This window comes from Gymnogyps californianus, chromosome 3 (genome assembly GCF_018139145.2).
Source record: "Gymnogyps californianus isolate 813 chromosome 3, ASM1813914v2, whole genome shotgun sequence".
In the NCBI taxonomy this organism is placed as follows: domain Eukaryota; kingdom Metazoa; phylum Chordata; class Aves; order Accipitriformes; family Cathartidae; genus Gymnogyps; species Gymnogyps californianus.
The window spans coordinates 100,963,245-101,107,423 of record NC_059473.1 but is presented as its reverse complement, the minus strand read 5'-3'; the positions used below and the strand labels follow the sequence as shown (position 1 = coordinate 101,107,423).

Genomic DNA, 144,179 nt, shown 5'->3' with positions numbered 1-144,179 from the left:
ATGGTACTGCTCATGTCTTGATGCTTCATTCAACAGCTGGCTACATTTCCCTGCATCTCCTTGCCTCCTAACTGTGTAGTTAACCCTTCATAACCCCTTACAAACAGCATGCAGGAAAGAAGACAAATAGTGAACACAGTATTTTATTATACTTAAATATGCAGCTATTGTACAAAGTTTGCTAGGCATTAAGTGTTTAGGAATATTGCATATTAATGATGATCACAGTATCTGGAGGAAACTGTTTCTTCTCCCACTAGTTTTACATCTGAACAAATCCACTGACCTTCACAGTGATATTCCTACATTTCAGTGATATGAGATTGGACAGAAGTCTCACGTGTGTTTGTCCTTACAGAAGATTTGCCATACCATTGTGTAAGTCAGGATCACCTGCACTGAAGTCATTACAGCCATAATCCATAAATATTCTTTTATTGCTGTTAATGTTGTTATTTTGTGTGAAGTTGTAATCACTTAATATCCACAATTAAAATCCTACTCAGTATTTTCTGGGTATAGCTGTCAAATGTGTAGTAGTGAGACGGTTTTATAGGACTAAAGCTGAGAAGCCTTAGAGCTATCAGCTGGTGAGTCTGACCAATACCTCAAGGGACTCAATAGGGCCAACGGGCAAATTTCAGGCCTTAGACATCTGTTTTGTCCCAGGTAATTGGCTACAAATGGTGAAACGAGGATTCCCTCTGCGTTCCTTCCACTCGCAGCAGTACCTGCTTCTGTTTCAATTTGATCACCTTCCAGTATGGATGTTTGGGGAGGGAGCAGAAACCAGAGCTCCACTGATATAACTTTTAGTTCATATGTTCCTCTTTGAATTACAGCTAACCTAGTTACCCTGTTGCTTTCTTCTCAGTTGTGAATATCTCAACCCTAGAGAAAATATGACTTATTGTGTGCTGGGAGTCTTCATTTTATCACTTCTGTTTGGGAAATTTTGCATGCTCTGTAATGGCATCTTCATGTTTCTGAATGCAGAGTCAGTACATGCTGTTAAATTTTCAGCTTTGATCTTTTTTATGAAGTGCTGCACTGATTTATATTGAATCACAGTATTGCTCTTAAAAACACCTGGTTCAGATCTCAACTACAAATGTCAGTAAAGTCTAATAAATAACTAATCTGCAAGATAAACTGTTAAGGGAATGCGACATATATCACAGTGGAATTGATCAATTCTTCTCTAAAATTTCTTCTCTGAATCTACCCTGATATGACCTAGGAGATTTCCATATTCATGTCAGAAAGTGGGACCTGGTGCTCTCCTTAGTGCAAAGTATTTCGCTCTAAGGAGGGGAAAAATCAAGAACAAGCCCGTAGTAATGACACTGATACAGTTGCAGGGAAGATTTGCCTGCAGAACAAAAAAATCATTAAAAAGGGTTTTCACTAGAATTACATTTTTTATTCATCTACTCTGAACTTTCTTAGACTGTCCTCAGAGATGGCACACCCCATATGGACTATGAAGTCTGTAACTCAAGGCTCTTCTTTATGGGCATGGCTATCCATTTAAGGATACTCCCTGTTGACTCACCTGAAAGTGCAGCTTACCAAATATCAAGAAAGGCTCATATTCATTGGTGCAGAATTTCTCTGGGGTGGTTGTCTTGCGTGCTGCACACCTGCCTAATAACAAAGGAGTGGAAGTCATTCAGGGATTAATGCATTCAAAACCTGCATCTCCATGGAAATAGATGTAAGATTAGGGTAGAACGAAGAACAGGCCTTCAGTTAAGTCATGAGGTGTGAAATCTGACCTAAGTTACATCTTTGCAATGCTTCTCAGGCATGTTTACCACTGCAGATGAAGGAAGTGTAATGCATTGGCATACGTGTGTCTCCCCCTACCTGCAGGCCTGCTCAGCTAAAGAAGGGAGTTTATTTTCTGATGTCACAGGAAAACACATATTCCTTCATGAATATTAAAAGTTTTAGTTTCTGCTAAAGGTCTTCTTGAACTTAGCAGATGCTGTTTTCTTGAGTGGGTTCATCCTGAGTTCTACCTCAGAAAGGAATGTATAAATATCATCCTTAATTAAAATTAAATAGTTCTCAAACTGTATTATTCACACAAGTTGTACTCTAAGTAGTAAACAAAACCTGAGACAGGTTTGCCCTATCTGGTATGATAGCACATTCCAGCTCTGCCAATAGAAAGGAAAGATAGAGAGCATACAACCGCAAGACTTCTGAAACAACACAGAAAGACAGTGAACAGTTCTTCATTTTTATTTATTGACTTAATCCGATACAACTCAAGCCAAGGTGTGTCATGAGGATAACACAAAGACAGCAGCCATAACATTTCTTATCTTACTGATAACAGAATCAAATGTGACTTTTAAAGTAAAATCTCTGAAATGGTGAATACTGTAGGATAATGAAGGCTACTTACCATTATACAACTTGTTCATTAAGCCATTTGTCAGAAAATTTAAACAATGAGCAAGCTAACATGAAAAAAAGTCTTAATATGTTATTTTTCTGTAAGAAAATTCACTTTGTCCAGATATAGAAGTTGCGGGGGTCAAGAAGGGAGGGGTGGGAAGAGATGTGCACCATGCAATAATAGTCCTGCCACTCATATGTGAGCGTGTGTTTTCAGCTTCATTTATCTTCTTCCTTTTTATCCATCTTAAGTCTTTGAATGCAAACACTGACTCTGCTCTTCTTGTGCTAGAGAACCACCATTATGCCTGTGAAGAGCTGCTTTTGAGTAGCTGCTGGCAGAAAAGCTGCTGACCTTGCCTGTGCTTGATCCCTCTGTTTACAAAGAGGAATATTAGATATGTGATGGAGCGCCAATTGTTCTCAGCTTCTCACTTTCCAGAGACCTCTGGATTTGAGTTAATCTCTGTATCTACCTATGAATTTGTGTGCAAAAAACTGTGGGAGGTCAGGAGATATTAAATGGAAAATGGTTGAATCCTGGCTTATCTGGGTGTTTAGACATATCCTTTATCTCCGTGTGTCTCTTTTTGTTCATGGTCTAACTCTGTTTGACTCCCCAGATATTACCACAGTCAGAAGAGATAACTGAAGTCTTTTACAGCAGACTAAAGTCCTAAACTCCTTTACTTGTTTTGTTATACTACACTTGTCTCAGATAAGCTGCTGCTTTGCCCATTCTTGAATACTTCCTTTCTTCCAGAAAGATAGCTAGAAGATGAATCAAAATGCCCTTTCAATAGAAAATCGCTAGAGTTTAATTTGATTACCACGTCAAACAAGGTCCTTTCTATACTATAATATGCTGACAGATGCATTCAAATAGTGTGCCATCAACTTTAGGAACGTTCTAGGTAAAAGCAAGAGATGCTTTTAATAGCTGTTTGTATTAGATTGTTTAGATTTTTGTAGATAGAATAAAGGCGTTGCTAGTCCTAGGAGGTATACGTTGAGACAGAAGCTATTTCTCAACTTAGGTTACTTAATGAAGAATGAGTGCGCCTTTTTGCATAGCATATCATTAGCAAAATTGTAAACTGCAAAGACTACTGTGAAAAAGGATGTCCTTGTCATCCTAAAATACAACAACTGAAGGAAATGAGTGCAAATTCAAGCTTAATATGGACTCAGAGGCCAAGCTAAATTTGGGAAATGAACTCCTGTGGCATTGGAAAGATCTTTTCTCACAAGTCATTGAATCATAGAACTATAGAATGGTTTGGGTTGGAAGGGACCTTGTAAAGATCATCTAGTTCAACCTCCCTGCCATGGGCAGTGACATCTTTCACTAGATGAGGTTACTCAAAGCCCTGAGCAGGTAACGTGTATCAAACACTTGCCTTTACCTGGACTTGTGTCCTTCTGTACCCTTGAGCCCATGTCTTTACACAAGCCGTACTTTCAGACACATCAGAAATAGTTCCCTTTTCCTCCTCCTGAAGAACATTTTAGGAAAAATAAAAAAGTACAACTTAAGCATCTAGAGATTGTAGCATTAGTACTTACTGTAAAGTTCATAATCCTGGATCTCCAGTCAATGTTTAGAGTCCCAGATCAATATCCTCAGGAGCCAAATCTTTGCTCATAGCAACAGCATTAACAGTTCCTAAACTATTATTCTCTTATTCTAAAAACAGTCATTAAAAGTCACAATTAATCATACAGAAAAGGAGAGAAAAAATCAATTAAAACTTTTCAGATATGAAGTATTAATGACTTCATTTTAATTATTTCCATTTGACTGTTGCCATAATTTTCCTGAGGAAAAGCTCCTGCCATATGACGATTTTAGACACTGTTGTAGATTATAATATATGGCTTTCTCAGGCGGATGAAAATAAATTAATTGAGGTGCCCTGTAGGTGTTTTTATTGTGAACCTCTGTTTTCCAAAGCTAAAGCAAATGTATATACATATATATATATATGCTAGTATGTGTAGAGTGGGCAGAAAGAATGGAAACACTGATTCTTAACAGAAACTTACGAAAAAAAAGGAGAAGATGCATTGAAATAACAAGTGCTCTTTTACTCTAGTCTGGAGATCAGTTTTTAGAATCAGAACAATGCAGAAGTATCTAACAGTCACCTGATGGGTTTGAAGGACATTTCATGCCTTCCTTACACCAACTTCATTGCCACGAAAGAAAAGATATGTGAATTCTCTTCAAACTAGTAATTTGGATTCATGTGGCAGTTTCCACAAAGACTGAAGAGTCTGAAGATCTGCATTTTTCAAAGTCAGATGCTCACTGATGCAGAAAAGACACGTCCCAACGTGTCGAGTGGCTCTTAAATTACTTACCTATTTTCTCTCATCATCAACGCAGTAATGAGAAAGGCCCTTTAAGTCAACACACATCAGTGAAATTCACCAAAATTATTTTAATTCCTCTGCTATACCAGAGCAAAATTGTAGGACAGAATAAAAAATAATCTCTCTTTAAAAGTATCAAGGTGTTCAATCCATCTAGCATGTGACTACTTCTTGTTATCTGTCTTATGGTATCATCTTACTTGACAATCAGTGTTTGGTTACGACATATGCCATTTAGGTCTGTTGTTGGAATGTGCATAAAGTGTACTACTTCTATGGTGTAACACTGCCCTGTCCTACAAATTGCCTAGCAATGAAGGGCTTTTGATGTTGTTGTTGACTCCTGAAGGTTTTGCTCAATTAGTCTCATGTTAGGTTGCTGTTTTGTGGCCTAGAGATTGGAGATAGCTTGCAAATCCTTTTCTAAGATCATAATCATTGTGATCACTGTAGTCTACTATTATATTTTCCATTAAATGCGTTCCAAGATCTCATGGCTACATTGGGCAATACGTAGGAATAAGATTCTTTCTCAATAATGGATCAACATGGGAGAATGATGTATCATCTTTCATGATAACAGAATATAATTTTCTTGTGAAAAAATAGATACATTTACTAGTTTACTTGAATACAATTTTTTGCAGTTTCCTACGTGACATAGGTATGAGAAAGTCTGTCCCAGTAATTCTTAAAGAAAAAATACAACCCTTTTGAAAATGCAAATTTTGTCCTGAAAGCAAGTTAGGTGTCTGCTTGTGGAGCACACTGGAGTGTTCAAGCTAGCAATGACTGAGCCAGCTCCAGGACTGGAAGAATGACAGATGCATGAAGGCAATATGCACCAGCCTTACGGAAATATATTTACTAGCTGGGGTGCAGTGTGGAGCAAATGCAGCTATAGTAGTTTTTGAGACATTGGTACATCCCTGCTGCCCTACGTGCATAGTATTGATATAGCAAACACTTAGGGCTAATCTGGGGTTTTTTGTATATTATATTCGCTTAGACACTTACGAAAATGTTACCATTTGAGCTGGACCCCCACCGTATTTATTGTGTAGCCATTGGCTTATCTCATATCTGTACCTCTGAAACCATTGTCTTCCATCACAGTGAAGAAGATGAGCTTTTGTCCACATCCAGTTCTTTTCCCATATCAGGGTCAGGTCTCAGATCTTCGTATCCTATTTGGGCTTCCTTGTGTTTTTTCTCTGTCTGTATGTGGGCAGCATGGTTCCTGTTTTGTGTGCTGCATAGGGAATAATAACATCAGAGGAGTCAGTGCTTGTAAAACTAAATTAAGTAAGGTGGTGTGGCTGCAGGTAGGTTCCCATCAGCCCTGTGTACACAAATTGGTGTCCAGCCTCTTCCTTCCTGCAATCTGTGTACCTCCCTCCAGGATCCAGTCTTTCTACATCTTTCCCTTCCTTTATTTGATTGCAGTCTGCATCGTTTTCTTACTTCCTGGGGTCAAACCTAACTAGAATTAGTCACACCATGGGAACCTGAAAGAAGCTGATAAGCTTCATATACCTTTCAGTATGCTGATCTACAGCAAGGCTTGGACTACTGATGCTGCTAGGGAGCCCAGGGGGGTCATAAGTTGTTTTGTGATTCTTGTTTGGTACTAAATCCATTTGAACATGCTGGCATGTACTGTGACCCATTAGTTCATATGCTAAACTTCAGCATGCTAAGCCTTGTAAAATCTGCTGTCAATACCTTATCACAGTTCTTGCTGGCGTGATTTAGCTCTCAGGGGCTGGTAATTGTGACTATGTAATTCTTGACCTTAAAACTGTAGAGGTCTGTCACAACCTTTTCTAAAAATTAGGCTGTGATTTCTCAAGTCTGAAAGTTTCCTTCTATGGGTGACCAAAGTATTCTTCACACACCTTGCACTTTTCCCTGTATGGGTGTTCATGACAAAATACAAGATGGTTGTCTGTTTCCTTTCAGGCATAATGTTGTCTCTAGGCATGAAATACGCATCCCATTAAATTTTGTCACCTCTTAAATCTGCTCGTATTACTGTCTGGATCCTCTTAAAGATGCACTCTTCCACCCACTGTGCACCACTTTGCTGGTAGAAGAAAATAACTTCATGTGATACTTATATCTTAGGTTCTGGCCAACACTAGAGTTTGAACTATTTTACTGTTTGTAGTACCCTATCTTTGTTGGGTTGCCTGGAACTGCTCGTCAGAGATGAAAATATAATACAGTGTATTAATTAATGTCTTTCACAGTGTCTTACAGTGTATTGAAGTAGGCCTTATATTCACTTCCTTGTACTCAGCAAAGGTTATTTAAGATTTCTTCTTTTCTCCTTTAGTAGTTTTTGATGAAGTTGTCTGTCTTCCTTGTGAACTGGTGGAACTGTCCTATTCCAAAAACCATAGTCATGGGCACTTCTTCTGTCAGAGTTCTGTCATAACTCCACTTTGTGCCTGTCACAGTCAGAAAAACCCTCTTTAATTAAAAAAAAATTAAAAAATCGGAGGGGCCAAAAAAATTCAGAAAATATTTTCAGGTTGACCTAAAACATTATTATTTTTTTTTCATTGGATACAATATAGTTTTGTTGTCTCCTAGTCCTGGATTTTTTTCATTTTTGACTTTATGAATTTTTTCTGTGTTTTATCAGCATCATAGTTTTGACCATGGTTTTGATCTTTCCCTGCCAATTCTTCTATAACATTTGGAGGCAAAGCTCACTTTCTCTCAACAGAGTCTCCTAAAAGCTGGACTAATACACCTCACAAAATAACCAAACCTCTTATTACCAAGTTTTTATCCTTGATTTTTAATGTGGATACCAGATTGCCCAACTCCGCAGCATATCTACTCTCTCTCCTGATTCTTGGTTTTAGTTTTAAAAGATAAGGCAAGAGAGTCACCCAATTGTCTCTCTGCAGTCTCTCTCATCCAACATTTTTAGCACTACTACAGTGTTCTGAGCATCATTCTTAAGACTGTAAAGCTATTATTTACTTTTTCAAAACTTAATTTTCTGATCTCTGACCTCCATGGGCATATCTGTGTCCCAAAGTGATTTCTAGCTCGTAACATTGTGCAGCATTTTAATCTGCAAAACCAGCATTCCCAGTGGTCTCAGTCCCTGCATGCTGTCTATTTGCCCTGCTTCTCATACCTGTCTGGCTTCCCCATGGATCACACTTTCTTTCTTCTTTGCAGGTCTTGCTAAACTGAGTGGTGCCTAACAGCTAGTCGATAGCACAGGAGGAATCTCTTTTCCTATGAAAACAGGTGTTTTATTTAAATGTCAATTTGCTACAGCTTCAGTTCAAGTAAAGGTCATGAAGAAAAGCCTCTGAATACCTTCTTACTTTTCCCTCCATTAGGTTTTGCTGCTGCATTCCAGTTCACAGAGGCTGCAGTAATCCCAAAGCTGGTCGGCTCTGTATCCATGGGCCATTATGGCTGGATAATCCGATGATCCCAGACATCAATTCCATGTTTATTCCTATCATCAATTGACATGCAAATCTTGTCATAAAGTAATTGCAGTTCAATTAACATTCATTTTCAGCTGTGCTCAGCTATAGATTAGACTATGGGCTTGGTTTCTTAGCTAAGCCTTCAACCTGCCTTGACACTCCCTCTTCCAAGTGCAAACTGGTTCCATGGCAGCTCTGTCAAAGCACAGGGACAAAGTCTCTCTTTATGTAAATTGTTTGAATTCCAGTGAATGCAATGCACTAATGCAATTCTAATCCTTCGGGCACATGTTTTTCTGAAAACATACTTAAATTAAATTTAAATTAAAATAACAAAGAAAACATGTAGGCATACATAAGCATAGATCTTTTGAAGGACAAGTGATGTAAACATTAGGGTACAGCTTAGAAGAGTTTTTCTCAGCTGTGTCACCAGGTCTACCAGATGGTATGAACTGCATTTGCTGTGTTTGAGAATCTGGCCAAGACTTCAGTAGTGATCTTGCCAGAGGAGGATAACAAGATATGGCCTATGTAGATACTTGTTAAAGGCTTATGTAATGCTTCTTATTTTAGTCTGCTTTATACTGTGTCCTATGCCAAAACATAGACTACACAGTTACAAAACACTAACATGTTTTGTAGGATATGGGATATTTCCATCTTTGATGAGTAACTTTTCAGAGGACTAAACTAGCGTATAAACTAGAGAGCTGTTATGGAATTTGGCTGTTAATCAGGGTTGAGTATTTGCAATACTTAGGCATGCCTGGAGGAGGAAATACATTGAAATAGTGAGAGAGAGACTGAATTTCATGTGATCCTGTTTTGTGGCATAGTATCACTTAACTAGGAGGTTGGGAGTTGAGGTATGACTCTTACAGGGAAATTCTATGGTTTGTGGCCTCAGGTTCCAGATACTGACCTGGTCTGTATTTAAAACATATATATTAACTTATGAAACATACTGTGTAGAGTACCTTGCTCCAAATAAGCAGGGTCAAGGCATGTATGCCTATAGAACAAGCTGTACTGTATCAAAACAAAGTGTCACACAGTCACTCCAACTTCACACGAGGGAATTCAAGGAGGGATTATGTCCTGAGCTAAAAATCTTATTTAAAGCCTATATGAAGGTATGGACCAGATTCTAATGATAGTCAGGGCTCGAAAAACATTAAAATAACCTACTTTTCATTGGTTTCCAGATTCAGAGTATGATACAGAATAAAAATACATGGCAGTCCAGAATTTTAGAATTTCAAAACTGTTCAGAAGATTTTGTCTTGTGAGCACGTGGTATAAGCCTGTATGTAGTAACAACGTGACCATTTATGTCCGTTTTTAAAGCTGGAGCTTGATTTCCAAATACTCCCATTTCCAGAATATATGATTGACATCACAACATAAATACTTGATTTTCAATATCAAGTAGTAATTTAAAAGTTTCCGTTCCTCTAAGGTATATGGATTCTGTTATAGGTAAGAGAAAAAAACCCTGGGGGGAAGAAAGATGGGGTAAACAAAGACCCTTGCCTTTAAAGATAATAAAAAAAAGATTGCTTTTGCAGTCCCACAAGGAGGTAGAATTGCTGGCTACACAGATTTGTCTACATATTCATTTATAGATGACTTGTCCAACATGGTCTACTCATTACCGAGTGAATATACTACATTTGCATATTCATATTAATAAATTTCCACTCTGTTCTGCTGCATTAAACTGATCTCTGTAGATTAGTTCAAGTGTATTGCAGGTTATTCCTATCAGAGAGTTAAAAATCCCTGTAGACTTGAATTAAAATATATTTCAGTGCATAGTTTTTATAGATAATTTTTGCTTAATTCAAAGAAGTGAGGAAAGTCCGTATCATATGCATAGACCCTTTATACAGATCCACAGTGGAAATAGAGGCACACCAATAAGGAAGTAATTGTAGGATCAGTGTCATAGATTATTATATGCAGCAACATAAGGGAACAAACATGAATTAAATAATTAAAAACCATCTCAAGCAGCAAATTAAATAATTAAAAACCATTGTACAATATTGCAATAAATTAATGCCATTAAAATCACAAGCAACGCAGACAGGCCAGATGCCAGACATAAAGATCCAGCAGTGCCTGTTTGGCTGCACTTCAGATCTGTTTGTTTCATGAGTCCGAAAGCATAGACAGAAGCCCAGTAACCCAGAGGAAAGGATCTGACCTTCTCTTCTGCAGTGACTCTGCTTTGCCGACTTGCTATAGCAGTTTCACTTACTACTTTATCTTCCAGATAGCCAGCATCTTTTTCCCAGATGCTAGCTGACACTGGCCTGCAGCTGGTGCACTGACCACCAGCCACCTTTTCATCCTCTTTCTCTTCTTAAACTGTGAAAAATTCTTCTGTAGGTATGGTGTTATTACTTTTTAATGTTCTTAGACTCTGGTCGCATCAGTTGTAAGTCTTTTGTCTTTCTGTACAGTGTGAAGAGCTTTTGGCTCTTCCCTCTCCACTTTCACCCTGTGGTTGTTTTGATAGGCCTCCTCCATTTCTTTGTTCCGTCTATTCACCCCAAACCGTGGGCGTGCAGAGTGCGCTGAATGCTGATGTTCACCACAAATGAGGTTGTGAAAATTAAATGAATTAGTATAGTGATTGGTACTGAATTGCATAGACAGATACAGACTTATATATGTGCTTATGGCTTAACTGAATTTTCACCAGAGCTCTGAAAGAGGAATACCCTTTTCCTAACATTGTATGACCTTCCCAGAAACATAATATATATATATGTGAATGGCACTGTTGCCTTTGTTCATGTGGGTTTTTTGCTAGTTTTTGTTAGATTGTGTTTGTTCGCAAGTAAATAAAGCCACCAAGTTTGCTTTGCTTTTGTGTCTACACTCAGCTCATGATGGTCTTTTGGTTTGTAGGTTTCATTTTCAAGTTCCTTGCTTTCAACGTTGTGGCATCTCTTCCTTTATAAACACTGAAGAGGTCTCATCTAGACTGTATGTTCATTGTCTTTCCTGGGGCCAGAAGTCCTTTGTCTATCCTTTATGAGGACTAAGGGGAAGAAAACTGAACATTAATCTTCCAGGAAGCTGAACTGGATACCTGGCAGCGCTTGCTGAAGCATATATCTAGTGAGCAGGACTGCCTGGCTGCAGAGAAGTAAAAAAACAGGATCTGTAAATTTTAGGCTGATTTACACTTACAGAAGATTGTCCTTGCAGAATGGAGACCAAACTTTTTTTATTATTATTCTGTAAAATGTGTTCTTAGGAATGTATAAAATTGCAGGTAATACTAATCATGAAATACAAGAGAAAGCAGTGATGTTTGTCATGTTACTTGCTTTCATCCATCCCATAAGCCAAGATACAGCAGACAAGTGCTTTAGCTCCATCTAGGAGGCAAAAAGACTATTACAGCATCTACCTAAAACCAGATTCCACAGGTTTTTCTCATTTATAAACTGCATTTTAAAGGCTTTATTGAATTAGTCTTGCTGTATCTCCCTGAGTCAGACTGCCATTTCTACCATCATTTTTGTGGGTGAAATTCTGCAATGCGGAGAGCCCGATTTTGCCCAGCATAGCAACACCTAAGTTTACACTGTAAATAGCTCAGTTAAGATGAATGGAGCTAATAGAAAATAAAACATTATTTAGACCAAATGAATTCATCCCTGAAAAGGGGGAAATTAATTCAGATTACATTATTGAAGGGCGAAGACCCATTTTAATGGAAACTGTGAGTAAAGCATAAGAAGTAAATTTGGCCCTGAATGGCTCATTCAAGGTCACACAGAAAGCCAGGTATAGAGATGGAGTCAGCCCCTGAAATACCTTCTCCTGCTTTACCCAGCAGGCAATCCACTCCTTCCCAGTTAATAGGAGTCTGTCACGCCGAAGGCTGGGGTGAAGAGAAACCTAGAGTAAATTCTATCCTACAAAGAGATTATATTTTCCATTTTTATGAAGCTTATTTTAGCTCAATAGTATCAGGATCCCAACACACACACAGAGCCCAACACACTTCTATTCTGACATTTGTACCAGTGTACCAGACATCTGACCATTGTACCAATGCTGAATTGTTATTGTACAAAGGAATGGTAGGTTTTTACCTGCCTGTTGTCATAATTATGTTGGAACATAAATGTCTTCTGCCTATCAACATCCTGTTTTCATTCTTTGCAAGACAGTTTATCAATCTAGTCAGTGTATTATGAAATCATGGTTGTTGATCTCCCACTTCTATGGTAGTCTTCCTGCTCGCTTCTTCATACGCAGTTTCTACCTACAAATACTGTCTGCTCCTTATACAACTAACTGATTGTTCATCTTTCATCCTTGTTTTCTGCTTAGCAAAGCCTTCATTTTGCACCTTTTTTTCTGAGCTTTAAAAAAGACCACAGAGCATCTCCAGTTCCTTTCACATATCGGTGAGCTAATCCAAATTACAGAATGTTTTTCTGCAAGCCTGGGAGCGTGTCTGCAGTTTTCTGATGTCTTAATAAAATTTAATACATGACTTCTGACATTAAACTCAGACAGAGGCAGAAGTAGGAATGTTACCACCTACTGCCTAGTGCATTTTGTATAGCAGTTCAGTTAAGCCTACCTAATTTATTATCATTCTTCATAACATGCCTTCTGTATACACACACAGAGTCAAAATGTAATTCCCCAATTAAAAAGGGATTTAAGGACCTGTCTAATTTCGATAACTGGTATGGTCTCCTTGCTTTTCCTTTTCTTATGGTTACAGTTATACTCCAAGCATCCTGTAACCCTGAAGCCACAATGTTTTGGAAGATCTGAAGAAAATTTGCTGAACTTTGGCTTGTTAGAGCATGCAACTGCAGAGTACTTCCACTACACCTGAGTACTCTCACTGGGTAGCTTTACTCTGTGTCCTGGTTTCGGCTGGGACAGAATTGACTCTCTTCTTAGTAGCTGGTAGAATGCTGTGGTTTGGATTTAGTGCGAGAATACTGTTGATAACACACTGATGTTTTAGTTGTTGCTAAGTAGCACTTATCTTAAGCCAAGGGCTTTTCAGTTTCCCATGCTCTGCCAGCAAGCAGGTGTGCAAGAAGCTGGGAGGGAGCAGAGCCGGGGCAGCTGACCTGAACTAGCCAAAGGGGTATTCCATACCATGGAACGTCATACCCAGTATATAAACAGGGGGGAGTTGGCCGGGAGGCGCGGAACGCGGCTTGGGAACTAACTGGGCATGGGTCAGTGGGTGGTGAGCAATTGCATTGTGCATCGCTGGGCTTTTTTTCTCCCCCCCCTTCCTTTTTTTGTTATATTCCTTTTCATTACTATTATTATTATTATTATATTTTATTATTACTATTGTTAGTATTATATTTTACTTTAGTTATTAAACTGTTCTTATCTCAACCCACGAGTTTTACTTTTTTTTTCCCTTTCCTCCTCCTCACCCCACTGGGAGGGGGGAGGGGGAAGCGGCTGCGTGGTGCTTAGTTGCTGACTGGGGTTAAACCACGACACGCTGCTACCAATTACTTCACTGAATTTGATGGAGCTACTTATGACTAGCAAAGATGTCAGGGTCACCAGAATTGGTCTCTCAATTTCTGATCTCTTCTCTGTCTCATGACCATTCCAAGGCTCCACACCATTACTTTATTTTGATAATGGCTTCTTTTCACCACTATGTAGAACTGAGAACATGCAAGAAAGTTAAATGTATTTCATGACTAAAAGCAACATTTGGATATAAGTGATAACAACATTAATCTGGAGTAATTGCACTGATTTCCTTGAAGGTCTTCCAAATTTTACAGTGACACAGCTGAGATAACAGTACAGGCATAAATACCACTGGGGGAGCAAAAGTACATTGGATAATGGACTTCTAATATCATTCTTCTGTGTAGACTTCAGAAGATAAAAGAAGATTAAACAGTATGCATCTAGGGAAAAATGATTGTAAATATAGAAGTTTATATTCTAGAGACTGCGGTTGCTTTGAATGCAATATATGTAGGACATGGCTGATAGTGCCTACACACTGCCTAAATAAAATGCACGTGTATTCCTCAGGCCTCAGCATTGTTCTTTGCAGCAGCCAAAGTGAGTGTGTTTAGAAACGTTTCAGAGGACTCTAATCCCTGCATTTATGTGGAGTATGAAGGTTTAAAGATCCTGTAGGCTTTAGATCAAACCTCTGTTCTAAACTCTCTGCATGCGACTTATTCAATCTGTTTGTTGTCCGCAGGTTAAACTCTTCATTATAAAACATATACAAAGGCATTTTGTTATCACTATTTTTTAACAAGAACCCTACGTCTTTGCAGAAGGAAAGCACCCAGCTAAAATCCACAGTTAAGTTTTGTTTCAATCACAAACGTGCAAACAACACCATATAACCACATAATTAAGTGTCTTCTCACTGTAACCATTAAAGTTTATAACTGTTTGCACAGTAAGACCTCTTCACAGTAGTTTATAACAGAAGTTGGAAGTACTGCTCTGGTACACTATTTATGACAAAATATGCAATTAGAAAAGTAGTAGGAGAGATTTAACTAGCTCTTTTGGTTTACATGTCAAATATTTGATTTCTTCACAAAAAATGGTAAGTAGGGGCCTTGCTTTAAAATTTTCAGCCCACCAGTATCTGGAGAATAAAAATGGCTTGTTATTAAAAATGTGACTGTATAACTTTGTTGTCTTCCCTCATTTGCTTTTTTCTCCAAGACTGGTACAAATATCATAAGTTTTTGTTGGTTTTTGACTTACATGCTACAGAGGTTGACATTTTTACAAGTTACATTATGCACTTTTAATATCAGTATCCTTAAAAATACAGGTACACAAGAGACTAAGATGTTCTTATATTTTGAGTAAATAGCCACTTTTTTTCTTCCTCAAAATTGCCATTTTACTTGTTTGTTCAAGAGATTAGACCTATCTGTATCAATACAGCTCTCATACTTTTCTACAAAGGAGAGAGTTACGGAAAATTACCTGAGGCCAAATGAAATATTCTAGCCAGATTAATCCTACAGTTAAATATGTGCAGACACATTTAAATAGTAAAAGCCAGATAACTTTTAATTGATATTTAGTGACTTTTTTTCCTTAGGCAGGAAATCTTTCAAACTTTCAGATCTCCATTTCCAAAGAATCATCCTTTGACTTGTAATGTTTGCTCTAAAAATGCATGGTGTAGCCAGCAAGGATACCAAACTGATAAACAGAGATATTAAGAATGGACAAATCATAATAAAGTCAAGGGCACAGGACACATTGCTGGGAAATCACTTTTCTGATGGTGCCATGACCTTTAAATTCATGCAGTAGGATCTCACATCTAACTATCTATATGCTCAAAATGATCCAGTTTGCTGGAACAGAATTACCAAGTATAAAGATTTCTTCAGTGGGCTACAGTAATTTTAAAACCATAGTTATATCTGTTACATTTATGCAAAATCATCTTATTTTGGAACATTTGCATAAATATATATTTTTCCATCTGGGATTTTTTGCATTTTTTAGACTTGAATGAGTTTACAAGATACATTTCAATCATTGTTTGATACAGTGTGTGCTAAGGTTTAGCTGTCTCCACCATATGACTCTGAAAACTTTACTGAAAATATTCAGCAAAATATTTGAAGAAACAGATTTCATTCAAAGAGATTTTGAGGGTGCTATGCAGATGTTTAAATAGCTAATCTTTCCCAAAATTCAATGTTTTTCACTTAGTTGCATGCAGTCATGATTTCCATGTTCTCTTTGTTTTCATTCCCATATAAGATCCCAGGATATTTTCCACAGGAAAAGGCAGCGGAAACTCATTTTAGTGTTCATCAGTATTCATGCAAGCATTGAAGTGAGCTGGTTTCTGGAGAACCTATCTGGTCAGAGTGTTCATTTCCTTTTTCTTATTCTTACTGGAGAAATGCTGGGCCATATTCTGTCTCCTCTGCGGCAGCTACAGTGGAAAATTAGAAGCAGAAAGTGTATTTGCTCTTCATCTTCTGCTACTTATTAGGGATCAGCTATATGAGCATTAAAAAGGGAGTCTGAAGCCTGTTAGCAATTTTTAACATAAGGGGAATACAGACAGGGAGAACAGAAAGGGTGACTGCATCAGCCCATCTGGCTCTGCATCACGTCATCGCCAATGGCCATCGGGAGATGCCCAGGATACAAGGACATCAAGATGCTCTTCGAAAACTTTCAGCACTCTGCAGCTCAAGAGTTTCTTTATCAAGAGGTGGATATGTATTTAATAAACCTGCACTGAATCTTTCTTCCTTGGACATATCTAATAACTTTTTTTGAGCTATATGAAATTTTCCATTTGCATCTCATATCACTTTCAGACAGGGACTTTCACAGCTTACACCTGCACTGATAAGAACTACCTTCTTTTTGGGGGGGCCAGCCACCCTCTAGTTTTATTCAATAGCCCTTATTCTTTTGTTGGAAGATGAGGTGAGCAATTTTTTATTTTTTTATTTTTTATTCTCTCATATGAGTCAGGTTCTTCCATCTAATCCCCCTTCCTCCCAGTCATCTTTGTTGGCTCCTAAGGCCTGGTCTGGGTAGAGCTAAAAAGCAGCCTGAAGGAGACAAAAGCAAGTGCAGCAGTGATAAAGAGGTACTCGTTGCTGGAGTGGTAGGAGTACACAAACCTTTATAATGTCAGAGAAGTTAAAGGGATAGGAAGCAAGCTGCAACACCTCTCTGCTCCAGCTGGTAGTTGAGGACAGATGATAAATGCTGCGCCTTTTGGAGGAACAGTTTCCCATTCCACACTCATTCTGTGTTGTGGTCTGATTGTATTTTTCAGCTGCTGTTTTTATATAATAACAGTCAACTCTAAAAGATGCTGTTTATTATATTATTAATATCCCTAGCTCTTATCCACTTTTTGTCTCTTCACTCTTCCTCATTTACTTCAGCTAACAAGCTATGAAGTCAAGAACTAATCTCCAAAATCAATGCTTGCTTGTATCTCAATTAGTTGTATTTTTTCTGTGCTCCGAAAATTGTCAGTTTTAAAGAAAATCCAGTGTACTGAATCAGTATTGCCTGCAGCAAAGTACTGTATCACTTCATGTAAAAATTAACTTAAAATCCACTGATCCCAAATGGTAAACAGCAACAATATTCTTCCTGGTGGGAATTCTAGTATGAATGTTAATTACTACTCTAAGAACTAATAGCTGCTGATTCCACACTGATCTGAACATATGTAGCTTACTTTGCAAGTGGTAACATCAGATTTAATGAATTGAAAATCTTGTGAAAGATTTTGAGAGTCTAAGAAGAAATGTATTTCTTATGAATGCTGACATTTTCCACGCTCTATGCAAAAGTTGCCCCATCTTTTCAAATACAGAATTCCTTTATTTTTTAAGGTGCTGTAGCAGAGGAGAAAAGAACATAGCCTAGAGGTTTTTATGTTTTCCATGTTCTTTTGGCACACAGCCATTAGTGAAGCAGAGATGACGGCGACCGTGCTTCTGTCTCCACAGCTGAAGTGGGAATGAAAAGTTTCCATAGTTCACAGACAGAATGTAATTTGCCCTCAAAAAAGAAAGGTTTTATAACAGACCTAGCTAAATTAGGGCCAGGAAGTACAAAGGTTGGACAAGTTTCTTAATTTTTAATTATATTTTCCATTACATAATGGTGTAAAATGCCAAAAACAATTTGTTTCTCAAACTGACTGAATTACTTCTAAAGTTCCTGGTTATTTGGTCATGAACCAGTCTCCACAATTCATTATCTGGATATACTGTTTCCTCTGATGTGTCTGACTATAATTTCTTCCTGCTAGGGGCTTTTTTCCATATACTTCTCTGACCTGATAAATGAGGAAATTTAAACATGACGTGTATGGTGAGATAGGCACTACCTGTTCCTCTATCAGAAAGCCTTTTCGTAGTGGTTAAGTGTCACTGTCCCTGTTGAAAACATATCTCAAACACCTCTAATAAAACCTACTGTGAATAGAAAAGATCTAATATACCTGCAGATGACTAAATATTCTTCATGAATGTACTGGTAGACAAATAAAAGATGTAAATCTGGAGTTCTGGTCTTCTGAGTAGTTTTTCTTTCTAAAATTGCAGGTTCTTTTCCTTAAATAAAAACAGAAGCAGCTATATTATATAGTAATGCCAGAATAAACATTCCCATTATAGAGGACATCACTGTAAGCCCACATATGTTCCCCAATTATGGTGTAGTTTCTTCTTTGCTAAATGGATTGCTTTAGTTGGCTCGAGAGAGAGTCCAAGACTCAGTTTGTTTTAAATATTGTTGGTAAGAGCTTTTGCTTTGTTTTTAGTTTCCTCTTTGTCTCACTCTTTTAATCCCGCATTACTTTTCTGCATCTGCCATGTAATTTCTTGAGAGCAGCTGAATGGGACACCGTGCAGTCTTAACTGTGGGGCAAAGATGGAGTCAGGCCTCATGTCCTGCTCGCTGTACGTAACTTGATCTGTTGTGAGGTTGTTCTCATCTCTTGTTCTTAAGCAGGAACGTAGTACCCAGATTGATCTTATTAATGACACTTATTGCAACACTCCTTGTGATTTGCCATTGTCTGTGGATATCTGATTAAATCCTTTCCTTCCTCCTATTCAGCCTCTTCAGGACTGCATGCAATGCCTACATGTTTCTGAAAATCAAGCTCTAAGTAACATTCTCAAAGGTGCGCACAAAGTATGTGAGTTCTATTTGGAGTTCTGTTTCATTTGGAACAGATTGCCCAAAGAGGTCGTGCAGTCTCCATCCCTGGAGGTTTTCAAGACCTGACTGGAATAAGGCCTTGAGCACCTTGTCAGACCTCATAACCGACCCTGCAGGAGATGGGACTATAGACTCCTGAGATCTCTCCAACCTGAGTTATTCTACTTTGTTCTACTTCAACTCTATTCATTCCATAAGCTTCGGAAGCCTTCTAACACCTAAAATAAAACATGGCATATATTCCAACTGAGACATTTATACAATTGCATCTCACTTAGTCTTAATTTTTCTGCTGAAATCATGTAACTGTATACTTCATCTACCCATGTCAGCTAATAGCAAATAGTCTGCTGTACAGCATGTGCTTCTTATCACCTACAGAGTTTCTGTAACAGCTTTTGGAGGCAGAATTCAGTTCAAGACTCCCATTTAGGTATCTAGGTGTGCTGTATGTGTTGAAGTTTCCATTACAGCCAATGGAGTGAGTTAGTTGACCAAGCATTATAGGCAGGATTCAGCTGCATCTACGCAGTCCCCTAGTGCCAGTTCAGGCACGCTAGGATGTGCAAGATACCTACTGGGGGACACAGATTACATGGGAGACTTGCATCCTTCTGGAAGGACAACTGGAAACCATACACCAACTGAAATGATGCTTGACATCAATGTCTAGGCAGCTGAATTTCATTGTAGGTCTCTGCTGAAGGATGAGCTGAATTGCTTTCCCTGCGCCAATGACAACAATACCTCCATTGACTGTAATGAGAAATGAGGCACTTGATGTGCCTATAGACACCTATTATTTTAGATATCTTCATCTCAGACTGAATCCCTGCATAGACAACTTCATCTCAAACTGAGTTTCATTTTTATCACAGTTGATGAAGTATACCTTTGTCTGGGATGAACATGTGTAGTATTCATAGGCTGATAAGTCTTTGGGGAAGGTATACAGAAATAAATGCAGAGACATGTTAGTATGTTCTGGTTTTATTTTGTGATTTCTGATCCACGAGAAATTAGTTTCTTGTAATGAGTTTAGAAGGATTAAAAGGGAATTTAAAAGCTGAGGAATTGGGGGATTTTGAGAAAATGTGTTTACATTGACATACATTTGAATTCCTTTTGCTGCATTGCAAACTTTAGAGGAAATTTCTGTGCTTCAGCAGTGGTCTGGAGTCAAACAATGAGGTCCACTCTTTCTCTAGTGAGAGTTTAAGCTAGTTAGAGCTGTCAAATCCCTTCCATTGCATCTCCTTTGCATTTAAGAAAGCTATTTATTGGGGAGGGGTTTTGTACAAATGAAAAATAGCCTTGAAGCACTATACGTTTCAGTTTGACATCTTTGATGATTTCTTTCATTTCATGAGAGTAGATTGTCAAATAATAAGTGGAAATGATGTAGTCATCACTTCTTTTGATAACTTCTGGGGCAGACTGGGTAAGATGCTTATCTGACTTTATTACTAGCCATGCATCCAAACACCCCAAGGGATTCTGATGCTTGTATTTCTGGGCAGGCATGTTTTGCTCATGTTTTCCAGACAACTGCAGTTTATCTCCTCACATGCATGGTCTGTGAAAGGCATCACTTCTCCTTCGGAACTGACCAGCTGGTGGCAAGAATCCCACATCTCCTTGTCTGGAGTCTGCTTACACGTTATTTTGGCTGAATCCTTTACCCTGTTTCTGCTCATTTAGGTATGCAATTACTTGGACATCCCAGATCTCCAGTATGCCAGCAATTATTTTATTTATAAAGCAACTGAACTGAAATCATATTTCACTTCTTGGTTTTGATATGGCAGCATGGACTGCATTCTTATGAAATCCCTGCTCAGCCTTCTGCTTCTTTTTCTTGTTTCTGGGCTTCACCTACTATTGAAAATTGGTGTATTGGCATACTCTTTTACCAATTAGGCTCTTAAGCTATTTCTCATATATTTTGTGATGTTCTATTAGTATACAAGCACTCACAGAATGGAAGACTAAGGCAAAAGGGACAGCTGGATAGCACTAAAATTATGTTCACACCACGTATTTCCCTCCTAATAAGCTTGTTGTCCAGAATAACATTTTAAGTTTGGACCCTCTGCTTTCAACCAGAGAAGGCAAGTCCAAAGCCACACTGGATTTTTTTTACAGCACTGTAGTTTAGTAGAGCTGTGTTGATGCTGTTAGTGTTGTGCTGCTGAGATGCTCTGCCTACCTCTATATGTGCATTTAGTTCTTTAAACGGGCTAGTGCACAGACCCAAGCACCCAGGCACTATTTTCCTCACCATTAACTTCTTGGCATTGGCCCTGGCATGGCTGGGCATAATAGCAGTGTCCCAGGCCCAGCTCAGGAGTTAGCACATGCTGTAGATCAATCCCAGCGTAGTTCAGATGTGTCCACCTCCTGGTTTTGTGGAGATGAGAAGTGAACTGTGTGTGTCAGCTGGCCTTCGGTTTATGCAATGTCAGTCAATCCATGTTATTTACTATGACAGGCAAAACCTCTGGGTTTGCCAAAACCCCTTCACTAGGAACCTTGACCAACAGATCGCTAATGGTGTTAATAATGTCCTAGCACAGCCACAATGTGTTGGGGGCTGGTGGGAGGCTTAGGCCTGGCCAACAAGAAAACATTTATTAGTTCAGAAGAGAGGAGAGAGAACTGGATTTGGGGATTACATTTTGTAACAACAGTCTGCTCTTCAAATTATTGCTAATTATCCCCTTTTATTGTTGTCAGGTCTTCTTAGCAATCATTAAATTGTTAATTCTAACTCTCCTTTTCACAGCCACAGTAGGGGTATTTTCAGTTGCCTGCCAACAGTCAGTCATGAAAAACTCTGCAAAAGCATTTGGTTGGTGTGGGGGAGGAGGGGTTTCTTGTTTTTAACATACAACCTGAGCAGTCATCTTTTGGACATGTACACAGTGGGCGATAAGTGGGAGCTTCTCAAGCTGAGAAGTCCTTTTTTCCAAAGACTAATGCGAATGACAGTGCTAGGAGGAAATTCAAAACAAACTTATAATGCCCCAAAACCAAGAGTGTTCAAAATAGGCTAGAATTAGACCCCTGCGGGGCTAGCACTAGCAGTGCATGTAGCTCCAAGATGTCTTGCTCTGGTAGCTCCAGAGAAACCAGCCTGAATTGGGCTCCTGGCCAAGATCTGGCCATAGGGCATGACAGGACACACACTGAGGACTCTGACCCAGTCTAATGCGTCATGTCATTGTACTGGGGCAGCTCAGCACAGAGAAACTCAAATGTTGCCATGGGACTACATAGCAATCTGCGCAGGCTCGCTCCGAACACTGACTTTAGGATTGCTCCCAGGAGATGGATCAATGGCTGGCTTTTAAAATGAAATTCAATATCTCTGCGAGAGCTTAACATTCCCCCACCTCTTCTGATGAACTGTTCCAACGTTTAATTTTCATCCTCAGGGAAGTGGCCTGGCTTCAACTTCTGGCAGCTGTGCTATCTCATGCTCTTTGTCTGTAAAAAACTTCTCTTATTTCCCACACTGGGTTAGTACCCATTACTTGTTATGGACAAGTGACGTCCATAGCTTCTCTCTGACTAGCTGGATAGAGTGTGCTTTTCAAGCTTTACATCACAAGACTCCCAAGACTCCCTTTTTTTTTTTTTTTTCCCCTCCTGAATCTGCCCTCTTTTAAGACTGTTCTTTGAACCTCTTGCAAGGGTTGAAGCGTGAGTATATAGTCAGTCACTCTATGCTGGTCAGATATGTGCTGAGTCTTTGCTGCTGACCCTAAATCAGCTATTATGTTGCTTAGAAGTGATGCTCTGTTTCACCATTTTTAGCATATCTAAACATTAGAAATATGTGAGCAGACATCTTCCAGATTTTTTTGCCATTTTCAAAGATTAATTCCTAATGTATCACTCATTAAATTATATGATGTTCACAGAGCTTTCTAGCCCCTTTCTTTAAGACCAGTAGGTGTAATTTGTCTGGGTCACATGATGTCATGACCTGAAACTGGTTCATCCTGCCAGATCACTTTTGCTGTTCATAAAACATAAGTAAATAAAAATTTCTTTTCTACATATAAATGTAAAGTCTTTTATACTTCAGATGTAGCACTGGGCTACAGACTTTCTTTTTCCTATTTTTTTTTAAAGCTTCCTTTTCCCATGTTGCCTACTGGGATTTGTTTTCTTTACTGGGCCTTCTCAGCCCCTTTGCTATCTCTATATTAGTAAATTAAGTAGCATGGTTAAAGGAACAGGCATGTCAAGTCAACTGTCTAAACTATTTAATCGTTATAACTGTACCTGGCAGCCTCAACCAGCCAATACTGCCCCAAGCACTTCCTGAGCACAGTTTAGGATTTAATCGAGTCCAGACCTCCTCTTCAGAGATCTGAGGCTTTTAATAAATAGCATGCATGTGTTGGCCTTTGAATCTCAAAACTGTTTAGTTTGCTAGTTTAGAGGTATCTTTCAATATGTAAATTAAAATCATTTCCCATTTTTTAATGTGGATATTAAATGCAAAGTTAGAAGTGATGACTATTTTGGTAAGAACTTAACTTTTTAAAGTTAATACAAATATTACTCACCCATCCTATGACATGAAAAGTTTACAGGAAATGAAAAAATGCAAGATATCACATAAGTGTCTTTCACATTGAGATCACCAAAGCCATGATCAGTTCTCTTCTATACTTCATGAAGAAAGATGAAAGACTCATTTTAATCTTAGCATATATATGTAGTATGACTGTAACACTTACAATCCCACATTCACTGTAACCTCCAGATCCTTTTCAGCAGGCTGCTACGCTTCCAGCTACTTCCCAACCTGTTTTTATTATTATAGGGCTATTCTGCACCAGGAGCAGAACTTTGCACTTCTTTTAGCTGAACTTTATGAGGTTTCTCTTGGCTTGGTCCTCAAGGTTTTCAGCTTCCCTCTGGATGAAAGACTGACAGTTCAGCCCTCTACCCAAGCCCCTGAATTTATCATCACCTGCTAACCTACTCACAATCATGTTGATTAAGCAGGGTTTGCAGCTAGTAAATTCAGGCTGCCTGTTCCTTATTACCTTCTTGTCTTTCAAGTAACTGGAAATGGATTGCAAGAAGATGTGCTCCAAGACCTTTCGAGGGACTGAGGTGAGGCTGATCAGCCTGTTGTTCCCTAGGTGCTTCCTACTTCTCACAAAGATAAGCATAACATTAGCCCTTTTCCAGCTGGCAGGGAATTCCTCCAGTTGTCATCTACTTTCTGCAGATGATATTCAGCCTACTCACAATAGTGTGCTATTTCAACACCCTTGAATGAATCTCATACAGCCCCATGGATCTCACTACTACCAGCTTCTCTAAGTAGCCCCTAATGTGTTGCCCCTGCACTGCTAGTTGGCCCTCTCTATCTCAGCAAGTTTGCAGATAACACCAAGCTGAGTGGTCCAGGTGACACACCTGAGGGACAGGATGCCATCCAGTGGGACCTGGACAAGCTTGAGAACTGGGCCCATGTGAACCTCATGAGGTTCAACAAGGCCAAGTGCAAGGTCCTGCACCTGGGTCGGGGCAACCCCTGGTATCAATACAGGCTGAGGGATGAAGGGATTGAGAGCAGCCCTGCAGAGAAGGACTTGGGGGTACTGGTGGATGAAAGGCTGGACATGAGCTGACAATATGCGCTTGCAGCCCAGAAAGCTAACTGTATCCTGGGCTGCATCCAAAGAAGCATGGCCAGCAGGTTGAGGGAGGTGATTCTGCCCCTCTACTCTGCTCTCGTGAGACCCCACCTTCAGTACTGCATCCAGCTCTGGAGTCCTCAGCACAGGAAAGACATGGACCTGTTGGAACGGGTCCAGAGGAGGGCTACAAAAATGATCAGAGGGATGGAACACCTCTCCTATGAGGAAAGGCTGAGAGAGTTGGGGTTGTTCAGCCTGGAGAAGAGAAGGTTCCTGGGAGACCTTATTGCAGCCTTTCAGTACGTAAAGGGGGCTTATAAGAAAGATGGGGACAAACTTTTTAGCAGGGCCTGTTGCGATAGGTCAAGGGGTAATGGTTTTAAACTAAAAGAGGGCAGATTTAGACTAGATATAAGGAAGACATTTTTTACAATGAGGGTAGTGAAACACTGGAACAGGTTGCCCAGAGAGGTGGTAGATGCCCCATCCCTGGAAACATTCAAGGCCAGGTTGGATGGGGCTCTGAGCAACCTGATCTAGTTGAAGATGTCCCTGCTCTTTGCAGGAGGGGTTGGACTAGATGGTCTTTAAAGGTCCCTGCCAACCCAAACTATTCTATGATTCTATGATCTCAGAAGCCAATTTTGACTGTGAAGACTGAGACAAAAAAAGTATTGAGTACCTTAGCCTTTTCTGTATCATCCATTACTAGATCTTCTTCCCCATCCAAAAAGGTGCCACATTTTCCCTGAATCTGCTCTTTTTACTAGCACACCTGTGGAGTCCTTTCCTCTTATCCTTTATGTATCTAGCTAGCTTTATCTGCAGATGAAGTTTGACCTTCTTGCTTTTGTCCCTAAATGTCTGAGTTATGCCTTTATGACCGTCCTTTGATGCCTGTCCTTGTTTTCACTTCTTGTATGCCCTCTGGGGATATATCTAGTCTGTACTTTTACTAATGCAGGGTGAAAGATGAATATGTGTTTGGTCGTCTCAATGAAGGATGTTGGGCCCTGTATGACAGACTAGATGCCAACAACCTCCAAATTATACGTATTTTTTGTGCCTTGAACAGCTGTAGGTGAAGATAAAAGTGCCCCTTTCCATCAAGACTGGATTTGTGAAAACCAGTTTCTTTGGCCCTTCTGGAATTGGTGTAGACACCCAAGAAAGCAGTCAGTGCAGGAGATTACATGCCCCTTCTCCAAAGAAAGCTATCAAGAGGGTGGGCATCCAGGGAAAGGTTCAGTAATCTGAGAGGAATGTGATTAAATGCTGATGCATTTTTTTGGCGTGGTAAAAGTAATAGAAAAATTAAGACTAGGTTTCCAATATCCTTCTGAATGTGGCAGTGGTGTTTGTAATAACAAATACAATCTCCTGCACCAAATAATCTAATTTTGTCTATGGTTATAACCAGTGCTTTTATCATTCCACCTGTGTGATGTACTTGCCAAATACCAGCAACTCCAGCCATGATGTTTCTTTTCTTTATCGCTGAAGGCCCATATACAATTAAAACCATATTCTATTGTCATACATTTTCTGTCTTTATATTTGCTTTAAGATTTTCGTGGCTCAGTGTATTTCGTAGCTGATGCATTTAGCAGGAGCTAATAGAAAATCAGTTTCTGTTTATGAGTGAATGCCATCAGATGGGAAGAGAAAAGGAATGGCAAAAAGTACATAATGTTCTGTTGTTAGTATCTCTCTAAATTAGTTTGGTGAAGGAAGAAAGAACAGCAATTTCTGTGCTGATTAATTTCTAGTCAATGGAAATGGAATTGCCATCAGTACTTCCACACAAAGCCAACATAATTTTAAGTGCTATGGCAGTCATATGTTGTAACATTGTTCATAAAATGAAAATAGCATTTCAGTTGACCACAGCACTCAACAAACCTTGAGTGAAAATCACAGGTCTGTGGTTTGGTTGTTTGTTTTGTTTTTTTTTAATTTTTCCATTCTCTGTGAATTCAACCCAATTTATAGAGTAAGAGCCTCGGGTTATAGTTACCTTCACAGCTGACTCTTGACTCAGCACTCAAGTATATAAAAATAAGTTTAAAATAAGGTTATCAAACTTGTTTTCATCCTTTCTTGCCAAAACAATACATCCCTCCTTGCCAAGGACAATAAAAGTGGCCCAGTCCCTGACCTGCTTTCAGTGGCCCAATCCCCTGCAGACATTTTCCAGAAAACCAAAAAAAAAAGAAAGTTAAATCCACAGTGAAGGTGATAATATAAGCAATCTGCCTTTGAACAACTACCTAGTGGTCACAGAACATGTCCAATATGTGTGGCATCTGGATTTTACCAGTAAGGGTGAACTAAACTTGCATTCTGAGCTCCCAGCAGAATATTCTAACAGGACGAGTATCACGTGGGTTATCCCCAGTCATCCTTTATGGACACTTATTTGTGGAAAAAAGACCCTTCAGAAGGGGAAATGAAATTCATTTGTGGAACTCCTTTCTTATGACTATCCTAATGACTGCCTGACAAAGTCATTTCAATAATGTGTAGTGTTACAGCACAACCTGAAAATGAAAGACTTCCAGCAAAAGAGAGTGACAGTGATGCATTCCAGAATCAGACTTAAGTACACTTCCACAGAAATTCCTTGGGACGTAGGTTATGGTAGGTTCAAACAGACTTAAGCAGAGGAGGAAACTGAACAGAGGTCTTCCACCTCATGGAAGAGTGTTCCAAAGCTGCTGCATTAAAGATGACCTTACTACCTCATCCTCTGATGATTTTGTTTTCTATATCTAGAAACAAGAACCATATATAGCACATTCAACTCAAATTTATAAACACTTTCAGAATGTCTGAAACAGCCTTTTTAATAACTTTAACTGTAGAATCACAGAATTACAGAATCACTGAGATGGGAAGAAACCTCTGGAGATCATCTAGTCCAGCTCAAAGGAGGGTCAGCTAGAGCAAGTCATCAGAACTGTGTCCAGTCAGGTTTTGAGTTACCTCTCTGGGCAACCTGTTCCAATGTTTCACCACCCTCACGGTAAAAAAGTTTTTTTCTATGTTCAAGTGGAATTTCCTATATTTCAATCTGTGCTCATTGCTTCTTGTCCTTTCACTGAATACCCCTTCTTTACACCCTCCCATCAGGTTTTTATATATCCCATAACACTGATGAGATTCCTCTTGTCCCCCAGCCTTCTCTTCTCCAGGCTAAACAATCCCAGCTCTCTCAGCCTCTCCTCGTATGTCAGATGTTCCTGTCCCTTAACCATCTTCATGGTCCTGAACTGGACCTGTTCCAGTATGTCCATATCTCTCTTGTACTGGAGATCCCAGGACTGGACACAAATGTGGCCTCACCAGAGCTGACTAGAGGGGAAGGATGCCCTCCCTCAACCTGCTGGCAATGCTTTTCCCAGTGCAGCCCAGAATGCCATTGGCCTTCTTTGCCACAAGGGCACATTGTCAGCTTGTGGTCAATTTGTTGTCCCCCAGGACCCCCAAGGCCTTCTCTACAAAGCTGCTTTCCAGACAGCTGGACTCTAGCCCTGGCATTTCTCCAGCTCGCAGGTCTCTCCTGCCTCTGCTTCTGTGTCTTCTCTTTTCCTTTCGCATCACTCCTGCTCTGGCATCTCTCCTGCTCTGGCATCCCTCCTGCCCTGGCATTTCTCTTGTGTCTCCTAGTGGTCACTGTGCTTTCTCAAATACGTTTTTGCAAAGGCACCATAAACTCATCTGATTGATTGGTTCGAGTTTTGGCACATGGTGGGTCTGCTTTTTCTGTTGCTGAGCTGGCTGGAATGATCAGCACAGGGCAGTCCTTGACCTCCTCCTATGCAGGTCACCCCTGAAGCCCTTCCCCCCATACCAAACCCCTGCCAGTTATGTTCAGTACACTCCCCAAGGGCAGGACTCAGCATTTCCCTTTGTTGAACTTCATGAGGTTCCCATCAGCCCATTTCTCCAGTCTGACCAGGTCCTTCTGCATGGCAGCATGACTCTCCAGTGTATCAGCTGCTCCTCCCAGTTTTCTATCATTTGCCAACTTGATGAGGGAGCACTCTGTCCCATCATCCAGGTCATTAATGACAGCGTTGAACAATACTGGCCCTGGCATCGACCCCTGGGGTACACCACCGGTGATTGGCCTCCAGCTGGACATCATGCTGCCGATCACAACCCTTTGAGCCCAAGAGGTCACCTCACTTACGTAGCCCAAATTTCACCAGTTTGTTGAGGAGGATGTTATGGGAGGCAGTGTCAAAAATCTTCTTAAAAAGAAGATAAACAACATCCACTGCTCTTCCCTCAGGTACTGAGCTAGTCATTTCATTGTAGAAGGCTATCAATCAGGTTTGTCAGGCATGATGTCTCCTTTGTAAATCCATGCTGACTGGACTTAACTAGCTTCTTGTCCTTCATATGTTTGAAAATGCCTGCACTGTCACCTTCCCAAGGTGACCTTTCAGGTGACGCTGCCCAGCTTGTAGTTCCCCAGATCTTCCTTCTTGTCCTTCTTGAAGATAGGAGTGACATTTGCTCCCTTCCAGTCCTCAGGATCTTCTCCTGATTGACCTTTCAAAGGCAATTGAGAGTGGTCTTATAATAACATTGGCCAGCTTCCAAGAGCTCATGGGTGCATCACATCAGGCCCCATAGACTTTTGTATGTCCAGTTTGTTTAAATATTCCCTAACCTGGTCCTCCTCCTCCAAGGGTAAGTCTTCCTCGCTCCAGACTTCCCCACTGGTCTTAAGGGCCTGGGAAACTTGAAGGTCAGTCTTACCAGTAGAGATTGATACACTCAGTAGTCCTGCTCAGATTCAGCTCCCCAGTTTCATATGCCTCCAGCCTGATTTTTTAGAGTGCTAAGAACTGGCAGCTCCAGAAGTTTTAAACTAAAGTTTGGATACTTATCCTTTTTCTCACTCTGCAGGTAGGCATCCAAAATTCAGTAATCTTTCCTGAAAGTGTTAATATTCCTGCCTACAGTTCTCAATTAAACAACGTCTCATATACTTCCAGGACCCTGGTGCTTTACACTCCATCCCGAAGTGCTAAAGAGCTGTGCTGATGAACACCAGCCATCAGAGCACATCTTTGCAAACACACATCCCTGCTTTACTTTTCATGTAACAGCCCTTGCATATCACAAAGGTGTACTCTGCACCTGTGCATCTGTAATTACCGATAAATTATAGAATTTTACAAAGAAACAAGTAACAAAAAAGGAGACAGGATTAATATATTTATTCCATGATCAACTCTTGATGGCTTGGTCCACCAGTTCATCCCACAGCAGTAGGCTGCATTCACAAAAGAATACAGGTTGGAGGTGATTGTATTCTGTACATCTCCTCTCACTTGGATTTTAATTGAGGATTGATAGCTATAGGGAAAATCTAGAGTGTGTTCCTGAATGAGATGCTCAAGGTTTGGTAGGATGAATGTGAGACTTTCTCTTCCATTTTTTAAGTACTATAGCATTAAGTGGCCCAGGAGACTAAAAAAAGGTAGTCATCCCGACACCTGTTGGTTTTTTTTTTTTCTGGTGTGTTGTGTCTGGACAACTAGAAAATAGTTCTCTCAAATTAGAATAGAAGCGAACAAGAAAGAGAAAAAAGTATGCTTCTATGTGATCATTTAATCTATGTAATCATTTCTTGCAGCAAAATATTAATAAAACCAGAAAAAACAGTGAATGAATCATATAAAATGTAGGAACTTTCCTTTTACTGTCCTGTTTTGGTGATAAATTCTTACTATAACTCCTCAGTATACACTGCATTGAGGGAATATTTATTTTTGATTAAACAGACATTTTGGAATCTGAGTCCAACATGATCTTAATTAAAGGTTGACATTTCCATTTTACATAAAACCTTTTTGTAATTAGGTCTATTGTAGAAATAATTACTTTTTCTTTTTACTTGCGTGTGTGAAAACTGTATAATTATTTCTAAATATAAAAATTATGTGGACTAATGTTTCTTGGAAAGGCTAAGGACTTTATTCCAAAAGTAATTTTGAATACACATAATTTATAGAGCACCTTAATATTGATACTTATTTCTCAAACTACTTCGAAAAGGGAGGGTGATTATTTCTCATAGAGTAATGGATGATTCAGTGATCAAAAATTTGTCTCACAAAATTGACTGCGGTTATTGTTAAGGGTTGTTAGTAGTGGTGACCACCTTCAGCAGCCCTGGCCCAGGACTTCCTCCTGCCCGACTGCTGGAGGTCTGGGGTCACTGCCCAGGCTGAGGGATGTGGCTGCCCCTTTCCCTTTTGCAGGTTGATCCAGTAGGGAAGCTGAGCACGTGTCCCAGATGCAGAGGACACACACAGGACATGGACGTGGCTGGCTGCGCAGAGAGGGCGCTGCCTTCAACAGCACCTGCATGTAGCACTCACATCAGAGATAAGCACCTACATACAGGACTCACATCAGAGATAAGCACAGAGAGCCCCGTCTCCTCCTCCCCTTGGGCTGGCAGAGACTGAAGGTCACTAGTGCGGGCACACACACGTCACTCTCCAGGCTCACAAGCACATGCTCAGTTGCAGAATCCCCGAGTACCAGCATGGGCCCTCTGTCCATTTGACACCCTTGCCAGGATCACAGACCCTCTTACCCACCCCACAGACCCCTGATTTGCCAGCTATCTAGCTCAGTGCTTGCTGCAAAAAGACATACGCGTTCACACGCTTGTTGCACAGGAACCCCACACCCACCCATCCCCACGGACCCTCTACCCACCTGATAATCTTGCTCTGACCTGGGGCCTCCTATGTGCCAGTGACTCTAGCTTGGAGTTTGCTGTTGCATGACAGATGCACACCCCACGCATACCCGTTTTGGAGGTGATACAGCTGCTTCCCCCCCACACACACCTGGCACCAGGCGTACGGGCTGTGAACTGTGGTCCTGCTCAGGTCGCAGGTGCTGAGCCCCCCACTCGCCTCACTCACACCAGCCCCCCGTAGCTGGTACGCAGTCCTTGCAGCACTCACCCACATGGAACAGAGGGTGAGATCATGCAGAGAACTAGTTAAGAAAGGATGTAATAAGAAGACAGGACAGACTGCGGTGATCAGGTGCAGGGCTCCATCAGGCAAGCACGTTGACCAGCCCCTTTTATGCTCCTTTCTGTCAGTTCCCTGCTTCATTCCTCCCTGCTGCCTCTTCCCCTGCACATTCCTTCATCAGCGTGCATAGCTCCACTGACCCCCCTCCATCATCCTCCACCCTCAGGTTTGCAAAGTCTGGGTTTGCTTACAGCTTCTTGATAGCCCACCAACTACAGTGACTGACCAGGTTTGTTTTTTGTCTTTGTCTCCATTACGTTTGTCTGTCAGGTTTGTGTCTCTGTATGGTCTTGTTTATGGCTTCCTTCTTTTCTTATTATCTCCTTTTGGCTTTGAGAAGGTCCTTGACCATACAGCCTTAAAGGAGCAGATACTCTCTCCTTCCACACACCCTTGGAGTTTATCCAATGGGTGGGCTGGACCACGTGTCTATTCCTGGCTTCAAAAGGAAAGAGTCCAGAACATTGAGTCAGAGTTTAAGTCTGCCATGAGGTATGATATTAATTATAAAAGCTAAATATGTATTTAATCTACTACTGCCAAGTATTTCTGGTGCTTATGGACATGAAAGGAAGGCCCTGACTTGAAGAGATTACCATATTTAAATAGAAGGTAATTAGAAAAAAGGCTCACTTCATTGAAGTGGGGTTAATCTTTCTAGAGACATTCTATCTTCAGTAAATGAAGTGCTTCCAGAAAGCTATTCAGACTTACTCTTAACTCCACTGGGAGAAATCCTCTCTCTTTCTGGAGAAGGAGCCTTGTAAGATTAACCTCGTAAGAGACACTGTCAACACTACCAGGCCAGTGTCAGTCAACTTTGGCAAAAAATGCTCTGTTTATTCTTCCTCTGTGCTCTCCATTTGTATGCTATCCCACATTTGCCATGCCTTACCCTCAGTAGAAGGCTGCAGGTCTGGATATGAAGGGGCAAACAATGCACCACAAAGAAGGTGAGAAAGAGAAAAATTGTGGGAAGATAAAGGAAATTAAAGGGAAGTGAGAGAGACTATGCCCAGTATTAAAAGTATCAAAAAACAGAACTAAACAGTACCAGGGACCTAATCTGGGTGTGGAAGGGCCTGTGTAGACTGATCTTGGAGTGTGCATCATCTCATAACCCTAGCTAAAGCCTTCATCAGCAGATACTTCCCCATCTGTCAGTCTCCACAGCCTGGTTTGCCTCCTGAGAGAGGCAGGATTAGAGCACGCTGGTGCATGCTTCAGTTCTGATCAGCAGAGACACAACTCTGTCTCTCAGAGTAATCTCAGGCTTCCCCATTTACACATACCCTGACTCAATCTCAGAAGGAACCTTCCTTTTCACTAGGTGGGAAATAAATGTGACTAATCTCCTAATGTAGTTTCCTAAACTAGTGAGACAGCATGAAAGTTGCCCTTCGTTGCCTAATTAAAAATACATTTTCTATTTGCCGCCTTTTGAAGCAAATGATGTGTTGTGATTATGTGTTCATATTCAACATACTGACAATTCTGCAGTATTTGCTCTTAGTCAGTCCTGGGCTCTTGAAATAATTCACACCTCTGGCGATATTTCTTGGATTAAACCACAGGTTAAGGTGAACTGCTGGATGAGCTACAGAGGTTATACTTGACTACATCTGTTGCTGTTAAGAAATCTTAGTGAAAAAATCAATTGTATCTCCCTGCCATATTTAGCAATAAAAATATCAAGCGAAGAAAATTGCTTATTATAAATTAATACTTCATTTTTCATACTAGTCATTCATTCTCACAAGGGGTAACTGTTATACATTTAAACTACACACCTTTTTCAGAAGCAGCATTTAAATACATGTGTCTACAGTCAAAATTAGAGTCCAAAACATTGCTTGGACTACCCAGACTTGATAGTGCCTGAACTTACTGGGAGCCTCTGTCATTTTGGCTATGAAATTTTCAGTGTCTAGTTTGTTTGGTTTGGGGCATGCTGTAAGTTTTTTCAATCTTAGGCACTCAGTACCATCTTCCCATGAGGATCCATCCAGAAAAACAGTGAATGAAAGCTTATATCCAGTGAGGGATCCCATATGGCAGGCAATTAAAGAATGCTCCTTAACACACGTCCGCAGGGTCCGGCTCCTCCAATAATAAATTTCCTGACATTTTCTCTTAAGTTGGGACTGAGGAATTGTTTTTACTCAGCAAAGAATGGGGAGATCTTACCCTCTTTAGCATGAAAGTTTTTAACTCTGAGCTTCTCTTTGCCAGGATATTGTCTTAGAGAAGGATTTTGCTCTCCCCCAGTAAAGCTGGGCCACTGCAGCAAAATAACTCATATCTGACTGTATCAGAGAGCAGATGAGATGAGCAGGGGAGCATGATGATGTACTGCTTCAGTTCATCTAAGATACGAAAACCATGCCCTTTACTCTGATAGCAGGCACCGTCACCACCATCCATGCAGCTCTTCTTAAGAACGAATGTAGACAACTCGTTTGAAGATAAAAGTCTAGACTCTGTGGCTCCTCAGTAGACGAAGGATGAATGCTACATTGGTGCTTTCACTCGTACTGAGAATGTACTTTGCAAGAGAATCTCTGAAGCTTCCTCATTGACTGTGCTTTGATTCACATCATGCACACACAAACTGAATTTATTTTGGAAGGTGTGCTCCTGATATGCTCCAGGCACTAGTGAGCATTCAGTCACAGGGACCAAGCCATCCTACTCCTAAGAAAAGCCCTCTGAAACATTTATAGTGTGGATGTCAGATCCTCAGCACCAACTGTTTTCCTTGATGAATTCAGGTCTTAGCAGACCTCCCTACTTGCTAATGTAGACAGATCCAAAATAATTTCTGGCTTGATTGTCAAAATTCCAAGAGGGCCAGGTTTTAAGACCCTTTCATTCCCATGAGTTTCTTCTCAGGTAGCTTTAGGCACCTTCTCAATTTGAGTGTAGTTTTTTATCAGCTATCCTGAGGCATAGAGATGAAGTGTTGAATTTTAGGTTTCATGTGATGGGCTTACCATGTAAGAGCTTGAGTTGACAAGGGAGTCTTGGACAAATAATAGGTCCAAGACCTCAATTCGTAACTTCTTAGAATGTATTTCCCCATTTTCTAAATAGATATGGATTTCTAGATTTGTTTTTCTGGTTGAACTCAGTAGCACTGGAGGACTCACTTAAGTGCTGTTCTAAATAACTTCTAAATATGATGCATACATAAAAAAACCTTCTGTAAATTGTAAGCTGTGAGTTAATACGCTAACAGGTAAGACAACAAGTCAGTTGACCAGAGATATTAACAACCACACATAAAATTCAGTCTGTTACTTTGGGTTTTTGTAATTACCACATTTTGAAGAAAAGTTCATACAAACAACAAAAGATTGAGGTTTTGATTAAATGTCAGAGTGAGGTCAGTGTATTTTTATCAGAGTCTCTGCAGTGATTCATCCATCTGCTGGCTCGTTGCTTTCTTGTTCATATATGCTGTCAGAGATGTTGCTTCTCCCTTGTGTTTATTTTGATATTAAACCAAAGCAATGACCAAAATGCCCATTTCTTTAATTTTCCCAATCCCATTCTGTTAATGCAGGATGACTTCAGTAAGTCTAATTCCTAGATATTCATAATTTAGCACAGATTTCTATTTATATTGATTAAATATTTACAGGAAAAGCACACAAACTTTCTATGTCAATTTCCATTCATTAGTAATGGGTCGATTTTGAGTCAAAATTTAGAAGTTACCTTTTAAACAATGGGATTATATTCTCTTTTTGTTACATAAATCTGATCTGTAAAACTCACAAATGAAATGACTGCTTTCCTCTCCTATCTGCTAGTACATTGGATTAATAAACCTTCATAAAATAAGAATTGTCCCCTAAAGAATTCTCTTTCAAGGAAGTAAATTCTTTCTTTCCTTGCGTGCGTTCCTTCTCTATTTTAATTATAAATTTCTATCACCAGGAAATGTCCCCACAGCTATATCTATCTATGCCTATGCCTATACCTATGCCTATGCCTATATCTATATTTATATGTGTGTGTGTGTGCGTATAAATATATATAAAACAAATCTGTTTATGGCGTGTCACCTACACATGCTGCACGATAGTTTATTTAATCACTAAGCATCTAAAATTTAATGCCATTTTACCACTACAGACACAAAGTCCAATCTCGTGTAGACTGTAATCTTCTCAATGCATGTAGATCTTTGGAATTATGCTGGATACAGACTTTTGTAAAACGAATATCTAAAAAGTCAGACTTAACCAAGTTTCCAAGGTTTGGTAGCTGTAATGGAATGCATTTCTCCTGTTCAAACAGGAGCCAGACATGGGCTGGAAGGAGACTTGCAGAATTTAGCAGTGGATATTTCTGAGTTCTGCAGCCTCCTTTAAGCCACTCTTAACTATCAGATCATTCTTGCTGATGTTGCAAACTCTACCTGCAAATAGTAGGTGGATCCTCAGCCCTTAGAAACTCAGTCTTTCAAGGTTTCTTTGGCTAAAAATACTTCAAGTCTGTATTACTCAACTTTTCTGACTTACAGATTATTTAAGCTTTAAAAAATATAATTACTTTTTTAAGTTTTCTTGAGGTTTGTAATTTTTAATATTGATTTTTTCATTTTTGCTTATATATATCGTAGCAGTAGATCTAATACAATATACTTGAAGAGTATTATATATTTTTCATTGATTTTTATATTAAATCAGAGTAGTGTTCAGAGTTTTGCAGTTGCTAAGTTTGTTAATATGTAAGGATGTGGTACTTGTTTTCTACCATGCAAAATTATGCTGTCATGCACATCCACATGTATTAAACTGAGGTCTGAGTTTCAGTCTCTGAATTCATTAATCTACCTAGTAATCTGAACAATCTGAATAATCCAATACTTTAAATGACAAATGTGTTCTTTGATTACTCAGCATTAAAATCTGAACAGACACAGTTGTTTTATGTAGATAGAAAATGGAAAAAGCACTATGTGTTGCTGATGGAATTTCCACAAATTAACGCAACTCTCCTACAACTTGTACAAAAGTAACAATTATTTTTTGCAGAAAAATTGTGTATCACCTATTTATTAGTATGCAACAGCTACTCTCTAAATTACTAGTCCATAATGGTAACTTAAAAATAGCTCCATGATGAAAGAAAAAGACCCAGAGTATTAGCCCACAGCAATGGAAGAAAAGAAAACTATTCAAACACCATAATGATAGATGTTCCTAAGAACATAAATTTAAAAAATATCACACTATTAAGCTATTTAAAGTGGTATATGAAAAGGTATAATTATTAAAGAAGGAAAGCAGAAAAATGTATTGCAGTTAAACTAAATTTTGAGATGAGAAAGTTTTTAAAGGTCTGACAAAATCTATCTGATAGCACTAGTTTAAAGACACGAGCAAAATCTAAACTATAAAATCTGATATTGCCTGTAAGCTTCTATAATTAAGTACCTTTTTCAGGTCTGCCAAGAAACCTGTTCCCAATGAATTTACTGAAATTTAGGAGCCACTTGGATAGAGGCTCAGCAAATCATTAAGTCACCTAAGACAATGAAACCAACTCCCTGCCTGCAGGATTTAGAACAAGTATCACCAATAACAGTGCCTCCTGTAATTCGCTTTTGGCAAGGACAGACTGCAAAACTGATTCCACTGGGCCAGAACTAAATTATATCAGCTCAACTACTTCTTGTTTATTTTACCTCCTGCTCAAGGATAAGAACTAAAATAAAAGAAAATACTGCACTGTGGTGGGTTGACCTTGGCTGGACACCAGGTGGCCACCAAGCCACTCTGTCTCTCCCCTCAGCTGGACAGGGGAGAGAAAATATAACGAAAGGCTCATGGGTCGAGATAAGGACAGGGAGAGATCACTCAGCAATTACCATCACAGGCAAAACAGACTCGAATTGGGGAAATTAATTTAATTTATTACCAATCAAATCAGTAGAGTAATGAGAAATAAAAACCTAATCTTAAAAACACCTTCCCCTCACCCCTCCCTTCTACCTGGGCTCAACTTCACTCCCGATTTCTCTACCTCCTGCCCCTGAGTGGTGGAGGGGGACAGGGAATGGAGTTTGTGGTCAGTTCATCACATGTTGTCTCTGCTGCTCCTTCCTCCTCACACTCTTCCCCTGCTCCAGCATGGGGTCCCTCCCACGGGAGACAGTCCTCCATGAGCTGCTCCAGCATGAGTCCTTTCCATGGAGTGCAGTCTTGCAGGAATAGACTGCTCCAGCGTGGGTCCTCCACAGGGTCACAAGTCCTGCCAGCAAACCTGCTCCAGCGTGGGCTCCTCTCTCCACAGGGTCACAGGTCCTGCCAGGAGCCTGCTCCAGTGTGGGCTTCCAAGGGGGTCACAGCCTCCTTCGGGCACATCCACAAGCTCAGGCATGGGGTCCTCCATGGGCTGCAGGTGGATATCTGCTCCACCATTAACCTCCATGGGCTGCAGGGGGACAGCTGACATGGGCTTCAGCACGGGCTGCAGCCGAGTCTCTTCTCCGGCACTTGGAGCACCTCCTCCCCCTCCTTCTTCACTGCCCTTGGTGTCTGCAGAGTTGTTTCTCTCACGTATTCTCACTCTTCTCTTCCAGATGCTGTTGCACAGCAGTTTATTCCCCTTCTTAAATATGTTATGACAGAGGCGCTACCACCGTCACTGATGGGCTCAGCATTGGCCAGCGGCAGGTCTGTCTTGGAACCAGCTGACATTGGCTCTACTGAACATAGGGAAGCTTCTAGCACTTTCTCACAGAAGCCACCCCTGTACGCCCCCCGTTACCAAAACCTTGCCACGCAAACCCAATACATACACAAAGGAAAATGTGAGGGGTCACATTCTCCCAGTTTAATAGCAGTCCATACTCAGACAAAACACTTAAAAGTCATAATGTCTTGGATGGAAGTTGCCCGTGAATATGGGGCAAGAAGATCAGCCGCTGATGCCTCGCAGTCATGAGAACTGAAGTAGATCCTTCACAGATTTTAAGATCCATATGAAAACAACCCTTGATTCTCTGTTTTTTCACTGAAGAATCATCACATTTTAAATTGTGTAGGCAAAGAAATAGAGGAAAATTCATACTCGCAGCCTGCCACATTGGCATAACTACAAGGACAATTCTGGACAATGAAGGCATAAGATGCATCCATTAGCCTTGGGGCAGGGAGTGCAATTCACAGAAGTATGGAATTACGCTGTTGCTGAGGTTGGAAAGAACCTCTGGAGTTCACCTAGTCCCACCCTCTGCTCAAAGCAGCGTCAGCTAGGGCAGATCACCCAGGACCGTGTCCAATCAGGTTTTGAATGTCTGCAAGAATGGAGACTCCAAAACCTCTCTGGGCAACCTGTTCCACTGTTTGATGACTCTCACAGTAAAAAAGGGTTTTTTCTATGTTTAAGTGGAATTTCCTATATTCAAATTTATGCCCGTTGCCTCTTGTTCTTTCCCTTGATACCAGTGAGAAGTGTCTGGCTCCATCTTCTTTATTACCCCTGACCTACACATTGATATACGTATATAAATCTTCTCCAGGCTTAACAATCCCAGCTCTCTCAGCCTTTCCTTGGATAACAGATGCTCCAGTCCCTTAGTCATCTCTGTGGCTTTCACTGGACCCACAGCAGTATACCCATGTCTCTCCTGTACTGGGGAGCCTAGGACTGGACACAGCACTCTAGATGTGTCTCACCAGAGCTGAGCAGAGGGGAAGGATCGTCTCCCTAGACCTAATGGCAACACTCTTCCTAATGTAGCTCAGGATGCCATTGGCTTGCTTTGCCACAAGAAAGCCTCATGGTCAGCTGCCTCATGGTCACTTTGCTGTCTGCCAGGAACCACAGGGCATTTTTCTGACAAACTGCTTTCCATCTGGTCAGCTGCAAGCGTGTACTAGTCCATGGGATTATCCCTTTCTGTGCTGGTTTTTGCTGGGGTAGAGTTAATTTTCTTCACAGTAGCTACTATGGGGCTATGTGTTGGATTTGTGCTGAAAACAGTATTGATAATATAGAGATGTTTTCGTTATTGCTGAGCAGTGCTTCCACAGAGTCAAGGCCTTTTCTGCTTATTTGACTAAGTAGATTTGACTTTTTGACACCCTTTTCCAACTACCACCACCTTTACCATAGTCCATCCTTCTTTTCCTGTAGTAGTCTAAAGGGAATAAAGAGCTTCCCACTGACCCCTGTTATTCAGTTTCTGGCTTAAGCTTTGTGTGCTCTGCCTGCAGATCCAAGTCCAAATAAGAGATCCGAGGCTTTTCTAAACTCAGTTCCTGCTCTTGCGAGAAAACCTGGGATGCAATCATCTTCCTTCTTTTGACACTTCTTTCAGAGGAGGAGGTCTCTTGCCCACCCTTACTTGGGAAAAGGTGGAGCCTCATTTTTCTAAGATCAGGGAAAAATCATGCAGATTTAATATGCTAAATGCATATACAATGCATAAATATGCTAAATTTAAGGTTTTAATTCAAGTAGAATTTTCACTTTCTTCAGCATGGAATTAATTTTGAAGTCTGTATGGAAAAGGTACCTTGACACAGCTCATACCTTCTTGTCCACTGTTGTACCATCGACTTCGATGTACCATCTTCTGTCCTTCTTGAACTTGGTTTAACCCCCATCTTACCCTAGATCTCCCTTTTTCCCAACCACCTTTGCCAACTGCCCGTGCAGAAGTGAGGATATGCCACTACTGAGTCCCAGTCTAAGAGACATTGAAGTCCACAAAGTACCTGTCCTGGAACCCACAAGGACACAAATACTTTCTGTGGGGTCCTAAGTCCGTTCGCCTTCCCAGTTCCCTGCCATGACATTTATAGTCCTAGTGAAACAACCAATGCAAGAGCACCTCAATATTTTGTCAGGAGTTTTTAAAAGGCTGCAGTCTCCTCTGTGGAGGAAGATCGCTTCCCAGGATATTTTTTAATGGGGATGTAGGCAGCATCATTAATATTCCCCAGACTCATATGAACAAAGTGGTTTAAATCCTGATGGATGCAACAAAAGAGAGGCAATTTATATTGCTTGTGAGTGTAGAATTCTCATCTAATTTGGAAATATAGTTCTAATTCTTAATTTATTTGGAGAAAAAGTTTTGACAGAAAGTATTTAACCAGTCCTATCTCTGAAAGACAGAGTTTTTCCACAACAATCTAAGAATACTGAGGTCTACTAGTTGATCAGTATTGTGGCATCAGTACTTTGGTCAATAAAACACAGCTATTGTGCTTTATAGAACTTCCCTGTGCCAATGACGAGCTTGAGGGGTAGGGGGGTGGGAAGCGGAAGATATTCTGAACCCAAAGGCTTCCCAAATACAGCATCCACAAACACTCTGTCTGTACTGTAGAGTATTAGCCAATGTTGGCAATGTTCAGTGTCTCTATCATAAGGATATATATTTACTCTTCCACTCTTATCACAGGGATGCATGTTTACTCCTCCACAGTATACATTTTCTTCAGTGTATTTTCACATTAGTCTATCAAACTGTGTGCTTACCTACCAAGAGACAATACGGTTATCATGTCAAGGAGTAATAAGGATCTTTATTATTCTAGGCAACTCCTGAATAAGTACAGTACCTAGAAAATGTAAATATGAACATGCCTTTGTTGAAATATCAGATCTAAAGCTGTTCTTAAAAAGAAGATAACCTTGTCACAAGATGAAGGAAAGAGAAAGGTACATGGAAGAAAGTCGTGTAATTTCTCTGCAGTTTTGTCAGTTAGTTACACTGGATTTTTAAACTTAACTTCATGCAATGGAAATGCACATCTTATGGTTGGTCAGCCAAAAATTAGTGAAAATAACACATTGCACTTATTTTCATTCCCTCATAATTTTGATTATATCACTGGATGAGAGGGAGTTGATTTTTTTTCAGCCAAGTTAAACAAGGTCTCCCAGAACGGCATTTACACGGACTGTGATCCCAAGCATGACCTGAATTGCTGTGTATTTAGAATAGTAGTTTGTAAGTGGGAGCACAAGGAAATGCTATGCAAGTGTCCCTCCATTGAGTAAGTTTTGTTGTCAGATGGGATGCCTTATTGTTCAGGTTTTAATTGCTTACTTCTAATTGCTAAAATTTTGTGTACAGAGAAGAAGATATAATAGCGCTGTAAGGGATCTTCAGAGGATGTCTAGTCCAATACCACCCATGATCAGTTATCCCTCACCCTGCTCAGATAAGATTATTAATCTAATCTGTTTTCATAAGCATTCAGAGATGGAGATTTCATACCCTATTAAAATATCTATTCCAATGCTTCTCTAGCCTTACTATAAGAACATTTTCCCTAGTATCTAAATCTTCCTTGCTACAGCTTAAGGCCATTGTTTCTTGTTCTATCATGAGTAAGAGAGAGCCGGAAGAATAGATGTTTCTCCTCTTTTCTTTGCAGTAGCTTTTTGTGTACTTGAATGCTGCTATAAAGTCTCCTCTAATCTGTTTTTCTTCAGCCAAAACAGCTTATTCAATCTTCCTTTGGAGGCCGCATTTTCTAGACCTTTTAATTATTTTGTGGTTCTTCTTTGACTCTTCCCAAATTGATCCACAGTTTCTTAAACTGTGATGCTCAAGGACTGGGTGCACTTCTCCAGCTGGCATCTTGCCAATAATGAATGGAACAGGTGGATTATTTTGCATGTCATTTGTGTTTGTAAAACTAGGCTAAAATTATGCCTTTTCTCACAGTAAGGGTGGGACATTCTTTTATTTGTTTTTTTTGTTCATCAATTCTGGCTCCTTTTTTGAAGAACTGATGCCTAGTCAGTGCTGTTTATTATTCCTTTTCTAAGTCATGTGGTTTCACTGAATCGCATCCTGTTTATTTTGGATTATTTCTTTATTTTGTTGAGATTATTTTGAATTTTGATCCTCATCGCTAAAGCACATGAATCTATTCCAGCTTGACATGACCTACAACACTGACTTCCACAGGTTTGTAGGGACTCACAGTTTACTCCCAAATAGTCAGCAGGAGCAACAATTACAGGCTAGAATTGTCTATGCTGGACAATCTCCATCTCCCTGAAAAAGTTTTGGAAGTTCACTAATTAATTGAAAACTGTTAGAATAAACATGGCTTATAGTTGCATCACATGAATCAGCCTAATGTAGTATTTTAACTAGTAGACATTGAAATCTACAAACAAATAGACCTCATCTATTAAACTATATATTTAGAAAACTTTTCTGTTCCAAGAACAGATGGTAAGCCTATAAGTTTAATAGGTTCAAAAATCGCTAGCACTAGCTATCCTAAAGAATGGCTATAATATTAAGAATAAATATATAATCAAAAAGGGATTAATATTTGTAGATTTTTCAGCTGTGTTCAAATGGAAGATTTTACAATTCACCTAAGTGACCATGAGCTCTGCTGTGCATATGAACCAGCCACAGATCACAAAAATGTTGTTTTCTAAAGGCAATCTGTAACTATATATGCCAAACTTTCAAAGAATATAATAAATCTGGGTAATTTTTAAAATCATATCTCACATAGATAAGTAAGAGGTTCCATTGTACTTGTTTTAAATATTTGGGCTGTTTACATTGGAAAAGGGGTTTTTTTTAGCAGACATAAATTTGAAGGATTTATCCAGCTCTGATGACAGCTGACAATAGTGGCAATGAGGGTTCAACCAGCTGTAAAACAGATTGTGGGATGAGTAATTTCCTGGGCTGCTGGAATCTGAAAGTGGGGCTTGAAGGCGAGATGGTAGCCTGGCAGACGCATGGCTAAACATTGTACACGAGAACATGCTGCTACAACAAACACTTGCTCAAACAGACACATAAGCTGTCTGAGGAACGCACATGAGAATAAATATGAATGTTTTCATGAGAGTTGTATTTAATTATTTTCTGCCCATCCCCGCTGCTCCTCCAGAGTTTCTAGAGCTGGGATTAGTTCAGTAAGTGATTATGTAGTCCACAGTTTGAAAAACAGATTGCACCTGGATGTGAAATGTGAACATTTGGGACTGTACAGTTATTGTTCAGGGTGTGTAAAATGCTTAAAGAAGCAAGTTCTCCACTGGAGGCAAATGTGTCAATTGTATGTATCTATTGGCCATAAATGATAATCAATAACTGTTAAACTAAGTTTTACCTAATTATTCTTTTACTGTTTTTTTGTAAAAGGAATGCAAGTCTGCATTCTTGATATTATCAATGAAATATTATCTAGGAAAATCAAGGATGATCAACTGAATCAATAAATAAGTCTTTTCAAAAGACTACATTTTTGTCAGGTGTGATGCAAAACTATTTTCCCAGTGTTTTTCATACAATATTTGATGCTTTGTCCTTTTAAATCCATTTAAAAGTATGCAAAACACGTTTAATGTGTTGTAGCTCTTAGAATAACACAGTGCAAATAAAGGGCTTAGGACCATGTTCAGAATATCTTTTCCAGATTCCCCAGCAGGATGATTCAGAGCTTCTAAATTTAACATTTTGGATCTCCCTAAAGACAATGGAAAGAGACAAATGAGGATCAGAGCACTAATTCTCTAGCTGAAGGTGATTGCCCACTGAGCAGTGCTCACTTTTTTGTAAGGTAGCAGAAGAGCAGAGGTAGATCCCACTGATCCAATTGTTTGATGACTGAAATACCTCTGAAGTGAGAAACTTGCTTCCAGTTTCTGTGTGTCCCAAGGAAGTTCAAATCTACATATTTCAATACAAATCCACTCCCAGGGAGTTCCTAAATAATCTGCTGCCTACACCCTATTGAAATTGGGTTAACAAGCAGCCAAGAGCATTGGCACTAGAATTGGTGTGAAAAGAAGGAAACTGACCTTGTAATCCAGCTGTTAGCTGGGAGGTATGTAGGAATCTGAGGTCTAGTCCTGTTACCGTAGTTTTTCTAGAGATTCTTCAATATAAAATGCAGAAACAATTCTGGCAGCAAGGACTGGAATGAGAGGCTTCTCCTTTGCTTCCTCCATCTGAAGAATCTTGCTTTCTCCCTTTAGCCCCATGGGACAGCAGAGTCAAGCCATGTTAAAGCATTGAGTTTGCAAAAACTACTATTTGCTCCCAATATTTCATTGTACAGCACAATTAATTGCCAGGTATGTATCATATGTTTCCTAGAAAAATATTTTTGTTTTCCTTAAAGTCTTAAGTAGAAAGTAAAAATATCTTACTGTATTGATCCCCAGTCCATTAAGCATGTATATCACATCCTCTGTGGCTACATTTCCAGTAGCACCTCTTGCATAGGGACAACCACCCAGTCCTGCAACCGATGAATCCACTACAGCAACTCCCATCTGGAAGATAACACAAAAATGCAGCATCAGCACAGAGTATGACTTATAATTATTCATAAATAGCAAGCTATACATATTAGTTACCATGGATAAAATACACATTTCCCCACAAATGGATGTATTTCTTGGAGGAAATTCCTTGTAACGGCGTTAGTCCTGACATCTTTATAAGGTAAGACTCTTCAAACACAGGATGTGGAACAGAGAAGTAACGGTCCATTACATGTGATTTTGGCAGATAAGGTGATTGCTGTTTTAGAGCCAAACAGAGTTTTATGTCATTTCTCTCTTTATCTCTCTACATGTTGTTTTTAAGTAGCCTGCATCTATTCCTGCAAAGGCTTACATGCAACCAAACACAACCAATGCGTTTATTCAAATGTGTAATTTTAAATGTATGTATAAGTCTTTGCAAGTTGGAAGTTTTGATATTAGCATCTGATTTATGTGTCATCCAAAAGATTTTGGGACATTTGCCCTCTAAAATGTGTTTTATATTAATGGCTATTCTTCCATAAAACAACTTCCCTCCTAGCATTTTCTCTCTTCTCATTTTCTTTTCTTCCCTCTTCATTGGAGATCACGAAACCACCATGTAAATAATTTTTTTGTTCTTGTTTTAGAGGAAGACTACAAGGTATTTTCACCCTGTGCTAGTTTTGGCTGGGATAGAATTAATTTTCTTCATAGTAGCTGGTATGGGCTATGTTGTGGATTTGTGCTGAAAACAGTATTGATAATACAGGGATGTTTTCATTACTGCTGAGCAGTGCTTACACAGAGTCAAGGCCTTTTCTGCTTCTCACACCACCCCACCAGCGAGCAGGCTGGGCGTGCACAAGAAGTTGGGAGGGGACACAGCTAGGACAGCTGACCCCGACTGACCAAAGGGATATTCCATACCATATGACATCATGCTCAGCATATAAATATGGGGGAAGAAGAAGGAAGAGGGGGACGTTCGGAGTGATGGCGTTTGTCTTCCCAAGTAACTGTTACGTGTGATGGAGCCCTGCTTTCCTGGAGATGGCTGAACCCATGGCCTGCCGATGGGAAGTAGTGAATGAATTCCTTGTTTTGCTGTGCTTGCATGCATGACTTTTGCTTTACCTATTAAACTGTCTTTATCTCAAACCACGAGTTTTCTCACTTTTACTCTTCCGATTCTCTCCCCCATCCCACTGGGGGGGAGTGAGCGAGCGGCGGTGTGGTGCTTAGCTGCCAGCTGGGGTTAAACCACGACACATCTCAACATTTTTTATTGTGTAGCTTATGCGTTACCTCTGCTCAGCTTGTGTTCTCTTGTGAATCCGACTCTTAGGCACATAACACTTCATGGCACTTCCCATGCAATGTACAGGAGCTGTAGGTCTGTGAACCTGTAGATACTACCTCAGGCATTAAGGAAGGGCAAAACTGGATATGTGCCTTGTGGATCTGCACATACATAAATTCACTGTACTTTGCCACCAAATAAAATTCAGCTATATATCATCCTCTTTCAAACAAAAAGTAGTTTAAAAACTTTAAATTGGTGAAGTGACTCAGCAGAAATAAAGCAGTATTAACCACTGAGGTATCTGAATCAGAGCAAGCTTACATAATGCTGAAAGTCACACTCAGTTCTTGAATTTAAGCTAGTCCTCAAAACCTCAACGTCTAGCCTTAGTCTTGCTTCGTTATTTCCTGCAACCATTGCTAGTGCCTTTCCCCTAAATCAAAGATGGATCAAAGATGAGTTAAGGGAAGCCAAACTCCTAATCAGCTGGAAACTTCCTTTGCTCTTTGCAGTTTGTCACAGGGAAATGCTGGAGGGATTAAAATGCTAACAAGGACTGTAAATATATGCTAAGAGTACCCTGAAGCAATCCACTAAACACTACAGCAGTGAAGTCTTGTGTCACCATAGACATACATTGATGAAATGTGTTGCAAAGTACCATTTGGGGAAAATGAAAATAAAAGCAAAGAAGGTAGTATAAAACTGTGCATTAGTGATGTGATAAACTGTAAAGGAATAAAAATAATGAAATGTAGAAAGTAGAATCTGTTTGGATTAAAATCAGTCTGGAAAAGAAAAGCACATTTTACACAAAAATGCTTCAAGTCTATTATATGATCAGTTTCAAGTGAAAATAAAAACTGCTACAATCTTGTTAAAGAGAGAATTCCTGTAGTATTTGTACTCTTTATGGGACTTTCTACTTTGAAGAATATGGAGAACATCAGTTACTCATGATATGAAAATGTACTCGTGAGAACGGACCCTCTTTCAGACTTAGTTCTAGAAAGTAGTCAGAGCTTCAGTGAAGATTTGATGATAGACACTAAACTTAAATTGAGTAATCACAAGCTGATTCAATTGAATGGAAAATAAACAAACAGAAGGCTAAAGCTAAAGCTTTTTTTTTCCAAGAAGGAATCTGTAGCTAAGAGTTTGAGTCCATGTTATGAACCTTTAAGAACTGACAAAGTGCTCTAAGTTCCATCCTTCCTTTGCCTACCATCAGTCACAGATTCCTATCCCTTGCCTCTTCACCTCTTCATAGAAGTTGGAGATATCGTTACTCGTGCCTTTTAAGATGGTAATTTACTTTGCCCTAAATTGGAGCTGTAAAAAGACACGATTAGAAAAAAAGTTATCATTTTCTTGTTGTTAGAAGACTTGCTGAAGTCAGCTGGGGTCAGGTTGCTAAGAGGCTTAGCTGTAATATGGCTTATGGAATTTCCTTTAAGCTAAATATAAAACTTTGTGATGCTTGCAGCTCACATCAAGAGGAAAATACATTGAGGCTCCATGTCTCCACAGAAGAAAAGCCATTGGATACAGAACATTAGAAATAAAACAAAAGCCTAAAAGAACTAAGGAGAAAATACAGTGTAATGAAGAAAGCTGAGCTACATCTTGCAAACTGCAATGAACCACAAAATATTCATTGAAAAGCCATAAAAAACAAATGAAACAGGAAAGAAGTAGAACTGGTCCTACACCAAGAATGAGGAAGATAATCTACATATGATGCTCAGACAAAGGAATATTATGTCTTGGTTTTCAGCAACACTTTTTTTAAAGTATTGGACTGTTACCGGGAATAAGGCTACAGAAATAGAAATACTGAATTTAAGGAACAAACACAAGAGCATTGCATTCTGTAATCTCTCAGCCCTGAAAGAAGTGGCAAGTGAAATTAGTACTCTGATAGTTATGATTTTTAGTAAGTCCCTGATTCTGGGATTTACGCTGCATGGCCATAGTATAAGGCCCATTCGTCTAATGTCAAGTTTTTAGAACAAGGTTTAAAGGAAAGATAGGCTTGAGTGGATATGATTAGAGTTAAGCAAGTCCCTAAGCCAGAAACCTGAACACAAACAGTCTAAGCTTTGCCTAATCAAGATCCTGATCAGAATTCTATGTATGAGCCCATCTTTAATTGAAACTGATCTCCACAAGGGTTTAAGAAGGAAGGGGGCAAGTAAGGCCAGTGTGGCTAATTAAGGAGTATGAAGCAATAAATCAATAAGCATAAAGTGCTCACAAACCAAAAACTGCTCAGTAGAGAAAGGAAGCAGTGTGTCCACACTGAAGATAGAAGCAATCTTAGGAACAGAGAAGTAAAAAAAGAATCTTTTAAATGGACACGGCTAAACAACATTTCAAAGCTTAAATACATGTTGGCTATGATTAGTGTCCTTCGGGACAATGGTTTAGAGCCCATTATCCTGCGTTTGTTTGAAGTCATAAAACACTTTCTAAAACGTTCTGAGTTTTTTGTTTATGCCTGTTGGTTAGTTTTTCAATATTTTAGAGTTTATGTCAGGTTCCTAGAGCTATTAAGCCTTTTTCTGAACACTCTTCAACTAGGTCACAGAAGAGGTTAAAAATGAGATGAATAGCTAGTTCTCCATCCCACCGTACTTCTGAGCACGCACGGTGCCAGATTTGGCTCCTGTAGGAAACTCTCTGACTGACCCAGAACATGCCTAGTGAAGCTGGGAAGCTCTGAACTGCGAGATTTCTATGTTGCTTTTTTGAATATAAACGTCTACATTCTACATTAAATTTACACAGTAAGGATATAAAAATGTCATTTGTAGTGTTAAACATAGAGTTTGGTTTTAAAATAGCAAGCATCAAATGCTCACTGTGAGCTGTTCAGGATATGTAGCAAAAAACTCAGAACTAGCAAATACATTGAGATAAGCAAAATAATGAGTAATATCGATGTTTTCAGACATTGAATATATTTCTGTCCCTTCGTTCAAAATTTAACCTCCCCAGGAACTCCTATAATCCCACAGACCATTCATTTCAGCCCAGTTTGGCAATCCTTAGATGTCTGAAACGGACTTTGAAGCAGTTACTATATCAAGTTCTTTTTATCTAATGACAGTTGACCATATTATGTGTTTCCCAGCATAATTCAAAGCAGGTCCCTAGCAATAACGATAGTTTAAGGATGTGTTAAACTGTAATGATTTGTATCTAATATTGTGCCAGCACTGAACAGTCAAGGTTCAATGGACCCCTAACTGCTCTTCCTCTCTAGCCACACTTTCTTGTTAATGTAGGGAAAAAGTCTGCTACAAAGTAGTGGAGTTTAAACAAAGTTAAGAGTTTTCTATGAAATTATCTGCTAGTCAAATTTCCATTTTTATCTCCTGCATATGCCAGTTATGCTGATCTTCCATTCCTTTATTTTCTAAAATAACAGAGTCTTTTTTAAACTGAAGGGTAGTATACTCAATAACAGAAATGGCAGCTCTTCCATTTCTTTAGGAAAAAGCATTATTCACAAACATCCTATTTTCATATATTGTAGATCACTGTTTAATGTATGGACTATTTCTTTGCTGTTTCTCATTCATGTTTTTATGATGTTAACGCCAGTAATTTATTCCATTAAGGAGACATGAGACAAGTATTAAAGAAATTAGTTGAAAATATCCAGATAATACTTTTCCACATATTCTCAAGATCTATCCAATGTCATCCTTTAGTAATAGCTATTACTGACAGAGAGACTGTAATATCTTTGGCAGCCATACTGTATTTCTTCTATGAGGAAGTACTGAGAGCCCTTCTATAAGGAAATACTGACAGGAACTTTCATAGACACAGCTTCTGTGTTCCCACTTACAGCTCTGTACGCATATGTGGACATCTGATAGATGTAAATGGGACATAAATGGTGCATTTACAGACAGTCATTCTCAGAGTAGCTTCAAAAATTTTGTAGTTATATAGAAGGATATCATTCTACCGTTCCCCTCAGAGGTGGAGCAGGATCTCCCAGTCAAAGGGATTGCTCTCTTTTAACACTGTTAAGCTTGTATGGTTTGGACGTATGTCTCGTTAAATCAAGATGATCTTTTAGCTAGAATACTCATTCTTCCTAGTTTTGTAATTCAGGTTCATTTGAACCTTTTAGTGACTAAGGAATGTCACTAAATGTAATCCATTTTGCTGGTCTGGAAGAACTCTTCTTGTTAGAAATGCATTCCCTTTTTTATACTAAATACCGTAACTGCTGAAATCAATTTATTTTTATAAGTATTAGTAAGTCACACAAACACAGTCATGCCATGATATCATTACTCAGTGAGCCACAAAGCATAAATTTTCTCTTTCAGGTTATTATCATGGCCAAGTGTCAATTGCTGAATTAAAACCAGGGTTTTGTTCATTAATTGTCCTCATGACAAACCTAAAACAAACAAAAGATAGTATAATTTCACAAAATAAGTAGTCAGATTTTGGAAATCATTCTCAGAGTAGGCAGTGCATGTTGAAAATATACGTAGAATTAAACAACAAAATTATGGAATAAAAACCAATGTGCTATTGAACACAAATACTCTAGCTCAAGAATTGCTAGAAGCTGGGAAATTATTTGCAGGAAGTGTCATTATATGCTTGTTGTATTCTTATGTTCTTCCTGGGCATCTGCTGCCAGCAGCTGAGGAAGAATACCTCACCTGGTGGACATTTACCTTGCCTCAGCATTGTTGTTTTGCTTCCACTGTACTGTATAGACCCTAGGTGTGGCATTTAGCCACACGTATGTAATGTAATGATATGTAATGTAAGCAACTGACTGTTGAAATCCCTGTCCAAAGCAAGAACGCTCACTAATGGTAGCCATACATGCAGCTGTGCCTGTGTGAGAGTGGACATGTAACAATGCTTGTTGGTAGCTATGTTCCAGTTGTACAAGAAAGCCTGTAGTATGTTGCACATATGTCTAGTCACGTACAGCTAGAGCAGAACCTCCTTCCTAGAGACTGGGGGGGTGTGCATCTCGCTGTCATAATGTGCTGTAACTTGTATAGTGTCATTTATTGCCATTCTTGTCTTCCCACTTTATTACAGGCAACCCAGTAGTATGCCAGCTGCAGGGATCAGCTCCAGAACTTCACAAAATACATGAGCCTCTGATGACCAAGTTAGACGATCCATCAGTGTTAGCTGTATCTGAGGAGGGACCAACTGTAACCCAGCAAGGTCAGAATGCCATCCTAAAACAATTTGATACTGATAAAATTTGATAAAAGAAAACAGAATTTGATTCTTCCTTTCATTTAGTGAGTCAGGTTCCACATCTGTGCTCTTTAAGATATTATACCATAAAAGACAAGCACAAGGTCCAAGTTCCACACACCAGAGAGCTATTTCAAACCACAGAAGTAGATTTTACCCTAAGGAGGGCTGATCTATTACTAGCATGGACAAGACTTGCCAGGCTACAGATGAATAAAATAGAAGCATTTGCATAAAAATACGTTTTAAATATGAAAAATGGCCAGGAAAATGGAAAGAAAGAGAATTATAACCTCTCTCTTTTGGTATCATTAAACCTACACTTAGCCACTTTGCCAGTTTAAAAAACTGAAATAGCATAATACGTGTCAGAAAACATTGGTTAGTTCTCAGTAAAGGTCAGGCATTTACTAGCTTTATATTATATACCATACTTCTGAAAACATCAAAGGAGGCAAATATATATATAGTAGATATTGGGGTTTTTTTGCCCTCCCCCCCCCTTTTTTTTTTTTTTTTACATTTTGGGGATAATTCCCTGCCAGCTACCTCTTGGTGTCACCTTTAACTCACTGTGCTAATGACACACTTTTGGGAAGTACACTCCAAAACAAACATTGCAGTTGGCACAGAATGTATTATATTTCCTCCAGTACTTCATCTGAACAGCAGCTGTTTCTTGATATGAAAATTTGCATGGCTAAGCACAAAGCATTGCCTCTGATGATAAGCCAAACAGGAATCTAATGAATAAAAATAATCACAGGTTCGCAGGCATATTGGACATATTTCTAATATTTTCCCAAATGTTCATTTTGCACCTATTTTATTTTTTCTTCCTTGCACTTCATTTTTTTTTAAGAGTTTTTCATTGTAGGTAGTGCTTTACCTTCAGGGAACTGGCAGATCACAGATCCTTTCAAACGCATTATCAGCCATGGATATGTTTAAATCTGTGCAAAGCATTCAAATTATTGACCATTTTCTCCACCTGCTTATGGTAAAAATTATTTCATGATTCAGGAGTAGTACAAGTTGACTATAGCCAACAAAAAGAATGATGAAAACCTCTCAGACATGTGGATACCCACTTCTGTTCTCTTATGTATTTGTTCTGAGTAAATCTGCACTTATTTTTACTTGGCTGCCATTTATTTTCTAGCAATTAAATTTGTTGTCAGAAATATTTGCTAAATAAAACCTAGAAAAAATATTGAGAAGAACAGATTGCAAATTCTTATCTCAATATTAAAAATAGCAGTAAACTAATCAGGAAGTAAGAACATGCAACATCTTCAATTTTTAGCCTCCATGTATTAGCAACATAAAGTTGAGCAAGAAGTTGCCAGCTAAGAGTATGCTGTATACATTATTTTACATTTTAAAGAATTAATACATATAAAATAATTACAGTCTATTAAGTCAGTTTATTAATGATAAGACATACATTTATCTTGTATAGTATTTTGTCTTGTATGTTAATTAAAATTGTCTGAAGTAGTAGACCACCCACATTTAAAAAACAGAACATGCTTGCAATAAACAAGTACATCTAATGCTATATTGTCAGCTGTAACTGGCCAATTTCAAAATGTGAGTAGTAGCAGAATGAAAAAGTTAGAAGAAAAAGACATTCACCTGTAGTAGTTTAGAATCTTAGCTTAAAAATATAAAAGTAAAATTAGACCTAATTTCAAAGATGAAATTTGTGTTCAATTACATTTAATGTGCAGCTTGTAGCTCTTTAACTCAAAGATCCAAATCTCACAAGATGCACAGACTTACAGAACAGGTGAATCTTTTAAACATAGATATAAAGAGTTAACAGAAGAAAAAGGAAAATCCTACATTGGTATCTGTGGATTAAACTGAAGAGAACATAGCTCTCACGCACAGAATGGAAAAACAGAAGTTTCTAAAGTAGATTCAGAGGTACATTCTCTTCTGTACTTTAATAGGAAGTCTAATATGTTAGTAAACTTCCCTTAAAAAAGAATTGGCTTGGTAACACTAGAAAGTTCCTCCTGTTTTTTTTTGAGAAGGACCTGAGTTATGTGTGTCGAGTCCAGGTTGGGATCTAGTGATTACAGTTCACAAAGTTCAATATACCAGGCACACAACAACCCTTTATGTTTACTGGGCATCCGTTCAAGCCTCGTGCTAGCATAAAACCTTCTTTCTGCCTATTTTTAAGCAATTAACAAAGGCACTTAAGTTCAAAACACAGGTTCTTCAAGTTCCTTCTGTGGTCAGGGAAGGCTTCCAGACAAGTCTGTCTAAGACTTTGGTTCTCTGGAGAATTTTCTGCCTTGCTCGCTCTCTCTGCTCTGACCCTAGGAGGATGACAGCTTGTGAAGCTAGTTCATAGCTAATGTGGCTACCATGTGAATGACACAATTAGACGTACTCCTCATGGCTTAGGCTCCCAGGGAGAAGTCCAATTTAGCAGATGATTTTTTAGTTGATGTCACTTGTGGGTTCAACTCTTGTTAGGTTACTGAGGGTACAATTCAAGCTGTCTAGAGCTGGGTCATCATCAGGTCCTTTAAAAGTGCTAATTGCTGATCCACCAGAAAAACATCACTCCTCAGAAGAATTTCTAATGATCAGACAGTGAAAAATTGATTGAATTTAACTATCATCAAACTTGCAATGGCTGTCTTGCATCATGACTAATCATAGGAAATAACGAGAGGCACATAGATATTTCTTGTACTAGAAGGTGTTATTGGTTGCTGTGAATGGGTCTTTGATCAACAGACAATAACAAACTCAGTTTAAACAAAACAATGTCTAGTACAGCCTTCTTCTATCTTAAATACATGCAACAAGTAAAACTCTTTCAGAGATTGACAGCTATAAAATTTAAGAAGACATCTCCTAAAGAACTTAGCCAAATACCACAGCCAGGGCAGAGATGATTTACACTTTGTGAGAGGTTTCCCTTTGACTGGTTGCAACTGAAGACACATGCAGACTGTTTGGAAGAATGTAAACCCATAAGGAGAAAAAGGCAGGATGAAAAGCAGTCATGCACCTGGTTCTAAGAAGGGAGCTCTGTGGGTGCAAAACTGACTGAGAAGATGACTGGAGGAAACTAAAAGCAAGGTCGTATTCCTCTTGTGCTCAGGGAAAACAGGCTTTGTGTGTAGGATGAAGAAGAATCTCATTTTTATCATTCATTTCTTCTCAAAATGGAGACAGGCATGGGAGTTCCTGTCTGCTGACTAACAGCTCAAAAAAGTAATGAATAATGGAGATCACAGAACTCTCCCTAGGCTGTCTAGGAAATCAGTTCTGTAAAAATATGTGATTGTCAGTCAGTGTAGAAAGCAAATTAATTAGCACATACTAGCAGATGTACTACTGCTTGATTCTTCTTTTTGAAATACAATTCTGCTGCAAGTGGGAGAATTACAAGGGTTGTTTTTTATCATATTTAAATGACATTAGCTTAATGATGATGTTAGATCCCCTGAGATTAGGCGATCTTTTTTCCTCCGTCACTAACGTCTTAACTATCAGCTACCTTAACTACTATTCTCAGATGCTGCTTACATATTCAGAGGGGATCTGAAAGCTAATTTTTCTATATGTCAGTACAAATGGAAGATAAGGCCAGTTTCTAGACAGAATACTTAAAAATAAATCTACATTGGTGATATGCTCTAAATGTTGTCAGGTTACATCTGTGTTAGCAAAATAACAATGTCCAGGTTCATTTTCCAGTCCTGAGGACAACTGGCACAGTTTGGCTACGTCTGTATTACTAAGTTGTCTCCAAGACAGAAGGATTCGTTATTCATAGACTCTATTGGGAATATTCCCTTGTCTATGCTACCTCCTGAACTATTCCCAGGAATTGTTTGGCAGAGGAATTGTTTAGCAAAAACCAGGTCAAGAACAATTTTAACAACTTTGTATTGTGAACATTCAAGTTCCAGTGCTTGGACTCATGCATTGCCACTGATGACCGTTTGAATATTTTTTGTCATGGAGACTTTAGGTGAGATCTTTCTTTGATTTCTAACCAACAGTTTGATGTTTAAGCCTGTATCCTAATGCATAGAATAGCTTTTATTTTCAAATGAAATGGAGTAGTGTCAGGTCTGAAATGTGCCTGCCATCAGCATGCTGGAAAACTTTTAAATTCTTCTCAGATAGAAACACTTTGTAAGCTTCCCATAAGTTGATGGTACTTCCTTAAGTCTTCGTCTGTGCTTTATCTAAGCATCTATAATCCAGGGACAGATGTTATTGCCTAACAGAGAAACCCTGTGAGTTGTGAATTTTTGCTGTCAGCCTAATGTATAATCACTTTGGATTCCTTTCCTGTTTGGTTTTTTTTTAACCTCTGTTGCCTCTTTTACAATCATTCATAAAATAAAAAGAAAAATAGAGGTTTTATTTTCTTATTCACTCCAGATAATGTAAGCCTGTCACTTGCACACATGCAAGTGTGCTCATTTTTCAGGGTCTGCAGGCTGTTGCTTTAGGGAAGGTGAGGTGAGGGAGGAGTAAGTCTCAATGTGCTAAATGTAGTATGTATAGCCTTCTAGTGCCTAGAGCTATCTGTTTTATGTTGAAGATGTGACTGTTAACAGAACTCTGGTGTCTTTCTGGAAATGAAGAATCAGGGCAAAACCCAATCTTTCTGTAATGGCTTAAATAACTCTAAAATTGAGCTATTTTTTCTCTGCTGATGTTTTCTTTTTTTTTTTTTTTCCCCTTAAGATATTCCCCAGCAATTTTATCACCTAAAGTTTTATAGCCCAGAAGTAAGTACATGACTGGAATCAGCACCATCTCCATCTGTGCCAGTGCTTAATAAGGTGAGACCTCCCATGGCTGGTTTATTTAGCTCACATCTTTGTAAGAGATAAACTAGAATGCTTCAACTAATTTGATAACAGTCCTTCATTTCCTGGAGGCAATTTAAATGCAAGAAATATGTGGATTATAGCACAGATTATAGTAGTCCTTCCTTATAGTTGAAACTACTGCCAAACTGATTTTTTCAAGTGGCTCCCTAGAAACTTCATGCCATCTCTTGTGTCACTTAAGAAAAATTTCTGGAATGCTTGGATATGATCCAAAACCAAGTGGCTTTAAGTCAAGACATTTAGAATGTTTCCTGATTTTTTAAGAAGCATTTTATGGGCACTGCTGGGAGAAAAGGCAATTTGTTGTGCTTAACTAGAACCACTGGCACATTTCTGCAATTCTAGTTTCTGGCTTTGAACACACCTTGAGGCTATGAGCAAGTGGAATAATTTAGAATGGCCCTAAGCTATCTCTTGCTCTAAGAACATCACTGGACTACTCTATAACAGAAATCGTTGAGTTATAGTACTCTATCTGTCTAGTCATGCTCATGCATCCAAGGAAATATTCATGTGATGCTGTGCCACATGCCTTTCTTCAAACACAAATAATTCTTTGGGTGTCGTTGAGAATGACATCAAACTTCCAGGGACCACTAACTGACAGGAGTTGTACACATTCAGACTATGCCTAGTTTATACTAGTGAATTGAAATACAGTTTGGATGTGGGTGCCCTGATTTGAAGAGTAAGAGTTAAGTAGTGTCAATGCAATTGCTAGAGAATTGTGTCTGGAATACTAATTTATTAGTATAGACATAGTCTCACTTCGTGATAAATACCACTTATTTACTCGGATGGAAGCTCCCATGAGGGGCTGTGAGCTGTTGGCAATGGTAGTTGGCTGCCTGCCTTGAAGCACAATGGATTTCTATACCAGCATTTATGATGTGTCACATTTAAACATCACCCCTGCAAGCACCTGACCTAAACATAGCTAAGTGACTCTCCCATGTTCCAAGGAGCTAAACTGAGCTTGGGAGAAGCCTTAATAGGTGCTGATTAAGAGCAGCGTCTCTTCAAGCCTTTCCAGCAGCCTCCCTTGTGTGTAACCCTCAATAAGTATCCAGTACAGGGAACGGAGGCTTTGTTTAACAGCTGAAATAACAGGGCACACAGTCATAGCTCTGCTGTGATCCACTGCTTCAAGGAGAGAATATAATTTCAGATGTAAAGAATATGTTAAAATGCTCAGGCTTGTGGATGCCTCTTTTTTTAATGGGCCACATTGCCACACTGGTAACATTCCTGTAGTTCTGAGGTGCAAAGGTCCGCTGTGTAAGATACAAGATTCGGAATCAGGAAACAGGAATTTGATTTCCAGCAGTGCAAATGATTTTCTTTGGGTCGTTAGAAAGGTCTGCACATCTCTATTTTCCTGTTTGCCCTCCCACATTTTTCTTTCTTGTCTGTTCCCACAATAAGCTCTTCAAAGATGAACAGTTTTTTTAACTCTGTTTATGTTTTCTAGGCTACTGTGGTTTTCTTTTAAACTCCATCTTTTGGAATAAGAACAAGGCAGTTTGTTCTAACTTTCATGGGCTTTTATTGATTTATAACTGCTATGATTTATTACCTGCACTGCCTGATTTCACTTAACTAAAAACACAGTCCAAACATAACGCGTATAGCACTTGTCACAGAAAACATCAAAGGCACTTCTCCTCTTCCTAGGAAAATCCATCCTAACTAAGTAAACAAAGTATGTTCCAACAGGAAAGAAATATTGAACACAGCAGCCTGTGGTATGGGTGGCAGGACCTGCAGCTGGAATCCACAGGAGAGGTAACCGACAGCTCCCTGATTACTTTTCAGCTCCTTCAGCAGATGTAGGCCACAATTCAACCATCATCAACCTAAGATCTGGGCGCTACTGGGTCACCTGGTAGTACCAGATGCACCCAGATGAAAAATAAGACATGAATGTAGTTCTGATGATTCAAAAAGAACATATAATAGATTATTTATTAAAGTTTTATGCTAGCTGTGAAGAATTGATGATTCCTGACCTAGCTTAAAAACTCTTCAAAAAATGATGAACACATTTGTACCAGCAGTGTTTTTACTGGTTAAGCATTTCACATCAGGTGACTATGACCGTTTTTATCTTGTCCAGTCCTGAAAGCAGATTTGCCATCATCTTTAGCCAAATGAGAAGGAAATACAGAGAAGGTGGAAATGGGGATGGGCTACTTAGACAATATAGAGACATTGTCTAAGCTTGTAGGGGTGGAGTGAGAAAAGCCAGAGGTTAGCTGGAGCTGAAACTAGTGAGGTCCATGAATGAAAACGAGTTTCTTGATGTACAGCAGCAGCAGAAGGAAAACTAAGGAAAATGTGGGCTTACTCCTCAATGTGCTTATGTAGTGGCAAAGGACACAGAAAAGGCGAAAGTATTCAATAACATTTTTCTCTCAGTTTTGACTGGTAGGTCTGCTCTCAGGCCCCTTGGGTCTAGTAGCAGAGGGCAGGAGAACGAACACTACTCATAGCAGAGGAAGATACAGTTAAGGAACTCTTAAGCAAATTCAGCTCTGTGGGATGGGATGAATCCAGTGATGCAGAAGGAACTGGCTAATTTCATTGATAGGCCTTTCTCTGTCTTCTTTAAAAAGTCGTGACAGTCAGGGAAGATTTCTGCTGACTGCAAAAATGAAAATATCATATCCATCTTCAAGAAGAGCAAGAAGGAGGATCCGGGGACAAAAAAACAAGCCAGGAACCTTCCTCTGATGACACCAGTTGACCTGTCATGGCTCATGTCAGCACAGATAAACTCTTTTCTTGCAAAATGGGTGGTGTCCTGAAAACTGTGTGTTGGAAATGGTTCCTGCCCTACTCAGGCATTGCTTAGGTTTTGTTTAGTTTACTGTATAGATGTAGCCAGTACCAGTAGAGACGTAGTGAAGGAGATCCAAAGCCAAGTGCAAAGTAGTGTTGATGTAGCTAGCCTGTGCATGTTAACTCACGACCAGAGAACAGGCCCTGGCCCTGTTTAATTAAAATTACAGATATATCCATTACTTCACCTATCAGTTAAACACATGCATAGGCACTCTGGGGACAAGCATGTAGACAACCATATGGTAAATGTTTTGCTTATCTGAAGTCAACTTCCACTCTAAACAGCAGAACTTTTCTGAAACTGGACAAAGACTAGTTAGCAGAAGACATGGAGGAGGTGAACAACTGAAAGGGTGCTACTCATTGCTCTGCGTTACATCTCATATATGTGTGATATACTTTCCAGAAGCCTGTTCATACAGCAATTTATTCTAAAAATAAAATTATTTTATTTGAGTACTGCAGTTTTGACTATTTTGTTAATCGTTAATAACTTGTTTGTTTTATTTGTTTTATTTATTACAGTTATTTAATAAATTTTTTTCTTACAATAAAAATACACAGAGAATTCAATAGAGATAATTGTAAGTTTGCAAAAATAATATAAATTCTGGTACAAAGTGAAACTTCCTCAGCATTCAAGTTTAGTATTGTTGCTTAAATGGGAATAATTTCATTATTCTTTTTAAAAAAAACTGCCTATGAATTAATGTCCAGCAAAACAATATTCACAGAGGAAATCTAAAATCTAGGTTCAAAAACTGGTCACTAGGAGAGTCTTAGAGTCATAATTTAGTATATAATAACATAAAATGCTACTGCTTATAGAACAGCAAAGAAGCTGTGTTTCTTTGGGCATGGGGAACGGCAATAGCTGAAGAAAATAAATGATTAACGTACCATTTGTGTAGGAAATGCACATCTTGCACAACAGGCTGAAAGAAAAACTATTGAAAGTCACAAGATAATACAGTACAATATTACAGCAACAGAGTACAACACAATCCAGGGTATTTTCAACACTACAGTGTAATGCTGCTTGCAATGGTATTAATAGCAAAAGGAGGCATTTGGCTGGTAGGTAAAGTGTATTCCCTCTTAACTGTATTCCTCCTCACAGAGTGGAAAAATATGATCTGACTAACCTGTCTCTAGTAAAGTGAGGGAATAGTTTTTGGATAATGAACTAAATACTAGTTTCCTAGGAGACGGATTGATGCACAGGAGGCAGTGTCAGTCCTCTTCTCTGGAGCATTGCTTGCTATCCAGTGTGCTCTCAACCTACAATATTAAGCTCTGTTAATGGATCTGGGAATAGGAAACTTGTTTATGTGCAAATGTCTTGAATTACGTGTGAATTATGTCTTGAAGAGTAATTTAGGACAGTTTCCAGGTTACTTATGCTAGCCTCTCATATTCTCTGTAGAAGGAGAGTTGAGTAAGACCCAAGTACAGCCTTTAAGAATGCATGTGTTACTAGAAGTCTGTGAGGTTATCTTGCCTGCATACACCACACAGGCACAATTTCGGGGGGGCTTAATGTGCATATCTGAGTTGGAATTTCTGTGTTCTGAGGTGTACATTTATGCAGCTTTTGCACTGGTGCTTCAACAGAAGGTGAAACCTGTTTTCTTAATTATCCACAGAGAAGGTTACAATGTTATATTCAAGAAGGAATATACTTTTCTTAAATTGTTTTCTTTTAAACTCTTTTTTATTTGCAACTGATAATGTAACTTGGAAAACATTCAGTTCAACTGTAATCATCCATCTTTGCTGTTATTTTGTGACAACAGTAGATGTATGGTTTATCTGGGGACAATTTGTTTACTTATAGTAAGCTGGATTTGCAGAGAAAAGAAATTTACCTGTTTTTAAGGTGCAGCTTATTACATTTATTGAACAGATTTCATAGTGTGTTAACCTATGAGCAACAGGTTACCAGGTGGTTTAATTTTCCATGGGAAGCTTCAGAAATCTCACCTAATTTCTAACACAGGAAAGCTAAGCCAAATCTTCTGTTATAATTAACAGTGACAAGCATGGATATTCTTGTTATCTGTATGAATTACGAGACCTTCTAAAAGGTAGCTAAATTTTTTACCTTAATGAGTTCTACAGTCTATTTTTACCTTGTTGGAAGAAAAGCTCTTGGACCTATTCTGTATTTCCCACTACTAATTTCATTCAGTGATTCCTTCCTGTGCCATGAGTTAGGGAGAACAGAAGCACGTAGTTTGCTTTCCTCTTGCTGTTCATTTATTGGCACACTTTTACAGATACCCTTTCTGATTTGTTTCCTGTGGTAAAACATCCCCATTTTTCAACTTCTTTTCAAAGACTTTCTCATTGTCTTTATCATTCTCACCACCCTTTTACAAACATCTTCAAAACCTGCAGTGTGCTCTTTGAATGATAGATTGACTAGCACTTCCAACAATATTACTGATGAGACAACACCACTGATCTATTTAATGATACTATGTTCTTGTATAATTCTCCAAACTGTCCTTTCTCCCTGCACTTACATATTAATTAGAGACCTTCAATGAACTTTAATAACAATGTAACTAATAATTTGGGGTGCGCTTATAACAGCTCTTTATTCAGTGTAGATTCTCCATCTCATGGTCCAGCTCACTCTTATTCTCTGGCAAGGAGAATGAAAAATGAAGAAGAAATTTATAAGTCCTACAACAAAATGCATACATCTTTACACAGGTTATAAACCAATTCTATTTAGGTATTCGTAGATGTGAGTAGATATTCTGAAGCCAGAATAATTTGTGGTTCTTTTTACACAAAATGAATGATTAAGCAAATTTACAGAAAGGAGACAAAACAGCTAAAGGAAGGGTCAGATTTTTCAAGTTCTGACACTTAGTTTGGACTTAGTGGACTTAGTCTGGACTTCAGTCAGTGCACCAGTGCCAGGATTTATGCAACTCATATAAAGTTAGGTGCTCAACTTGCCATCCTTCACCTCCTTCACTTATAGCACTTTAAATTTATGTTTTTACAGACATTCATAGTAAGGAAGCTCTGTGAACTCAGTTTGCAGATGAATAACTAGAAGCTGGGGTTAAGTGATGACAGTTTTCTATATGTGGTTGCGAGCAGCTTACTATGATGTGTATAAACATACAGAATCCTCATGAAGTTCATTAAATATAATCCTGCTTGCAGTGAAAATGCTAAGATCTCAGCTGTGCTTCACAAGAAATGGCTTTTACACCCAGGCTTTTGAAATCCGAAAGAAAAACCCACTGAAGAAACAGTGAGGAACATCTGAGGAGGCTTAAGCATTTAGAGATGCAGGAAACTTGGAAGGAAAAAAGGGAATAATGCTTTTTCAAGTAATAATTTCCCAAGCTCTGCTCATGCTTTACCATGAGATGTTTAGATCTTTAGTTGAAGATCTTGGCTAATCATGATGCAGTTGAACTTAAACTGAGACAAGGCTGCCTTGTTTGCAAGCTGTTCTATAACAGTAAATGAAAAATGTGCAGCAAATATAATTACATTTTAGAGGAGGAAAGAATTAACAGTGTCACAGAGTGAAAGTCTTGTTTATAGCTTGACATCCTGAAAAAATGAATTCTTTATCTTCACAAATCACTGGAAGAATTGCACAGACTCAGACATCCCCCCAAAAGTGTTACTAAAAGAGTCCTAAGGTTGCAGGTCTGCTACAGTCTCCAGGTTCAAACTCATCACTCAATGCATATTAAGCACTGCCTCACACTTTCCACTTCACAGAAGAATAAGTGTTTGTGCTTTTCAGTGCTGGTGCCCCAAAATGTAACAGTAATGTGAGAGATTATAATTTGTTTACACATCTGACTCTGACAGCTTGCAGCTTGCTTATAAACACAGGAAAAGGCAAGGAAGGTTCCTGTGCTGATGGGTTTCCAGTCCGTTGGTCCAAATCAACAGTCGTGTCTGCTTTGGCACATGTCTGAGCCCATTCAGGGTCCTGCCAGCCCCAATGGGGTGCTGCACAATAGGTGGGTAAGTTTGCATATGCCTGGTCGCAGGTCTGATCCTTCCACAATTGCCTTTACCGGTAGCAGAGACGGTGCTTAAATGACTTCTTCCTCCCCTCCATAGATAACAGGCTCATCCTGCGAAGTACACGCACACCTTTATTTTAAATCATAGACACAAAAAGATTTTAATAGTAGACAGAAATATAATTATCTGAGGCTCAAAAGCTGTCAAGTGGCAAAGGGAAGAGAAAAATCTGTCCTTAATCATAAGGACTGGTATTCTCAGGCATGAGAACTGAAGCTAGATTTGACTCATAAAATGCAAGGTGACTTGACTGAGATAAAAAATATGGGTTTAATTCACTAGAAGACTCATCTAATATTCAGGCTAGGCTAATTTCTGCAGTACAATGTTGATCTATAACTAGGCCTTTTAACATTTCCTTTCCTTTTTGGCATTTTGGGGGTTATTTTATTTTATTATCTTTACTTCTTTTTGCAAGTTGAATTATTGGTTTATGGTGTTTAACAGAGTAAATAGCTGAGCCAGCCACTGTCTAATAGGACATTGGATAATGAATAGTACTGACAATATTCTTTAATGCAGAGCCAGGCAAGGTAAGACTTACTGAAATATGCAACTGACAGTAACAGATGAACACAGAACACAATGTTCAATACTTGGGGAGCTGGAGAAGACCACTAAAGGTTCTAGCTTTAGTCATTCTGTAGCAGACACAACTTCTGTCATTTATTTATTTTTGACCCAGCATCATCTTAGAGCCTGAACAATCAAGCTCTTCACTGATTTGGTGTTCAGTTTCAGACTTCTCACTAACAATCTCCTTAGTAAATATACATTGTATAGATTCAGTAGCAAACTGCAGAATAAAAATAAATCAGTGCAGTCTATGTTGGCACAAGAGTGCACTTTCACCCCATAGACTGAAAGATTAGAATCTTGTCCAAGAGGGGTCAGATCAAAATGTGTAAGAAATTCTTTATTTTCTTCAGAAATTGTATGCCATTTCAATTTTGTATATCTTCAATTTCTGATGCAGAAAGCATGTTTTTCTATCACAAGAAGCCTTAGAACAATTAGGGAAATTACTGCAAAGTTCTGCATGTTGCAGTGTAAAGTAGCGTATAGCCACTTAAGAGCTCTTGTTAGCATTTCATTGAATGATTGAGAAAAATATTCATGCAGCAGTTCATTAAAAACAGGAGTAAAGTAAGATCTTCCCTGTTACTTAACTGAAATATTTTATTAAGCTAGAAAAAATATAAAGTATGGAATAAACTATCTAGGCAACAGTAAAGTCTTTAAATGCCACATGAAAATATAAGTGCATAAACAGAATATGAAATCACACCTTAAGAAACTAAATAGCAAAGAGTGGACAAAGACATGGATACAAATTATTTTGATGCTTTGTGAACTGTTCTCGTGACAAAATACTTCTGTCTTCTTTTCTGATGACTTAACGTAAAACTGGAAATCTCAAGAGGTCATATTATAGAATAGTAGCAACAGGTGATATAAAATCTCTGAGAAAAGATGTACTGAGAAATGTTCTGAGTACCATACACAGGGCTAGAGAGAGTGCAGAGTGTCAATATGTGTCTGAGAAGTGGCATAAAGAAGAGCAGAGTCAGTTAATTAGGAACGGGGGAAACTTCAAGAAAAATGGAACTGACACAAGGGAGGTACTCTATCCAGGGAAAATGTCATCTATTGATGAAACTTAAAATAAAAATAGTTATGGGGAAGTTTTTAAACTAATGCTCTGAAAACGAATCTGCTGAAAAGTACACCATTTGACATAATTCATCTGGTAGTGAAGTTACAGAACGCTGTACTCAAATGAAGTATAGTATATAGGGCAAACCAAACAAAATTCAAGCAAGTAACAGCAAAAAAAGACTGAATGAATAGGGCCTCATTTAAACAGGTCACCAAAAAACCCCACCAAAACAAGATCATATGTATGAATACTTCTATGCAAAGGCTTGAAACCTGAAATAGAAGATAGATAACCTGGAATCGTTGTTTTAAATTAAGATGTTGGCAGGCAGGCTTTTGAAAGGAAGGAAAATACTCAGCAGGATGTAGAAGTTAGGCCTACGTTATATGGGACACTGGCACAGGCTCTAACTGTCTTTCAAACTGTTCCCTGGAAGAGTTCAGGAGCTTGCAAAAGCTGGAGATCACTTTAGCAGCCAGCACATGATCATGATATTCTGGAGAAATGAAGGAAAAGAGTTAAAACTGGGGACGTAAACCAGGCCATACCTAGCTCATCTCACATCAAGTAGTTCCTAAGTACAAATGATATAGGAATGAGTATACCAGTATTCACCATTTAGAGAAAACAGTCTAAAAGTTTTCCAAGACCAGGTGATACTCACAGCTGTGGTGGGTTGACGCTGGCTGGTTTTGGTGCCCACCAAAGCTGCTCTATCACTCCCCCTCCTTAGCTGGACAGGGGAGAGAAAATAAAACGAAAGGCTCATGGGTCGAGATAAGGACAGGAAGAGATCACTCACCAATTACAGTCACACGCAAAACAGACTCAACTGGGGGAAATTAATTTAATTTATTGTCAATCAAATCAGAGTAGGGTAATGAGAAATAAAAACCTAATCTTAAAAACACCTTCCCCCCATCCCTCCCCTCTTCCCGGGCTCAACTTCACTCCCAATTTTCTCTACCTCCTCCCTCCCAGCGGTGCAGGGGGATGGGGAATGGGGGTTTGGGTCAGTTCATCACACGTTGTCTCTGCTGCTCCTTCCTCCTCAGGGGGAGGACTCCTCACACTCTTCCCCTGCTCCAGCATGGGGTCCCTCCCACAGGAGACAGTCCTCCATGAACTTCGCCAATGTGAGTCCTTCCCATGGGCTGCAGTTCTTCATGAACTGCTCCAGCGTGGGTCCCTTCCAAAGGGTGCAGTCCTTCAGGAACAGACTGCTCCAGCGTGGGTCCCCTGCAGGGTCACAAGTCCTGCCAGCAAACCTGCTCCAGCGTGGGCTCCTCTCTCCACGGGGCCACAGGTCCTGCCAGGAGCCTGCTCCAGCACAGGCTTCCCACAGGGTCACAGCCTCCCTCAGGCATCCACCTGCTCTGGTATGGGGTCCTCCACGGGCTGCAGGTGGGTATTTGCTCCACCATTAACCTCCATGGGCTGCAGGGGGACAGCCTGCCTCACCATGGTCTTCCCCACGGGCTGGAGGGGAATCTCTGCTCCGGCACCTGGAGCACCTCCTCCCCCTCCTTCTTCACTGACCTTGGTGTCTGCAGAGTTGTTGCTCTCACATAATCTCAGTCCTGTCTTCTGGCTGCAATTGCTGCTGCACAGCAACTTTTCCCCCTTCTTAAACATGTCATCCCAGAGGTCCTACCACCATCGCTGATGGGCTCGGCCTTGGCCAGCGGCGGGTCCATCTTGGAGCCGGCTGGCATGGGCTCTATTGGACATAGGGGAAGCTTCTAGCAGCTTCTCACAGAAGCCACCCCTGTACCCGCCCCATCACCAAAACCTTGCCACGCAAACCCAATACAACAAGATGTACTAAAGGAATTCAAATCCTAAATTGTTAGCCTAATAACTAAAAAATATAACCTCCAGATGAAAACAATACAGGAGACATGAAAGGTGTTGTCGTGGTTTAACCCCAGTTGGCAACTAAGCACCACGCAGCCACTCGCTCACTCCCCCCACCCAGTGGGATGGGGGAGAGAATCGAAAAAAAACGCCAAACTCGTGGGTTGAGATAAAAAACAGTTTAATAGGACAGAAAGGAAGGAAAATAATGATAATGATAATAATAATAAAATGACAATAATAGTACTAACAGAATTAGAATATACAAAACAAGTGATGCACAATGCAATTGCTCACCACTCGCCGATCGATGCCCAGTCAGTTCCCAAACAGCGATCCATCCCTCCTGGCCAGCTCCCCCCAGTTTATATACTGGGCATGATGTCATATGGTATGGAATATCCCTTTGGCCAGTTTGGGTCAGCTGTCCTGGCTGTGTCCCCTCCCAGCTTCTTGTGCCCCTCCAGCCTTCTTGCTGGCTGGGCATGAGAAGCTGAAAAATCCTTGACTTAGTAGAAACACTACTTAGCAACAACTAAAACCATCAGTGTGTTATCAATGTTATCCTCATCCTAAATCCAAAACCCAGCACTATACCAACTACTAGGAAGAAAATTAACTCTATCCCAGCCAAAACTAGGACAGGTGTCAAATATGTAGCCAGATTTTTATAGGCCCTACAGAGGGCTTTGAAACACTGGACTTGTAAGTTCATTTTATATACTTTGCAATTTGACGTAATAGAGGTAGTAGACATTGGAATACACATAATAGAAAAGAATCATGATGATTTTTGAAGTGGGAAGGTACACATCACATATCTATTACATTTCCCTTAAATTTTACGAAGTATACTTGTGTTTTCAAAATGTTTTCTACTTTCAGGGTCTTTGAAGTACTCTTTATGAAGCTAAATTATCATCTTATAGGTCCTCTTGCAGTTAATAACAGGTTCAAGGGGATAAGAAAAACAGTAAAAATAAATTATTATTTATGAAAATGGAAAAAGTTGCCAATAGAAATCTAGTACTAGATCCAGAGACCTACACTGGACTTGGGTTAGTCACCATATTCATGGATGATTTAGGAAAGGGCATGAATATAAAAGGTAACAAAGTTTTCTGATGATGTTGAGTAACAAAAATAAAATGATTGCTGAAATGGAGATCCTTTCAAGAACGACTTGACTGAGGAAAAGAGCATCACAAGTGGTATGGAAAAAGTGGAAAGGGAAACATTCTAATTTTTACAATATATGAACAACAAATCAAATAAAATTATCCAGCAACAGCTTTAAAGGTACTGAAGGATGCACACTGTAATAAACCATGGAAATCATTGCTTCTAGTTACAGTGGAAGCCAGAGGTTCAGATGGGTTCAGAAAACAATTAAGCAAAATTGTTGGGGAAAAGAACATAAAGACCTGTTTATTAACCAGACATAATGGTTTGCCTCAGGAAGCTGCTAACTTACAGATTGCTGAAAGATGGGAAGTTGTAATGATAGAAAGTATCATTGCAAACTTGCCTTATGCTTATGTTCTCCTCTACACATCTATTCCTGGCCACTGTCAGAGATGTAACACTGATTAGGGGGATCTTTGACCTCATGCAATATGACCTACTTTTCTGAGGGATTAGAGAACAAAGTAAGAAACAGTCTGAAGAAAGCAATAGGACAATATACTACTTTTGGTCTGATCTTATGTCAGTAGGTCAGTGAACCTGAATACAAAAAACACAGGTCATAGCCTGTAATACCGGTCAGTGCCATTTAGCTTTCATATACGGAAAGTGATACATCACTTAAAACCATCTTTGTCCCTGTTTTGCTTCCCACTCTTATCTTGTCTACTTAAAATGTATATTCTGCAGAATAGAGATTGTTCCTTGCTGCACGTTGTAAAGGGTAGATCCAGAGCTCTAATCACCATGAAAATCTTTACTATAAATAATACTATGTTTTGTGCTAAATTCATTTGAAAGGCCTTTATTTCCTTTAAAATAACCAAATTCTTTATAAAAAAAAAGCTTTGTGCCTCTTCCTTCTTATTCCTCAAAATATTTAATATGAAAGCATCGTCTTGTCTCAGATCACACTGAGATCACACAGATCACACTCAGATCACTCAGATCACTCAGATCCTGTGCTGTTTCCAAATGGGCCAGGAGCAGATGCTAGGGAAATTAATTTTAAGAAACAGCTTACATTTGGAGTTATATTTTCTCTGGCTTCAGAGCTCTTGAGTGCAATATTACATCCAAACTGCTTCATTTAACAGCTTTGATGGACTTGTAATAAATTTGCCTTGGCTTCTACAACAATAAGTTCCAGTATTCACATAAACATGAAGTTAAGAAGAGCTTTTTCTTTTTTACTTATTTAAACTTGCTGACTGAAATTATCATTGGGCATGCCTTGTCTTATAAAAAAAGAGTAAACAGACATCCATCTTCCAGCCTCCATATACGGTCGGAGACCTCTTCGGGAAAGGTTTGTAGTAACTTGTTCCGTTGAGGTTGGATCTGTGCCCTGATCATTTGCTTTTAAATATTTGGGCTTTTATTTGCTTTTAAATATATGTTTGCTTTTAAATATTTGTAGACTTGGTGGAGGAGTCAATACTGCAGATGGAACACATTTATTTTCATGTATCAAAACCAATTTTCTTTCTGAATTCCTTTTAGTACTTGGCTGTTAATAAGCAAATGGCCCAAGAAAAGCGTGGAGGAGTAGTGTACTTTTTTTTCTTTATATGAATTGTACCACCTTGGAAATTATACCGGTAACATACAGGAATGATGCTAGGCAATTCTGTTGCAGGTTGCACAACAGAATTTTCACCAAGACTCAGATTCTCATATTACTTTCAGTTCATCAGAATTTGCACAACTATGCAGTGTATTATTTTAATTTGTATTACAGCAGCATAACTCTACTGACATGAATGAAGTTCTAATTTACAGTAGTGTGAATGAGACTAGAATCAGACTTTTTCACTTCAAATATGTTCTGCATTGGTGGATGTTAATAATGAAGATGGCATGATCTAACCAACCGCTGATCTTTCTTACCTGATCACTGCTAGAAACAGAGCAAGTTCTCTTAGCTTTGCCTCATTTTAATGGTGCTAGTGAGCTAAAAAATCAATAGAGCATAGCTGATATTCTTGCTATATTTGGGTAATGGTACCTTAGCAAGCTCTTGCATTGTTTAAAACAGGATCCTGTTGAACAGGATCCTGCTTTCTACACACAAAGAGAAAAAAGCCCAAGGTTGGCTAAACAAGGTTAATTGCTGGATGATTCTTATATCACCAGTGGTTCCAAAAATTCAACAGCAGGTTTGAATAATATCTCTCATGTTAAAACTAGTTTTGCCTCTTTAACCTACAATTCATTACTGAATTAACGCTAAGACAAGAAGGGGTCTAAAGGAAATGTGGTGCTGCAAACGCATTGTGTGATGGAGCATCATTACGTTCATTTATAAGATTTGCTGATTAATTCAATTCTTTTCACAAAAAATACAGTATTCATTTTTCTTTTGTGGCTCTGTACACCTTACTGCCTGGTAGTTACTATCCTTATTGCCCCACCAAATTTTATAGCTGCATAGATTTCCAAACCTGGCTTTTTCTGTCAGTCTTCCTCTCTTGCTCTTAGCTTCTCTTTACTTGCTCATTTACTGTCTTCCCTTCTTCACTATTTAGTTCACGATAGCCGATCTGCTTCTCAGGAACTACCTAGTGCTGCTGCCGGGGAAGCAGCACTTCCACCTTGGAATACCATTATAGGAGGAAAGACACCAGAGGGGCTTCACAGACAAAATCTGGAACGTGACTGACGAGGTTTGCTCAAGTAAATAAACAGTAAGGCTGGTGGTTTTCTATTGAACTATCATGCCACATTCCTTGAGAGAGAGGGAAAGGGGACAGAGAAAAGCTGTTAAACGAGACCAGTGAAAGGAAGATGGGAAGGAAGGACATATTCACACAATCCCTTTCTACTGCCAGTACAGCAGTCTGTTTCCCTTCAGCAGCCATGCTTATGTGGTTTGCTTCCCAAGAATGAAAGCACCTGTTATAATGTTCAGCAAAGGCTGAACAGAAACCCTCTGGCTCAGCTGCCTCTTAACCCAAGTTTGCAAAACCTTTAAAATTCATTCTGCTTTGATAAAAAGCTCCTAATTTAATATGCTGTTAGACTAGTATGGAACTAATCCTCTGAATCTAATAGATTTTAAAATGAAAGGGCTATTCTCTAAGATATGAAAAAATGCTGCCTATTTGTGTGATGATTAATAAAAATGCAAGTCTGCAATAGAATTATTATTATTATGGAGGGGTGTTTGACAAAGCAATAAACTTGGATGCTGAAGTAGGGTTGGTTTGTTCTCTATGAATGTCAGTTCCTGTGAGCTATCAGACGCAATAAAGCATAAAATTGTGTTTGATTTATATTCACATGGTCTAATAACATATAATAAGTGGCACTGAAAGCCACAAGGCATATCTTCTAGGGCTGGTAATTTCATTTCAGTATTTTTGGATTAGTGATGGAAAGTTATGGATTAGAAGAGATATCAATGTATGCGAACCTTTTAGCTAAATAAAGTACCAGACAGTACTCTCCTGAGATAAGAAGGTTAATAGATATAACCTTGAATTTATGCTTCTTTTAAGTGCTGGGTAGCCAGTATATTCTTTGTTTGTAGAAGTTCGTAAAACCACATGTTAAACAGGTTTTGAACTGAAAGAAACAGCTAACAAAATAAGAATTACATACTTTTGAGCATTTGCTGTTCACGCGCATATGAGAGGAACAGATTTAAACTGTTGCACTAATCCTGATGCAAATAGTATAATTAAAAGAAAAGATAAATCAGCACTAAAATTCATCAGGTGAATTTATTTTGCTAACGCACTTTCACAAATTAGAAAGCCAGAGGGGACTACCGTAATTATCTAGTCTGACCTCTTACACACTACAGGTCATGCGACTTTTCTGAATTAATTCCCATTTCAGCTAGCGCTCGTCTTTTAGAAAGGCATTTGATCTTGATTTTAAAATGTACAGCTAAAAAGACTCAATTTGAAAAGTATTTCCTCAGTAGCAGAGTTTTGTACATGATGAATATTTTTGCTTAGTCAAGTTTCCCTCATACTTCTATATACCTTAATCTGTTTTCACAGGTATACTTACTTATACCGTCAAGGATCACATGAAGCTTTCTGGCTACAGATTCGTGATGAGAGTGTGTGTTTAGCTGATTACCCCTGATCTTTGGATCACCTGCCAGCTTCTTCAAGGTCATTGAACAATGAGTGTAACAGAACCAAGAACTGACAGTAGAAATGCACAGGCTCAGTGACGATTCTTTGTCTACCATTTCATTCTGAGATCTGTTAGTTAGCCCATTTTTAATCTTTATAATGTGTGCCATATTGATTTTTTTTCCTATCCTGTCTTCCTAATCAGAATGTGCTGTATCAATCAAAGCAAATGTCTTACAGTACTCTAGGAATACCAAATTTATGCAGTTTATCAATCTGCATAATCAATTATTTATGTCTTTATCAATCAAACTTGAAATCTTGTTGAAAAAATAATTAGCCCTAAGATGCATTTTTCATAAAACCATGTTGTTTCTTAATATTTATACCTTTTTAATTCAATTCCTTACTATTGGTGAGAGAGGAAGAAAAAAGCACTCTATGTCAAAAAAGGCATTACCTGTTGCAGACTTTATGGCAACTTGGAAGCAAATATTGGAATTATGGACCAACATTTTAACATATGAAACAAGCTGGAGCATGAGTGTGTTGTCTGTTACTGATCACCAAATGGTCATGCTCTAAGTCTTTTCACCACTAGCGAAGACCATGACAAGCTCCTTAAATATGTCTCTTTTTGTGTACCACCTAGACCTTCATTCCCACATTCTCTGGAGAGTTTAAATCACTTCTCAAAACTCTTACCTCAACTAATATAACCTTAGATGTTTTCATTAGTTGCAGAGTGTCTAATCTTTATTTATAATGCTTGCAAAGTCTACCTTTCTAATTTATGTAAGATAGATGCTGATCCTACCTGTATATCCGAGTATATCTCACTCTTTAATGTGGAGCCTAAAAAGTCCACTCAGCTTCCCTGTGGAGCAGAAAAGGGATTTTTTCTTTGTTTTACAGGGAACTAAAGTAAAGAGAGCAGGTCTATAGAAATAGGTGCAGGTATACCAGGTGTGGGTATGCTGTATTGGACTTTGAAGGCAGCAGAGAAGGCTGCACACCAATAAAGAACAATTCAGGAACCTGAAGTACTGTCTAGAACTAAGCACCACAGTGTTAATGAACATCTGCCTCTATTTTGCTTATGTGTTGGAAGTCAAGTCCCACCATAGTAGTTCCTCCATTCCTATGGAGGTGCAGACCCTGCACTGACATGCTTAACTGAGCAAGGCGTGCCATTTCACAATGGAAGCGGAGCTTATATCAGACTCATTAAATCATTCAGCTACAAAGTGAACACATTACCTGAATAAGAGGGGTTTTTTTCAGTCGGGGAGGGACAAGTCCAGACATATCCTTTCTCTTTCAGGAGCTGTACACTGGGCAAAGTATGAAAATAATTCAAGAAGCAATGACCAGAAGCCGGGAATCCTATCACACTCTTTAACTAGCACTTCTGGGCTCTCTTGAATTGCTTTCTGTCAGCTCAGCTCAATTCAGAACAGCTAAGGGGCAGTTGCTGTCTTGAGATCCCAAGCTGCATGTTTGAAACAACCTCAGCACAGAGAGTCTGCGTGCTCGACTCAAGCCCACAGTGAGCTCTCAGTGATCTTCAAATCTGATGAAGCCCCGCGCTTGTCTGATCACTGCTCTTAAGGATTTTCCCATCGGGGTTAATTCCTCTGTTTTAGCCCCATACTCACCCAGCTTTCAAAGGGGCACAGAAAGGAGACAGCCTCATTAGCCACTCATTTTTAATGGCTCCTTTCCCCCTGCGCTTCCTTCCACAGCAGCCTTCCACTGCCTTTAATCTACAAATATCTTTAATATATATGGTATGTAATGTAGAAAGGTCTAAAGAGAAGTGCCTGTGCGAGAGAGGGTGGGAAACCGAGGGGAACCGGAGCCGGAAGAGGGGTGGACGAGCCGTGAGCAGGGTCGGGGGGAGAGATGCGGGGATGGGGATGGGGGGTGGGGTGGGGGGGGTGCAGAGATGCGGGGGTGTGGGGGGGTGCATGCGCATGGTTTGGGGAACGAAAATCGGCGTCGTCCGAAACGGACGTGACTTTTCCAGCGGGGGCGGGTGCAGTCCGGCACCCGAGGCATGCAATCCACCCTGGCCAGCCTTTTCCCCGGCCGGGCAGGGGAAAAGGCTGGCCAGGGCGGGTTGGGGACCGACGCGGATCCCCAGCCTGTTCCCGCATTGGCTCCCGTAAGTTCCCGCGTCATTTTTCTCCCCACACCCCGCTTTTCGCACTGGCAACCACAAGCCTCGATGGACGGGCGGGAGAAAGCTCAGATGCTCTGAGAGGGTCTGGTTTTTTTTTTCCCAGCCCCCGGACCAACCACCAGGGATGTCCGGGATTCAACCCGAGGATGGTTCCTCTCCGTGCAGGAATTGGACGACCGGGTCGGAGCTAAACGAAACGCGGGAGGCTCTTTTAACCCCTTCCTCCGACTACGACGATGAGGAGTTCCTGCGATACCTCTGGAAGGAGTATTTGCATCCCAAGGAGTACGAATGGGCGCTGATCGCCGGCTACATCGTCGTCTTCATCGTGGCGCTCGTCGGGAACGTCCTGGGTGAGTCGCGCTCCCCCAAACTTCCCGTTCCCCCTTGCCGAGGTGGGGTTTGCACGGATAGTGGCTGGAAACCGGGGGAGGGTTTCGCTTCCCCCGCTGGAAACGCGGGTTTCCCCAGCCGCGGGGGAAAGTTAAGGCTGCGCGGAAGGGGCCTTTGCTGCGGGACGCCGTGAAAACCGTTTCCCCCTGCGCTTGCGAGGGGCTGCGGCGGCAGCCGCTCGCTGCTGGGGCTGGGCAGGCGGAAAGGGGCCGGCGGAGCTCACCGGAGGGACCCGCTGGGGGAGAGCCAGGGGCTGCCGGCCGGCTCCCGTCCCTGTCCGCCGGGCCGCGGTGCTGAAACCCCCCCCCGCCCTGCCCGCCCCGGCCGGCGGCTCCGCCTCTCAGCCCGCCCGGGAGGCTGCTGCTCCCTCTCACGGCCCCGGCCCGCTCGGCGGAGCCCGGCGCCGCGCTGGGAATAACAAACGCGCGGTGTTTTCTAAAGGAGAGAGAAGGGGGGTACGGGGCGCCGTACGAGGCGCGGGGCAACGGACACGGGACGGCGCCCGCCCCGTGAGGGGAACCGGCGGTTGCTCCCCTCAGCAGCCGGCGGGCGGTAGGCGCGCGGCGCGCAGCTCCCGCCTCGGCGGCGCAAACGGCCGCGCCCGCGAGCCGCGCGGATCGGGGATGGGGGGGGCGGGCGGGGGGCGGGGGCGGGGCGGTGCCCTCCCGGGCTCTCATTGAGGGAAGCGCGGCGAGGCGGCGCCTCGGAGCCCGGCCCCTCCCCGCTCCCATTCATCCGTGAAGGAGGCGGCGGCGGGGGGGCTGCTCGGCGGCCGCCTCCGGCGGGGGACCCTCGGGCGGGGAGGGGGAGTGTGGCGGAGAGCCGAGGGCAGGGGAGGGAGGGCACGGGTGGGCTGGGGCGGCGGCGGCGGGGGGAAGCGGGAGCGTTTACGGGAACAGGCGGGGGCGGTGCGGGGGAGCGGCGAGCGGGGTCTGGCCGTCGGGAGCCCGCCCGCCGCTGCCCGTCTCTCCCCCTCCGGAGCGGAGCGGCTCCTCCGCTCCCGCTCCCCCGAGCTGGCTGCTGCCGCCAGCGCAGCGTGAGTGAGGGCGGGCCCGCCCCGCGCCGGCGGTTGTCGCCGGGCGGTCGGAAAAGGCGCTTGTGCCGGCGCAGGGGAGCGCGCCGCCCCCGCCGGGCCGCTGGCTGCGGGGGGTGGGCGGGGGGCAGACACGCGTGTTCACATGCACACGGCTGGGGCGGCCACGTCCTCGCCGACCGCTGCTCGCTGCCGCCGCTGTGCCCTTTTAGTTTGCTGAGAGCCGGGTGAGCGGTGAAGACGCTGGTCTTCATCGGTTGTGCGTTTGTGAATGAGCATGAATGCGGTGGGAGCGCCGGGGAGCCGGTTGCGCCGTGAGAACCCACTTCGCCGGAGTCACGGCCATCGGCGTTTTTTATTTACATCGGTGACATTTTCATGAACGGAGTGGCGCACTAGCGCGCCCAGCCCTGCCATACGGGTCTTTCATTCATGTTTTTCGGACGGATGTATGCGTGTCAGGGCTGTCATCTTTAACCGCTCTAGGCTTCCCGAGGCAAAATGCAAATAAGACTGCAGCCAAAGGCAAAATTTTGCAAGGCTTTTTTTTCTTTCAACGGACTGATGATGCTAATTTTTATTTTTTTTTTTCTGGAATGGTGTGCTAACTGCCCGTAAACATCCAACGTGCACGTTGGCGAAACCAGTGAGTTTTCAGCCAAAGAGGTTATGTTAGAGCTATTCAGAAGCCTGAGCATGTTTGCTCGGTCCATTGCTCGGCAGCCAGCTTGACAGGCAGTGTAAAGATAATAGCCCTCGCAAAGAGGCTGTACTTTAAGCTAGGAAGAGAAGTGTCCTTCGTTCTGAGCTTGAGCAAAGATGGTTTTAGGAGAACTGGCTGTGTTCACCTATATGCTTCCACCCGTTCTGTAAATAGGCTGTCCTCTCACCTTTAAAGATTCAAGGTCAAATCTTCAGCTATAGGAGCTCTCACCCTGTTTACACTTTTTTCCCCTGAAGCCACGAGGAGAAAAGCTTTCCTCTCTGTGCGCTTGCAAACAGACACGATATCAGTGCTGATGTAGAGCAGCTCCTCCCTGACATTTGGGTACGTTGTCTTTTTGCTTGGGATGGAAGCTGGCATTTGGCTGTCCACCTACCTTTCCTTTTACTGGACTGCTTCTGCTCAAGCCGTTTGCTCTTTAAACTGCCTTTGTGCATTACACTGACCTCACCCACTCAAACTGCTGCTTCTGTTTACGGGCAAGTTGTGGGATCTGCAGGTGCAGGTGCTTGTTAGCTGAACACTGTTTCATCTTTATGCAAGAAAGCTCATACTGCACTGATTGCAGACTCATGTGATTTTGAGGAGAGAAATGGTCTAATGCTCTTTCCAAAGACATTTTTGTGAAACTGTATTTGACTACCAGTGAAAGTCTGATATAGAACAGTGCACAGGTTGAAGTCTCCAAGAAGCTAATTTATCCTGCTTGAAAAATCCATATTCAAGGTTAATCTGGGATTTAGTCATGGACCTTCTCAAAGCAGAGCAGAAGTGATTCTAAAGAGAGTTTTAGATACCATAGTGCTTTATGGTATCATCCTTAATGATGCAGTGTGTTCCTCTGCTTATGTTTGGCCAGTGCTGCTGGACTCGTGTGGCATGTGAAGTCAATGCTTTGATCCTATTTTGTCCATGTCCTATTCAAATAGCATTTAAGTAACCCAGAAAGACCCTTCCCTTCCCTATGTGGTACTGAAAAATTGTATTTCTGCCTCTTATTTTGATTCGTGCATTCGCATGGGATTAAGAGACTCATTGTGTCCCAGCAATAACATCTGTGCAAGTGGAAGGCACAGCACATCCCTCAGATACTAGTAATAAACTAGACTGAAGCATTCTGACAGTTGATTAACAACCAAGGGTAGATTCAGAAGCTTGAACTTTGATTGACATCTACTGGGCTCTTGAGTGAGCTGCACTGCAGGAATTCTACTTATAGTAGCATATAACAAGGTCTGCATTGCTATTTAGCTTTCAATTTAATTAGGAGAGTTGACACACACTGTCCGAGCTGCTGCACAAACCAGCTAAAATGTTGGCAAGTCTCTGCATTTGAATGCAAGTTTCATTATTGCATTCAAGTGCTCCATGTCAATGATTCTCATGTGTGCCCATGTTGGCTGCTCACCAGAGATTTCAGTGCAAGCCACTGAGAAGAAACAGGTTTTAAGTGGTGTTTAGGACATATTTACATGAACATTCAGAGAATCTGAAATCCGGATCGTAACATCAGTATGCTTTGTCCTATTTTCTTCTTCACTCAGTCACGATTTATCACTAGAAGCAGAATAGGTGTTGAGGGTAAGGACTTTCTGTTTTGCAAACAAGACCAGAAGATTTCTTCACCACTGCACAGCGATGAAACTCTTGAAATTTCTTTGCACAGCTAGTGCAAAACATAGGACTTCTTAATGGAGAACATATGTTGACTGTAAATACCTGTTTCTTCTCTATCTGAAAACATTGCATTAAAAATATTGCTCAAAAATAGAAAACTAGATAATTAAAGAAGAAAGACATTTTTAGGATGTACGGAGGTCTCTGGTTACTGACATCACCATTCCGCACTAACCAGCTGCAGCGGTTAATAACTGGAATAAGACCACAAGGGATTAATAAGTAATCTACAACTCCATACATTTAACTCCATTTATACAGGTGAAGAATGGCAATGGTCCTTGTTTAAGTTATTCATTTGCATGGGTCAGAATTTTTTTAATGAAATGGTTTCCCTCAGGGAACATGCATTCATCAAAATCAAAATGTACAGCAGAGATCACTTGGTTTGGTCAAAGACTGAAGGCAGAACAAGCAGCTTTCTGGTGTCCCACCAGCTGGGCTGCTGGGCCTCTTGGCAGCCCTCCCCGGAGCTGGCAGGAGCTGAGAGCCTGAGCACACACAACCTGCCAGCACTCAGCTTGAAAGTCCTCAGTACTGCTGGCTTCCAAGGCTAACAGACCGTGCAGGACATCGGTGAGAGATTTCAGAAACTTTCTTTACTCACACAATTTGGTGATACTTGTTTTTCTTTCCACCTCAGAATGAAACCAAATTTAATTGACAGAGAATTACTCTTCTCTGGATAGCTCTATTATTTGTTATCTGTTTTACAGTAACTGCTGGTTGTGCTGAGATCTGTACAGAACACAACTGTGGTTCTTTCCTCAAAGAGTTCATAGTCTGACTCATAGAGCTCAACAGCATTCATTTGATTTTTACTTATTGTAGTTTGATTTTATTAGGGCTGGGGAAGAAAAGGTTTGTGTATAGTTCTAACACCAGAGTCCTAGTCAATGCCTGTCAATAGGGAACTGTCTCAAATGCTGCTGTTATCATTTTAAATGTATCTGGTGAATACTGCAGTCTAGGCATACATGCATGTGTTGGTAAAATTGGATGAGTCATGTATTCTCTTAAATTGTGCCATGATCTTCATGAGTCCTATTTGATTGCCATAGATGAGGCATATTTCATTTAATCACGTTTTAAATTATTACATTTAATTTTGTCCAGATTACTTGGGGAATCTGGTACTGAAAGGGCTTTACTTCTATAATATCAGCAGAAGAGTCACGTTTATCTGTTGGATAAATAATAACTAGAGTGGCTTTATCATTTTTAAAAAGATACCACATAGGAAATGATACAATATTTATACATTTCATCTACCTAAGATATAGAATGTATGAGCTCAATTTATATAAGAGTTCGAGTATCAACTGAAGTACATTGGTGTTTGCATAATATGGAGATTGCTGGCAAGAGTCATGCACATCCTTGTGAGATACACAAAAAGTAGAAAAGCATTAAAAGATGAAGCTGATTTGAAATTATGCCCTTTTCTTTCTAGATTCTTCTATCCAGATGTGTAACTAGTTCCACTCTGTATGCTTTCTGACCAGAGAGTCAGAGGGGGGACAGCTCTGCTTTCCTTTACCATTCTTTATGTCGAAAGGCAATTCTGCCTAGTGTGAATAGTGCAGCCCTGTTGAACCCAACTCTGAAAAAGGGCAATGCCCAAGACTGAAGGAAGGTGAGCTGCAAGAGATTCTTGATGTCTTGAATGTTAATACAAATTCTGTTGACTTTCATTTGAGTTCTTCTAAAAGAAAGGACAGTTGCATCTGCCTGGAGGCTGCCCTTAGAGTTGGATAAAAAAGAAAGTCCTTGGATAGTGGTTTTTTCAGTCAGAGTGAAATAATAGGCAGTTTGGCTACTTGTATTCTAACATTATTCCGAAGGACAATAGTTCTGCTGTGAACTCATTCAGTGATAAAGGAGGAGGACTGGAATCTGAACAAGTGGAAAAGTGCTTGGTCTCAGGGGTCAAAACCCATTAAAAGGTATTGAAAGAGAAACAAAAATATATTCCTTTCCATGTGGAGTCTTATATTCTGTTTAATTCGTAACTACTTTTGATACTGTTATTGTTCTTACTCCTGAGGCTACATGTACCTTTTGGAAACTAAAAATTTAAGATGACTCTGCCATCCAGTTTTCTTCCTTTCTTCTGTGTATAGCACTGCTGATAAAATACCTCTTATCTGATATATCATAAACTTTGGCTTAAAGGCTGGCTATTCAGCAGCTCCTACAGAAGAACTATCACCAGTTAGTCTGAATTCCCCTGCAATGCCAGAACGTTATGGGGTGGGGGTGGGTGGCAAGGGAAAGCACACCAGCGTGTATTTGACAGATTACCTAGGAAGCAAATAGCAAAATTTACTGTTGCTGGTTTTGTTTTTGTTTCATTTTACTTTCAAGATGTACTCCTGATAAACGTGTGAAACTTTTGAAGAACTTTTCCCATTCAATTTTATACATTCTCAAAGCTGTTGGAGTGATAGTTCTGAAGACCAGCTCTGCTATTTAGACCCGAAACAGGTGCAACCTTGATGGTGGCAGGATATGCTGCCTAGTATTAATTTCATGTTGTGAGTGATGTTTGGAAAGAATCATCTATCTATGGAAGAAGGAAAGTAACTCAGCAGAGCTGTTCAGCAACTGCACAACTCCAAGACCACTAAAAATAGTAAAGCCCTGTCTGCCAGGAGCTGAACAGAGACTAACACGTCTTTCCCTTAGGTCAGTGAAGTACTCCAGACAGAAGTGTTTTTGGGTCATTGCCAAATAAAATGAAAGCTGTTGTCACTTCCTGCTTTAACTCACCATCTTTCCAAAAAATTGAAGGTTTTGGAATGCTTCTTTGTTTTTAAAGCATTGTTTGTTTTCTGTGTTGCATGTCAAGTGAAACCTTTTTGTTTTTTGGCCTTTAGAAGCTGATTTACTTATTGTTTGTCTCACAAGTGGAATTTGTCAGAGAAGAACTAGAATGAACTGTTCCCCAGGGGAAGGAGAGCCAGGAGCGGAGGGCAGCAGCAGGATTGACAGGGCAGTGTACTCACCAACACAGTCCCACAGTGCCTGAGAGCATGTACGTCTGGTGATGTCAGATACCAGGGTTCAGTCACCTCCCAGCAATCGCCAGACAAATCCATAGTGATGGAGCAGGTCTGAGGTTAAGCCAGAAAGTCAAGTCAGTGGGTGAGGATTACAATCAAAATCAGCAAGGCACATGCATACTTGAAATGTGGTCTTTGCCTGAGCTAAGTGTGAGAGCCTGAGCTTAAATGCAGCTCCCAGGCAAAGAGGTGACCCCCAAAAGAGGGGTGTCACATCTTTCTCCAAAAGCTCTGTTCCCGGCAGCCTGATCCCAGCTTACATGCTGCCCTGTACCAGAGCTGGCCTCCAGCAGAGGCAGCTAGCCCCTGGGCAGGGGGCAGAGGTTGCAGAGCCTGGGGGTGCACTCAGCCCTGACAGAACTGTGCTCTGTCTTCTGGTTCTCAGCACCGTAAGACTGCAAGGATTTTAGCCCAGTTCGGGGAATGTTATATTGGCAATGTGGATTCATGATACAGATTCAGAAGTTGCATACTATGCAAGATATTTGCTGTAGCATTTCACTAGGGTAGTGAATTGTATTTTCTTTGTGTAGTCTAAAGAAAAGGCATTCTTACATCTACGTTAGAAACAGACATGGACATGGAAGGGTTTTTCCTAGTGCAGCTCCATTTTACACTGGCTGACAGATGCATTTTGAAGCATATGGTTTCAAAGTTGCACAGCGTTTCAGCCGTGGAGCATACCTTGATTTTAATGAGGCATGCAGGTTTAAATTGAATGACAGTGAAGTGTGAAATCTTTTTATTGTAGTGTTGTGTGCAGTATGACAGCTATATTTATGGTCCTTCCATCTCTAACATGAAGTGTGTGTAAGGATTTTGTAGGCTTTTTATTGTTACTATGGATAGAAAAATAAGTATATCAAATGTGATTATGAAATTACTGGTCATTCAGTATAGCCAGCTCTGCAGAGATGACCGGGTTGCCAATTAATACTTGTAATGATTTGTGTGTGTATGTGTGTGTGTGGTGGGACAATTTAAAACCAATCTGTCTGTGTTAATCAGTACAGTTAGTTCAGGAAACTGTGTGATGGTACCTTTCACTTCCTCCAGAGCTGACCAAACCTGGCATTTTTGGCAGTCTGTTTTTATAGCATAGCTCATCTTCTGGTAATAACTCCCATTTCCATAAGATTGTTAATTTTCTAAGATTATGTGATGTGACTGACTCAGAAAATGAATCCTGTGCCAATTAGATGGTTGTGCTATTACTCCCAATTGTAATCTGTAGAGATAAGCTTCCAGCAAGCAGAATTTAGTTCTTGTATTCTTCTCTAGCGCCATAATAATGAGGCAGTACAAAAAACATACTAGTGAGTTGGAGAACATGAGTAACCCACAACCCCCAACTCATAAGTCCTTGTAAAAGTCTGAGTACAATAGAGCACTTGGTAGCTAGAAAACATCTCAGAAAATACATTGCTGCAAGCAAACTAGTTGCTGTATATCTGTTTTATTTATGTAGACTCTCACTGTCTTTTCTGGGAGACAGTTCCGCATTCGTACATTTCAGTGAAGCTGATATTCAACAAAATACTTCAAGATTTCATATGTTCGATGTTATGCAGCTATATTTCTTACAGTTGCAGTATTTTTCCTAGAGTTTTACTAGAAAAAAGTGATGGAACCTACACATATATACTTGTTTATGTGAGATACATAGGGAGCATGACCTAACCACCTACTCCTTTTGTCATGCTTCCATGATTTTGTTCAAATTTTTTGACACATCTAGTGTGTCTTGTTGATGAGGAGCTATCACCTCACTGGCAGGCTATGTAATTCCTTTGTGTGTGCAGCCCAGAGTATTGTCCATCTTTTCAGCTGTCGCATCACATATTCAAGGACAGTTCTTATCTACTGGGTATACCAGCTGTAGGATTTTTTCAATATTTCCTTTATAACAAATACTGTATAAAAAGTGTCTTTTCTTTGTGTCATTCTTTCTATTACTTTTTCAACATAAACCTGGTCTTACATTGGACTCCTTTTTTCAGATAAGATTAGTTACGTAAAAAATGAAGTAATGTGTGAGTTTAGAGCTTAATAGTGGGTAAGAGATGGACAGTGTAGGAAGTAGATATCATCTTCCTATTCACAGAAGAGATCGCTTTGGTTTAGGTCTTTTGTTCTCACTGCTGGTTTCAAAAACCCCTAATTAAATATCCTCTGCAATTTAGTTAAAGTGCTTCTCACCCCTTAATCAAGATCATCAATAAAGTTATTGAAAGACTCATGGAAAGCCTGCCTAAAACAAATAAAATAAGCTTAGTCTTAGGCACCTAATTTTTAGACTCTTAACTTAAAGCAGAAGAATCCTCAATCAGGAATCACTCATAATGAAAGTAGTTTCGATGACAGTGTTTTTCCTTCCAACAGTATGCATTGATTCAGTGCTTCCACAGGGGCTCTAGCTCTCCAGAATCCCATTTGGTAGCCTAACTACTCAGCCTTCCTTTCAACATGATTGTGTTGCTTGACACCCTGCCACCCAGACCTGGATTCGCAGTAGGTATTGGCATCACCAAAAAAGACCAAGGGGGAGAATGCCATATGAAGAACCAATTCATTGCCAGGTGGAAACAATTTTTTTGTGGGAGTAGGAGGTAGAGAATAAATAATGTGTAGCTCAAATCTACTTAACATACTTTTTTATCACTGTTTGATTGTGAAATATTGTGAAGGACTAAAGCTCTTCAGAAGCTTTCTGCCTCATGCATTTGGAGATGCTGATGACCAGTGCTTATAATCACAGCATCACTTCCAAATGACTGCTGGATGGCCGTATTGTGATATTTTAGTCAAACAATTGTGATCCTGAATTACCAAAGCAAAATAAAATCATTGAAGTTTAGTATGAAAAATGATAACTCTTTGTTTACATCCATCTGGGATTTATTATTCACCAAAAATGAGACAAGAGGTAGTGTCATTCATTTATATAAGGAAATGTCAGGTATTGGTGGTTATGGAAATTATGTTTCTATTTTGGCCAAGAAGTTACCCTGGAAGATGACCCATTGAATAAGAGGTTGACAAAACTTGTGGAGCGTTAGGGAAATGATTTAGGGTTGACATGTAAAAAACAAATTGACAGCTGAACCAGCAGTCCACCAGCAGAAGGACTGCATAACAATGTTTAATATGCTCAAGACAACGGGAATCTTCCAGGAGGCAAGCAGCTGCATTTTATACCAGCTGGAGCCTTTGTATTGTTTTCATATTCAGCTTGAGATACAATGAGCTATGCTAATTGAATAGATGCCTCTAATTAAAATGCCCCAGGACACTAAACCAACAGGGATTAAATCTGTACATGAAAAATCTCACCGTACCATCATATTTTGAGAGGTTTTTTTCTTCAGGAATACAATGAGGTATATGAAGCTTTCTCGATGGACTTCTAATAGCATCTGTCTTAAATTTTTAACTTTAATTTGAATTTGTTATGTTTAGTCCTTCCTGGGACTTGCCTGTGAGACTTTTTGGGGGGCGGGAGATCGTGAATGTTTGGAGGATGGGTTCTGAAACAAGCTTCGTTATCGCAGAACTGTCCTCGCTTGGGGAAAGCCTCCGCAAGTTTTTCCAAACACAGTCAGCCTGGCAACTCGAGCTAGTTTGCGAGCCTTCACTGACACTGTGTGGCAGAGGTAGGAATAGCAATCGTTTTGCTTAAAACTGTTCTGGCGGAAGAAAATGAAAGCGTCAGCGGTGAGACGATGGAGTTATGAGAGTCGGATTATTTAATAACCATTAGAAAAATAGCTGCTCTTTGTGAAAGCTGACCGGCATGTTTTCATTTGCAGCAAAGTTATTAACTGTAACTTTGAGAGTTTTTATAAAATAAAAACTAAAATACAGAAAATAATAAAATACACTGGGCAGGTAATTAGGTTCCAGTAGAGTTCTAGCAGTCAGGAAAATCATGCACAGTAGGAGCATGTTCCTCAGTTCCCTTTCTTTCACATTTCTGTCCCACTTTTTTTTTTTTTTTTTAATTATGATCCTCTCTTCTTCAGTGGCTGTGTTAATACCATTTTCCCCACTTTCATCCTCACTGCTATTTATGGCTGGGAACATCAAAGGTTGCATAAAAGATTTGCATATAATGTTAAATCGAGGTTTTATTCAGAGCTATTTTTACTATTTCATAGATTTTCAGCAGAGGTCTGAAGAGCTCAGTTTGGGCCACTACATTGTGCCCTAACTAAACAGGCATCCTGTTAACTCTGTGGTGTCTCCCAAGTTTTTTAGGAAGGCTGGTGCTGGCCTCATCTCCTGTTTTATGATTTTGGAGTACTTTTTGGTAAAATACACTCCCAGTTGAGAATCCTTGCTACCTTTCTCATCTTTGCTTCTCTTCTCCAAGCTGAGTGAAAGCCACATCTCTCTGCTGTTTCACTCTGGGTAGGCAGATGGCATTTCTGCTCCTCGAAGCTTCCTTTCTCAAGCATGTTTCTTTAGGGTTTATGCAGGACCTCAGTGCCTCCACTTCTCTATAGAACCACCTGAGATGAAAATGCATATTTAAAGTGAGAGTGGAGAGTATACAAAATTCTTTTGTTCTGATACTTAACTAGTTATAATATATTCAGCGGCATAGTCAAACTATTTGCACACCTATAAAATAATAGGTTTTGAACACAGGCTCGAGCATCTTTCTCAGTGACCTGCTAGATCGCTGGTATATCAGTGAAGCTGTTGTCCAAGACTACTGAATAACCTTGTACTGTAGTAGACTCAGAAAGACATCGAGTCTGGAAGGAACATATTGAACTTACTTTCTGTCATTTATACCGTTCTGTCCTATTCAAATAACTTGTAACGAATCCTCACAGTTCAGTTTAGCCTTGCACTGAAAGAAAACATTACCAATGCTTGTGCAGGTTGAAAACAATACTGCAACCAGCAGAGGGCAACGAGTGGGAGAAAAAGCTGACTTGTTTTTAAAGTACTTTCTCTTCAGAGGCTTTTTTACACAAACTCATTTCTTGTATACATTCGTGGAATAAGTTTCTGGGATATTTAATTATTATGGTAGTATGTAAACATGCTAATTAAGATGCTGTTGTGCTATGTGCCATACAAAGAATGGAAAGTGGTCTATGCTGCAAAGAATGGATGAGGTCAAAAGGGGAAACACACAAGCATAAACAGAGAAATCTACAGTAACAAATTATCTTGTATTTCCATGCTTGTAAATTATTATTTTTTCCACCTTTCAGGTGCCTCTTGCCCCCACAGAGTAGAATTCAAAGGAATTCAGAGCTACTTTCTGTGCATTGGCTTTCCTGCATACTGCTACTCCCTGAGTAGCAAGGGGCATAGTTTTTTATATTTCTCTGAGGAACAGCAGGTACTGGAGTTCATCTAAATTCCATCCGTGTTAAGCCAGTGTGATCTGGAAGGCTTAGTAGAGAGCTGGGAATTAGGAGTCCAAGTTTCTTATTCTGTGTCTGATTTACTGTATGGCCTTTAGCAAATTCTGTTCTGCACTTCACTTTCCTTGCATCAAAGATGAAAATGATAATATTTTCTTAGCTCTCTGGGGTATCATGAGGTTTCATTTGCTTATACTGATAGAAAGCTTTGAACACAATATGCAAAATGCTATGAATTGTTTTCTGATAGTTTGCTGCCAATGAGATTGACCTCACATTTGTTAACTTAATGGATTTGTTTTACCAGAAATAACGTTTATGTTCAGGTGCTTTCCCCAAACAGGTCAGCACAGGAATGAGAATAGGCCTTGCCAAAGAGCATACATATCTGCTTAAGCCTGGCACCTTTAGGCACTGACATCCTTTGCTGAAAACAACGCACTTGTCTGAATCAGGTAGAATGTAGGACTGTTGAAACCATAGCATGAGAACAAAGTAGCCAAACTCTGAACTTTTAAAATAACATTTTATTTAACTTTTGCCAATTGATAAAAGAAATAAAAAGTACAGAAAAACATTGCCACTTAATATTAACTTTTGCCTAAGTACAAGACAGGAGCATACTTTCAATATCAATTGCACTCAAGACAAAGAACAAGCCATAAGTAAAAGCCCAAAGTGTTAACATTATTGAAAGTGAAATGGTGTTTGCCGTTTTTTTCCCTAGCATTGCATTTCCAACTGCGAACAACATTCCAGAGGGGCAGCAATGTATTATCTTCCCTGTTACGTGCTGCCTCTGCTGCCTCAGACTGTAAGTTACAGCTGCAGTAAACCCATGCACCAAGTGACAATGATAAAGCTCTGGATAGTTATGTTGTAATTATCATGCAACGCTATAGAAATAATTACTTTAGTAGGTAACTTAAATCACCCAAATGAGAAGAAAATACGATTAATATGATGTTTCCTTTAAGCTTTTGATTTATAAGCCTTGCCTTTCAGATATCTGAGGCCACAGCTAAGGGAACCTGAAATGCTGTATTCAGGAAGAAAACAATAGAAGAAATGGATACTGTGGGAGATTTTCTCGAAAACCAGTACAAGAACAGTGAAGAGCTTTGCAGAGGGGTTTTCACTTGCATTTACAAGAGCATGATAGATATTTAGTAAAGATTAAATTTATACAAGCTATAGAATCTGGAACCATGTCTGCAACATGTTAAAAAATATGAAGAATATCTATTGTGGCACAACAGGGATTTTAGATGAAACCTGGAAGCCTATATCCTAAAAAGGTAGTTGATAAAATCACCTTCTCTTAGAGAAACTGAAGGCCACCTAGCCTCTCCCTCTCTCTTTGTCCTAAATTACCTCTAAATGTCTAAACATAGCCCTCACGAAGAAGTGCTCGAATCTTAGCTCCTGCTAAAGCTCTGGTAAGGTCTTGAATGAGTATTCCGCCGAGTTTGGTCACTGCACTCTGACCACAAAGATGTGATCCAGTCTGAAGAGTGTCCAGAGAACAGAAACAAGGATGGTTGCAGAGGTTCTAAAAATGACAGGGAGTAAAAGATAAAGAGTTCTGAAGTTGTACAGTCTGAAGAGAAAACTGAGGAAAGATGTAACAACAATCTTTACATATATGAAGCATTGCTGCAGGGAAAAACTCTTCATTCCTCCCTGTGTGCAGGAAAAAAAAATGATATAAATAGCAGCAAAAGAAAAGTAGATTAGACATTAGAAGATTTTTTTTTTTTTTTTTACTGGGGAAGATAGTTAAACACTGCAACACATTTAAGAGAGGCATGATATCTTCAAATGTAACAGATTTTAAAATGTAAACTTGCCAACAATGGCTTAGTGGTAGTCTTGCTGTAGTTGTGTTGGTCTAAAGACTTAAACCAGACAAGATTTGTGGAATGAAGTAATATATTTTATTAGATCAACTGATGCAGCTGGAATATGGACACAAGCTTTCAGGCACACCATCCTTCTTAGGATCTAAAGAAGCATCTGATCTCAAGAGCTTATGTGCCTTAAAGTCTGTGTATTTTTTTCCAGCTGTTTTAGCTAGTTTAATAAGAGAATGGCTTAACTCTAGCTGATTCCATTTTAGATTTGGACAACCTGTTGAGGACTCTTCTAACTTGACTCTTTAGCATTCTGTGATCTGTTTAATATATCTAAATTAAGCATAGTGCTATAGCCTGACAGATTAAGGAGACTTTGAATCTTCACCTGGATTTGCATGATGGATGCATTATTGTTTACAGGAGAAGAACCTTTGATGTACAATGAGTTGTACGGTTTTCTTACAAGAAGTATTGTGGTGTTTCTGGAAAATTTTGTGCATCAGTTTTTAAAGAGCTTTTGGTGACTGAATCTAAAACATTCAAAAGCTATTGATTGCTACAATCTCTCAGGGTTTTACTTCCAAAGTTATTAAAAAACTTATTTTTAGGCTACTTTCTCAGACTCAATTTTGGCATTTTTAATGTATTCGCTTATGAATTTAGTGCAACCATGTTAAAGGACTGATTTGCCTCATTTCTAAAAGCCTTCAAATTGAAAAAGAGGGAAAAGAAAAGACATAAAACAAGCTTTAAAGGCACGTCTTGTAACGTGTCTACTACATGCTACTTTTGATCACAGTAATCATCATCAAAAATGTACCACAATTAAAATGGGTAGCACTTAATACTGCAAAAATTATCTTTATTTACTTACCTCAAATCACAGTTACCCACACAATTGTTACAGATTCTCTGCAGATGCAATAGATACATTACACCCAGCAAAATATTTTATAAAATGATTGTGGTCTTGGTACAGTTTACAAGATTCTGTGTGGTAGCAATTTGAATTAAGCACCACACTATCATAAGAAAAAGATAAACTTTTACAAATGTTGATGTGTATTGCCATAGACTAGAGGCAATGGATTAAAACAGACGTGAAGAAAGTTGTGTGAATAGTTAGTGAAGATAAACTAGCAGGAAAATAATCTACTCTATATATCAGATTATTTCCCATGCTGTGGTCTGTGGAAAACTATTCTTTGTGTACTAAGATTCTCTACATGTACCCTCTTGTTTCCACTCTAAAAGAAAACACATGGTTCTTACACCAAACTACATATTCAAATATTCTGTGTTAAACAAAGGACACAAACATCTCTGTAATTCTGCAAAGCCAAGTGTTTTCCTGTTGAAGCATTCCCTAAGTCATTTCCATCTCACTAACTTGTCTTTCCAAATTCAGTTTGCATTGCAGTGTGGAAGAATCATCACATGCGGACAGTTACCAACTATTTCATAGTGAATCTTTCTCTGGCTGACATTCTGGTCACAATTACTTGTCTTCCAGCAACTTTAGTAGTCGACATCACAGAAACGTGGTTCTTTGGGCAGCCCCTCTGCAAAGTGATTCCCTACTTACAGGTATTATTTTACTGTGTTTGTTGTACGCATCACCCATGTTACGAAAAAGAGAAAGAACAATAGCATCTTCCTAATAGTGATAATCTGATGGAAGTCTGTCCCTGCTGCTGAAGTAGATATCTCCGGGTACGTGCTGAGTATTAAAGGACTGTTCCACTTGTGAGTATGTTTATGCTTAATAAATATTGTTGTTGGTCCATCTGATTGTTAGACTTGGGCACTAGACTTTCTGGAACATTTGTCTGATGCTCTTCACTTTTTGTGATCTTTTTTAATAATTCAGAAGGGATATAAAGAAATAAAAAAGTCTGTAAATAGAATTACAGTCATGTATACTCTGTGTGTGTGGACCTAAACAGCTACACAAGTGTCCAGGACAGAGATTCCAAACTTCTGAAGAGAGTCTGGACTTTCATATGTGTTTAGTGACTTACTTTGCGTTCTTTAAAAATAGTCAAAGTATCCAGATTCACTGGAAGCTGATCAGATTGTCTGCCTTAAGCAATAATTGCCACCACTCATTTACCAGTGGACTTAATTAGTTATGAGATCATTTGCCTCAAAATTATTGACAAATACCTTTTCTAAGAATAGCTGGTTAGATGAACTGACTGGGCATACTAGAATGACAAGTGCTTGGCCTTTCGGTCATTATTAATCAAAAGAACTAAGCAGAACTCTGAATGTATGCAGGTGATCAGCTCTGTGCCTCCAGCACAATTTATATTTTGAGCAGATCCCTGTATGGCTGAAGAGCCACATTGTGTCATCTACTTGATAGAATCAAATCACAAAACTTGTTTCAAAGCCTCCATTCTAGTGGAAGAAAATCCGAAGAGAAAGTGAAATGATCACCTAGTGTACAGAGTGAAAGAATAAAACCAAAGTGATAGGTTATTTCCTGTGCTGAAGAGAAGGTAAAATGACTTCATCTGCCTTAAGCTGATTGGTTGGGGTTTTTTTAATGAGACCCTGAATTTCCATTGTTCCTGTGAAAACTGAAAAGGCAAAATGATGGTACCAGCATCCAAACAAACTGGTACTGGTATAGAAAACAAACAAACAAACAAACCAAATTGTTCTACAAAGAAGAAAGATCTAATTAGTTGTCTAATGTTTTAAAAGTAATTTTTCAGATAAAGTTTTGCAAATTCTAAGACGCATAAATTTGCTCTTTCAGAATCTGACCCTGCTACACCTACTCAGTTTGGGTAGCACCCTAATCTGTGAATTGTCCTGTTGATTCTAGTGGGACTATAGCAGATGAGGATATCTGTTGTAATTCTGTAAGAAGTGATTTAAAAAGGAGTCTTTTCCTGGGAATAATTTCTATTTAATAATTGCAGATAAAGAGCTAAATGTCTTGAAAATAGAAATAATTTTTAAAACTCTGGAAAAAAATTTACAATAAATAATTTTTAAAGCTCTGAAAAAATTACATTTACATTTACATTTACAGAATATTTCCTTTTCTTCAGACAGTTTCAGTCTCTGTGTCCGTACTAACACTTAGCTGCATTGCTTTGGATCGATGGTATGCAATTTGTCACCCTTTGATGTTTAAAAGCACAGCCAAGCGAGCAAGGAACAGCATTATAATTATCTGGATTGTGTCCTGCATCATAATGATTCCTCAGGCTATTGTTATGGAGTGCAGCAGTGTGTTCCCAGGACTAGCCAATAAAACCACCTTGTTCACAGTGTGTGATGAGCACTGGGGAGGTGAGTGTGTCATTGACCATAAAGACTGAATTTGTACTGCTGTTATGTAATAAAAATATCAGGACATATTAATATGCAGTCAAGTTGTATAAACATATCACAAAATGTTCTTAATTATATAAGCTTTCCTAGAACTGCTATTTTTCAAATACTGTGAAATCCTATTTTCTTTTGTATTGCTAAGACTTAAAGTACATTTGAAACCAAGTTTAAATGAATGAGGCTGGCTTGTGCCTTGACCGTGTTAACGTTTCCCAGAGGGTAGAAATGTTCCCACCCTTAAATGCTTATGCTTATATAATTCTGTGATCGATCGACATTAGAGGTTTACAAAGACTTCAGTATTTAGCCTTAAGAAATAACTACACGAGAACAGAATTTCTATTTACCTGATATATCGCTTTTGCTAATTGCTGATATTTGACTAGTCTTTATAGATATCTCCTGAGACTTCAATGCAAATTGCGTGTCATTAGAGAATTTATAGATGTCATCGATCTGGGGTACCAAATTAGCCTACCATTTGAAATTTGTCATGGACAAGATCATTTAAATAACTTTGTAAATGTAATCAGTTACAAATGATTCTATCCAAGAAGTGTAATTCTGCCTTTCCAGATTAACTTTGAATCTAACTTGTTCTGTATTTGAATTCAGCTGTAAGAAGCTGTAAGGGTTGCCAGGGAGTAACTACTTCTATTTTGTCTCCATTCACAGCAAGTGGTGTTAGCCACCCACCCAAACAGTCAAGAGTCAACTCTGGTGGGCCCTGGCATAACTCCAACGCTAATAGAGCACATGAGTTACATGCTGTGACTCTTGACACCGGATATAATGACCATCAGTAATACCATTAGTCACACACAGAAAAATAAAGCCAAGTTTGCCAAAAGATATAACTAAAAGGTGCCTGTTTAATAGCCTCCAGTCAGACTAAAACACAATCAGATTCTCTCCCAGAGCTGTCTCTGTAGAAGAAGATTCCAGTCCTGTGAACAATTAAGATAGAATACAACTAGATCACCTGTACTTAATTATCATGATAAATGAGCTTAAGCAGCTTGAACTGCTGAGGGCTCTTCCATGTGCTGTTTTGGAAGTTTGTCCCCTGCTAACGGCCTCTGCAGGGCCACCAGGGGATTAATGAGAAGACATTGGCTATCACATTCCCTGTTCTTTATCTCCTTCATCCCAGTTAGTCCTCTGGGACAAGGCAAGGGGGCAGAGATGGCCGTTAGCTAGCTGGCACTCGTTGCAAACAAAGACGTGCTGAAAGTCTGTAGGTTAGAGGAAGCCTCAAAGCTACGAGTATTGTACTTGCTGTTTCACTGGAGAGGACACGTCTGCTCTTTACTTCTAGTGTTCTTCCTTCATCTGTGAACAATTTTGTATCCCAGTCTGCTGCTGGATGCTGCAGTATTTATGTGACTATTTTCTTTCACAGCATTCGCTCCAAGTACAATTTGTGTCCACTCATTTTGCTGCAGAACTAATTATCCATGCCTTCATCACTTCAAGGTTAGATCTGCAGCAAAGATTCTTTTAATTAACCTAGGAAATGAAAATGATGTAGTTAATTAATTAGGGAGTCAGGAGAGCATTTCATTAGGGAACACAATCTCAAAATTTCCAGATCTGCATTGCCCACTTTTTGATTCCCAACAGGAGAGTGTTGCTTTCTAACTACAGAGTCTGTAGTAGCCTTGGAACTATTTTAAAGAGTGCCTTTCATTCAGTGCTGCGCTGAAGTAGTTGCAATCCACAGATATGCCTGAGCTGAAGCACCCGTTATACAAAAGAAAGACAGCTCCCATGTATTTGCAAGACTCTATTCCTATGGAGTGTATTTGTCCAAAATGAAATCTATTGATCTTCAGGTTATGCTGTGAGCCTTCACTTGGATGTTTGGAGAGGTAGAAAGGGGTATAACAAAGGCAAGTACTTGTGCATAGAATTAAATTCTTTTTGTGTGTGGCTTCAGAAATGAAGTGCAAACACTCCAAAATGATTTTGGGTTTTTTTAATTTATATTGAGCATGAGATGAAAATAATTTTACATTAAAAATACGTTAAAGTTTTCTGAAATGGGAAGATTTTCATTCCACTGAAAGATAACAATCCTATTTTTATCCTGCTGCCTTTTTAATGAATTATTCTTCTAACGATAATGCACCATCATTGCTAGTTATTCTGCTGGTGCATTTCAGCTATGCATAAAAAATAATCCTCTCCACTTTCTAATAATAGCTTATCATAGTAACTTGAGAGAAGAACCTTTCTATCCATTAAGTCACAAGTAGGTTGCTCAAATCGTGGACTTACTTGGTAAATGTAGAGTTAACCATATATTATCAATGAGGATAAAATATAAAATATATATACCTTAACCTCCCTTTCGGACTATGGAGAATAAGGTGTCATTAGCTACAAATAATTTCCATTCAATTGAAAATGTCTAAGGACACTGAGTTGGGCCAAAGCATAGAAGATGCAGTTTTTCTACTGAAAACCAGGGTTTGAAAGCACAAAGGCACCCAAACAGAAGAACAAAAGAACATGGATAACAGGGCAGCAGTTTGAAAAGACTGGTGAGCATTGAGGCCAGAAGAAGGAATAAACAGCTACTATTTTCAAAGAAAATAGTCACATTTTTGTTGGATTTTATTTTGCCTTTTTTGACTGCGGGAATGTCGAGGGTCAAAGAAAGCTATCTAGGAGAAGGATGAAGGAGAAAGAAATTCATGTTCCTACAAATAAGCTATGTTTGTAAAGAGAAAGTGGAGATGTAGACACTGCACACACCCAAGAGACCCCAAGCAAATCCTATAGGAGAGTCAATTTAGAAGAAAGGGATTACATTTGGGTGTTTACTGCTTTGTTTAGAACTGCATATAATTCATGCTGTCTAAAATTAGGGTACATCTGATGAAATCTTTGCAGAGGATCACGTACACCATATGTCCCAAGGATGTTAAACTGTGAATTGTCAAGGTTGGGACTGCAAAAAGGGGGTGCTTAATGACACTTTCCAAAGTGTTTTGGAAGTCTATTCTAATTCTGGGAACTCAGGGCCACTGAAACATGAGGTGCTATGGAGGACTAACGGGAAGCCATGTCCAGGAAAATGTCAGAGATGCCAAAGCAGGAGACAGTGCTGTACCCTACCCAGACTTAGGTCCAGCTGCTGAAATCCATACAAGTCTGATGAGTGTCTGGAAGGAAGGTCTGATGAGCACTGTGACACTTGGGCTCCTTAATGGTGAACAAATAGTGGCCACCCTGACTAATAAGATTTCAAGCATGCTGTTGGAGAGCTGCCAGTGACTGCAAATGGAGCAATAGTTCAGCCTAAAGGAGGGCTCAATTTCTTTTTAATTGCTTCTGGCATTCCTGAATATAAAATTCATTGCCAATTCTAGGCTGAGGGTTTTTCATTTCGAGTACTGTCTAATAACAATATTTTATTTGGGAATGCAGAAGGATCCAACATGTGACCTATGCAGGCTCACTTAAGGAGCCAGTGTTGGCCACAGTTCTATAATAGTCTGTAATTGCTATGTGCTGAATTTGATGATAAAGTGCCAAAATAAAAGAAACTTATATTAAAATGAGTTCACCATGTGTCCAAGTCAGCTAAATACATTCTCTTAGAGCTGTTCGTGAAATGACTGTTAGCCAAAGTGCATTAGCCAACCCCTTTGCAAATGATGAAAAGAATATGGAGATAATCCTTTCCCAAAACTACATGGTTGAATGGAAACAAAGGGAAGACTTTGTGTTCCATTTCCTCTTAGATTACTCATAAAATAGTACAAAAACATATTGTCTTAATTCTGGAAAACAAATAGCTGGAAATTGCATTATTACATGAAGATTTATACATCCTGTTTGTCGAAGTGTTCAGAATTTAAGGGAAAACTTATGGGACATTTCAATGCAGAAAAAAGAATATTGCTAATACTAAAATTATGCTTGATGTTATCGTGAATTGATAACCCAAGCATAATATATCAGGTTTGAAAAGGTAATTTTAGTGTTAGCTAACTGTAAGAACTCTGGCATAGGAGCATAGTTTGGAAAGGACCGTGTTGTGTGGTTGAATTTTCTCTACTATGGGCACCCACTTCCTAACATCCCTATTTATTAAGCTTTATTCTAAAAGTATGCTCTTTTAGCTGCATTGCTTCTTCGTATTGGTAACTCCAAAACCTTATCGGTATCTTTCTGAGACTAGCAAACCTGGGAACTCTCTGCTGATGCTCAACAAACTTGATAGTCTTGTTGTTTTTCCCTATTCTTAGGGAAGCTGTCAAGAGTACCAATTTCATTATGCACCTATGGCTTAAGGGAAAATTTCGTTTGCTAGACATATCAAAACCTTTTGGGTCTGGGTTGTTTTCCATTTGTATACATATGTATATGTATACATGTATGTATATATGTATTTACACAAATATAGTAAAATTCTGGCAAAAATCCAGAAGCTGTAGTTTCAATCTTTTACCTCCTTGCTTCACTGAACAATTGTCTGGGACTGGAACACAGTGCCGAGAAGGAAGCTTTAGAAAAGTTTAAAATTTGTTTAATAACCCCTGCAGTAGACAGAAGAAGGCTTGTTTTAGCATACTGATCCTTTATCAGGTGGAGTAATCATACTGTATGACTGAGTGGGAACACCGATCTCACCCCAGTCCAATCCTTGTGACCGCCTGTTTGCTTTTTGACCCCTTCTTTCTTTTCAGTAAAATAGCGGCCAGTGATGTAGGAATCATTAATTTCTTCTTAAAGAGACGGTTACTCCAGCTAAGAATGATCTCCCCCTGTCCTGAAGCCCATTAAGTGACCATGGAAGGCAAAGACACTTTTCTCCTCTTCTGCTTGGCAGTAAGAGGTTCAGCAGTCCCAGTCAGGCAGCTGATACATCACCAGGACCATAGACTGATTGATGTTCTCATTCTAGGAGCCTGGAACTCACTCACTTGATAAATGAAGGGTATCCCAAACCAGGCCTTCCTCCTTCTTGCTGCTGTGATTGCAGCTTTAAAGCTTTTCTTTGGCTTGAGAAGCTAAACAGAGTCATGCTTCTTAGGGAAAAGTTCTACAAAGGGCTTTGCCCTGGGTGGAGGAGGGACAGGTTTCCTTTGATGTTTAGCAGCTGGCACTTTCCAGGTGGCTAAACTTCAAAGGCAAGTGTTAGGATCTTCCTCCAACCTGGTCCGTCAGTTCTTTGTAGATAGCTAGGCTCATTTAACGTTTCACTTTACTTGGAATGCTAAATTGGAAGCCATAAACTCCAGATGGCCTTTTAAATATGTACCGTCCTTCTACCTGAAAGGGGCCTGGCTGCCTGCAGAGCATTGATGAGGCAGGTGGCACCTCCTTCTGAGCAGAAAGAATGTAACTTCAGCTCTGACCTCCTGTGATCCCAGTAAGTCACGTTACTCCAGTTTCTCCTTAATCTCTCCACCTGTGAAGCATGCATGTCAGTATTTCCCTGTCTGACAGGACTGCTGTGAGGCTGCATTTTCTGGAATGCAAAACCAAGTTTGAGATCATCAGTCAATATACAAACCCAGGTTATCACCAATTGTAAAAAACCTGCCCCAAATGGTCTGCCTCCCCCAGGGACATTGACAAGAGCTAGTAGCTGCAGCTGCTAGTTAAGAGTTGGTCAGCTGGTTTGCTACAGGATCTTAGAGCAAGTAAGAAGCCAAATGCGGCTCATCTGAATTTTTTGAACTCTGATCCATCAAAGCTGTCAAATGTCAATGGCAACGTCTCTACTACCTTTGCTAGCAATGAACATGGGCTGGATTTTGCTATAGCAAGTTTCTATATCCCTGATACTGAAGTTTTTCCAACTGCTGAACCAGCTGGCGCTTTCAGGCCCAACACTGAGTGTGATACTACTCGAGTCTGGGCTTGAGGGTGAGCCCGGAGTTAACATGATGGTATACTTCTCCCTGCTATGAGAGTTATGGGCCAAGTCTTTGTACCTCCTTGTCTAATCAAACTCTCAGGGATTCTCCTGGCATGCAGAGGGACCTCTTGTTTGATAGGGTCCACAATCTCAGTCACTTTAAGAAGCAGAAAATAAGTTTGACTCACCAATGTTTTGATCTCATGCAACTCTTTTTTTCTTTCTTTTTTTTTAATTAAAACTACAGTCAATACAGAGTTTCAGTTGCAGATCTTATCATCCTGAAACATTGGGAAATTCTGGAAATTAACATAGACATTCCTTCTTTACTCTAGCCAAAATGCAATGCTTAGGATTACCATGCAATCTAACTGCTCATGGAGTGCACAGTTTCTCTTCTGCTACATATTGTCACTCTCCATAATGTTCATTCCTTTTCTGAGGCCATCCCTAAATGTTAAGTTGTAATTAGTATCAACATTTGATAATACCAAATTACATTTACATTTGATGTTACAAAAGTGAAAGCAAGTTTTCCAGGCACCAACTGCACATTCTGCTATAATCTAATGATGAAGCTTATGATACAGCATTCTTAAAACACAATCACTCACAACACTTGTAAGATATTTGTCTCTAAGCAAATAACATTCATAAGTTGTCTTTTGAAAAGAGATACACAGGCAACTAGAACACAATGGTAGCAAACCCGTTATTGTTAAAGCTGAGTCAAAAATAATCTTGGAAATTTCCTAAGTTTAGAGCACTTGATTGAATTAATTCTATTTTTTAAAGTGTAATTGTAATAATAAATCACTGAGTCTTAATCACATTTATTCTGCCACCAAAAAGTGATTTAAGAAATGTCATTCTCTCCTCCCATCAGCATCCTGTGTGCTGTAGTCTACATTCTCTGCTCATAGGTGAGAGACTGTGCAGTATCTTCCATTATAGCCTATTATGTTTGAAAAACACATACATATCTATATGAATAATGTGGCTTAAAGTGATTTTGAAATGTATGTATATTTAAATGCACTTTTCCTATTTGAATTCTCTTTCCAGCTGAGGTTTACCCCAAAATGTATCACACATGCTTTTTTCTGGTGACATACATGGCACCACTGTGTCTTATGGTGTTGGCCTATTTGCAAATATTTCGAAAGCTGTGGTGTCGCCAGGTAAGTCACTTGACACTAGCTCTATTTGCTTGCTGTTGTGACTATGTGCAGATTCCTATGTACAACCTTCTTCTCTATATGCTCCATGTTGTCACTTAGGACTTGGATTTTTACATCCAGCACTGTTACCAGGTTCAGTGACACTGCTGGCTTACAGCCACCTTGGATAGGCACTGAGATGCATTAAAAAATGAAGGCAGTCAGGCTGAATGTAAACCCCTTCTTGCTCATGTCTATGAAGACCTTAGAGGGAGAGAAAGAGAGAAAAAGGCAACAGAAAGACTGATTATAGGCAGAAGAAAGATCTCTCCCATTGTATCTGAAATGCTTACCGAAATACCTGAGGTGACCTTATTTATACCGTTCAAATCTCCTGTAGCACTCAAAAGTTAGGATTGACCTTCTCATTTTGTTAGTAGTCTGTACAAATTTTTGTTTTTATTTTTCATTCTACAAAGTCTCAGGTTCATAACAGGTCCAATCTGAACAAAAGTTAGACTAGAAAGCCCAACTATCAGAACTGTGAGACTGGAATTGCCTGATGTGAAGCTGGCTGTTATCAGGAACATTTGATGTGAATTACTGACAAATAATTGGCATGATTTCTAATGTGAACATCTGTTTTTTCAAGCTTCAAATTACAAATACAGGAAACAAAAACCAGAAATACTCAACAAAACCCCCAAGCACGCAAGCACACAAAGGACATTTGAATTGAAGTGGCAAAAATGATGTGAATTTTTTCAGGAACATTTTTCCCCCTCCAACAATTCGAAGTGGTGTCAGCTTGAGAATAATTTTCTGGGTGTGAACTGTAATCTGTCATGCATCAGTCTATGGTTCTCTCTGCTGTCTTCTGCTTTGTCTGGGATTTATCTACAGCTGTAGTCCTCCACCACCCCCTGCCCTGTCATTCTGTAAAGGACAATAAACTCATCCTGTTGAAGACATGATGCAAGATATTCCCTCTCCTGTCCTGTCAAATGGCTCTAACAACGGCTGACATTTCCATCAAGATATGGGCATGAATCATTTCTCTCTCATCATTATGTCTGATACCATCCAAATTTGAGGCTGTCCTGGCCAGGGCATAATATCTGCCACATCAGAAGCATTTTTTGTGCAGTTCAAGTTGATCCATCAGAGAAATCACAAGTAGACTTTGGATTTCTAAATATACTTATGTTAAAAGTAAAAATCAAATCTTATACTGACAAAACATATCTCTTGCAAATAACTAAAATATAGGAAAAACCAAATCCACTGTAAGGCATTTTGTTATCATCCGTACATCGTAATAGCAATTACTCTCACTTCTAATCAGATTAGGTTAAACCAGAGTTGCTGTTTATCTTGCTGTTTATCTTTAAATTATTATTTTTGCTTTTAATTTCTTACATTTATAAGATTAAATAACAAGATAGTTTGAAGGTAAAATTTAACCTTTACAATTTGAGGGAAGTCCACCAGAACAAAGGCTTTGCTCGGTTAGTTTTGAAATTAAGTTCAGTCTAACCTAGCTCTAAGATGCTCTGCATTGCTGAATAGTTATCTGTCCTGTAGCACCCAATGACCTTACCACCATATTCCTTCTTAACCTTCTCTTCTGTACTTTCTTTACAATCTACCTATCCTCTCAAACTGTCCATTAATTAAGTTAATGCAAAGCAGTTGTTCTTAACCTGCATGTAGCTTGAAAATGCTGGTTCAGATTCAGAGCAGAAGTTGAATGACTGGAAACCAATCTGTTTTGTTGGGGTTTTCTTCCCCCCAACTGTATTAGCTGGCCTATTTCTTCTTCACAGTATTTCTTCTCCCTATACGACTTGCATGCTGACAAGGTTAGGATGATTTTTTTTCAGTGGCAAAAAGACAAGTACTGCTACAGACTTAGTGCTGTCAATGATGCGAAAATACAGATGTCTCTTTTCCTAGCATAGATGATAGCACTATGTATAAGAGGCTGCACTAAATGAAATTAAAACCACTGCGCATCTATTATCAACTGTGACTTGGCAGCAGACATCAGGCATTTTTCTAAATGCAACAGGTGTGCCATAATCAGTCATGTAGAGCAAATGAATGCAGTGCTCTGAATGTATTATTTGATAATAGTTTCAGTTAAGAAATCATGCTGCTTACCAGAACTTCAGTTAAATATAGTGATCTTATTGCAAGGTACAATAAACCTTCCAGATGTACGTGATAGAAAAAACACAGCAAACAGTAGATGCTTTCTATGCCTTACACTTTTTCTAAAGGTACTTTTTTAAAATGGAGCGTGTTGTGCATGCAAATTTTCAGATGACTAAAGGTAAGATAGATTTACAAGCTAGCCTTACCGTACTTTGTGCAATAGCTCTTAAAATTACTGATTGTGTCTTTCAAGCAGATCTTTGAATATAAGCTTTACAATCTTTGAATTAATGATTCATCTTTGTAAAGACAAGAACAATCATGCCACAAATACCAGGGATTTTGAGTAATTTATTTTAATTATTAGCAAGGAAGTAGTGACTTAGAAGGCTATGTTCTCTTGCAGATTTTAAGTAGATTAACTTCTGAACAAATAAATAGGACTGAATGGACTTATGATGAAAGTGTTGATACATAATTGGTATTATCAAGTTCCATACTGTATGCTTCCATTTACTGATGTCCAAATGCATTGACACTAAAGCCTACTCATATTAATAACCAGGAACCCTACCCATTTTCATTTTGGCAGCTGAAATACACCCTTCCAATCTTTGCAAGTTGTTATTACATTTGGAGAGATTTCCTCTGGTTATAAACCCCTTGATAATAATTTGAGGGGATAGAGGAAAGATGCATAAGAAAATAACTGCAACTTTTAGTACCTGTTGGGACACAGCTAGCGGGCTTTTAGTGAATCATTGGAATTACACAAATTCTCCACAATTATCTGTATAACTGATCCTCTACTGAAAAGCAAATATATGCGTTTTGCTGGCATGTGTATACCTGTACATACATAATCATAGGATCATAGAATCAGTTAGATCGGAAAAGACCCTTATGATCATTGAGTCCAACTGTAACCCTAACACTGCCAAGTCACCACTAAACCATGTCCCTAAGTGCCACATCTACATGTCTTTTAAATACCTCCAGGGATGGTGACTCCCACTTCCCCAGGCAGCCTGTGCCAATGCTTGACAATCCTTTCAGCGAAGAAATTTTTCCTAATATCCAATCTAAACCTCCTCTGGCACATCTTGAGGCCATTTCCTCTCATCCTATCACTTGTAATATATGTATGTGTGTTTACACAAATACGTATTTATAAATGTTTCTGTATACACACACACACGCATGCACACATACTTCTGAATTGTTATGCTCCTTCGATGGTACTGGTTCAGCTATGCATCTGTGGATGTATAGCTCTTTTTTTTTTTTTTCCTGATAAAATTCTTGCTGTATTATTGCCTACTGGTGTAACAGTAGCAAAGCCCAGGTATATGCCAGGTAAAGACTGAGGAAAATAGGGCTCTTTAGAAAGATTCTCAATACAAACTCCTGAAGAATTAGCAATTTAATATATAGCACAGTGAGACTGTACATTGTATACAGTTCTACCTTTGATCACCTCTTGCTATTAAAGACTGCTTAAATACCGGAAAAGACCCTTCTACCTGCATACACAGGTACAAACCATGTACACAGTCACGTCTAACATTTCTGTAGAAATAGCCATTCACAATTTTGAGCCAAGATAATATTTCTCTTCATCTAAATTGCATCTAGCTACCATGAAAGCTGGTCACTGATTTCTTCAACTGAATCTTTGGCGTAATCAAGAGGGAGAGATTTGGCTGAATTTCTCTGCTTCCATCTCCAGTTCTTGCTGCAATATGGTAACTCAGTATGACTGAAAAGAAAGGAAAAGCTTCTGCTTCAAAGTTAGAAGAACAGAATATCAAAGCACACCTGATAAGCCAGAATCAGAATCTTTGTGTATTATCTCAGTAGTGCCTGGCAAAGACACCTTGCAGTACTACACCCCACAGCTAAGTAGGGTAAATCCCTTGCAATAGGACAGACATGTCCAGGTATGAAACTGATGCTGCTCATTTCAGCTGAATGAGTGGGAACCCGCAGTAGAAGTCAGTGCAAGGGGGTTTTTTGCTTTATGTCCATGGACATATTAGTAAAAAATAAACATTATAACGTATCTCCCGTTCTGCTTCATTGATTTCCTGTTCATTACAACACAACATTGCCAAAATGTTCCAACAGTTGTAAATCAGGTTTGATGGTGCACATAAATGCTAAATTAAGGGCTTGTCTGTGCAAGGAAGCTATTCACAAAAAAAAACCCAAAGAACAACATAATACCTATTCTAGAACAATTCTGAATGTGCATGCTTTTATTTTAGAACAAGTATTCCTTTTTTAGCTTACTTTTTTTTCTGAAATAAATATCCAAAATTTCACTGTTTTCTGGTCAGTTTGCGTGGATAAGCCCTAGTTTTTAAAATGTTACAATAGACAATCTGAATTTTGCAGATACCTTTAAACGTGAATTATTTTACACTCATGAGACTAGTCACCCCACAGACAATTGCAGTACACATGAATAAAACTATATTTCTACCCAAAAGGTTTTCACAATGTATAACATTAAAAACATTATGTCATTGTAATAGAGTTCTCTGAGAAAGTCCTTGCCATCTGTAGTCTTTCACATTTGGCTGCAGGCAGGAAATAGTTATGAAGAACTGAAGCAGAATTGCTTTATTTGGCTTGGCTTATGTGAGGGCACAGAAAACAAAAACCAAGATTTTTTTTTTTAATAGCATGGTGCTACATCTACCCGTTGCAAGGTGTCTTTGGCTAACCTAATTCTTCCTATGTCTTGGCACTCTTCCATGATTCCCCTCTATTCATCACTGTATATACATTCAGTTCTGAAGAGCTTTGCAGGGAGATCCACACTTCAGCTATGATTTCTTTAGCTGCTTCATTGTCATCTAGATTGCATATTTGGAAGTTTTATGGCACTTAAAACTATGTAGGCTTTAAAACCGTGTTTTCCAATGCTGAAAAGCTGTTTAGTATCTTAAATTAGCAGCATATTAATGGGATAAACTACTCTGCCATACAACAAAACATTTAATGTAGAACTTTATAGCAACATAATTGCAGCAATAGGATTGGTAAGTGTGACAGTCTGAAGACACAAGCAAGGCAAGGTATGTGGGAAGTAAAGAAAATTTTAATACATCAGTTGGTATATTTGGATAAAACACAAATTTTTATGCAGTCCTTCAAGTGTGTCTGAAATTGGGTTTGTTTCTGGCAGCTACATCAATTAATTTAATAAAAAGCCCTACTTCTCCCTGCAAGCTTACATTGTGTATGTCAACATGTCTATTTTTCTTGTTACAGCTACCCACAGTGCTAGTTTTTCAAAGTCCCCCTTATTTTGTCTTTCTTAGATCCCAGGAACTTCTTCTGTTGTTCAGAAAAAATGGAAGCCTCTGCAGTCCTCAGCACAGCCCCGAGGGCTGGGACAATCAACAAAGTCAAAGATTAGCGCTGTGGCAGCTGAAATAAAACAGATTCGTGCAAGAAGGAAAACAGCACGTATGCTAATGGTTGTCCTTCTGGTTTTTGCACTTTGCTATCTACCAATTAGCATCCTCAATGTCTTGAAAAGGTAAAGCTCATCCCAAAATGTAAACACTTGGTAAAGCTTTCTGTCTAAAAACTATCCTCTGTTGCAAGATTCCTGTTATTCTGACAGATACTTTTGAAGGATAAGCTTACTTATTTAATGATAAAGAAATGGAAAATAAGCATACAGTTGCAACAAAAAAATGTATCTAACCTATCTGTAGTACTTAAACTAAAGGCCAGATTGTGGAACCCTTATTAGCAAGCTCTTCATCATGAAAATGATCTAGCCTGTCTCCTCATTAAAACCTGTCATTTACACAGGATTACAGCTTGTTTGCTCTAAATGTGCCCATGGAAGTGCATTTACCTAAAGCAGCACCTGAGGGTTAGCCGGAGAGTGTAGTGTTGTGGCTTGGCCCCAAGGACTGTGAAATGCTGGGTTCAAACCCAAGCCCCACCATGTACAATTTTGAGACCTTAGGACAATCCTTCAGTTTGCCTATGAAGTATGTTTTACTTTTTTACCCTTTTTTACCCTGTTCATTTGAGACATAATTGTACACTCTTGTTTTTTGTACAGTGCCTGGCAGGCTAAGGCTTTGGTATAGTTATATCTCATGAGCCTTCTGGAATACCGATAAATAATGACATATAGCAGAATATTTGAATATCCTAAAAGATAACCAGCCTGCTATTGGTGCTTGAGGAACATTTTCATCTTTTAAGGAATAATTTCAAGTTGGATATGAAGGCTTAAATACATCCCACTCAATTCTGGCACATTCCTAAGGCCTAATTTAAGTACTTTTCATCCTCAAGTCCCTTGGTAGGCAATGTGGAGAGAAGGAAGTATTTCCAGAAGGCAGTTCAGGCCACCGAGGATCTGAACCACAGAGGAACTACACAGGCTGCCTCGACTACAATAGCCGAGTAGGCCCATAGTTAGATTTTCTCTTAAATGGCAAAAGTTAGGTGTAAGGAATCTGGGCAAAGCAGATTTCTCTGGAGGACAGAAGCTGCTACTGTGGCCTCAGTTTTGGGGCCAGTTCAGTGCCTTTTCAATTCCAGAGCCCCTGTTTATTGGAGAGTAGGCCTAGAGCCAGAAACCTCAATGACATGAATAGGTCAAAAGCAACTTTTCCCATCTTTTCTTGGCTTATCTGACACCATCTGACTTTGGTTACTTAGCAGAAAAGTCATGCGTCTGCATCATTGCAAAGTAAAGTACTGGTGGTCTGTTGTGCTAAACTAAGACAGGAGGCTGAGGGGTGGGGAGAGGACTTCATTCTCTCAAGAAAGTGAGTACTGTTGAATCAGCTTTTCTGTGATACAGCAAATAGGTCATCAGAGATAAAATTAGGCTAGAAGTTGCCAAATCTTTTTATATAATTTCTAATTTTGCCATCTTTCAGGTTTGCTTTTCTTTTTCTGTAGGGTTTTTGGGATGTTTAATCATGCCGATGACAGAGAAACTATATACGCCTGGTTCACGTTCTCACACTGGCTTGTATATGCAAACAGTGCAGCCAATCCTATTATTTATAACTTCCTTAGTGGTAAGTTACAGCTACCTAGAATTCAAGTTTAATGTATAGTTTGAATGTAATGAGCCATAGCAAATAAGATTAATGACTGTGTAACATCAGCCCAGCTCCTCCGGTGGGAGCTAGATCCTCTTCTTGGAACAAGTTGCCTGAAGTATCCCATTACCTTCAGGCTATCTACCTATAACTGAACTAAACAATGCCAGGGCCTGAGTCCAAGCACTTGAATTTGACTGTCCATGCCATTAATTTGGTAGAGAAGTCCCTGGCATGACTTTGGTCTCAAACAATTATCATTCCCCTAAACACTGCCTGGATACTGTCTGGGAGGTAGCACAGGCCAGGGGCTGTCCCCAGTTGGCATTTTATATGCAGGTATTGGGTTTTGGAGGCTGTGAGTCTTTAATAGTACTTGCACGACCAGACTGTGCCAACTAGGTTCAAGGCCAAAGAAACAGCCAGGATGCTGTTTACTTACTCGTATAGATTTGTCTTAGTTTGTATTTTTCTTATTTGGCTATGGACAACAGAATTAGGACCTAAACTGGTGGTATTACAGCTAAATACAGGGAGACAAAAGTCTGTTGATCCTCACTACATATTTGCCCACTGTAGTTTTTTTGTGGTGTGTAGCGTGAGGATGATCTGAACAATTTACTCTGAGCCCCAAAAGCACACTAATGGGCTGTCGAACACTTTGAATCTCCTTTTAAAATGTATTCAAGATGAAATACAAATTAGCCATGCCCTCTCGTTTCACATGTCAAGTAATGATTCAGTCATTTAAGCCTACGATTGCTCAATTATTTGTTTTTGTTAGATATGTTATTAATCAACAGGCTATCCATGACATGATTTCATAAATCATCCTTGTTTGTCCATTCTGTCTAGCCAAGAATAATTTAGGCTTCATACCACACCTCACATATCTTCTTACAAAGGTTATATTTTTTCTGTCTTTCTCCAAGATGTTGAAATTGTGATTTCCTACTTCTGCATTAGAAGAACATCTGGGTGTTTTAGGTTAATTTTGCTTTAGATAGCTGCCTTTTTCTAATCTATAAAGTCTGATGAAACACAGTTTATAGTACAATTTTTTCATGAGTCTTTTTTGTGATTGACAGGGAAATTTAGAGAAGAATTTAAAGCAGCATTTTCTTGTTGCATCTTTGGCATTCGCAGTCACCATGATGAACGGCTCACCAGAGGTCGTGCCAGTACAGAGAGTCGGAAATCCTTGACCACCCAGATCAGCAATTTTGATAATGTTTCAAAACTTTCAGAACACGTTGTATTGACCAACATAAACACAATACCAGCAAATGGTACTGCACCTATTACCTACTGGTAGTATACTTGTCCCTATGTCTTTTGATGCTGTGGAAGTAAAATTTAATTGTGCATACAACAATATTTGAATCTGAGCATAATGCAATGAGAGAAGGGTGTTTACAATTAAGAACTGACTGTAAGAAAAGTAACTTACAAGAAATATTTTATAGAATATGCTACAGCTTTGGTTATATATTGATGAAACAAAATTTCATCTCATTTATTTCAAAAGTTGAGTTGCAATTGGGGAGGGGGTAAGGTAATCATATTTTATATAAATATTTTCTTTGGATCCCTACTTCCTTTAGACTCCTAAGTAAATAAAGAACAGATACCTGAAAGTATGAAAGTCATTTTCCGTGGAGTTGCAATGTGTTTATAAACAGCTATATTCTACTCAGAGCTAATTCTCTGAAGTTGTGGTATATTTTATAACAAATATTTTAACCAAAATTGGGTGTACAGATTGAACTACCTGAATGTCCTTGACTGTTTCAAATGATCTGCTTACCATGCATTCTGGTGTGAGTTGGGCTGATCAAGTAAGAAATTCACATTAATTTCTTTTCTCACATTTTCTGTTCTTTTTCCTGTTGGGTGGGTTATTGTATGTACTCAGGAACAGCTGGGAAGCCACTCTTGATTTTTCTCCAATACATGTTGATAAACAAATGAACACAGTCTGAAATGAAAGTTGTTCAAGCTTTCCCAATTCTGGGCAAACATTGAAATGATTGTGCAATTCCCTAGCTTTGTGAATAGATGGAAAATGGCATATAATTTACTATTTTATATTTCTCATTACACTATATGTTATATCCCAGCAGGACTTTGCAAGGGACTGCAAGTACAGGATTCACCCCTCCTCTCCTAGGGATGTGAACATTGGTTGTCTAGTTATCTCAGACACTATAGGCTAGGACTATATAAGCTATATATTGATAACAGAGAAATTAGTATCTCCAAGGACAGCTAATCTGTTCCTAAAATATATATCTAAAAAGAATTAAATAAATCACCTCTGAAGAAGTCTGTTCTTTTCACTTACTATAGAAGGAATGGGTTTTTTTTCCTGAATTCAGCTTGCTCTTCTCCAGTAGTGTTGCCATTCCTATATGTGTGTCACAAGCAAGGTTACAGCCATGAAACCCAGATGACAGTGTGGCTGTAGATTATGTTTTACTCTATATCTATTATTTGTCATTATTCTTTTCTCCCTGCCTGTCCTGTGCTCATGGCAGGGGAGTTGGACTAGATGATGATCTTTAAAGGTCTCTTCCAACCCAAACTATTCTATGATTCTGTGATTGACTTGTACACAGGAAGCTGTGGTGCTCTGCTGGTCACAGTGGCATCTGGATAAGGAACCACAGGGCAATTTACCAAGTAATGCATATTAAATAAGTAGTAGAACACATTAAAAATGTTTAAAAGTAAGAAAACCAAGGTTTATGCATCAGAAATCCCCTTACACTTCAGTCAAGAAGTCTTCACTTAAAATTTGCAAGTGCAATTTGGAACATTTACTGGCAGACCATTTTGTTAATAGATCATCACCTGCATAGCATTCAGAGAGTGACAATCACAGGGTGAGCCAGTCAGCTACCTGATACGAACAGTAAAATCATCTTAAAATCTTTATTTTATCTTACAGGTATCCCAGCTACACTCAGTCCATTGAAATCAGTGGAACTGCATCTCCACATACCAGGGATGAACATGACTTCAAATTTAGATGAAGCTGTGAGGGTTTCTGCAGAAGACACTGGCAACACAGAGAATGCAGAGTGGGACAAATTCGTCCCTAGCATAACTAAACTTACCTCGATGGAGTTACAGCAAGGATGACTTTGGCTCAATACACGAGACCACCAAACGGCACATGCTTTTAGCTTGTTACAGACTACAACAACTGGACAAAGAGATTCCTTCAAAACAACTGCCTCTCCTATTTCTTCTCAATCTTACAGAAACCTACTTACCTCAGTATGAGCTAAAGAACATGTCTTTACAAGTCTTTTTAAAGATTGGATTGTATCACACTTTGTAAATACTGTAGATATTTATTTTTATATATTTTAGATGCTGTGGAATGTTCTAAAATGTATCCTATAAAGAACTCTAAGTATTTGAAAGAAGTCTCAAACATCATTTATTTATATCATGTTTCTATAAATGAGTGACTTATTTACAAGGAATGCTTACTTATGCACTAGTGATATTCTGGAATTACTTTGCACTTCTTTTTCTGCTAATTCACTTGTAGTAAATTCTATGTTCATTATGGAACTTTCACTTCAGATTGATTTGGGGAGATTCCAGGCTACTTTTCTAAGCACAGACATGCTTCTAAGACCTGAACCCAAAGTGCTGCAAGTCACACATGTTTTCATAAGATTACGCTAAATAGCCAATTATTTTTTTCTTCAGTCTCGAGTGCCTAAAAAGTAACTACTTAATAAAACTTATGTGATGCTCAAAGGTGCTATAAGCTCAAAATTCCTACTCAGGCCAATAGGAATAACAAGTGTCAGCACCCCTGAAGGACAGGACTTTTTAACTTTGGTAGCTCATTTTAGTCCGTAATGTCTGCAAGTGTTGCTCCAGAAGATCTCTGAGGATCTTTAGAATAGAAAACATTGGTTACCTTGCTTGCTTTCATGATTTCTCTCTCAGCTGCCATTTAATACTAATGGTACAAACAATTAACAGATTTATATGCCAAGAAAATGTTGACTTTTCAACAATTAAAATAAAATGTTTCTCTCTGGAAATTATAGAAGCGATATCTCATGGGACCGGTCGATCAAGTACTCACCCATTTTCCATTTATGGGATAAGCTCCCTGGCCTGGGGCTTCCTACCATGCATTGTAATCGTTCTTAAAGAATGAAGATGGTGCATCACTGGAGACTTAGTCTACTAGGGGAGCGTGGCCTATTGGTTAGAAAGAGGCTAATCTATAAAAACCTGAGCTACAATCTCCCTGTGGCACTATTCTTGCATTTCAGTCAAGATTTTTCAAAAGGAAGGGTAAGATGGGAGGGAGGACTAGTTTTTCAGTAAAAAGCATTTCACATAGAAAGAAGACATTCTCACACATTCAAATGTTTCTGAAAAGCCAATTATTCATAGACAAGGTGTTATTTGATTAACTTATGTAAATATTTTTTCTAGGTTTTACTTTGACCTAATGTCATGTGATGTACTGTCTATCATGATAGCTATAGTTTTATGAAGTGCTTAATCATTATATGCTTTAGCCTTCCCAACAGCTGTTTTACTTGACATTGTTGCAATTACTCCTAGTTTACACTGGTGTAAAGCGAGAGGAAAAAAATTGCATTTGTTTGTATATTGAAGTTTTCTTTTTCTATTAAAAGAGAGAAAGGAGAATATTCTTTTTCTATTAAAAAAGAATAAGGAGAAATACCTAAATGGAAAGAATGTTTAAACATCAAATAAAATCATAGGAATTCCTGTATTCCTATGTGTAAGCTTAATTTTTGAGTATAGCTATTATGTCATTGTCATTTCAAGAAATTATTTTATTGTCTCTTCTAAGAAAAGAAAACCCAAATAATTGTGGAAAGTACAGCAAGATTTGATTTCATAGCTATTGCAATTCCTTTGCCATTAGAAGGCTATTTTTGCTCTTCAGCCACAGAAAATGTAGTATTCTTAAACTGTGTGGAACAAGATATAATTTTTCTATATAATTTGAAATGATTGGACAAACAGCTGCTGAATTAAAAGATTACAGAAATGGGAGAATGGAATTTGAAAAGTCTTCTAATTTTTCTTTTGTTTTGATATCAGTAAATAAAAAGTCAAAAAGTTAAAAACCAGTATAGGAATCTAGCTACAAAATAATTATCAGCAATCATTTAATTGTGCCATAAAATGTTGCCTCATCCCACTGCTGAAAAACGTCATTTATGTCAAAATTTTGCAAACCTATACTTTCATTTCAGAAAATGTATTTTTATCTTTTCCTTGAAGAGACAGCAAGAAAGTAGAAAGTAAATGGCTATCTAAGAAAACTTTGTCGGTATAAAAGGGGAGTCTGCATACTTTTCAGACATAAAAGGTCATGGCTGACTGTGGAAGACCAGCAAAATTCTCATGCCTTGTGAGGTGTGTTGCCCAGATCCCTGTGAGATGAAGGGGGGGGGGGGGGAGGGTGCTGGTGGTGGTGATGCTCATGGAAAAACCATAAGTAGCGTCTTTCAAAAGGTGGGTTGAATACTACCTGTCAACTCAAACTGTCTTCTTTTTGCTGCTACCTTAATGCCAGTGGGATAAATTGTGTTAGTTAATCTGAGGTGAGAACACCACTAAAGGTCATTGGTAGTTTTTGACTCCTGCAGATCTCCTGTGAGATGTTAGAAATGGAGGTTCTGGCCTTAATTTTCTCTTTTGTAGGAGAAAAATTTCTCTTTTGTTCTCTTTGTTCTCTTTTCTTATTTTCACTTAGAACCCCAAAATTAAAATATTCCAACATTCCTAGGAATTCCTTTTAGCCATAACTTTAACTTAACAGTATTTTTTGTGTAGAGAATATAAATAAAAGACAAGACAGTCATTGACAAATGATTCTGGATTTTTCACTGGCCTCATTTTTGTTGAGTAAATAGCATATCTTTGAGACACAAGTGATACCATCAGAGCTTATCTAAGATTTGAAATTCTAAGAATAGGTAGAAAGTGTTAACTAATTCTTGCCAGAGAATATGGTTATCAAGCTAAAGATTGGTTAAATATGGTTATCAAGCTAAAGATTTGGTTATTTTTATGAAAAGATTTTTCATTCAAAAATTTGTTTTTTTGAAATAAATATTTTTGATGCAAATATTCATATGTATTTATTTATTCAGTTTTACAAAATTTGAGAAATACCTAGACATTTTCTTCTTCAGCTCAGATATGTTTTCAGGAACCATTTAATCAGAAAAACTTCACAGGCATTTAAAAATCTGTTGTCTACCTGTGTAAAGTGCTGAAGGGTTTTTTGCCAGTTCTAGGACCTTTTACTCCAGAAAGGTCCAAATATTTGGATACATTCAAAATATTATCCAGCTGGATTTATTTTTGAATGAAAATAATCACTGGGAGTTTTCAGTCAAGATAAACTCAATAGTGAGCAGTGGATATTAATGGAGATAGAAACAGCTGTGAGAAGACAGGGTAAGATTTTAAGAGCAATATGGAATTTAATGCCTTTTGCATGTGACAGAAATTAAAGCATCTTAAAGAAGCTTCTGGGCTTCTTATCCATCAAATAAGGTCAGGTGACAAATGAGCATTTCTTATCCAGTCTATAAATATTGAAAATGATCTGAAAGGTGAGCTTTAATTGGGTTTTGTTACCTCTAGCTGCTTTGGTATTTTAATATTTCCACTAGCAACTCAGGAGCATAGAAATGGAGTTCTCATGCCATTGCTTCTGCTTGGTCATAGCGTCATTAGACATAGAGTTTAAATCACAACATATTTGTTCTTGCATACATAAATTGTTGTGCCACCATCACTCTGGTACTTCGTCTCTCAACGTATTTCACAGCCTTGGAGTCCTGATAGCCTGACCTCCTCCTCCTTTCCTGTTGTCACTGTAGTGATAAGCTTGTGCTCCTGCAGTCACAATGACTGCAAAATAATTTCTCCCCCTCTCCACCTCCAAAAAGGCAATTTTTTTCCTTTTCTTCTGGACTGCATAGAGGACACCATCTCATTCTCTGATATTAGCAAAATTGATGCATGTCATTAACCTGGAGAGTGCTTTATAGGAAGGAGAGCACACTAAACATTAGCTTAACTCAGCCCTCGCTGTAAGATGCATTGCAACCTACTGCTGCATGTTACAATGGATTAAGGCCAAGGCAAATTTAGCCTTCCAACCTAAAATTTGTCTCATGGCTAAAATTATATTCTTCTCTCGGGCTATTCCTTTTACCTGACAATAAAGTTTTTCTCTGGCTGTTTGTTGGATATATTGGATGAAATAGCATTTTATTTTATTTAATATACTTTCAAAAAAAAAAAAGACAGACAAGTATTTAGCAATGTTGGCATTAAGAGTTTAAATAAAGAATGTAATCAATTAACTAAGTTAAAATCTGAGTTAAAAAACCCAAGAAATTATATGCAAGTGTCCTGGTTTCAGCTGGGATAGAGTTAATTTTCTTCTTAGTAGCTGGTATATTGAATTTTCCTGAGCTAAACAAAAAATAAGCAAAATCTGGATTTGGCTCAAGTTTTGCTTGGCCAATAGGGACAGGATTTCACCCACTATATCTCTACCTCTGCTAGCTATGCTGGAAGTTTTATGATATCTTTTTGTTTTAAGCATTCAAGGACCAAATCCAATTAAAAATGTTCTGTATGGGATAAGCAATTCGTGAAAACAAGACTCACAAGTAGCATGGAGAAATAGGGATCTGTTGTTTCCTCCTCCTTCCAGTGCAAAAGCAAAGAGCATCCAGTGAAGCCAGCAAGTGTATAATTGTGTGCTTTATGGCTGATTTATTTTTTATTAAGTACCTGAGTCAGCTGCCGACTTTTGTATGGCAGACTGGTTTTTGATGTATTTTAGTGAAGCTCCTGAAGTTAGACCCATAGTCCAGTATGGATCTAGACTATAGACTAGTCATTTGTTCCTCTGGTCTGCTGTCCAACATGCTCCATAGCTGCTCCCTCTCCTTAACAGGTCACGATCCTGTTCCACATCTGAGATGAAAACAAACAAATTCGCTTCTAAAACGCATTGAAAAGTGCTTACAGAAGGGGATCAGACGTAGCAACAGGCATTTTCCGGAGAGATTATAGGCAGCAGCCAAAGACTTGCTCTGCTAGTTTCTCCAGAAATCAAGTGGGAACTGAATGCAGAGCGAGTGCCAGATCCCGTGAAAAATGCCTGAGAACCGTGCGTCACCTAGACGCAGTCCAGCTTAGCGATTATGGCAAAAAGAGAAATGTGAGCGGAGGGTGTAACAGTGGCAGCAAAGGAAGCTCGCGGGGGGGGGGGGGGGGGGGGCTGAGGGGGGAAGCTTCATCCGCTGCTCCTGACCGAAAGAGGTGGGCAGAGAAAGACACAGTGTTTACATCGGAAGGGTGACAGACCTGCCCCCGCCCGCTCTTTGCCGTGGCTTTGTCGGCACGACACCCACCCACGGTCCGCCCCGCACGGCAGGCGCTGCCGGGGGCCGGGAGGGGGGGCCGGGGGGGCCGGGGGACGCCGAGGGGGCCGGGCGGGCGGGCGGGCGGGGCGCTGTCCCCGCGGCGGGTGCTGAAGGGGCGGTGCCGCAGCGGCACCTGCCGCCCGGCGCGAGCCGCTGGGCGCGGAGCTGCAGGCGCCAGCGGCCGGCCATGGCCGCGCTCCTCTGCCTCGGTAAGTGCGGCGGGCGGTGGGGAGGGAGGCGGCCCCCAGCCTCGGCAGGACCCTCGCTTCTCCCCGCGCCTCTTCTCTCCGCGGGTTCCCCTTACGGCTCCCTCCCCTCGCTGCTTCTCCTGGGGAGCCTCACGGCCGGGGCGAGCAGGTACCTGTCGGGGGTTCGCACCAACCTGCGACGTCCAGGCCCTGCGGCTTGGTGCAGCCGTCTTCAGCCCGGCTCCGGGTAGCGTGTCTGAAGCGGGAGGTACGGCAGGGTAGCAGGGCCGGCACTGGTAAGAAGTTGAACCGGCGAGGAGACCCGCAAATGGGATGCCTTGTCTGCACAAGCAGCCACTTGTTTGCTAAGTGGAAAGTGTCCAGTGCTGGCAGTGCTACACGGAGGGCTACTGACGTTTCCCTTTGGGTCTGAATGGAGAAAAAGGGAAAATCAACAGAGCTGGTACAGAAGGAATTGGTAGAAGAGAATACATTGAGACAAGTATATTTTAATTTCTTTTATTCTCCTTTTCCCCTCTCTACATATTCTATACATGCTGATCTCTTTAACATCCCACTACTCTAAACTCATATTCCACTGTTAAAAACATTCTGTAGGTAGTTTGTTAGAATAATGTTGCCCTTTATCACTTTTCAACTGTATTTAAACTATATTCAACTATAGTTTGCCTTTCACCTTTGGAGCTACCTATCTTGCTGCTCTTGCAGTTGGATAGAAACCACAGCTTGGTTTTCCATTATTCATTGTTATCTGCCAGATAATAATTCTGCAATCTTGGGAAAGACACTGTAATTCCTGCGTTCCTCAGTTCCTAATCTGCAAAATGAAGGTGCTAAAATGTCCTTTTTTCCCCCCTTTTCACTTTAGACATGAAATTCTTCAGAACGGGGAATTTTACTCCTACCCAGTGAATCAATAGACACCTGTACAAAAATACAGACACCTGTAGAAATCTAAATTTATGTATCTTCGTATCAAAATGGATCCCTCTAAAAGTTTTAGCTACAGACTAACTCTTAGATGCCCTGAACTCTTCTAAGTAGAAAACAGTCGCTGAGTACTCCAAACACTAGAGTAAATAACTAAAGTGAATGACTAAAGCAATAACTGTTAATTTAAGCAATTGTGTAAGCTACAGTGCACTGGATCCTAAAGTCATGTAGGCCAGTTTGTTTCCTGTAGGCTTGCCACAGTATGTCCCCTGTGTACTGCTGAGGAAACAAAAGACCTATCCATAATATGTCATTAGAACTGGAGAAGCCCTTTCTTAGAGTGAATTAGCTTCAATCATAGATTATGCCACTCGGCTCTTTATTTTGCAAAAACATCTCCTCCTTTTTGTGGGCACAGTTTCCAGGTGGGTTTGAAATAAACACACTCTGAAATAATCCTAACAAAGGAGCAGGAGCTGCTAACTGGCTGCTCAGTCAGCCCTACTTTGACTATTCATTTTCAGCCACTGGTTCTGAAAAGCTGTCTTAACAGGGGGGAGACAGCACAGAGTCTTTGTGCGGCAGATCCTAATCAGATGCATAAATCTTCCGTCATGTTAGTACCTACAAAATAGGTTAATGGTCATCCAGCAAAATACCGTTTCTTAAAAAGTTCCTGGGTTTGTAACTTTGTCTTGTCTTATATATACAGTCATTTTCACCTGGAAGGTATTTGGCAACTTTTTTTTCTCTGTCATCTGAATAAATAGTGAGTAATTTCAGAATTAGAAAGAACTTTTGGAGACAGTCCCAGGAATAACATATTGTCATAATGAGCCAAAATTGTCACTTTGGATGGGCCAGCTGCACGTTCCTCAATGTCAAGTGGCAGGAGCCGTTTCTATCGACCAGTCTCCCAGGCTGACCGACAGAAGCAGCCTAAAAGAGTGTTTCGGGCTGGAAATCCCTGATCTCACAACCAGCACTGCATAGATCAGAGAACTGGCAGGAATAAACACAACTGGGAAAGGATTAGCACCACCTATGATAAGCACATGTGGCCTCTTATGTGTCTCTGAGGCACGCTAGATGCTATTGCACCTGTCAGTTATAAAGTATTAAATGTTGCTTCATCTTTAACAATATGTCTCCAGAAAGTGTTCCCTATGGCAGCACTATTATATCACAGGTAAGCATCATTTCCAGAAGGGATGGCATCACCTCTAAACACTAGTGGCTCTTTAAGATTATTAAGAACAATATTTGATATTTAATTTCTTATTTCTCAAATGTATCATTGGAAACATTTCATTTCTCTGGCTAGGGTCGGGACAAGTCCTGAGGGAATATTTCATACCTCTTGCGGATGATGTTTAAGGAATTAAACGGTGCTGGAAATTCCTCAAATTCTATATGAACTTACCTGAACATAAGGGAAAAAAGGAGACTTGGTCTGGGAGATGCTGTCCCCTTCAATACCTAAGGAAAACACTCCCATCAGGTGTTCAGCAGCTAGTTTGATAAGGCCTGAAATCAGTGTCTGAAACTTAATTTTATAGAAAATTAAGACACATGGGTACAAATTAGAGGTTGTATTACCATGGGAATGCTGATGAAAGAGCTAAGCCCCAACTGATTTGTCTTTTCTTAGCAAGGCAATTTAATTTTCTACTGATAAGCCAGGGGTGGTGCTGATTTAAAATTCTTTACCTTGAAACCAGTCTTCAGTTTCAGAACTTTTTTATGCAATTAACATGGCCTTTAGGTTCAGTGCACTCAGGGAAGCAGATAAAGACATAAATGTGGGGGTTGCTTTGAAGAAATGATGCGTCTGTGAAGTAAAAACAAAGAGGGTGAAGAGTACTGTATTATGAAATAAAATCTCGTTTATTATCGAACAGTTGTGTAGCTGTCAAATCTCTTTCACATGGTCTGTTCCGAGGAATTCCTGTGTAGTCTCTAGCTTGACAAAATTGCAGTTCAAATAAAATGCTGTTTCCTCTGAATTTTATACTGTCTTCCTTTGTATAATTTGTTATGGATCTCAGAACTGCAGTTGTTTCTGTGTATCTATGGACTGATGTCATATATAGCTATGGTTGATGTTATAATACTGGGGTAAAAACAATACAAAATATGCCACACTGCAACTTTGAAAATTTAAAATTAAAATTTAAATTTCCAGTTGTGAAACTGAGGAAAAGTTTTATTCTGTTAAAAAGTAACGTGGTACAAAATTTGAATCTCTAGATAAACTACAGTAAATTATACTGTTATAATCTAAATGTAAATGAAAAAGGTCATTACAATATCTATTGTCTTAAACAGTCATTATATTCTGTTTTTACAGTGTTGTTCATGTACTTCACAAGTATATCTACTGCCCAGACTGCTGAATGTGTGCACTTGAGGGAGCAATGTATAAATGCTGCAAATGGATGTGAGAATGTCTGGAATGTTGTTCAAGATGTCTGCAATATTTCAGGTAATTCTTTATGGTGTACACAGCTTTATTTTGAATTGCTGAATGGTTGCATATTCATAGTTTATCATAATATTGCTGTTGTAACTGAATGAAGTCAGTGAGATTTCAAAGAGAAAATGATGGCAAAAGACAGTCAACTTCTGAAATCCTTGACAATGGCCAATACTATTTTCAGTAACAGTCACACTGTCTCTTCAATAAGGTGATAAATGAAATTTCTGGACTATGAACAAAGTCAGAGCCTGAACCAACTCAAGAAGTCTGAATTCAGCAGAAATTATGCTCTTGTGGGATCCTGTTAAACAAAGCCAGCATGCAGCTGGAAAAAAGTTCCAACCTTGTTTTCCATAATTCGGAGGAGTTGATCTGCCCCCTCCCTGGAAGTGTTCAAGGCCAGGTTGGATGAGGCTTTGAGCAACCTGGTCTAGTGGAAGGTGTCCCTGCCTATGGCAGGGGGTTTGGAACTAGATGATCTTTAAGGTCCCTTCCAACCCAAACCATTCCATGATTCTATGATTCTATGATTCTATGATCTTGCACGATACCCAGAACAATGTAGTAGTTACAGTAATTTTCAAATATTGTATTAGAATAGAAACAAATCTAATAAAGCATGCCTCAAAGAAAGCTGTGTTGTAGGGAGGCACACTGTGTTTATTCAGTGAATAGGACCTACATGTCAGAGTGATTCACTTGCAGGGAGTGATGGTACGATAAAGTGCAGGTTACGATGTGACTAAGCCTTCTTGAATTGTTGAACAGATTCTCACATAAATGAAAGCAGAAAATCAGTCTCTGTCTCTGTTTATTGCACTTCCAATGTTTGGTACACCATTTCCAAGTAAACTATGTTTTAAGTGGGGGGAGACCAGGTATTACAAGTTTGACTTGAAACTCATCCTAATCTCTGTTGTTGTTCAGATGAAAATGTTCCTTTCTCCTTTTACCTTCTTGAACAAATCTTGGGCATCAGTCACCATCTCTCTCTTTAAATCCCTCCAAGACCTTACTGTTAAATGTTGAGTATTCACTTGCCAGATGCCGTGAATATGGAACGGAGAAGAAGAGTGGCAGTACAGTGTGGTAGTGTCATTAGACCAAGCTAGTAATGACACTTCTGTTGTCTGATAAATGTCAAGGGCCTTGATCTGCCAAGGCTACATCAATACGAGCAAATAAAATGGGCCAGGGACTATTTTCTGGCCCTGAGTTCAACTGTCATGGGGCAGCATGTATCCATCCAACTAAGCTGTCTTACCCCCACACTGGCTGCACGAAACTGCCTTTTGGGAGTGACTCCAGGCCCACACTATCTTCACAGTCCAGCTGGCTCCATCCAGACTGGGTACCATGCAGAAATGCAGCAGTATAGACACAGTCACTTGCCATTAGCCTAGCCCATGCCTTGGTCCTGTTCATAAATGCAGCCAAGGGTATTTAGGTACATAACTGCCATTTCTAGCAACTTAATTCTGTAAAGCAGGTTCTCCGTCACTGGGAATCAGAGGTATCTATATCTCCATGGAAACCTCCCTTCTCCTTATATTGACATTATTTGAACAAAACCAGCCATGTCCTGATGCCATAATTTGTTCAGAGCCTCAGCTGCAGCAGACTTGATAAAGTGAATGTCCCTCTGTCTGTCTTGATGTCAGGACCCAGTCTCACGTTTGGTCTGTGTGGGAAGCCAGGCAGCAGAAGATGCTGCTTGACTTCATGGTCAATAGCCCATTGCTAGAACATTCACCTGCAGTGTGAGCTACCTGAATGCCTCTGTCTGTCTGATTTGTTGCAGAGGTTTGAACCTAAGTGTCCCAAGTCACGAGGCAGTATTTAAAATAATTAGAGCAGAAAATTCTCTGAGGGGTCCTTTGTAGTGTGTCCTGTTCAGATACATATCTGCTTCGCATAGAACGGCTGAATACTTTTAAGAACAGACAGAGTAAATGAAAAATACATGATAACCTAATGGTTACAACAGTCCCCAAAGGAACTGGGTTTCAGCTCATGTTCTATTGAGTTTTTAAATATTTTATGTGAAGTGGAACAGTGGAACATTCAACAGATATGACTGCTGTTTGAAAAAAAGTATTGGAATATGCAGTACTGTCAGGCTCAAGACAGTGCCCTAAAGATGAGCTCTCTAGAACCAAACCTCTTCCCCAAATCAGAAGTTGAATTTGCTTCTCTCACATCATTGACAAAGGCATTAGCACCAAGACTAGTTGACATGAAGATCAGGATTTGTACTGTAGCCTATTCTTCATCATACCCTGCAACCAGATGAAGTGGGCCAGCATGATGACTTCTGTGGTCTCCCCTTTGGATTTATTACATTGTCCCATAATATGCCATTTCCCTCACTTATTGTCCTATGTGCTTATTCACTGATATTAATGGTATTTGTAACTGGGTCAGAGAAACCTTCTGAAAATAAATTCTTCTTGTTTGTTTTTGCATCTGTATATTTCCTTAGGATAAAAGCCTTTGGCAAGGACTCTCCAGCATTGCAGGGCACTCAGATACTGTGTTGGGTCTAGGACAAATTATTCTAAATGTGCTTATTAGGTGCCATGACCCCAGAGGGTGTAAACCCACAGTCAGACAGCTGATGGTACCTCTCAGAGAGCCCACAGAAACAGTGACAGAAAATCTACCTGCAGCATTATTAGTAAGAATAACATTATACTGTCTGTCAAGAGTGCTCTACATGTGCAAGACTAACAACTTCGTGGATGAGCTGGAGGAATGGAAAAGGCCCTTCAGTGCTGAGTGAGAATGTGTTAGTTGGAGGCAATAGGCAATGGGGCAAATATTTCTTTTGCTAGTTTCTTTATGAAAACCCTAACTACCAATGATAATTACACTCCTACTCTGTGGTATGAGTTCAATAACTCAGTCCCTCAGGCTGTAACCTCCAAGTTAAATGTGTGCATTATCAAGACCTCCATCTTTTGTTCTTCAGAGCAGGTCTGGGAACACTCTCCAGATGACTGCCTAAGTCACTCCTTTCTCTGTGAAACTGTCCATCACTGCTCCCCTACTACTACAGCAGCATTTTCAGAGTCTCAGTTTATAGTCCTCTGAGTCCAGTCCTTCTTCCACTTCCTCTTCTGTGCCATGATACAGTGAAAAAAAAAAAAAGAGTCAACTTCCAGGTCAGGATGGAAAAGACTGAAATATTTAATTTTGATGGAATCAAATGTTTTCACTTTTAAAATGTCAAAAATGTTTCAGCACTGCAGAATGAAGATTTTGAGGTTTGGAGTTTTCTGGGTTTTTTCCTTCTGTTATTTCACTGAAAAAAATAGAAATTTCTGAGCTCTGATTTAACTATGAGTATACATGTTCTTAATTTTTCAGAACTGGAAACATCTGGATTCAAAAGAAAAAAAATCTCAGGTCACTTAAATATTAGATTTGGAAGAGTTTATTTTTCTTAGAATAACTGAATCATTGAGGTTGGAAGGGACCTCCGGAGATCTAGTCCAAACTCCCTGCTCAGGCAGGGTCAACAGCAGGCTGTCATCCAGGACTGTGTCCAGTTGGATTTTGGATATATCCAATGACGGAGGCACCAAAACCCCTCTGGGCAACCTCTTCTGCTGTTAGACCACCATCATATTAAAAAAGTTTTTTCTGACCTTTAAGTGGAATTTCTTGTACAGTTTCTACCTCTTGTCCTGTCACTGAGGAATCTGTCCCTGCCTTATTCACTCCCCTCCCATCAGGTATTTATACACATGGATATGTGTATTGATACGCCCCTGAGCCTTCTCTCCTCCAGGCTGAGCAATCCCAGCTCTCTCAGCCTCTCCTCATAGGACAGGCGCTCCAGTCCATTGATCGCATCTGTGGCACTTTGCCGGGGCCACTCCAGTATGCTCATGTCCCTCTTGTCCTCAGGAGCCCAGCAATGGACACGGCACTCCAGATGTGGTCTCGCCAGTGCTAAAGGGGAAAACCCAGTACTTTCCTCTGCAGTCTTCAGATGCAATTCCCACTGAGACGACTGAAGAGCTGACTGTGCAAGAACAGAGATTATCACCCTGGAAGTGTCAGCTTCTACTCTGTCATGCTTCTACCTGTGATCCCATGTACATAAATTATGTACATATAAATAAATTGAATTATGAATAATGGCTGACAAGCATTAGGTCAGAGAGCATTTTTTGTAAATGCCTTGGAAGCATATGTATAGGCTAAAATATATTACCTAGAACTAATCAATGGTAAAGCAACAATAATTGAAAACCAGCAATAAAATATTTTCTGCTGTTCATCACAGCTGAATCAACACAGTGTACAAACAGACCAATACTGATAATAGGTTATTTCTACACAGCTTTCAAGAGGCCAGGCAAGGGAACCCATAAATCTGATGTGCTTCCTGGTTCTGTCTATGCCCTTTGTATGTTCATAGCCCCACGACCTACCTCTCCACCCCCTGGTTGTCAGCTGCTGTGATTCAGCGCAGCGTGTTCACCCCGCACAGGGCCACTCTGAACATAGCCCCTGTGCCTGGCTCCTAACCACAACTTGTTAGTGTCATGAAGACAGATGAGCTAAGTGAGGCTGGGGTGCTGCATAAAATATATTGGGATTTGTGTTTCTTATTCTCCTACCTCTGTTCACCTCCACCCTTGAAGTGTCCTCAGGACTTTGAAGAAGACAGTCATAAATTTTGTAAATTAGCTAATTTTTACACAAGCCCCTCCTGATCTTTGTTGCTCTTTTTCTACCCCCGGAATTTGTCCTCCTGAAATTGTCTCCTGAAATTCTTTTATTATCCCTTACTCACCTGATAAAATATAGAGTAGAATATCCACCCACCCACCTCCACGGGCCTCCATAGTTCCCATGTCACCACATACTTTCCACCCTATTTTTATGGTCAGGGAGTGTCCTATGTCTATTATGTTCAGTAGATCTCCTGAGCTCCTTGGCTACTGGAAAAAAAAAGAAATGTGAGACCTAAGGGTCAGGGTCATGCTCTACTCCTAAAAATGCAGAAGGCATTGGAGAGATACAGGCAAACCCGGGCACCGTCACCTCGCCCTTTGCTGATACAAGAGGTGAAGTGGGAGCGGAGGCTGGGAACTGTAGCTCTTGCTAGACTGCGACATTCCCCTGTAGCAGTGCACATTTTAATACATCCCCAAACCCTCCTTAGTCAGCAGCAGCAACTGGAGAAAGGGCAATGCAGACACTGTTTGAACAATGATTGTGGGGTGGCAGGATGGGGATGTGCCCTCTGGGATAGCTGATACCCATTCCTTCAGGCACAGCCAAAATGCGCTGTTTCCTCTTGCAGGCCTTCGCCTAGACTGCCTTCCACTGCTATTTGTGTCAACAACATACAAATGACGTTAAAACTCTAATCCCATTAAAGCTTGTCCGTGGCGGCGGTGACACGTGGCTGCTAGCTTTGCAGTTTCACTAGAGCACACGGTCTCTGCTGCTCCACGCTAGTCACCGGCAGCAAGGCAGGAAGCCAGACACCGCCATTGACAGGGCAGACACAATAGCATATGCGCTCAGTAGATTGAAACCGATCCTCGTGCTGCCCCGTGACCAGCCTGGATCTTGTGAGCCACATACTCCTTATCTTACATACTATGAGATATTTAATATCTGTGAGGTGAAGAGAGGAAATGTGCTGGTTTGGGGACCTGCATACCTGTTTTGACACGGTAGACCATGGCTTTCACAAAATAAAACTTTCTTAAGTGGTATTAAACTGCTACTTATGTAACTTTCTTAAGTAACTTGTGACTTTCTTAAGCAATAATAAGTAATGAAATACTTTTAAAACCTTTTAGTCCATAAAGTAGAGGGTTGATTGATTTACCTTTGTACCACAAACTAGTACATGCTCTTTATTTTCACTACGCATACAAGGAAAATATGACCTGACAGCCTGTGTGAGTGTCTTTGTCATTGAGTCCAAGTGCACGCGCAAGCAACAGGCTTGAAACTGGACTGGCAAACTAAGGCTTCTGCATATTTTTTTTTATGTTAACTTCTCCCTTATTTTTATTATAAAAAAATTAAAAATCAGAATATTCTTGGACTACTTTAAATTTGTTGTCATTGCCAAACTTAGGCGGTGAAGTTGTTCTATAGGGTAGCACTCCGAGGGCGTATCCAAATGGCCAGGCATTTGTAGGCTTGTGCCATCCTCACGCGAGTGAGGGATCTGAACCAGAGCTGACATCTCTCAGCATGGGCTTAGCATCACCATTATCATGGGACTGCGCCTGCCCGCCTACGTCCCCTCTCTTACTCCATTACGTGGCAGTGCCTTAGCCTGCACTGTGAATTCCTGCCCTGTACCAGGCACCTCATTTCTACACAGGATCAAGATGAGTGTCTCAGTGCCTCAGTTCAGGATGTGCCCCTTGACTCCTGTGCACTTTTTTAGTTTGGTCTCTGTGCCTCATCTACCTAGAATAAAAGGCATGAGTTTAAGGTTTTATGTACTTTGGAAATGAGAACAGGCATTCTGGCAATGGGTCAGATCAAATAAATGAAGGCAATATTGTACCCACAACTTTATTATATCACTCTGCATATTATTTAAAATTCATAAATTATGACAGGTTTTCAAACAAAACTAAGTTCAAACCATCTTCTCTTGGCAAAATGTATTATTTTTGTGCTTCAATTGAATTGTTTTATGTAGCCATATCCCTTAAGTGTTCATAAACATTAACAACATTATAACTTTAATGGTGAATTCTAGGTAACAGATGCAAGGCAGAAGACGCTATTGGTTGTAATAGAATCATCCAGGTCCTGGCTGACGAGTACCCAGAATTTAAAAACTGTGTCTGCACTACAGACAATTTCTGTAGCATCACAACTTTTCTTGGGAAACAGTGCAACATTGATAAAGGTAACTAAACATAAAGTTTTAATTATGAAGAGCAAAAAAAATTATATAATTTTGCAACCCTCATTTTAACTGGATTCAAGTTTCTTTGCATATTTCTCAAATCTGATAATTGCCCCCCAAAATTAGTTTTGTCTTTTCTATGATATTCACACTCCAACATGCATATGAAAGCAGTGCCATATCTGCTTTAAAATAAACAAACCCAATAAAATGCATGTGAGAAATTCAAATGGTTTCTAAAGCTCTTGCTCAATCCAGTGGAAAGCAAGAGTGAAAATATGATGTGTGTTGAGGGCTACTTGTTGCCCAAGGAGGTTTGAGCACCACTGGATCTATGTTATGTATAGAGAGCCACATCCAGCCACCTTGTGAATGGGACTGTGAGTGAATGGGGATGCACAGTTGTGCATTTGTGTCACATTGTGTTACAGGAGCATCTTCACTACATCTAGGAGAAGTTACTGGATGTGGGAAACAGTTACTACCTTCATAAAGCTGTACATGATATATAAAATGCATTCTTTTAAAAATTCTATTGTAATCAATGGGCCCAGCTCCTTTAAATTTATTTTTTATTATTCTGAGAACTCTTTCCCTTCAGAAAGCCTGTCTCTATAATTGAGAATTACTTGGTGCATGAAAGGCTTGCAGTTTCTGATCCAATGTCTCCTGGAGTAATGATTAGCAAAGCTGACATAAGAGGTAAAATCAGCCAGTGAATGAGAGTTGGGAAAGTGAGCCCCAGGGTTGATTCCTGGTGCTGATCCATCACTCCCTGGTGGCATCAATCAGCATACATCATATAGTAGTAGAATATATGGCTTTATTGCAGAGGAAATAATAACATCCTGATCTGTTACTCCTTGCCCCAAACAAGAAGAGTGGGTATCTAAACCCTGATGTTGATGTCATTGGAACAGTTGCTTTTCCTTCTAGCAAAATGAAGTAATTTTATATTTTTTGCTGATTGAGATTACATTTCTCACCAGTGTAGCAAAAAGTTTGGATGGAGTTACACTAATATCGGTTTTAGCTACAGATGATAGCTTATGGTGTTGGTAGATACTTTCAGGAGTAACTCTCCGTGTCTAACTTAAATGACTATTTTAGGCAATGAATGAACCATCTTCTGGAATTGCCATTCTCTCTTTACAAATTATGCATTGAATTAAGATGATAATCCATGATACGTCCAATCTGTAGGTGGTTAAAATTATGTGAGATGAATCCCTTTACGCAGTAATTTTAGTGAGGGTTTCTTCTATTACTGTTAGCAGCTGAATTTTTAAAGTAGACTGTATTATACAGCTACCAGGACACAGTAAGCATGAGGAAGATTCATTAGTCTGCAAGACTCTGAAATTATTATGTATTTACATAAACTCAGAATGAAACTAGGGCTGTTTCATTCATTTTATTGCATTAAGATAATTGTCCTTTTCCTGAGTTTGTTTTGAGCTGACTGGTGATGATGCTCCATCTTCCATTTGATTCATATCTCTGTTTGTACCTATTTGTACAGAACATTTGGAAACTTCCTCAAGATCAGATACTGAACTGAGTTTTAGGCAACACAGAAACCCCAAAGACCAAAGACATCCAGAAGAATTAGAGAACGACTGCAGTATTGCAAAACAACGCTGTCAAGAGGACCCTTACTGCTTTTTAGTGTACAAGAGCTTCCAGCGAGCATGCCAGGCAGACGCCGCAAAATGCAGGCTCCCAATGGTCAACCAGGCGTGTTTGTCAGCGTGGAAAGAACTGAGGAAAACTGTGCTGGGAGAGTGCAAGTGCTCAGAGCCACTTCAGATGAGATGCGTTAAAATATGGAAGGGAATATTTAACAACCCTTGTTTACAATACTCTCAAGGGAGCCAAGCTTCAGCAGCTAGTGATGATGATGATAATGATGATGATGACAATGATGATGATGATGTTGATGATGAGAAAAATCAGGACACCGACACAGGTTAGTGGTATTCCGGCAGTCTGAATGCTTTCATACATAACAGTAGTGTGCACAAGTCTGTGAAAAAGGTTTTCTTAACCATTTGCAGTTTAACATTGGAAACAGGATAGTTTTAAGAGGCTTATTTAGATGCAAATGAACAATCTGATAGCAAAATGATAGCCTGAGTGCAAATACTATTGTCCTTCAGTGTGTTAATTTGATACAACCTGATCCAAATCAGTCCCTTTTAGTATTGCACTATATCTAGAAACAATATAAGACCAATAACAATCATTTTCTAATAGCAAGAATTGTCTGCCTGCCTTGACTTTAGAACATGACAGTTAGTTCAGCTTGAAAACTGGGTGCACTGATGAACACATTAAGGCCTCTGGCCTTTATTTATTCACAAGAGATCTGACTTTATACTGCATTGAGCAACTCTAAAAACTCTTCTTGAGCTCACAGGATCTATAATTATGTAGAGAATGTTATCAGCAGCCATTGATAAACTGTGCTTTCACCCCAAAACTTATGAATATATGTAACGGTGATTTTAGAGTTTGTTGACAAGCTGACAGGTCCTATTTGGTCAAGCTAATTTGTTTTATTCTTGTTTATTTTTACTACTGGCACTATGCCAGCAGCACAGCCAATAGTTTAAAGTTAAAAACTAAGCTAAGACATGGTTTAACACTTATGCCTGTATCCGTATCTTTTTTTTCTAGACAATATTAGTACGGAAACAAAATTACAATGGAGTTTATCTGCTCTATCCAAACACGGTAAGTCTGAATTTACTTATGAATCCTAATAACTGGGTTTAGCTCTGTTTTCAGATAGTGTACAATGTATCTTGAGATTGAATGAATACTTGTCATTCAAATTACTGAAGAGCAGGGAGTCAATAGATCCAATATATTTTCGGTTAAGCTATGGGTAGATAAGAATACAAAAATGTCAGGTAACAATCCTGATCCTGTTAAATTTACAGAGGCAAATCTTATCCCATAAACATTTTAGGGTCAGAATTATCTAGATCTTTTTGGAAGGTTTATAGCATAGGCTAGAAATACCTAAACTGGCTTTAAAAGCACAGAAATGCCATTTATATTCTCTTCTCCATTACTTATTACGTAGCCTAGCATAAGACTGCATGCTGGAGATTTCAGCAGTTTCAGGTATCCACTAGCCACCAGCTTCCAGAAACTGTTACATACCATGAAGAAACTTCCATCTTGCCAGTTTTCACTTTCTTCTCCCTTATTTATCTGGCAGGGGCAGAAACTTGCAGGACGGTTGCTTATGAGGGCCAAGCAGGGGAAGGGAGAAGTATGAAGGTCACAGAGTGGGCTTAAAAGAGGCAGTGCTGGAAGAGCTGGATCAGAGTGTTGAGCAGTCAAACTCGGTTTTTATGGGAATGTTGCAGGCAGGATGACTACCAATCATCACTTGAGAAAGGTTTTCTTGTGATTTCATTTTAAAAACTGTTATTCTTTTTAGCATACACAGCAAACAGAACCTGTTTGGATGTGAACAAGGAGTGTGTTGAAGATGAAGTATGTAACAAACAGTTGTCCCTGTACCTTAAGGTTTGCTCAGTAAATAAGAAGTGCAACATGGAAGAATGTCAAGCAGCCATAAGATTCTTCTATCAAAACATGCCTTTTGAAGTTGCCCAAATGATGACATTTTGTGATTGTATCCAGCCTGATGAATCTTGCCACAGAGCCAAAGAACTTCTCCATGGCAAGCCCTGTGGAGTTACTGCAGTTCCACCCCCATCATGTCTGACTGTAATCCACATGTGTAAAGAGAATGAATTGTGCAGGTAAGCAGAAGAAAGATTTTGCCTAGTAATGTGCCTGTGAATAAGGATTCGATCAAATAATTTTTATATATATGCCATATATTTCATCTATAGTAAAATTTTTTCCTGCACTGTATCTATTGTATATCATCACTTGTGTTTGACATCTTCACAGATGTCTGCATCAGCTGTGGTAATTCCACAAGTAATTCCACAAGCAAACTGGAGAAGATTCATTTTCAGAAAGGTCTAGAATCTAGTGTGGGCTTTGCTTCTGCCTCTTTCATGACTCTTAACACTATTTCTGCTGGACAAACTATGCCGTTGCGTATTTTCATTACCACTTTCTTCAGATAACGCCTGCCAGTCTGCACCTTTGCCCTGTAGCAGTTTGCACAAATTGTGCAGCAGACTGGATGAAGTTTGTTTGGTTAAAGTAATTACCTCTTCTACTGCAGAGTCTGACCCTTTGTACCCAACGGCCATACAACCAACTTGGCCCGTTCAGAAAACCGTCGTGTTATTCTTTTCATCTCAAGCATACTGATACTTGAAAAAAGCTGCCCTGAAACATGCACAGACCACCAAACTCATGAAGAATAACACAGTTTTCAGATTTGATTTTATTTTAGAAAACATGCAACAGCATTAGCCCATATTCATAGTTCTGCTTAATTGCCACCATTTGTGCATGGTCAATTGGCTCACTTTGATTTTCAGTGTAGTCACCAGTTCCCTTGTGGATTAGACCTGAATTTTACCTCAAAGCTGTGCTCAAATAAACCTTCAGTCAACAAACCAGGAGGCCAAGAGACACTTTTAGTTCTGTGCAGGCTGTTCAGATTGACGTCAGTGGGAATTGCCCCTTTTTATGTCAAGAAGAATTGGGCTATAAATGTATGTCTGTGCATGTGTACACATGTAATATCATAATGGACACTTGCTGAATTACCCATTATTTTGGGAACATTAATGTTTCCTGGCACTGACAATAATGGATATAATTAGCAAAATTCGTCTGTGAAATATGACTAGCCATATCTATAAATCAGGAGGTGAATAAAAATAATTCCATTAGCACAGAGGTGGCATCTGCTTTGAAACCTTTGCTTGTGTAATGAAAATATTTACAGTAATGTCCTAGCTGGTATTGTAAAAGTCTATGTTTTTCCATGTGACTTGCTTGTTACAGCTACACAATATCAACAGTAAATTAATAGCCTAATTTTATGATTAAGGAAATAACGTTTTAATATATTAATGTACAATATACAACAACAGTTTACCTTTATTGTCCCCTAACATTTAATGTAAGTGATAAATTGGGTTTTAATTAATATCTACAGATTTTTTAGTTAACTTCTATTAGATGTTTTCTATTGTCATACATAGTGCATTAAAGGCCAATTTTGTTCTAGCCTAAGAGCAAATAAACTGAAATCATTTGAGATTATGGAGCTGGGAAACAAGTTAATTCTTCTCATAACTTATCTCCGTTATCAATTAATCTTTAAGGTCAACTGAACTACTTCTAATTTTTCCTGAGCCTTGGACATTTTGTATTTTGCTAGCATTTGAGGGGAGGAGGGGTTGGCATTGGATGTAGATTATTTTATGTAAAGAAGTTGAATATTCATTCTTCCTTCACACTGCCCAACAAACTGATCCACTAGAACAGCACCTGGTTTGGTTTTATTGTGATGACTGGTTCAATTCCTCTATCTGCATTTCTTCTCTGAGGATCTGAGACTGTTGGGATTCACACTGATTTTTGCTGGACCCTGGGAAAATCTCCACAGGTGCTGATTAGAAGTGCAGTTGCTTTTTCTCAAAAACTTTTTCAGTAAAACCAAGTTTTTCCTCAAATTACAATTTCACAGATTTCACTCAAACCAGTTAGGTGCAAATCAGAACAGAATTTAGGCCAGCTGTCACTGAATATTGTGATTTTTAAGGCTTAAGTGGTACCTTGGGAATACACTTTCTTTTCATGGTGATCCTTAAATGTCTTTTTGTGAAATCACAGAGTTTTTAAATTGTCATTGTATACTTCTTTTTTTTCCACCAGGAAAAAATACACAACTTTCCAGTCAAAGTGTTGGAGACACGTGACAAAAAAATGCTACGATGATGAAGCTTGTCTTGAAACTTTAATCAAGGGTGACATGCCCTGTTCTGCAAACACTGCTTGCAAAGCAGCCTACATTAGCAACTGGGGCACAATGCTGCGCGTGGAGTGTACCTGCCAGAATTTACCTCCTGCAGAGCAGTCTTTGTGCAAGCTCTTCCATCACATGCTTCACAGCAAATCCTGCTTCAGTGAGTTACGTGAGTAACACATAATACGTTAAAGAATAATTAGTTTTAAAGAGTACTAAAATGCTGACTTACACCAAATCTTTACTATACCTTTGCTACCACTGATTTCAGCAAGATTTGTATCTTTGGTTTTTTAATCATAATCAAAATTTTTCTCTGGTTTGGGGAAATATTTTATATTAGTAGTAAATCAATAAAATCAACTACATGTCTCATTACATGAATTTGTTGGAATAACAATAAAAGAATAATTTCTGGGGCCTATAATATTATACCGATTAGAAAAGTTCCAAAGCCTTCCTCTCATTGGCTTAATGCTGTACTTTGGTACAGTGTTTTTATAAATAATATCATAGAATCCTAGAATCATAGAATGGTTTGGGTTGGAAGGGACCTTAAAGATCATCTAGTTCCAAACCCCCTGCTATGGACAGGGACACCTTCCACTAGACCAGGTTGCTCAAAGCCCCATCCAACCTGGCCTTGAACACTTCCAGGGATGCAGCATCCACCACCTCTCTGGGCAGCCTGCTCCAGGGCCTCACCACTCTCACAGTAAAAAACTTCTTCCTTACATCTAATCTAAATCCACCCTCTTTCAGTTTAAAGCCATTACCCCTTGTCCTATCACTACATGCCCTTGTAAAAAGTCCCTCTCCATCTTTCTTGTAGGCCCCCTTTAGGTACTGGAAGGCTGCTATAAGGTCTCCCCAGAGCCTTGTCTTCTACAGGCTGAACAATCTCAACTCTCTCAGCCTGTCTTCACAGGAGAGGTGCTCCAGCCCTCTGATCATCTTCATGACCCTCCTCTGGACCTGCTCCAACAGGTCCATGTCCTTCTTATGTTGGGGACCTGTCCTGGTTTCAGCTGGGACAGAGTTAACTCTCTGAAACCAGGACAGGACCCCAGAGCTGAACACAGTACTCCAGGTGGGGTCTCATGAGAGCGGAGTAGAGCGGTAGAATCACCTCCCTTGACCTGCTGGTCACAGTTCTTTTGATGCAGCCCAGGATACGGTTGGCTTTCTGGGCTGCAGACACACATTGCTGGGTCATGTCGAGCTTCTCATCAACCAACACCCCCAAGTTCTTCTCCTCAGGGCTGCTCTCAATTCATTCTCCAGCCAGCCTGTATTTGTGCTTGGGATTGCCCCAACCCACATGCAGGACCTTGCACTTGGCCTTGTTGAACTTCATGAGGTTTGCACAGGCCCACCTCTCAAGCCTGTCATGGTCCCTCTGGATGGCATCCCTTCCCTCCGGATGGCATCCCTTCCCTCCAGCATGTCGACCACACCACACAGCTTGGTGTCATTGGCAAACTTGCTGAGGGTGCACTCAATCCCACTGTCCATGTCGCTGACAAAGATGTTAAACAGCGCTGTAATGACACATTATATAATATGATACATTATGTTGTTTTTTCTTTCTTTTCTTCTTGGAGTCTAAATATTAGTATAGCTTACACACATTTAGCAACAGACTTCATTCCACAGAAAATAAATGATTTAAATAGGATCATTCAAAGAGAAAGCTGCTGTGAATGGAGGCTTCAGGATTTGGCCTTCAGTAAAAACACTAGGATTAACTCAGATGAAATGTAGGTACTTTCTCAGAACCAGTAAAGCCTTTCATGTGCTAAATCAGCTACTTACTTTTGTTAAATATAAAAGTCCTTGCCAAGTTGTTGTTTAAGAGAGAATTGTTAGTGCAATGAATGTCAATATGGGAGCAAATATTAATGTTTTAGTCTGAATCAGGAGTGTGCCTTCGAAGCAAATCCCCTGTTTGTCCCCACTTATTGTGCTGTGGGTCACATCAAAGGGTGGTTCCTGGACTCCTGCAGCCTAAACCTGAACCTACAGTTCTTCTGCTGCCTCTGCAATGCTCCAGCTACATCCAGGCATCCGGTCCACGGACCAGATTAAAGACCAAAGTACCATTTTCTCCTCAAATCTCTGATCTATCACACCAGTTATTTTGCTATATAAATCCTCTTAGGATACACTACTTGCTAGTGCATCATACCCTATGCCAGTCGTCTTCTATATGTAATTATATATATTCTCAGCCTAGCTTGGGAGAGGTAACTATATCTAAAGATCTCAATGAAAAGCAATGACTATTTCCTAGTTCCATCTGATGGACTGTCTTTTAAAAACATGTATTAATTGCATGCATGCATTTCACTGGATGAATTAGCTAATTTTTTAGTTTTAGCAGCCAAAATGTTACCACTGATAAGGATGTAATTTTTTCTTGTCACTCAAAGTCCACCCAGAAATTAAAATCAAGTTGCTGAAACACTGCCCTTAAGCTTAGTTAATCACTACTAAAATTCAGACTCTGAGAAAAGTTTAAAAATCATATGCCCACTCCCCTGGAAAAGTGATACCATAACACTGTGAGACTTGAGACTGCACTGGTGGTGTTTTGCTGATAAGCATTATTTGTTTGTTTGCTTTATGTCTGCATCTAATGGTCCAAATGAGTGATCACATCATTGTGTTTGTTACTCTTTACCTATAAAGCAAAAAGATGATGCTCATGTCATAATAATCTAATAATTGCTCATCAGCTTTTGCCATTCCCTGAAGCAGTCTCAGGATAAAATGTTTTTTGTGATGGAAACTTCCCTAACCTAATTGGGATTGAAGAACAGAAGCTTGCTTGCTCCTGTGGTGAAACGAATTCCTGCTAGTTAAACAAGAACAGTTTGGGGATCCAGGGCCTTCGGCTGGGTAAAGGATTGGCACCTACTCTACAGAACATTTGCAGAGTCTTGTGAATCTTCCTTTTGTTTTTTCTACATGTCTATTTATAATGCAGCTAAACTGAAGAGAGAGATGATTATGGGTTTGATTGTAAGGCACCGTGTTAAATGCCATTATCTGCATGGCAGTTCAGAGATGTGGAGTGAGTCCTCTGTTGCAGACCTCATCCAACCCCTCCTGCAAACTTATTCATCTGGCCTGGGTGTGAACTTTGCATAACTTTCACTCTTACAGTGGTGATGACTTAACACTGAAGTCTTTCTGAATAGGCAAATACCCAGGGCTGGCAAAAGGGATCTTTGCCTCTAGAACTGGTGTGAACAGACCTGCAAGTGATGTTTACACCATCACAACTTCCTACTCTTGTATGGCACTGCCTTGCTACAAATGTTTGCTCTTGGGGCTGCGCTTACAGGATTAAAGCTTGCTGTAAACTCAGCAAAAGGCAAGAACTTTGAGTAACTGGCTGCTATATAAGACAGAAGCACAGCATGGATCAGTGCCAATTTAGGATCGGTGTCACAGCAGGAATAAGCAAATATGCCAGTGACAGAAAGTAAAAAGTTAAGTTTCCAAAATCTTTTAACTCTGGGTTGTACTTTTGGATCTCATAAAAACACTACATTACAAGGAGATTTAGTCCATTGCTATTTAGACGACATTCCAGGCTGCAAACATGAGACTTTGTCATATTGTTTTCATTCCTCTAGGGAATAAAAATTTCTCGTCTTACAGTTCATGTGAGTGACTGTCGTGGTTTAAGCCCAGCTGGCAACAAAGCACCACGCAGCCGCTCACTCGCTCACTCCTCCCCCCTGGCCGGATGGGGAGGAAAAAATACAACAAAAAAGCTCGTGGGTCGAGACAAGGACAGGCAAGGATCACTTACGACTTATGGTCACAGGCAAAACAGACTCGATTTTGGGGGAAAAATAAACCAATTTAATTCGTTAACAACCAAATCAGAGTAGAATGATGAGAAATAGAACCATATCTTAAAAACACACCTTCCCCCCACCCCTCCTTTCTTCCCAGGCTCGGCTTTGCTCCCGATACCTCTATCTCCTCCCCCCTCAGTGGCACAGGGGGCAGGAATGGGGGTTGTGGTCAGTTCATCACACATTGTCTCTGCCGCTCCTTCCTCTTCAGGGGGAGGACTCCTCACCCTCTTCCCCTGCTCCAGTGTGGGGTCCCTCTCACAGGGGTCAGCCTTCCATGAGTTTCTCCAACGTGAGTCCTTTCCACACACTGCAGTCCTCTGCAAACTGCTCCAGCATGGGCTTTCCCACAGAGTCACGGCCTTCTCCAGGCCCCGCCACCTGCTCTGGCATGGGGACCTCCATGGGCTGCAGGGGAATCTCTGCTCCACCGTTAACCTCCATGGGCTGCAGGGGGACAGCCTGCCATCTCACCACGGGCTGCAGGGGAATCTCTGCTCTGGCGCACCTCCTCCCTCTCCTTCACTGACCTCAGTGTCTGCATGGTTGTTTCTCTCACATCCCACTCCTCACTGTAGCTCCTCTTCTTCTTCTTCCATCTTCTTCTTCCTCTCCTGCTCTTTATTACTGTAGCTCTTCCTCTTCTTCTTCTTCCTCCATCTTCCTCCACCCTTTTACTCCACCAGGAGTCTTTTTCCCCTTCTTAAATATGCTATCCCAGAGGCGCTACCACCACTGCTGATGGGCTCGGCCTTGGCCAGAGGCGGGTCTGAGTTTGGATCCAGGGAAGCTTCTAGCAGCTTCTCACAGGAGCCACCCCGGTAGGCCCTTCCCCGCTACCAAAACCCAACACAGTGACCATGCATATTCTTGCATGGTTTAGCCTCTTGCTCTGTAAACTGTTCTACTTAGGTAGACCTTTCATTTGTCATTTCAACAGAAGATATATATTTTCAGATACATTAATGAAATTATGCCCACAAAGAGGACACACCTTTGTGAAAGAATTGAGGCCTAGCAATTCATTTGGAGAATAAGCTTTGCCTTTTGGAAATTATTTCAAACTACTACCCATTTCTCATCACCAGTATATTGGTTTGGTGAGCCCACTTCTTTTGGTGGGCCTATTTCTAAAACTGTTTCTGTGAAAAGAGAATTTAAGCTGTTTTGAGGCAGAGAGTATTTTTAAAGCACACTTGTCCCCCATAAGACAAACTACCCGGGAGGTATAACTGAGATGTCAAACGAAGAACTTTCATTCACTTTGTTCATTGAGTATCAGTAAACAATATTTTTAAATAGCTGCCTTTATAAATTCTGTGACTCTTTTCAAAACAACAAACAGTAATATTCACTTAAATTATTATTTTAAAGTAATATTTTGAATGGATCTTTTCTTTCCAATATTCAGGTCAAATTTCCATGAAGAAGAAAGGTTTTCATTGGGTAAATACAGAAATACCAGGAGAAAAGCTTTCCAGAGCACAGCTCCATTCTTCTTCAATTAATGGTGAGTTTGGGCAAATTGCTCCATGATTTTAACAGAAGTACTCTTGAGATTTCCCTTGTATATGATAGGGAAGACTGAAGGTTGGGTCCCTTGGGTGGGTTCAGGCAAGTGAGCTCTACCTGTTGCTCCCCCATTCAACATAATGTGGAAAAATCTCTCTACCTGTTTGGCTTAGCTTATATAACCACAAAATAAAGATAATGAGACTGAACCAATTTCTCTGATAAGTGGTTTTGAAATAGATGTCTCACAATCACTATATTATAATTGGGGAAAATTAAGTTATTAAGCCCGCCAGAGCCTGATTCTCCGTACAGTCATTAGAGAGTAGTGGTCATAATGTGGAATACAAATTATTAGCTTTGATGTCACACCTACTTCTCTCCTATTTCTCTTGACTTTTTGTGCCATAGTAGTTACAACAACGAAATTAGGAAGCTACAGTAAGTGGTCTGAGAAGGGGCTTGTGTTACACTCCATCAGACTTTACCTTCTCATGCAACAGAAGGGCACGCAATTGCGGATCATGATATCCCATGGGCTGAAGAGCTACATCTGGTTTTATTTCCATGCATTTACAGTAGCAATTAAGTGACATAAAGTTAAGGGAGATTGAATTAATATACAAATATTCTCACGGTTGAAATAATATTAATTTTATATTTCCTTTCGAAGGACCCAGTTACAGAGTGAGAACACTAAAGAGCTTAATGCACAAACAAGAATGACCTGTTCTACCTTGCATGGGGCAGATTACAATACTCCAGACATCATTACTACAAATTAGCTCCCAGAACTGTTCATACTGAACACCTTTAACAGTGAAAAAATAATTCAAGCTCTGCATGCAGTACAAAATGAAGGGGTTTCTATTATCTCCACCCTTCAACTATTGCTGAAGGGGGCAACCCGGGAAGTATAAAAATAGATTCATGGGAATGGAATTCCTGAGACCTGTATGTGAATAATCAAGCATTCAGCTGTAATTTTAGCATTAAAATTACTTACCTAAGAATCATGCATGTCATCTAAGTGCTCTGTGTAGCCAGAGAATAAAGTCAGGGACCCTCAGAGGAAGATTAATCCCACCTTTTCAGACTGCCTTTGCTGTGTCCTGGAAGTGTTGGCTTCTCTTTGCCAACTAGAGGGGGAGCCTGAATCTCTAGCTGGAACGAGACTCTAGTGGTTAAATAATGCAAGTTATAATGCAAGAAATCCTGCTCTAAGTGAGAAAATGTAAAATGTGAGATACTTCACCCCTGTGACTAGTTCTAACTGCAGACCTTTCCCTCAGAGATTCAGATAAATGTTTGCAAAATGCAGCCTGCACCCAGTTAATTCTGTTCCCATTGAAGTCTGAATACTTTCCAAAAACCTGTCCTTGAACTCTTCACAGAATTTTGGATAGCTTTAGAAAAATAAAAAGAATGCTGACCAGCCTAAATCGTACAATAAAATATTCCTTCTATTGGAGCTGTCATGTACACTAGCTGGGAACTCTCTAAGCTATAGATGTCTCATAGGAAGCCAGGTCAAAGAGAAGAATCTGATTCAGGATATCTACCTGATGATAAAAACCATATTGCAAATTGTTTCATAAATCCCACTGCCAAAAATCTAACCCGGTATCCTAGGTTAATATGCTGGTAAATGTGCATAACTCTGGCTGCAAAGGGAGTTATCATCTTTACAAAATATTTATCTTTACTGAAATCAAATCCCAAGAAGAATCCCAGAGTGCAGAGGCAAAACAGTTAAGTTGTCAAATATGGCCTTTTGTGTGTGTGAAGATATTTGGAGATATTTGCTTCTTGGCTATTTTCTGCTTGGAAAGCAGGAGATACAATTTGTTGATGTCTTGTCCCTATATCAAAATCTCAGAAGAATCCTTTACTTAGCTTGTCATTGAAAGATACAAGGATGTCTTTCACCAGTTCAAACTAATGACTGTCTACAGATGAACATGCTCAGAAGAAACTCACTATTTCTTCAACTGTTTCTTAATTTTATAATTCAAAAAAACACTGTTCAAAAAACAGTAAGATTTCTCCATTCTGTTCAGTGGCATTGCAAACCATGCCATTGGATAAGATTGGTTGTAATAAAAGGAGTCTTTCATAATAAACAATAAATCTAAACATACATACATATAATCATATATATTTGCAAATAAATATAACCCTGTTCAGTTGGTAGAATATTACTCCAGCTTTTGGTATGATTACAGGATTGTTTAAAAATCTTGACTGGATTTACACTCATTCACATACTGAGGAGGGTACAGGCCATCCCAGTCTGTGGGCTGATACAACCCTGTTAACAAGATGTGATGTGGGCAGAGTCCTAACCATATAAAAGTTAATGAGACGTCTGCTGTAAGCTCAGATGGGGCCAGAATTTTATGTCATTTTGGAAACAACATCAAAAAGTGATAAATCAGAAAAAAATTCTCCAAAGTTCAAAAATGTTGTTATTGCCTACCTAGTTATGCACTTTCAGCCTGGTTTTGACTTTATCTTATGCAAATTATCTCCATGATTTTACAGACCCACATAATTTAAAAGATTGCTTCCCACACTTGAATTTGAAAAATGATTCATGTGTGAAGATAAGCATTTACTTTCATCAGCATAGAGCTTTGGAGCTAAAGAATTTTTTGGCTGGAAGGGAAAGCTAGAAATACAGAACTCTTATCCTGTTCTTGTGAGATACAATAAAATTGGGCTTGACCCAAAACTGTTGAAATTAATCTCATTTTGTCTTAAATTGTGGAGTTAGCATGTATTTCCTATTGAGGAGTTTTGCCGTGCTGAGAATCTAGATAAACAAGTAATTGGCAGGGTTTATCTATAATTACACCAGCTGCTGTGGGAACTGAGATTAGTTCAACTCCAGCAACTTTAATTTGTAAGGTATGAAACATTGTCAATCTGATTGTTTTATAAATGTAGAAAAAAGCCTGCGACAAGCTGCGGGTAGCCAAGAAACCTCTGAGCACCAGCCGGAATTAATCTGTCCGATGAATATTCACAGCCATTTCACTAGGTATACATAAGCAGGTAGATTTACACAAGAGTGTAATCCCACTAATTGTTCCAGCTGTCGAGCCCACAGCTATCCTCTACTGAACTTTATCACTGGAAGTGTCCTTGTGTCTATATAGACAGCTCCAGCTAGTTTTTCACTGGTACCTGCAGCCCCCGTCGTTGTGTCCCTGAGGTTTGCAGCCCATCCTAGGAAGGGCAAGGCATGCATCACGCAGCCGCAGTGGCCCTGCTGTAGACCCGCCCCGAGGCGAGAAGGTCCACGAGCTTCTCATGACTACAGGCCACCTCCATGGGACACAGCAGCCCTCCTAGCGCCTTGCAGCCCTTCCCCTTGCAATGGAAATGACTGCTCTCCACTGGTGTCGATTCACTCTCTGCAGGACCGAGCTGGAAACATCTTGTATTTTAGCCACCTCCTATTATAAGTCTTTCTCCATGGTACATGCCGATATTTGTACCCCTTTCTCCATCTAGTCAGAGAACCCAAACCAGGTTTGCTCTTCTGTAATTCAGTCAGTTGAAGAGAAGTACTGATACAGGGACAGCTGTTTCTTAGAAGAGTAATGACAGGCCTGTTACGTACACTACATTTTTTACCATTTCTGCTAAGAATAGGAAATTAGTCTGACTTTTAATCATGTTTTTAATGCTTGTGATGGATCTGTCTGCTCTACAGTGAACTGTGAATGGGCACACAGCATGAGAGCTAAGGTTGTTTACTGATCCATAACTACAAACGTGCCTAATTTCAGTCAGTGTTTTTATTTTTTGTTTAGGGCGCTGTTTTTTAAGCCTTAACTCGTTGTTATTTAGTTCATGTTCAGACGATCAATATCATGTATAGAGAGATCAAAAAAATGGGATAATGCAGCCTGTTATGTCATACAGGAATTTAAATGTGGATTCTGGTAGTTTTCATGGACAGGATTTGGGATTAACAGAGCCAAAATTTCATATCTGTATTTCTTAACTTCCCTAGCACTATTTCACATTCTAAGAACTGATTGGATATAGACTAATAGTGAAAATTTATATAAAATATTCCTTTGGATTTTTAAAGAAGAGCAGAGCGCCTATCGAGAAACACACACCCCAACAAAATTTTTAAGGGAAGATGAATAAGCACATTCAAGTAGTTAAACCAGAAAGAATATATAAAATGAAGAATTAGCTCTTCAGCCACAAAATTGTGCCCTCTCCTAGCCTTACAAATTCCCTCACTTCTCAGAAGGCAGGAGAAAATATATGGCTTCTAGCATGATCTCATCATTAACATCTTTCTTGTGTTCCCCATGGAACTGAAAATGTTATAATCAACATCTCTTTCACCAGCAATTACTTCACCAAAACCATACCATTTTACAAGATTTTGACAAAAAATAGAACATTTTGATTTAATTTGATCATTTCAGTGTTTTGTTTTATCAAAATGAAACTTTTTTCCCAACTTTTTAAAGAAAAATATTATAATGTTTTGGTGAAATTATATTAGCCTGTTCTTAACCATCCATTAGTGTCGCTCCTAATAATTTTCCTAGTCTTGTGGTAAGCGATGTACTTAAAAAACATCCATTTGCCTTAAATATGTGTGAACCTCACTTTCCACTTTCCAAAAAACTAGGAAACTTTTGCCCCTACAACTGCTCCTGCAGTTGTAGAAAGTTTTAAAAAATGACTAAGTGTACAATTAAGATTTAAAAAGCCTAAAAATTATTCTTTTCCTAAAATTCATCATCTTAAAGAAATGTTGTAAATTGAGAGGAGGGCCAACTGCTGATCTATTTTTTAATGTATGATATTAGCAGTCCTGCACTGAGACTAAGACCTCACCCCTCTTCCTTCAAAAATTCACCACATCATTAAATATTTTTCCATAGCTTGCTGCATTAAGTGGTATGTTCACTCTGTGCAACTTGTGATGGTTCAATCATTGCTTTCATTTTTCTTTTATTGGAAAACTTGAGGTTTGGATAGCTTTTTGAGAAAAAGTGACAATAATAAAAACCAGGCAGGTCCAACCCCCTGCTCAGCTCTTGCCCACTGCTTGCCTCGTTGTAGAATATATATTCACTCTCTGTTACTGGAGCTGCTCCAGTATCCATACCGCCTGTGTTTGTATTACAGTATACACTACATTTGTTGCATACACGTAGTGTATACAGAAACATCTCATTTAGGGTCTGTGTGTCCATAAGCACAAACACACAAACACACAATATACATAATAACTGATAACTGATTCAGAGGCAAGAATTTGGCCTTCTCACAGCCCAGGTAAGTGGCCTGGTGATGGGGCTGTGACTCCATCTCTTCTTCAGTGAGTATTTCCCTGACTACATATTTCACCTTGGGAACAGCTAAGGCCATATTTTGCCACTCTGCATTTGAGTTCCTCTATAAATAAAACTTATTTAATTGTATAAACACGACAGAATCAGTGCAACAGGAAAGTAACAGAAAGGTCTCATGTTTTATGCTTGCGGCTCTGGATTTGACTCCTCTTGTCAAGTCATCTACCCTCTCTATCCCAGGTTCAGGGCTTATGTTACGTTCTCAACTGAAACTTTTCCTTCAGAATATTTGATCAAAACTGATGGATTCATTCCTCCAGGAAAAATAAGTTTCTCCTTATTTGGAAAACAAAAGTTGAAACAACTCCCAGTTTTTCAAGATTTGGAATTTTTAGCACATAAGCCGCCTAAGTGACTTTTTGGTGAGAAGCCTGAGAGAAGGAGGAAATTCCATGGGCACGGGGCCCAGAAGCAGTGTTAGATCCCATTTTACATTAATTTGATTCTAGATCAAGTATTCCTGCACACTGCAATTATGGTAATAAGTGAAAAAGGAAAAGAGGTCTGGCAAGTAAATAAGAGCCAGGTCTCCTCTGATACACGGAATAAAATTAACACCTTAAAATCAATGGGGAAAATACTCCATAACACAAATCAGAGTAACAAGCTGCTGCAGTTTCCCTGGAGTGGAACAGAGTAAACGGCAGTGCTACACATATGCAGTGCTATTGGAGCTGGTATTTACTAAAAGGAGTCTGAAAATCATTTTGCTGGTGAAGGAAGAGTTATTCGTACCATTGCCATACCATCTAGGTCTTTTTCCTTCTTTTAATTACTGATGTCAGAATTGGTTGCTAATCTAGCTTGCATATGTATGCATTCCAATTCAGATCTCAAATCTGATTCTTATTACTGAAGAAGGAAATGTTTCAGGTCTGCTTTCTGTTTTTTACTTCTAGGGGAAACAGTCTACATTATTGCCTATTCCTCCTGCATAGTTCTCATCCTAGGAATAGTCCTGCTGACTCTCCTAAAGATCAGGTAATTTGATAGGGATATTAATCATTGGTTCTAGGAAATTGGAAAAGCAGAAAATAAAATGTTTTGACTTAGTTAAGAGGTTGGCACTGCGATTGTCTTTAGAAACAGTCCAGCATGCCCCCGTGATGGAAAGAACTGACATTGTGGGTGTCAGCAAGAAGGGGTGAAATACGATGCGTATCTACAATGCCCTCCATTCATGCAGAGATCCCAGGCTTCAGGAGGTTTCATTTCCTGTCCCATGGCAGGGGAAGGTGAAATCTGAATTCAAAAATTCTGCGAGGCTACCTTCCTAGCCCTGTAGCAGGCAGAGGTAATGCAGACAGGAAATGAGAATATTCAGCATTATAACATATTTAGAAACTGAACCGTGAATGCTGCTATTGTAGTTAATATTCTTGCCAAACGCCATTTTTGCTGATAGGATTCTGTAAACATTCCCCCCCACACCGTATGAGAAGCTGCCCATACAGCAACGCTTGGTAAGAAAACAGAAATGTGCATTCACTTAGTTAAATGAACATGGCCTTTTCTTAAATGATACATTTTCTTGGACCAAATTAAATGGCCAGATTTCAAGAATTACACTGTCAGATGATAGGTAACAGAACATGATGTAGCAGGAGCTATATATAGTGGGAGGGATATTGAGTCAAATTTCATTATTAAATTCAGAGGCAGATCAAAGAGGAATCATGCAGAAAAATGCAAAAGGCAAGTCAAGGATATATGGGAACAGAGGCTTTCTCTTTAGGTTTGCAGTTACAGGAATATCAGCATATAAATAAAACTCAGATTTAAAGAATACAGGGGATGGAAGAAAGAACAGTACATCAATAATGGTGAAGGGAATTATTTTATACCACAGTGTTCATCATAAAAAGAGGGGAATTTTGCCACTGATTTCAATTAAGCCAAAGTTCAAACCAAAAGCTGTATAGTTTATTGTTAAATACATGCACATTCTTTGTTTTCAGAGCCTGCAGAACAAAACATGAGTCAAGAAGTCCCTCGCCAGACCATTCTTCTGAAACATTTATGGTCCATTATAAAAGTCACAGATGAACTACTCTGTTGCTTATGCTTTTTAAGGCTATTCTTGAAAGCCAGCCTGTTGTACATATGCGATAATAAAATATATATTAGAAAGCCTACTATAAATTATGGAATTTTGTAGTTGAGCACACAAAAGATTTTTATATTTATTAACACATATTAAACCTTTCACAAGCTAAAAAAAAAATAGAACTGTACTCTCTCTCATTTGCATAGATTCACAGAGCTGTCCTGAGCTGCACATTTCCTACATCTTTAGATGCACATGACAATGGTATAAATGCTGTATCAGCATGAATCTGCCTAGCAGGGGCAATCTTTG

The 144,179-nt window shown here is 39.7% G+C and overlaps 2 protein-coding genes across 2 annotated transcripts; both read left to right on the top strand.

Annotated features, from left to right (window-relative positions):
* Window positions 1–74,477: 74,477 nt before the first annotated feature.
* HCRTR2 (hypocretin receptor 2) lies at window positions 74,478–109,265 on the top strand. The gene is made up of 8 exons (XM_050894223.1): window positions 74,478–74,706; window positions 89,894–90,072; window positions 91,551–91,794; window positions 98,780–98,895; window positions 104,361–104,581; window positions 105,976–106,097; window positions 107,210–107,410; window positions 109,072–109,265. The coding sequence occupies exons 1-8, from the start codon at window positions 74,478–74,480 to the stop codon at window positions 109,263–109,265; spliced, it is 1,506 nt and encodes a 501-aa protein (XP_050750180.1).
* Window positions 109,266–114,782: 5,517 nt separating this feature from the next.
* On the top strand, window positions 114,783–143,866 carry GFRAL (GDNF family receptor alpha like). Its single transcript, XM_050894222.1, has 10 exons — window positions 114,783–114,804; window positions 118,088–118,222; window positions 124,968–125,120; window positions 126,643–127,089; window positions 127,800–127,856; window positions 128,575–128,902; window positions 130,950–131,209; window positions 136,324–136,422; window positions 142,720–142,801; window positions 143,779–143,866. Exons 1-10 carry the CDS (start codon window positions 114,783–114,785, stop codon window positions 143,864–143,866), a joined length of 1,671 nt encoding a protein of 556 aa, XP_050750179.1.
* Window positions 143,867–144,179: the final 313 nt, after the last annotated feature.

Bases quoted from the DNA above. Each gene is read 5' to 3' on its own strand.
- HCRTR2 (XM_050894223.1), top strand. From the start codon at position 74,478: ATGTCCGGGATTCAACCCGAGGATGGTTCCTCTCCGTGCAGGAATTGG. The intron at 90,073-91,550 runs GTATTATTTTAC...CCTTTTCTTCAG, and splicing joins AAGTGATTCCCTACTTACAG to ACAGTTTCAGTCTCTGTGTC. The intron at 106,098-107,209 runs GTAAGTTACAGC...TGTGATTGACAG, and splicing joins TATTTATAACTTCCTTAGTG to GGAAATTTAGAGAAGAATTT.
- GFRAL (XM_050894222.1), top strand. From the start codon at position 114,783: ATGGCCGCGCTCCTCTGCCTCG. The intron at 127,090-127,799 runs GTTAGTGGTATT...TTTTTTTTCTAG, and splicing joins AAATCAGGACACCGACACAG to ACAATATTAGTACGGAAACA. The intron at 131,210-136,323 runs GTGAGTAACACA...TCCAATATTCAG, and splicing joins ATCCTGCTTCAGTGAGTTAC to GTCAAATTTCCATGAAGAAG.